Source organism: Melitaea cinxia, chromosome 11, assembly GCF_905220565.1.
Source record: "Melitaea cinxia chromosome 11, ilMelCinx1.1, whole genome shotgun sequence".
In the NCBI taxonomy this organism is placed as follows: Eukaryota; Metazoa; Arthropoda; class Insecta; order Lepidoptera; family Nymphalidae; genus Melitaea; species Melitaea cinxia.
This window is the reverse complement of record NC_059404.1, coordinates 9,157,872-9,302,050: the sequence shown is the minus strand read 5'-3', so window position 1 is coordinate 9,302,050 and position 144,179 is coordinate 9,157,872. Positions and strand designations below refer to the sequence as shown.

Here is a 144,179-nt window from a genome sequence, read left to right as displayed (position 1 = left end):
GAATGTTGAATTTACACAAACGGTAAAAATGAAAAAATTCTGAGAACGGTATCCCCACTTTTTAATGTGGGGATACCAATCTCGATTCTTCTACCTGTTTAAAGTATAGACGTATTTTCATTGGTGTTGTTTTCGAACTGCAAAAAGCTTCATCCCAGATGTTATCGTTGTTATGTTCTTATCTTATTCGCTACAAATCAAGACTCATACACTAGATTACGTGTCATAGAAATTCAAGACTTTATAGTAAATATGTTAAAATTTTATAATTGCTATTGTTTTAGTAAAGAACTTGCTACATTTTTATTATTATGTGAATTTTACACAGAAACATTAAGACAAATTAAAGCTATAATTAAATGACTACCAAATTATTACTACTTTGTCCGAGTGTTGTAAAACTAAAGCGTCAAGGCCCCGTATATAATATGACAGGTTTTATAAATAAAACGTTATCATCATCATCATCATCATCATTTCAGCCTTTCGCAGTCCACTGCTGGACATAGGTTTTGCCCATAGTCACCACGCTGGGCAGGCGGATTGTTGACCGCAGGCCGCAGGGCTGGCTTTGACGCACCGAAGACATTGTTGCCAGTCTTCGATCTGTGCATTTCAAAGCCAGCAGTTGTATGGTTATCCCGCCATCGGTCAGCTTTTTAAGTTCCAAGGTGTTAGTGGAACTGTGTTATACCTTAGTCGCCTCTTATACGACACCCACGGGAAGAGAGGGGGTGGCTATATTCTTTACTGCCGTAACCACACAGGGAACGTTATATTAACCAATAAAACTACTAACATTAGTGAAATAAATTCTTATAAATAAATAAATTGGCTATTGTGTATTTTAACGTAATGTACAATTGTATGTTTATAAATTATTATCTATATATCTATATATATTAATTATGCAAACTGTCAAATCAAGGGTCAGATTATTTGGATTGATCTTCAAAGCATGCTCTTATGCGAGCCTCGTCCTCATACGCCATTACGAATAAAGGGAAGTACTTGACGAAACTTGGAGTTCCTTTTGAAAGTTGAACCGCAGATTAAAGTTTCCTCATGAGACATGAAACTTGACTTGAGTGTTGAGATTAAAATATTACATTGGCTAAAGAAACTCTATTCGTTATTCGACTGGCTTGGTTTTATCATAGTTATATAAGAAAGACTGTTTAAGTTTGTTATTTCACACCACACTCAATATATTTTTAGTTTATTTGGTTGTTTTTCGTATGTCATTTGACTTACATTTGTAATTTGTGTAATAAGCAGTCTGTGGACTTTGTTTATAAATCGAAGTTGCCATAAAAATACAAAAAAAAAATAGTTATACTTACATATTTCTTTAGATAGATACTAATTTTTATTTATATAAATGCATTTTTGGCCTACTCACATGTATATAAAAAATTTAATTATATTTTTATATCAAACCTCACCTCATCCTCATCACCTCATCTCGTATTTTGATTCATGGTATTACGATTTATATTTTTCTACGTGCGTATTACCTTTTATTGTTTTATTCTAAACTAGCTATGCCCGTGACTTCGTCCGCGTGGTTAACAAAAAAATTTTTGTTCAGTTCACAGAGTTATAAAATTAATAAATTTCTAAAATAAAAGTAGCCAAGTTTCTCCTTATTACATCAGCTATCTGTCAGTGAAAGTCTTGTCAAAATCGATTTAGACGTTTCAGAGATTAGCCGGAATAAACAGACAGACATACAGACAAAAATTGTAAAAAATGTTATTTTAGTATATGTACCGTGCAATCGTCCATATGCATTTAGTTAAAAGCGGTTATCTTAATATTACAAACAGACACTCCAATTTTATTTATTTGTATAGGTTAAAAAGTTAGTGGAAATTTGAAAGGTTTCTATTACATTTCCACTACACATTAAAAAAAATGCGTTACAACAACTTTATGACATTTAATTTATAACAATTTAATTTAATTTATAATTTATAACATATCATTAACAAGAAACGAATAATGATATTCGAATTTAAACATTTAGTGAAGTGGGGGAGGTACTTACAGAATTCGGCTTTTTTATATGTGTGCTATCTCGTAACTTTAAGTGTGTGTACCGATATTTGATGTTACTTTTTTATTACAAAGCTGGTTCTTGTCATGTCCATTTGAATTTGAGCGAGGTCTGACTGAGTAGTTTTTGAGTTTTCTTATCTTTGTAATATATCTTTATTCATAAAAGCTGATTACAATACGAGTATAAATTACACTGACTCTTTCCAATAAGCTATCGGAGATATTTGTTGTGGGAATGACTCGCAAGTCTTTAACTGGCGCTAAATGGCGCGAACTCATGTGTGTCGCCCATAGTCAACATGCTGGGCAGGCGGGTTGGTGATCCTAGTGTAATTGTCGGGGTAAATTAAAGTCATTTTTTTTTATTTGAGATCAAAAACAATTATGTACATATAAGTATATAATAATATCTTTAAAAAAAAATCTTTTAAAAAAGTATACTTTAAATAAAACTATTTTCCCCTTTAATCTGTTTTTCTCAAATTTAATGCTTCAATTCATAAACCACATCTGGAATGATATTCGAATACTCGTCAGCGGTTAATTTTTAAAAAATAATAGGAAAAATAATTATTACGGACATTACGTATAATCAAGTCAATCATTCTCTAGGGTTATGAAACCAAACTTCCATACTTTAATATTAGCGCGAGCGGTTAATTTTGTTTTTTATCGCTATATATTATATATTTTGTTTTTTTTTTGTTTTTGTAAGAGAAAAATTAAACTTTAAATTTGTATATTTTTTCCAATTATTAAGTTTTTCGTCTTTTTGTACCAAAACAACTATACAATATTCACATTAGCCTTATATTGACGGTAATATGTTTAAATGCTTTTCAATATTCTCTGAATTTTATTCGTTATGAAAGTTTTTATTTAATTTGCGTTTTGTTGTAATGGTTCGAAAGCCAGGTACGCTATGCTATGCTTCAGCCTGTAATATCCCACTGCTGGGCATAGGCCTCTTTCCCCATCTAAGAGAAGGACAAGAGCTTCACCACACTGCTCCAATGCGGATTGGCGGCTATATACGATCGCTATCACGTGTACATGATAACAACAAGGACCGACGGCTCTACGTGCTCTCCGAGGCACGGTGGGGAGACCCACAAGAACAGCAGAAACACCCAGACCACGGCAAACATCTGTATGGCCAATACAAATGTTTGTTATGTGCGAGGATCGAACCAGCAACCGGCAACGTAATAGCCACAAAACAGTGCTGTGACCGTTGCGCCAACGCGTCGTCCAGTAACAACAACGCGTCGAGCCGGAAACAAATTTGGTCAATTATTTCTTCGTAAAATGCATTAGGGATTATATATATTATAAATATTCGCAACTATCAGCTGCAACTCCTTGGGTGGTGCTGGCAGTGGCACTATTTCTTCTCACTTTAAAATTTGTTGGATTAAGATTACCTGATCTTGAAGAAGAGATAAAGTCAGTTGACCATAACATTGTGAATTATACGTCAGATGACTGCTTGAATATTAAAAAAAAAATATATGGTTTCCTCTAAAATAATTCAAATAATCTCAAATAATTTCTAATTCCAGTTTTAAGCCATATCATTTAAAAGAAGGATTGTTAAAGAAATTTATATATATATAATTATCGTTTGCATAATTAAAAAAACATTTTGAAACGATATCCAAAATCCGTATGGAAAAAAAAATATATTTCGTAATAAATAAAAATAGTAAACAATAGTTTTTAATGAGATTATGTTTATTTATTAATAATAATAATAATACGCTTTATTGTACACCAAAAACAGAAATGATACATAGCAAAGAAAGAAATTTTTTTAACAATATATTATATTTTATTTATTAATATTTTTTGTTCATTTTATTACTACAGTGAAGTCGAAAGGCTTTAAGCTGAGCTACAAACTTTTTGAGTAGCACGAGCTCAGCGTTTAAGTAGCAAGGTGGGAATATTCAGGGAAAGTTATAATAAAACTAATTTGGATGACTGCTTATAAAGTCTAGTATAGAAAGGTAGGGCGGTGGCGGCCTGAGGCGTCATCTAATGAGCATCCTGGGCTCCACAATGTACCGAGATGATATTTCTCGGTGCCCCGACGACTATTATTATATTCCGCCAAGCGACCCGCCTCGGGCGCACTGTGCAAGCCTTTTTTTAAATGTGTTTTCGTATATTCGGCTGAAAGTTAACCACTGATACTGAAGGAACATTTTCAAACTATTTTAGCGTAAACACAAGTATAAATAAATACAGTTTAACAATCTTAATAACTTCTAAGAATTTTACTTGTCTTTGTATTATTAATGCTGGTAAATTATTATTTGAATATATTATATAATTTATATTGAATACTGGTAAATAAGTGTTTGATGAATATTCTAGAAAGATATAGGCATTTTAATTGTCATCTACATATATTTTATGTTAAGGTATGAACGACCTTTTCTTAAGGTCACTTTGATAAAAAAAAACATAAGCCAGTAAGCGTGACTTTTAAAGTAACATTATAAATATTAATGTTTTTCATATGTATGTTTGTATTTACCAATTTCGATTTAGTAACAACAACAGCGAATAAATACAATTGAAGTTATCAACGTAACATTTTAATAGCCGCAATTCACAGATAAATTGATATCATTGTATCCTTATAAGTTAATTGATAGTACCACATAGTGTCGTACTTATAGGTCAGGATATAGCGATATACAGTTTAAATCCAGCCTAATCTCGGCTTACGAGAGATCACGGCAATCGTTACGCCCGCCGTGATAACGTTTTCCATTTGCACGCACGCTACATACGAAAGTAATTTATATTCAAATTCAAAAAGACGATAACTCATAAAATATTATAACGTATATTTTGCAATAACACAATAATAAAGGTTAATAATCATTTTAAAAATACGAAATAAAATGTAATAAAAATGTCTTGAAAATCACAGCTAAGTTTACTTGTACGATCAAACAATACTTTTTTTACTATCTATATATTGCACAAAAGTTATTATAATAGTAACTTATTTCGCTGATGTATATTTTTATAATAATGCATTAATATACTATAAAATACACCCATTTATATAAAATATATAAAATTTTTGGGTGTACGGATGATAGCATAATAAAGCAAGAACTACTTAACGAAATGAGTTAGTTTTTTATTAGGTCAGGAAACTATTAGCTTCAAAGATTATTGAATATACCTAAGGCTGAAAAAAATTCTTCAATTTTTCAATATTTTTTTTAAATTTACTTTGATCTAATAACTCAATTGCTAACTATACGAAAACTAAGTTGTGAGTTGTATTTTTATGAGAGGTAAACTCAATGATTAGTCACTACATAATATAAAACAAAGTCGCTTTCTCTGTCCCTATATCCCTATGTATGCTTAAATCTTTAAAACTACGCAACGGATTTTGATGCGGTCTTTTTTAATAGATAGAGTGATTGAAGAGGAAGTTTTATATGTATAATAACATCAATTAACTAGTGGAGAAATATTGTTATTTTTGAGGTTTCTAATGTGATGTCGTAAATAGTTACATTTTTTCCGCTTACAATGCAAACGCAGGCTGAACCGCTGACGCGTTTATTATCGGAGCTCTCTAGCGAGGAAAATAACAATACTTAATAAAAACGTGCTTTTCAGCAAGACAGTGTATCAGTAATTATAAGTAAGTTACGATAAATAATTGTATGATAGTAGTTTTAAAATATAAATGAAAAATAAAATAAATAAGTAAAAATGTAAAAAGTAAATAAGTAAAAATGTAGTGTATGAATTTAGATATTCCAAAGATAGCAGAAAATCTTCATGGTTTAGGGAAAGAAGAATTGTTTTACTCTAAATTTAACGCGTGCGGGCCACGGGCAGTAATGAATAAATCAAAACTACTGGATCGATTTTAATCATTTTTTGAGTGAATGACATAGGCTATATATTTTATACCCGTGCGAAGCCGAAGCGCGCCGCTAGTAATCTAATAAATAGGTACAACTTGGAAGCATGCACTTTTGGATTTTCCAAGGTGTTTTAAAATATTCGCCTACGCACTAATATTTTCGTATAACAGGTATTTATTATTATTATTATTATTATTATTATTATTATATATATATATATATATATATATATATATATATATATATATATATATATATAAAATAAAAATATGTATATATGTATATTCAACCCAAAACCCTTATTGGGTTTGACTTGGCATATTTACATTCGAAGTTCTATATTTTAAAACTTACAACAAAGAAATATATTAAAATATTTGTGTGTGCTACAATCTACTCGTATAAGTCACAGTTGTTCTCAATAATTAAATAGTAAAGTTTTCCTTTACAAACAATTAAGTTTTGGTAACGCTTACGCTTTAGCCTGTAATGTTCCACTGCTGGAAATAGGCCTCTTTCCCCATGTAGGAGAAGGATCAGAGCTTATTCCACCACGCTGCTCCAATGCGGGTTGGCGGATATATTCCCTACTATGAAGAACGATCGCTATGAGGTGTACATGAGAGCAACCCGGACCAACAGCTTAACGTGGTCTCTGAGGTACGGTGGGGTGACCCACAAACACTCAGACCACGGCAAATATCTATATAATACAAAAAAATGTTTGTCATTTGCGGGGTCGAACCCGCAACCCCGGAGAAAAACCAGGGTCACAAACTGCGCCATCAGGCTAGGTTAATGAACTTGTTTCTTGTATCAACATTTATTTTTATTGATAATAAAGTAATATGATATTAAAAAGACCAAAAAAATAGCTTGGCGAGTTGAAGATATTTATGTATCAGTTCAGCCTATCGCAGTCCACTGTTGGACATAGACCTCCAAAAGTTCGCGCCAAAAACGGCGTAAACTCATGTGTTTTGCCCATAGTCACCACGCTGGGCAGGCGGGTTGGTGACGCCAAGGCTGAATTTGTCACACCGAAGACGCTGCTGCCTGTCTTCGACCTGTGCCAAGCCAGTAGTTGGATGGTTATCCCACCATCTGTCGGCATTTTAAGTTCCAAGGTGGTAGTGAAACTGTGTTATCCCTTAGTCGCCTCTTACGACACCCACGGGAAGAGAGAGGGCGGCTATATTCTTTAATGCCGTAACCACACAGCACAGATATTAAGAATTATAATATATCAATATTATCTATACCTATCTTGGCAGTATGTATGATGTATGTGCTTAAATACGCTTAGGCTCAGAAATTAATCGTCTTGTATCACCAAATAACTCAAAAATAGTTACTAAGATATTATATGATGATTAAAAGATTTGCGTAAAAAGGTAAAATTACTGAAAAGAATTTTTGGAACACAAGTAGATACGCCTCACGTTAACTTTAATGTCACGTCACCCACATTGAGTTTTGGTACCATTTAACCAGTATTTATGGTTATTGTTCGCTTCCTGTGAGTTATAACTTAATGTTTCATCTATAAACTCTTTAATATCTTTACATCTTCAATAAATAGGCATTTAACTACAAAATAATTTCTTACTACTGTGGTTAGCAAAGCTACAAAGCGTTAACTATATTATATTTATATTAATATCTGATGAAATTCTGATGATATTAAAATTCTTAGTTATGGGCATACCTCGATATGCGAGTGTAGTTATTTTCTTAAAAAGTGCTTTCAAAATTAAAATAAAAAATACTATATCATAAGCAATTGTAAAACAGCTGCTACTAAGACTACTGCGGGTAGTGGAATGTAATTTACCACTTATTCAATATTTTTTGTTGTTAACTTAAACACGCATATAATGAACAGCACAGCTGTCTCATCGGAGGCTGGCAGGCCCTTGATTGTATTGTCGAGTGCCACCGGATCGCCGGCAGCTTTCACGCTGAAAGGCTAAGCGCAACCATTTCACGAACTAATCCGCTACCCGAGAGGCATTAGCGATCCCACGCCGATGCATTGTCATGCTCTTATTCTGACGCTCGCAGCCATGGAATAGCTTAAGAGAAATCCTCTCTGGTTATTTATCTGACTTCAAATGAAGACAAATAGTCATTAGTAATTGAATAAGGAATTTTTTAAATTAGAGATAGGAATTTTTATACCAAATTTATTTAAGTATAATCGAAATGGCCATATTCTAGTCTTGTTATTAGAGACCATTCTACTTTTTTTTACCAGTGCTTTATATATAAATATGATCAAAGTGAATACTCTGAATTTAAAGTTAAATTACACTTGAGATATAGATGACTACTAATTAGTAATAGAAAAGAAATGTGGCAACTAACAACAATTTCTTCGACTTTAAAATTTTTGTGAAGTCATTCCTGTAATCTACAACAAACAACACAGCAAGGTGAACGATAAGCCAAATCGTTTTACGAAATAATCCTTCTGAAGAGGTATTATCTTACTGAGAAGTCCGCGAGGAGGAGGCGACGACAGAGTTGTAAGCACCTGTAAGTGCCCCGTGATACTAAGCAAAAGTACTGCGGTATTTACTTCAGAATTTGCAAGAATTAAACCTTTAGATTTTATTTTTGGAACGAAGTTCCTTACGGCAGGCTTGACATTTGGCTGGGCGACCGAACTAAGAAAAATGTGAGACTAAAACCGTAAGAAAAATATATAACAGCAGTGACGTAATATCAGTCACACAACTGTATAATATGACGTATGTGAAACCGAACTCATTTAACATTAACGCTATAAATGTTTGGCGCTTTTTAGTAAAATAATGAATTGAAATAGCTATCGTTGAGGTGTAGTGTCTATTTGTATGTTCCTTTTTTTTTAGAAGTCTCCCAAATGGTAAACAAATATGGTGTAAGTACGGAAAGTCGACCACAGAAAATTAGATAGTGTAATAGTAAAGTGACAGAAAGAGCAAATGAATGAACAATACTAATAAGCCATAGATGAAGGTAAAATTCAATTTATATTCAAATATTGTTGAAATTATTTCAAAACATTATAATATATTGAATATTTTTGTTAATAATTGAGCAGAGGTACAGAATTATGAAAAAAAAATTAAATAATCGAGCATCTTTATAAAAGGCAAAGTTATTTTATATTAAATGGGATAGTGCTAAAAGTGTTCAGGGTGAAATTGATATTCAGAAATATTCATAATATAAAAAAAAATTTTTTTTCATTAACTACAATGGCTTCGCGCAGCCGCCATGTTTGATTTTTTTTAATGTCACCTATCTAAGAACACTTGGGCAGCTAAGACGAACCTAACGATACCTCAATTATGTAAATCCGTTCAGTGGTTCTGGAAATATGAGGTAGTAAAGAATATTACATACATACATACATACATACAAGATACGCGCGAAAAACATAACCCTTCCTTGGCAGTCGGGTAATAAAACCTTTACAAAAAACACTATTATTAAAGACCAAACAACAAAATTAAAAAAAAAATCAAGAACTAGAAAATATATATAAAATAAAACATTTTTTTTTTTCAAATTGTTTAGCTTCTATACTATCCGAAGGAACTTCGTTCATACCTGGTGTCCCATGACACCACATAACTTTTGCTTCATTATATTTATTTGCAGCATCTAGTTGTAACTTGTTATAATGATTGTATATTACTATGTACATTCGTTTGTATCTATTTATGAATTACAATAACAGAAAATTATGAAGATCAATTTTTAATTATATAGATTTTAGCGTCCACCGCGTGGATTACAATTACCGCTCTGGTATAGTGGTGCTAGTAGTTGAGGGTTCGATTCCCGCTCGGGATTGATTTTTGATTTGTACAAATATATCTTTCCAGTTTGGATGTCTATACCTGTGGGTCTTCACACCGAGCCTCGGAGAGCACATTAAGCCATCGGTCTCGGTTGTTATCATGTACACCTGATAGCGATCGTTACTAATAGTAAGGAACATATCCGCCAACCCACAGTGGAGCAGCGTAGTGGATTAAGCTCCAATCTTTTTCATGCATGGAAAGAGGCCTATGCCTAGCAGTGGCTTGTTACAGGCTGAATGTGTATGTGTATGCATGCGTGGACTACACGATTTTGGGTGCTTCTTTTATTCTTGTTTAAATATAGGCTGTATTATATATAACATACCTAGTATGCTCCTGATGAAGAATTATTAAAATCGGTCGACATTCAAAACTGAAAAAATAAAATATCATATTTATAATATTAGTATGGATGAGTAGTTATAGTTGCAAACTAACTTTACTCGCTACGTCATGCGCGATTTCCTTTAGTTAGCCTGTTATAATGTAAAGTAAGTACATACAAAGTTTAAGATGAGCCTACGTTTTAAGGTTTCTGAATGTTCGAGGTTCGTAGTTAATTGGATCTAATACGGAGCATTATAAAGGCCTTGATCTCACAACTATTAAACCAAACACCTTGTAATATTAATAAGAAATAATGAAATCTGAATATGCTTTAGTGAAATAAAACTACACTCTACAACCAAACCTAAATATAACCTAACCAAATACCAAAGCCTAAAAAACCAGTGAAACACACTTTTGTGTGAAGATTTTTGAATAAATGAAAGCCCCATAGCAGTTAATGGTTCTTTTTCACCATTTCACCAAAAAAGCATACGTAAATATTACGCTTTATAAAAATAAAATAGGTGCATATTAACAATGAAACCCGACCAGCGTGAATAGAAATATTTTTCCTTCATTTGTTTGAAAGCATAGTATTGTCAGTCATCTTTTACAAATATTGCCATCATACGTGAGGAATAAAACCGTACCATGACGATGGTGAAACGTCCGGCTTGAAAATCCTACATAAATAGTCCATTCTCAACGCTATGCTAATAGTATGGCCATAAACATTATATTGTATATAAACATAACTGAAAAAAATCTACATTACCTAGTGAATACTGGTTAACCTGTGCTTTCATTTTTTTTTTTTCTTTTATTTGTGTTCATAAAAATATTTCGCAGAATACTTTTTTTAGGTTATACGGATAGGTGAGACAGATAATTTTTCCAAACTGACTTCTACAAACCATTCGGGCTATTATGGTAATATGGATGTTATCTCTTAAATTTAACAAAATATCGACAAACATTATTTTCGCCTTGTAAACATTTAATTCTGCCCATATCTTTAATTGATTAACTTTATCTCAACAACAATAACATGAAACCGACTTGAAGTTTTTGTTAAAAATTTAACATTCACAATATGGAACGCTGGCAAAAATTTAATCTCAATTCTAGTGGTTTTAATTTTCGTGTTCTTTCTGAAAAAGTTTAATCCAAGACGGATTTATTCATAAAGGTCAGCCTTTAAATTGAACCCATTCAATACAGCTATTCGATTAATTAAAAGAAAAGATCATATCTTCTTAACTTAAAAATGATGACGCTTTCTTTCATTTCTTCGTGCAGTCAAATTATTTATTGGCCTAAATAAAATTATTTTGATCTTACTCCTTTGTATTTCAATTGTAAATATGTACACTATTAAATATGTAAAACATTACACGTTTAGAACAAATTCTTATGAATTTAAACTTTTGCCAATAAATATATTAATTGCATATTTTCATACGATATTCGTGATAAAAGCGTAAAAGTGAACACCCAATAAGCTGAACCGCTTCAGTTAGAAATCCCGGGGTGGACTATTGAGAGTTCACAATGGAGCCAATCACGCTCTAACTTTCAAGACCTTTGGAAGCACGTCTCACACTTCCGAGTTGGGAGTCGGATTTAGTCGCGACCCGTGAAATTTGGTATTACTTACACGTAATTAAAGACTTATTGTGGTTAATATTTAATAAGGTTACAACATAATTTTTAACTTTTTGATGCCTTTTTCACAGATACCTTCGTTAAAATATGTGGTTTGTTTTAAATTTCTACACTCTTTTTTTTGAACAACATAAACAGTTACTAATTTATTAACTATTTAGATATATATATATATATATATATATATATATATATATATCATTGCATATTATAAAATAAAGTCGCTTCCCGCTGAAAGAAAGGTTTATATGTATAATACATACTTAATATAGTAGAAGAACACTGATACTTTTTTTAACCGTGCGAAGCCGGTACGGGTCGCAAGTATATAGGTAAAAATTTATTATATTAATATATTATAAATTATTAATTAATATATTTTTACGTTTACATGTACTTATAAAAATATTTTTTGTCTGTCTTTTTATCTAAACTCGGCCAATTAAGAAAATAGAAAAAAAAAAAGTTTAAACCTAATATTTTAAGAAAGATCTTCTGCACAAAAAAAAAATATTTTTACACGAAATGATAGTAACTGCGAAGTATTTATTGGCTGATTTTATCATAACTAACAGTAACTTTTTCGAAAACACAACAAAAACGTTGTTTTTTTTTACTATGTAACTTGGTCGGCAAACAAACTTGCGGCTGATCTAATGGTAAGCGGTTATCGTAGCTTAATAAAGGCTGCAACACCAGAAGCATCGCAAGCGCGTTGCCGACCCTATCCCTAATTCCCCCAGAAGCTCCGGTCGCCTTACTCACCAACAGGAAGACAACACTGCTTGAAAACAGTATTATTAAGCTGTGATCTTCTGTAAGGTCGAGGTAGTACTCCAACCGGGCTGTTGTGTGTGCTGCGGCCGGTGTCCTAACTCAGTTATATATTAAATTCTTTTCTCTATGCAAATATTATCAAATTCAACGCGAGCAAAGCCGCGGGCAACTGCTAGTATAGAATATACGCATACAAAATTATATGTAAATAACATCAAAAATTTTAATTTAATTGAGATCTGACAAGTACTTTTCGAGTTATGTCTAATAATGCGTATTTACTCGACTATAGTTTTTCGCCGACCAACGTTGTATTGTACCTCGTAACTTTTTACTGGGTGTACCGATTTTGATAATGAAATGATGCCTCGACAAATGCATGCTTTGTCGTCGCATTTAAATTTTATTGAGATATGATATCCGCTTTTTGTGTAATCTTTTATAACTCATATTTACTTGACTATTTTTCCGTCTACCTACGTTGTATTACTTGTCGATAAAATTGAAGTCGGTTATTTTTGTTTGCGAGCAAACACAATTATTACAAATCAATAATACGATTGAGCTAACCGGAGAGTTACTATACTCTAATAGTTTCAAAACCGACACTGGTTTCATAAAAATAAACCATTGGTTGCTACAATTTTCTGTATCAATGTAGACGATATTGCATTAGATATATATATATATACTCATATGATAGAAGATACTCATATGATTTGACAGTAAGAGAGTCGATGCGCCTCTGGTTACACACAGATACCACACCAGAGGTAAACCAATAAAAATAAAAATAAAGTTGATTTATAATTGCAATAGTTTCTATCACATATTGGCTTAGCGGGTAGTGAGAAGGCAGACACGACTGCTAATAAAAGTAATTTCAGAAGAAAAACTATGTGATGTTAAGGGTAATTTTTAAAAGTTTTTACCAACTTATAAATTGAATTGCCAATTGGAATTGGAATTGCTAATTGAAAAATGGTGATATAGCTGATTTAGCCCTAATTTTACATGTATCATAGGCAAAATACTGGAGACTTGCAAAAAAAATAAAGCAGAAAAATTAAGAAATATCGCTTGAAGCTTGCTTGTCTCATTTTGAAAAACACTGCTTTAAGATCCGAAAATAGCTAAACCCTCGTTTAATATACGTTATAACGACAGAACCATTCGATTGTATATACTTATATACACTAAAAATACATATAGAAAGATAAAATAATAGTAAGGTTTATTTATGCCAAAGGTGGACTTATCTCTGAATGAGATTTCTTCCAGTCAACCCGTGGTCATGAGTAAGTGTTTCATATAGCGAGGCAAACAGTGCAAGAAGTATTTATTAAGAATAAAAATAAAAATCACCAAAAAAAATAATAAATAAAAGATAATAAAATGTATATTTAAAAATGTACATACTAAAAATTACATATAAAGATACATACCGAAATACAAATTTGATTTTTTGATTGTAGCTAGAAATAAAAAATAAAACAAATACAAGAAAATGAAATAAATAAATGTAGGGGGATAATCGAAATACAAATGCTTGAAATATGATGTTTTTCTTCATTCTAAATGTTTTATGAATTACCATGTACTAATTCATTCGTGATAGTATTCGCACCAGATTAGGTTGTTTACTTTCCTAGAAATAATGAAGAATATTGAGGTTTAAATTGTTTAAGTCTAAATTAAACCCGAGTAGTCTAAAGTTCCGTAATGCATAGCGTTCGATACATCGGACGGGCTAGAAAATTGTAACTACATATAATATATATTCTTTATTGCACTTTAAAAAAAAAATCATAATTACAAGTTTACAAAAAATGTTGGCAAGGGCGAACTTATCTCTGTAAGAGATCTCTACCAGTCTACCCATGGTGGTGAGAGAAAATGTTATCGCGGGACTCATAAGCGCATTTGTGATATAAAATACATATATACTTAAATACTTACACAGTTACATGCACATATGCATGCGTACATACATATCTACACATATACATACATAAATACATACATACACACATACATACATACACATATACATACATAAATACATACACATATACATACATACACATATACATACATACACATACATACATACATACATATATTGAGAGTACAACAATTATGAGAGATTCATAGCTTCGGAGAGAAGATGTATGTATATATATAGAGGATAGGTATAGTAGTAACAAAAACTCCACTCAGATATTGGCAAATCCTTCAGGGAGCCAAAGAAAAAGAAGAAAAAGAAGTATTTATACGTGATAAATACTTTTTTTAACCGACTTCCAAAAAAGGAGGAGGTTCTCAATTCGACTGTATTTTTTTTTTATGTATGTTACATCAGAACTTTTGACCGGGTAGACCGATTTCGACAAGTTTTGTTTTAATCGAAAGGTGGTGTGTGCCAATTAGTCCCATTTAAATTTATTTGAGATCTAACAACTACTTTTCGAGTTATATCTAATAATGCGTTTTTACTTGACGCTTTTTTCGTCGACCTACGTTGTATTATACCGCATAACTTTCTACTGGATGTACCGATTTTGATAATTCTTTTTTTGTTGGAAAGGGGATATCCCTAGTTTGGTACCGTGATAAGGAAACCAGGATTTGATGATGAGATCCTAGAGAAATCGAGGGAAACTCTCGAAAATCCGCAATAACTTTCTACTTTATGTACCGATTTTGATAATTCTTTTTTTTTGTTGGAAAGGCGATATCCATAGTTTGATATCATGATAAAGAAACTGGGCACTGATGATGGGATCCCAGAGAAATCGAGGGAAACTCTCGAAAATCCGCAATAACTTTTTACGGGGTGTACCGATTTTGATAATTTTTAATTTAATCTATAGCTGGTGTTTATCGTGTGGTCACATATAAATTTTATCGAGATCTGATAAATAATTTTTGAGTAATCTTTGATAACGCGTAGTTACTTGACCATTTTTTCGTCGATCTACGTTGTATTACTCGTCGATGTAATTGAAGTCGGTTTTTTTTTCGTTTGCAAGCAAACACAATTATTTAAAATCAGATAATAATTACCTAAATTATTACAAATTAAATTGATAGTCATAGTGTCGTCTCATCTAACTCGGCGTGTGTTTAGAAGCAAGTTTCTCCTCAATAGTCTCAAGATTGTCATACTATCGACTAAATCTATCAGATGGAATGCGAAGTTCCAGGTACATAATGTATCGTAAATAGGTCGACTGGAACTTCTGTACAGAACAAGAACGTTAAATGCAATAGATATCTCAATGCTGTTATAATTATTCAACTTAATGATAAAGACCAGTTACGTGTAATGTGCAGTATTCTGGCAAGTTTTGGAACATATTAGTCTGTTATATGATGAAACCGTAACTACAAAACTATTCACTGAATATGAGAGCGGCTATAACGAAACTAGCAGCTACACACTGCATTCCCTCCATGTTACAATTTTATTCAAAGCTTCTATTACAAACGAATGCTATTAAATTTCAATCATATTTTTTTATATTTCTTATAAATATATATCATACTCTCTTTATTGTTAATATTTTAAATGTAATTTTATTTTCCGATTATTTAAAAAACTTTCATTTCATTCCAATGCATATTTTCAACATCTTTTTACAATTTTGGGCATTAATTGACTTACATTTTCAAATATAAAAAGTCCTTTACTTTTTCCATTATATTTTTAAAAATGTTCTGGAAGTTTTTTTTGTCATCTAAGTCATACATACCTATACCACAAATTTATACTGATATCAGTTTTAATTTTTAGACGACCTTGGAATCTGTTTCAGACATTTGCAACATCATATTATATATTTTAAAAGCAGTTCATGCCTTAACTGAAAACGTACAGTTAATGCTCGAGTTAACTACATTATCGATTATATCGAGCAGATACACTTGTCGAAAACTGTACCGATAGCCAAATAAACTAGCAAACCACATCGATTACCTGTCACTGGCAGCCTCCCCAATGACCGCGGCGGACCCGTCGAAATCGCCCCAATACCACCCCCAGAACATATAATATTCGATACACCAAAAACTTTAATATATACTTTATATCTACTTTACATCTTATTATATTTAACGAAGAAGGTTCCTCAGAATAGGCTTCTTAATAAAGTGACGTCAGCAATATGACATCACTATCTTCAATATAATCATGTTCGTGATATACGTCGTGATAATTCGTTTCATAATAAAACTATTTTCGATACAAAACAATAACTTTAATTTTGCAACACTTTTATAATATATATACAATATGTACGATTTTATTTTTGTGTTAGCCACACATTAGGAATTCTAAACATTTTGAATATCATATCAAAAATTGACCGCTCCAGCGGGGTTCCAACCCGCGTCTCCGACTGACCATGTCGGCGCTCTAGCCAATTAAGCTATGGAACGATGTACCCGCTACAGCGAAATTTTTGATATGATGATTTTTTTCCATAGCTTAATTATTCAAAAATGTTTATATACAATATGTCAATGAATACAAATTCTAACATTAATACTCAAACAATAATAATGTGAATAGTCTGACGACTCGAATAAGAATGGATGTAGTGCGACCGTCTTTTAAACACCGCACCAAACATGGTAGCATAGTTCCTTTTTCGTAAAATCGAACGATATAATGAACATTTCGTCTCATGTTTCACGTTTCGTGATGCACGAAAATAGGTGTTATATGGTGTGTAACAAACAGGCTTAAACATGAATTATACAATGTGATATCGCGTGATACAATTTATGAAATAAAGTACAAGAAACTTGTAGAAACGCGTTTTTGACATCGAAAAGTGTCTCACGCCGACATATTATATCCAACATATAGAAAAGTCATAAAATGAATTCTCATTAGAAAGCGTACGCTACGCGCGCGCTTCATCCTGTAATATTCCACTGCTGGATATAGGCCTCTTTCCCCATATAGGAGAAGGATCAGAACTTAATCCAACACGCTGCTCATTGAGCCAATGTAATAAGCAACAATTGTAGGTTTTTGGAAATTCCTAGATACCTTATAAGTATTTTCTTAGACAAAATATATACGTACAACTTAACAGCTTCCATCATTCATAACGGTATTAACAATACAATGAGAAACTTTATCCTGATGATGAAAGTTTTCTACACTTTTAATAAGAAGCCATTCATTGCATACTTTCGTCAGGGGTGAAAAGGGGAACGGCCTTATCGCTATAACTCGTGACACCAGAAAATTAAAAGTGCGCTGTCATGGTTGGGCTATCTTAGAAAATAGGGTGACTGTGCTCTTACAAAGCTTAATTAATTGGTACTCTTACTGGGACGGACAGTTCTTAAAGTATACGCATTAAAAATAAAAAATCTGCACTTAATATGTCACTGATTTGATTTAAAAAAAAATTGTTTTTTTTCTTTTAATGTTAGGGCCTACAACTTTTATAAATCTCCTCCGACTTTCCAATTACTCAATTTCCGATGCTGTGTATGACACACATCGGAAAATAACCTCTAATGTTCTTCATACGCGACGACGCGTTGGCGCAACGGTCATAGCACTGGCTGTTGCGCTAGCGGTCGCGGGTTCGATCCCCGCTCACGACAAACATTTATATCGGCCATATAGATGTTTGTCGTGGTCTGGGCGTTGTGTTTGTATATTGTGTGCGTTTCCGGAACCCCGACACAGGAGAAAATCCTACAGGGGGCCGTTGAGTGTGAAACATTTATTTATTTATATTTATTTTATTTATAATTTAAATTTACCGTAATTGTATTTTACAGATAAAAAAAACACAAACTCAATGGTTTTCGGGTTGTGGAGAGGAATTTATAAATTAGAAAAAGAACATCGTGTAGGATAATAATTCAAAACCCTTTTAAGCGACTTAACTCGTAAAAATGTACAAATAACTCATTATTTCTTCACAGAAAAAAAAATGTTTAGTTTGTTTTCGTTTTTTTGCAGGATTTTTTTTCTGTGACATTTAGAAAAATACGGACGGAACCGAGAATTAACTAAGCAATAATTTTAATTAAATTAAAAACTTTCAAATTGATATGATTAATTTTACCGCATGATAGAATATCTCATTTTGACTTTAGTAATGCATAATTGTGTTTGATCGCAAATGAAAAAAAACCGACTTCAATTACATCGACAAGTAATACAACGCGAGTAGACAAAAAAAATTAACAAACGCACTAGTCGTCACTACGATTTTCGATGGTTTCCCTCGATTTCTTTGGGATTCCATCATCAGATCCTGGTTTCCTTATCATTGTACCATACTTGGGATATCTCCTTTCCAACAAAAAAAAATAATTATCAAAAACGATTCATAAACGACGAAGTCATCCACGGACATACATAAATATATATATATATATATATATATATATATACGGTCGAATCGAGTAACCTCCTCCTTTTTTGAGTCGGTTAAAAAACAGTGAGAAAGTGAGTGGTATAATAAACACTAATAACACCTACTCGAATCTGTGTTTTTAGTAGCTTTAAAAATTGAATGTTTACAATAGTCTTATTATTTACTTGACACAATAAGTCTTACGTAACAATATACGTAACAATAATCATATTAATGAGCACATAAGATGAGCAATATTACCAATTTATGTGTCGGTAATTACAATAGTTCGTCAATTGAACTAATTCGGTTTATTCATTTGATTGTTTTACTTTATAAGCTGTTGATTGATCATTACGATGTAAAATTATTACTTTTATTTAAAACATTAAATTATAATACAAGTTTCATTTATTGAAATACTCCGCATTTCATAAAATACTCCTCGCATAGCTATTATTTTTATTGAATAATTGTATTTGCACGCAAACAAAAAAAAACCGACTTCAATTACATCGATAAGTAATACAACTTCGACGAAAACATAGTCAAGTAAACACGTGTTATCAAAGATTACTCAAAAACTTGTTATCAGATCTCAATGAAATTTATATGTGACCACATGATGAACATTAGGTTTCGATTAAATTAAAAATCATCAAAATCGGTACACCCAATAAAAAGTTATGCGGTACAAAGGTACGTAAGTCGACGAAAAAAAAGTCAGGTAAAAACGCATTACTAGATATAATTCAAAGAGTAGTTGTTAGATCTCAAATAAATGTAAATGGGACCAAATGACACACACTACCTTTCAAAAAATAGTCAAGCAACTACGCGTTATCAAAGATTACTCGAAAATTAGTTATCAGATCTCCATAAAAATTTTATGTGACCACATGATAAATATCAGCTTTCGATTAAATTAAAAATTATCAAAATCGGTACACCCAGTAAAAAGTTATTATGTTCGGATTTTCGAGAATTTCCCTCGATTTCTCTGAGATCCCATCATCAGATCCTGGTTTCCTTATCACGGTACCAAACTAGGGATATCCCCTTTCCAACAAAAAAAGAATTATCAAAATCGGTACATCCAGTAGAAAGTTATGCGGTATAATACAACGTAGGTCGACGAAAAAAGCGTCAAGTAAAAACGCATTATTAGATATAACTCGAAAAGTAGTTGTTAGGTCTCAAATAAATTTAAACGGGACCAATTGGCACACACCACCATTCGATTAAAACAAAATTTGTCGAAATCGGTCTACCCGGTCAAAAGTTCTGATGTAACATACATTTAAAAAAAACACTCGAATTGAGAACCTCCTCCTTTTTTGGAAGTTGGTTAAAAAAATCGCAGTCCACTGCTGGACATAGGCTTCTCCAAGCTTACGCACACATATAAAAATATATACACACACACATAAATATATACATATATGTACACATAAAGACACTACAAATCGCGACAGTTATGACTTAATGAGCGACATATAATGCTTTTTAAATCGTTGCTTGAAGCAAGCTTGTGTTGGAGCTTGTTTTATTAAAAGCGGAAGAGAGTTCCACAGACGGACAGCATTAACAGTAAATGAATTGGAGTAAGAGGTAGAATGGGGAGGAATTTTCAGAAGCAAATTAGATTCAGATCTAAGGGAGTGTTCATGGGAATTACAAAGAAACGTAAACCGTTCTTTAAATGTTAAAGTAAGCTAGGTGATCGTTATAATGAGGACGATTTCCAGCCATGTTGCAACTAGACAAGACAAGGACAATTACCATAAAAATAATGCGACGGCGATGATCAAGAAATTGTTGTGGCTGGCGTCTTTAAACTAAGATTGTTTTTTTTGCGTCGGATGGCCGGGAAACTGTCGACCGATGCGTGCGCAAACATACTACAGGTACTACAGTACCGACACAGCCCTAACAATACCCTGAAGGCGTTGTTGTATTTAACACGCAACTCCTTATACGACCTACGTTTTAGCTTTAATTTTCATAAAAGTCTCGTGAAGTCCCTTGAAAATTCGTCCACGCAGTTTAACCTTCGTCCGTCTCTGCTCTAAGTTGTGTATTTATGGTGAAATGTATTTTTATTAATGTCAATATGAAAACGTCATTTGTAAAAATTTTATTTTTATAACTTATTCATGTAATATATAGCCAATAGTTAGAATTAAGCATTAAGCTTATTTCCGTAATAGTTAATATAGTAAATAATAATTTTAAAAAAAAAACAACGTATTTCACGCCAATATAGCTGTTGTAAAATTGAACCATTACTTAAAAGCGCGAAGCTCGAAATATGAAGTTCATAATTAAATAGGATACAAATTGCTACACATAAATTTGACTGATTTTTCATCAGAAGTTAGTTGAATATACCACACTAATGGTTACACTAGTTTCCGGCTTGGGTGCCTCTGGCGCTGACAGTAAAATTGCACAAATTGCTTGAGTTGCACGACTTACAAATACCTACATTTCTAACTGAGTTTCTAGTGATTTTGTTCGTTTTCCATTAGTATAGAGCTTGCTAAAACTTTTCAACAGTGACCGCAAACCAGTCTAGCTAAATTAAGTTTCAACACAACTTTGTAGAGTTGTATGTACTCACAATAAGATTGTACATTGATCGAATATGTGTCATCTTATCATCTTGTAAGAACCGTCGAGAAACACATGACAGTTAAATGGAACCCAACAAAATAATAACTAGCTATACCCGTGCGAATAATTCACACTAAATAAGTATAATAATTGTCACTTTACAAAATTATAAAAAAGTATTTATCACGTATAAATACTTCTTTTTCTTCTTTTTCTTTGGCTCCCTGAAGGATTTGCCAATACCTGAGTGGAGCTTAGCTTGTGTTATGAGAATCGTTAAGTTAGGGCAGAAAACTTTGCTTTGTGTAAGGCTTTGTGGGAGTGCAAGTCGTAAGAGCAAAAATAAAGACTAAAAAGTGAATCAGAAAAAAGTTTTTCACAATTTTAAGTGCCGAGTTAGTATCTGAAACAAAAGACAAACAAACATATATAAACGTTGGTAATTGGGGTAATCAAGACAAACAGTGCTACAATCTAATGTTATTTTGATTAATATATGTAGGTACATAAAATGTCAATAAACTGAGAGTGAACTAATGATAAAAGAGACCTCAGGTTAGTTGGGCGAGGTATCTGAGGGGGAAGAACATCATAGAGGAGAAACTTGAGTTTTGGACAGTTAAAAATTATGTGATCAAGAGTGCCTTCCTCAAGACCACATTCGCAAAGTGAAGAGTCCTTAACTCTAATTTTGTGAAGAAAGACAGGGGAGCAAGAATGACCTAACCTTTTGTGGCAGACAGTTGAGGCTACTCACTTACTAGCCTTTCTATACTTGAAAAACTAAGGTTTGTCAAGAATGGATCCCTGTATACTAGCATAAAACTTTCCTTTAGTTATACTTGAGTGAGACCAGACTTGCAACCAATCACGCGTCATTCGTGTCTTTGCTAGTGAGATCAAGTCATGGCTATAGACTTTGTAGTGGCTGAGGCCACCTGATGTTGTCGCTTTTTTTGCGAAAAAATCTGCTTTCTCATTCCCTATAATGCCACTGTGAGCCGGAATCCAAGCTATCTCGACACGGATGTTTTGTGCCAGACACTTAAGGAGGAGATGTCTAATTTTGAGGATAAAAGGAAACTTCAATTTAGACTTAAATGAATTATGTAAAATACTCTGCAGGCAGCTTCTGGAGTCCGAGAATATAACGGAGTTGTTTAATTGATGTGACTCAATAAACGAAAGAGCCTCCAAGATAGCCACAGCTTCCCCAGTAAAAACTGGGGAGGCAAGGGGGCATTTTGCAGTTCAAAACTACATTAACTCTCGGAATCCAAACAGCTGATCCTATACATCCATGTTCAGAAAGTTTGGAAGAGTCTGTGAATAAATGATACCAATCTTTGTAATGCATGTTTATGCATGTAGTAGCCTCATTGAATTACTATTACTAGTTAAGTAATAATAGTTCGATGTGGTAGGTAGCCACAGATCCATAAAAATTCCTTTGCCACCAAGTCAGATAGCACAAGCAGTGGCATTAGTCGAACAAGGGATGATCAATAGTGAAGTAGCTACTATCCTTAGCGTACTGTTAGGATGCCGAACCTGTTTGTCTTTTTAAAAAAAACTACTCTACACCGCTAACTGCTTTATTTAGAAAGATTGGACACAATATTGGATAATTGACTTCCGAACTTTAATTGATGTCCGATCTACTCGGGGTTCTGAGTCTAACTAACTGTTTTAAAATAAAAATAATATTAACGAAGAAAAGGAACAATACAATTGCTGAGTAATGATAAAACTAAAGGAAAAATACTGTGTATAATATAAATGCTTATGAAGCTTTTACTACGTTATAAAATGGGATATAACAGTACCGCGTTTTTCAGAGACTGGACTCGCAGACTAGGTAGCGGCGGTGTACGTTACACGTCAGCTTGTGACGACCGCTTTATCGTGTTAGAGATTTTAAGAAATCGCTTCCTTACTGCTGTCGAGGTCCAGCAGCGGCTTCAAATATCCAAGAATGTCAATGTTACTGAGCGTACGGTGAGAAGACGTATGGAGGAAGTTGATTTAAGAGCAAGAAGACTAGCCCGTGGCCCACAGCTTCTCCCACAGCATAGAGCAGCTCGACTTCATGTTACCCGCGAACATGCTAACTAGTCTCATGAACAATGAGCAAGGGTTTTGTTTACGGACGAGTGCAGGGTCGCTTTAAATGCACCGATGGTCGACAACGTGTGTGTAGAAGGAAAGATAAACGATATCTGGTGACTACTACCACTCCCACAGTGAGTTTTGGTGGAGAGTATAATGGTATGGGGTGGCGTTAATTCTCGATTCATGTACAGAATTGGTCATCGTCAATAACGCTCTAACTGCAACACGATACGTCGAGGATATCCTTCACGAACATGTTGCACCCTTTGGAGGGTTTATTGAATATGACCAATTCATTTTAATGCATGATAATGCACGTCCACACGTCGCTCATATCGTAAATAAGTACCTTCAAGAGGTTGGTATTCAAAAATTGCAGTGGCCAGCTCGCAGCCCCGACTTAAACTCAATAGAGCATATTTTGGATAAGCTAAAAAGGACAATTAAAACAACATCGATCCCACCACAAACTCTTAGCCAGCTTCGAGATGCTGCACTGACTTTATTTAATACTACTTTTTATACTACTTTTTTATACTACTTTTATTTATAATTTATCCGTGGTGTAATTAATCTGTGGTTTTCATTTTGAACTTTTGTTTTAAATTTACGAAACATAAAGTTTACAGAAAAAATATTAAGATTAATTAGTCCTTAATGTTAAGCTTATCGCTACCTAGACATCACCCTGGTGGTGCGTGTGCCGTATGGGCACCTAAACACCGGTTACAGGTTCGAAATATTTCTTTTCGGAGTCTGTTCTTGTGTATCTTCCCACTGTGCCTCGGAGAACGCGTTAAACTGTCGGTCTCAGTTATTATCATACACCTGTTAGCAATTGTTCTCGCATTAGAGCAAGCTATCTATATAAATGAAATGAATTGTTAGGCGCATAACTCTAGAACGGCTCGACCAATTCCGCTATTTTTTTTTTTGTATGTTTCTTAAGGCCACGGAAGGTCGCGCGTGAGCGGCGCTCCAGATTAAGCTAATTTCTCATACGAAGTATTTTGTTTCACTCGCCAGCCCGTATAGATGTTTCACATTAGCGCTCATTGAATACAGTGCTAGAAATCGTACTAAACTTCGTTTCATAGGACCACAATTGCTGGCGCTCCAATCGTTACTTGTTAGCTTGACGCCAAATGTACGCGTAGATATAGATAATGTTGTTACATTACTATTGTATAGGTATAGTAGAATACAAAGAATGTGATTTAAGGACAGTATGTATTTTAAAGAAATATAGATTTAAGATTACCTATGTAATATTCGTGGCAGTGCACTGCACCAGCGTTCTTTAGGATGAGCCACCTCTAGTCGGAGCTTAATCCACCACGCTACTTCACTTTGGCGGAGCTCTAATGCGAGAACGATTGCTAACAGGTGTATGATAATAACTGAGACCGACAGTTTAACGCGTTCTCCGAGGCACAGTGGGAAGATACACAAAAACAGACTCCGAAAAGAAATATTTCGAACCTGTAACCGTGTTTAGGTGCCCATACGGCACACGCACCACCAGGGTGATGTCTAGGTAGCGATAAGCTTAACATTAAGGACTAATTAATCTTAATATTTTTTCTGTAAACTTTATGTTTCGTAAATTTAAAACAAAAGTTCAAAATGAAAACCACAGATTAATTACACCACGGATAAATTATAAATAAAAGTAGATTAAAAGAATCGTGTTGTGAAAGTATCGATTCTACATAACTGGTTTTCGCCTCTGTACCTATTAATGAATGCTTTTACTAATTTTTTATCCTAATCTCACACGACATGCGCCAGCTATAATAATTGTTCTTTTTTTTAAACTATTTTATATAATTTGGATTACGCTTATTGGATTTGTCAGTCGAGTCCTAGAGTTGTATGTATAAATTAATCGATATACTAAAATGTTTGTAATACCTATTATGTACTTCAAAATAATTACGAAGGTTCTCTAAATTCTTTCTCCTGATGAATCTACTGAAAAATTTCGAAAATTTGTAGAGCAGCAGTTACGCTGACCACTATAGTGTTTATTTCTAATTATGTATTTCTGTTTTAATTTGTTTAAAACCACATTAAATTAATAATTATACCCATTAAAAACTTTGTAAAAAAACGTACCTAAAAGTGTCAAAATAAAGGAGAAAAATCTATGCCTTGGTTTTAACCTGATATCCGGCTTAAAATCGTTTGAAATCTAATAAAATCGGTAATATATTTCACCGGTATTTAGATATACAACGCTATGCGACGCGCCGCTTACTAATGTCAAATTCTGCTTTCATCTTAAAATTGGTGAAAACATTGCTGGTTATTGTTGTTTCTATAATTACAGTGTGTATTAGTAATATTCTCATTTTGACAGCCTAGTTAGAAGAAAACTCTTATTTAAAAAAGATTTTTTTTCCCAGATGCGTCTATTAAGTGACTAAAATGGACCAACAATTTTCATTGTCTTGGAACAACTTCCACGGAAATTTAAGTAAAGGTTTTGCTGGCTTACTAGGAAATGGTGAATTTGTGGATGTGACTATCGCAGTTGAAGGTCATTTACTACAAGCGCATAAAGTTATATTATCGATATGTTCGCCTTATTTCAAAAAAATGTTTCAATTAAATCCGTGTCAGCACCCAATTGGTATGTTACTCAATAATTGTACACTCAAATAAGAGATTTAAATTTATAGTCATTAAAATTTTTTGATGTTATTTTATATTGTAAATATTTACAGTTGTGTTGCGGGATGTCACTCACAAGGCAATGAGAGATTTATTGCAGTTCATGTACCATGGAGAAGTAAGCGTCAAAAGGGAAGATCTGACCAGCTTTATAGGTACAGCTGAAGTGTTGCAAATCAAGGGTTTAACAAATAAAGAGGTGAGGGGATTGACCACTATCATATATGATATATTTGTGTACTGAAGTAAATAAAGCTCTGCTTTGAAATAAATGAAAAAGAAAAAGTTTTTTGTCTAGTAAGACATGCAGTTATCCTGACTTTAATAAGGCAGGACATAGGAAGAAGTATCTTGCTAAAATTTGGATCAGCGTAACTATGTTACGTTATCATGTTACATTATAGGACTTTTACTTTATACATAGTCAGACATAGACATAGTCAATAAAATCCTAATATATTGTTACTTTTGAGATAATCATGTGTTATGTATATTATATCATTTAACCTAAATATTCACATGCAAGAGCACCTAAATATTATTTATTTCATTTATTATTGATTAAATTTATACTTCTTTTTGTGACTGTTGGCTTTCCTAATAAAATAACATAAAGAACTTAAGTCAGTCTTCCAACATTGTTGTAGAGCACTAAACTGGTTTTAAAAAAATATTAAAGTTTTAAATTATGTATTGTTCTGTTGTATTACTGTCAATAATTGGTAGTGGCTAAGATTAACATTGTAATATTTTTCTAATTAACTTACTACTATATTTTTTTTTTAATAATTAGTTAAAATTTCTAATCTTGTAATAGATTTATTTTGTAACTTACAGACTGAAGAGGATGTATTTGAGGCAGATAAAGAATTAACAAAACAAAATGTAACAAGTCAAAATGATAGTCGTGATGCAGAATCTTGTACATCCGATATGTTTGACTCCACTGCTAATGAAATATCTGATAACAACGACATAGATTTAGTTAAACAAAGACAATTTATTGAAAAACTGCAAAGGCTGAGTAGCTTAAAAAGAAAATCAGAAGAATTCCTACAGAAAAATTATTACTCTGATATACTCAATTCAGAGAAGAGACCTAAGATATGTGAGAAAGTAACTAATAAAATGGATAATAATTTAATGCAAAGAAACAGTTTTGATAATGTCAAAAGTATTTATGAAGAAACTCCTGTAGAAATTACAACATCTTTAAATCCAAATGTTGAAAAACCAGTGGATAAAGAATCTTCAGATGGCAAAAATCCATTAGTAATAGAACATGTAACAGATTTAAAAACAGAATGTGATGATAGCGATATTATTGTATCGGATCCAGCGGTTTGCACTACTCCTAAAAGTTACGAAAGCTCGAGGGATTTGAAAAAAAGCTTGATAGTACCACTGGAGTACCAATCTCCTCAAGAAAGTAAGTACTTAGGTTGTTATTATACAAGCATGTCCTTTTTTATAGTTAAGAAAAATTTTATTAACATTATTTAACCATTACAAAAACTGACAACTTTAAACTTACATTATGAAGTATCTTCAGTTATTAGACAAAAAATTTAGTGTAATGTATATAATTTGTTAACTTGTTATTCTGTATATAAAGACAGCTAATACTGATCAAGCAAAGACCTATTGCAATTAACTTTTTTTTTAATTAGAAGTGTTGTGCGTCCTAGTGCTTCTTCTTTTTAATTTCAAAGGAATAAAGATTGTGCTGAAAATGCAATCATTTATTAATTTTTCTAGCATTTGTTGTTTTCTGTTGCAAACCCTTCATGCTATGAAAACACGATGGCATTTTCAACATTATCATGTTTCTTGATTGCTTAGTATAAATTTGTTTTGAAAATGCCCATCGTGCTTTCAGATTGTACCGGGTTGAGCTCGTTATTTATGGATCTAAAAAATTTAGTTAACGGTAAAGTAACTAATGCATTGAAGACTGGAGAGATTCCAAGATATGTTATGGAACATCGTCTTGTTACCATTCCACAAAAGGAAGATGGGAAAAAAAAATATCCTCAAAGATCCTGTAGACTTTGTTGGAGAATTGGCAAACGACGTGACACTCGCTTTATGTGTAGTGCTTGTGAACTGCCTTTTTGTAAATCACCATGTTTTGAAATACATTTTAATGACATGTTTAAAGTGTCACAATTGCAGGGAGATTATTTTGCACCTTAGTCCTTAAGATTCATACTCGCTTTTATACCTCTCAAGAGAATTAGTCTTAAGTATAATATATTATTAAAATCACAAGTGATACTGCGAAATATTTAAAATCAATGAATCATAGATTCAATAGATTTTGGGGACCAAATTAAAAAAATATGGAAGTATTTATTCTAAAACTTAAAGTTACTATAAAGTTAAAACAGAAATTTATATATTTGCATTTTAAAGATTTATAAGCACAATAATAAAATTGTCAGTAATGCCTGTGATAATTGTAATTTTCCCTAGAGTGCCAACACTGTACTGCTTTTTATTCCTTTTGTATAAAATGATTCGTGCCATCAATCCTCTGCCATATTTTCAAGACTTTATTGCTCATATTCTAGTCTATTTATTATATTAAGTAATGTTTAACATAAGAAATTTGAAATTTTTACACATGTGATGGTAGAACTTACTTCTTCCCAGTGATTAAAACGTAATCTTGTAAAACAGTGATCTCTGTATTGGTAGAGCTATTTTTTTGTCTTTTAAGAAGTAATTCACATTCCTAAATGTGATAGCCATATTTTAATAAAAAGGAAATGGCTGAGATCTTTAGTATATAAGAATAATATTATATTTTTGTAATACTTGCGTGATGTTTGAGAAAGTACACTGAGTGTTTTTAAAGATAATAAATCATGTGTACAGAATTTGTTATTTTTTTTTTTTCTTACATCCATATGTAATTTGTAACTGGTATTTGAAAGTAATTCTGTGTTTGTTTAAAGATGTATAGAAATGGGAGTTTTAGTTAATGGCAAATATTAATAGTTTACAGTCATAATTTTCTCTATCTCTATTTTATTTTGTCATGTCTAAAATTCTTTCCTGCGTGTCTTAAGATTGACACAAGGCTATATAGTTTTAAATCTTCTTTTTGCTCAATGTATTTTATATGGTTGTGCTATAAAATAAAAATAATTAATTAATTTTCTATTTTTCTGTTTCAGATGCTCTCTCACTTGTTATGAATGGAACGTGTGACAATCAGCTTCCAATACGTTATAAATATATATACAGTAGAAAAGGTCATAAACAACTAGTGCATATGAATTTTGTTTATACAAAACATTCAACAACACACGGTAAAACTTCATGGAGATGTGTCCAATATTTCTCACTGAACAGATGTCCAGCTACAGTGGAAACTATAGACTCTATGATATATGCAGTAAATCATCAGCACAATCATGAAGACTGCTATGAAAAATTAGCAAGAAATAACATTTATGAAATGAATAATTCTCCTAAATAGATATAGTTTAGTCTCTTAATCGAAAAAAGGGGTCAACCTCAGAGGGAAATTAAATCAGAAGCTGAAAATTAAGTCTAAGATATCTAAGATATTTAAGATAAAATGTCTGAATAAACAAATGTTTTTTTTATCATAATTTTTTGCCTAATGAGGCTTGAGACAACATTTCTAGTAACAAAATAAAGGTAAATACAAGTTTTCAGAATATGCCTTTTCAACAGAGGCGAGACCCCTATCTCGACTGGACTAATAAGAAATAGTGACACGTTTTAAAAGTATGAAATGTACTATAAAATAGATATAAATATTAAAATAGGTGTTACCATTCTAAAATGCCTTCCCAGATAAACTAGATTACGAAATCGACATTCTACACTCATTTAAAGAAATAATTAATTGTAATTGGACTATTATTTACATCAAAAACGTCACAAAATTTAAAAAAAAGGAAGCAACAACGGTTAAACATAGAAGGTAAAAGGTAAACTACAATAATATTTATATTAAGGTTCAACCAATGTACGTAATTGTGCCAAAAGATCAGATCAGCTTTCAATGAGCCAAAACAAAATGTAAAAGTATTTAAGGTATGAAATTTCATTAGAATATAGAAAGTGTAAAGTTCCTATATTTTCATTAAGTACCTAATACATTGCTTAGTAATATTTTAATTATATAATAAACACATTTAACTTTGAGAAAATCACTTGTACATACTTATTTAAACTGTGTATAGCATCACATGATAATTATATTGCAATAATTTATTTTTTCATCTAGTCATACAGAATCATATTAACATGTAGAAAATAATTGTTTATAAAAAAAAAAACGTGTATATAAAAAATATTTAATTTGTAATTATAGTACATCTATTTACAAATAACGGAAATAAATTAAGTTTTTAACAATTTCGTCGGCGGTGCTGAAATTTTATTCGCAAGCAATGCGGCTACCCTCTTCCTCTGTCTATGCTTCTTACTAAATCCAACACCTGAAATTAAATTATTGTCAGTTCGTTTCAGCCTATAATATCCCACTACTGGGCATAGGCCACTTTCCCCATGTAGGAGAAGAATCAGAGCTTAATCCACCACGTTGCTCCAATGCGGGTTGGCAGATATATATCCCTACTATGAGTAACGATCGCTATCAGGTGTACATGATAAGAAACGGGACCGACGGCTTAACGTGCTCTCCTAGGCACGGTGGGGAGACCCACAAGGACTGCACAAACACCCAGACCACGGCAAAAACCTGTATGGCCAAGACAAATGTTTGTCATGTGCGGGGATCGAACCCGCAACCGCCAGCGCAACAGGTACAATCCTTGGCTGTGACCGTTGCGCCAACGCGGCGTCTGTCTTCTGTCAGTTATCTATATAATTAATACGTGAAGCAAAAAACGTTATACACCTTTTTACGAAAATTGCGCGGACGAACGAGTGATGGAATTTCATGCACTTATAATTTATGTAAAACAGGAGTGCAGAATGGTAATATTTATTAAAATTATGCATAAAAATATATTGAATCAATAAAAAAAACATTACACACAATACCATGTATTTGACACACACGCACGCGCATATTGGTTACTCAATTCGACCGTATACATATATTTTTTTATATATGTATGTTGGGGGAAAACTTCGTCGTTTATGAACCGATTTTTATAATTATTTTGTTGTTGGAAAGGAGATATCCCAAGTATAGTATAATGATAAGGAAACCAGGATCTGATGATAGAATCCCAGAGAAATCGAAGGAAACCTTTGAAAATCGTAGTGACGACTAGTGCGTTTGTTAATTTTTTCGTCTACTTACGTTATATTACTTGCCGATGTAATTGAAGTCGGTTTTTTTCGTTTGCGAGCAAACACAATTATTTTGATTGTCAGTCTATATTCAAATTAAAAACTTTTAAAAAAGGTAAAGGATTTTTTGGTTTTCTTTAATTTAAATTTTTAACTATGGCCGAATTTCAACCTCTGGGCGACCACTAGTATTAATTAATCCTGCTGTGGCAGAGTTTACCAGATTGGTTAACGTTAATCCAATTATTTTTTCAAATTAAATATATAGTTTTTTAGCAGTAAAGAACCTTGTATTTGTAATACATACGGTAAACGTTACGTGTATAGTAAGACCCTATGGAAAAAATCTCATAAAACATGGACAAATGCAGACCAAATTCAGGGTTATGAGAGTCTATGAGATCTGATAGATTCTTATAAATCGGTATGAGAATTTGGTCTGCATTTGTCCATGGTTTTTGAGATTTTTTCCATATAAATGTGCAATGGTCGGGTAATGTCAAACGCATCATGCGCGTCATATTGAGAGGGACAGAGAGAGAGAGAGAGAGAAGATGAGGAATTGTCGAGTAAATTACAAAGGTACATTATACCGTATGCGTCATGATAAGAGAGAGATTACTAATTGTGAAGTAATTATATCCAAAATGTCTCAGATGTTTTAAATCATCCTGGTGTCAAGAGATACAGTCAAACGCATTCAATAATCCCGTAATACCATGAATATTCTAATTTATTATCTTTCAAAAACTTTATAAAAAACTAAAACACTATTTTTATTGACTGTACTGCTTGCTTGTATTGTTAGAACTACTACTATTGCAACACGGATCAAATCAAACTCCGTACTGACAAAATATACCCACACCAAGATAATTTAAACAATCTTCACTATTTTGTTCCTCTTTCCCATAAAATTATACAAATAGAAACTTACGAATATCAATATCTGGTTTCTCTTTCAAACCAAACGATCTAGCAACAGCTTCTAAATCCATACTTATTAAATTAAAAACATGTTTTAATTTTTTAACTTCAAAAGCTCTGATATAACCCTCGAATGCATCAACCGCCATATTATAAAATTGAGGATCTGCCATTGCAATCTCCATCTATATAAAATAAAGCATTGATTAAATAAGAAAATATTAAATTTACACTTTGGTGATTTTTTATAAGTACATATATATATATATTATATATTTCACCTTGGGAGCCAAATCACTGTATTTATTCCATAATTCATATTTGTCAAGATATATTTTAGCTTCTTGCAAATAACTAATGAACTCTTTTTCCTCTGGTCGTAACAATAATACCGCCCGTCCTTCAGCGCCTAAACCTCTTGCTGTTCTGCCGACTCTGTGAATGTATTCCTGAGAAATATTATGCATTTTAAAAATCGCTAGTGGACATTTGTTAAATTTTACTAACATCAGAATTAGTGGTCATCCATTAATCACATGATATTTTTAGTACATTTTTAACCCCCTACCCTCTTTATGATATAAATGTAATAATATCTCCTTCCCCATATCCAAAAATCACGTGTATTTTTTTGTGCAAATGCCAAACTATTAACATTTTCCAAATATTATCTTTAAATATTGGTATAACTTTAAAGTGATTAAAATTTTAGAAAATTTGGCATCGTGATACTAATTTCCAGAGATACATCATGGTTGCAGGGTATTTTTGGTTTAGAAACCGCTCGTTCAACGAAACATAAATATAGGTGATATCATATTATAGCTCTCCCGCCCCGTTATGTTATTTCATAAATTTTTCCCGTACACCACCCCCCCTTTCGAGCTTCACGAGATTAATGGACGACTCCTTCTTCCAATATGCTACGTTTTAAAATAATACTTACATTGGTGTCCGATGGTGGATCAAACTGAACAATCCAATCTACTGCTGGTATATCCAAACCTCTTGCAGCTAAATCAGTACAAAATAGAGCCATTGCTTCAGTGTTATAGAAACTATTTATTGTCGCTGTCCTGTCTGCTTGATTCATTTTACCCTTAAATGGAAAAAGATGTATTTATGCACAAAGACAGACACAAAAATACTATTTTCATTCTTTGTATTGGTAATTAAAAATATCAGACTTACTAAAAACATAATTAATATTCAACTCAAATTTTTTCATACAATATTTAGATAATGTAATTAATTTAAAAAACTTACATGAATACATAGAACACCCATGTTACAATGTTTCTTAAAAAATTCATAATGAAAAACTACAGACTTGCAACTTGAAAAGAAAATCATGATTTTGTAATTCTGTGTCTTTTTCAATAATTTATGTAACCAATGAAGGCGGTATTCTGTCTCACATATAACATATCTACAAAAAATTAAATAATTAAAATCACAATGTTATTGTAAGAATTAAATAAGAAATAATTGTGTTTGCTCGCAAACGAAAAAAAAAAACCGACTTCAATTACATCGACGAGTAATACAACGTGGATCGACGAAAAAATAGTCAAGTAACTACGCGATATCAAACATTACTCAAAAAGTAGTTATCAGATCTCGATAAAATTTATATGTGACCACATGATAAACATCAGCTTTCGATTAAATTAAAACTTATCAAAATCGGTACACCCAGTAAAAATTTATTGCGGATTTTCGATAGTTTCCCTCGATTTCTCTCGGATCCCATCGTCAAATCCTGGTACCAAACTAGGGATATCCCCTTTCCAACAAAAAAAGAATTATCAAAATCGGTATATCCAGTAGAAAGTTATGCGGTATAATATAACGTAGGTCGACGAAAAAAGCGTCAAGTAAAAACGCATTATTAGATATAACTCGAAAAGTAGTTGTTAAATCTCAAATAAATTTAAATGGGACCAAATGACATACACCACCTATCGATCAAAAGAAAATTTGTCGAAATCGCTGCACCCAGTCAAAAGTTCTGAAGTAACATACATTAAAAAAAATACAGTCGAATTGAGAACCTCCTCCTTTTTTGGAAGTCGGTTAAAAAGATATCTTAATCTTATTTAAGAAATATATAACAATAGAGGTTGTTAACAAAGCACCTTAGATAGCTTGTGTGAGTTGCAAAACATATTTTAATCATTAACTTTTAAATAATTGTATACTAACTGGTGCTCCAAGAGTTAATTTCAGTAAAATAAATATAATTGTGTTTGCTCGCAAACGAAAAAAAAACCGACTTCAATTACATCGACGAGTAATACAACGTAGATCGACGAAAAAATAGTCAAGCAACTACGCGTTATCAAAGATTACTCAAAAAGTAGTTATCAGATCTTAATAAAATTTAAATGTGACCACATGACAAACATCAGCTTTCGATTAAATTAAAAATTATTAAAATCGGTACACCCAGTAAAAAGTTATTGCGGATTTTCAAGAGTTTCCCTCGATTTCTCTGGGATCCCATCATCAGATCCTGGTTTCCTTATCATGGTACTAAACTAGGGATATCTTCTTTCCAACAATAATTGTGTTTGCTCGCAAACGAAAAAAAAAAACCGACTTCAATTACATCGACAAGTAATACAACGTAGATCGACAAAAAAATAGTCAAGCAACTACGCGTTATCAAAGATTACTCAAAAAGCAGTTATCAGATCTCGATAAAATTTATATGTGACCACAGGATAAACATCAGCTTTCGATTAAATTAAAAATTATCAAAATCGGTACACCCAGTAAAAAGTTATTACGGATTTTCCAGAGTTTTCCTCGATTTCTCTGGGATCCCATCATCGGATCCTGGTTTCCTTATCACGGTACCAAACTAGGGATATCCCCTTTCCAACAAAAAAAGAATTATCAAAATCGGTACATACAGTAGAAAGTTATACGGTATAATACAACGTAGGTCGACGAAAAAAGCGTCAAGTAAAAACGCATTATTAGATATAGCTCGAAAAGTAGTTGTTAGATCTCAAATAAATTTAAATGGGACCAATTGGCACACACCACCTTTCGATTAAAACAAAATTTGTCGAAATCGGTCTACCCGGTCAAAAGTTCTGATGTAACATACATAAAAAAAAAAAAAATACAGTCGAATTGAGAACCTCCTCCTTTTTTTGGAAGTCGGTTAAAAATAGCCTATAACCTTTCTCCGGGCAATGGTCTATAAAACGCAAAAATAATTTATCAATTCGAACCAGTAGTTCCTGAAATTAGTGTATTTAAACATACACACAAACGTTTTAGCTTTTTATTATTAACATAGATTATTTAGCCGTGTGGAGTAGAATAGCAGCACCCCCTTTCTTCCCGTCGTAAAAGGCGACCGAGGGATAAATCTGGCTCAAAATCATCAGAGGCCTGGAGAAGGAAAACTTCATTTGAAACCCGGAATAGGGTATCCGTCAAGCATTCGTGGCATAGCTCTAAAATGCGAAAGACTTGCAGCCGAACTGGCTCCACACGTATCGATTCGTCGTTCCTGTGGGCCTAGCCAGTGAGGTCGAGAGTCTTCCTGAAGAGTGTCTTAGGCGACACAGTGTCTGTCTGACACTGTCTAAATCGTCTGCAATAGACAGACTAAGTCCAATGATGACAGATTATTACAATTTGTTTGATTAAAATTAAAATTCAGAACCGCCTACATTAGCTAAATCGAGGCAACCAATAAAACGAAGATGTGTGCAATTTGTAAGAAACGAAGAAACCTCCGCCTTTTGCTTAGAAATTTCCAAAGTTATGAAAAAGCACAATAAAGATATAGTAAAAAATAGACATAGACATGCGTTGGCGCAACGGTTACAGCCATGGATTGTACCTGTTGCGCTGGCGGTTGCGGGCTCGATCCCCGCACATGACAAACATTTGTATTGGCCATACAGGTGTTTGCCGTGGTACACCCATTTATGACTACCATATGAATATCATCAATTAATGCCTTTTTTTTCACAATAAACAATTTTTTTTAGATTTATTACAAAGAGAAATCTTAGAGTTTAGGTAAATCTGGTGGTAATAAGCTTGACGCACTCAAGATGAATAATATCTACATCATTACCTACTGAGGTACTAGCCTTATATAGAGGATAATCGAGGTGAGGGTGATCGGGGGTACCGTACGGTATTGTGGGCTGCAACTACTGCTCTAGCCGGCGACCCCCCATGGGAGCTCGTGGCGTAGGTCCTTGCCGAGACATACTCATAAGTCTCGGGTAGAAGGGCTCTCGGTGAGAACCCCACGTTGGACGGGGTCCTACGGGTGCGCCGGATGGGGCAAGAAGCATTAATGCGAAGGTGGGGGAGGACCTGACGGAACAGCCGTATGGCACTTGCACTGACGCAAGTTCTCACCGGGCACGGCTGCTTTGGTGAATACTTGTGTCGGACGGCCCAAAGGGAGCCGACGACTGGATGTCACGATTGTGGCGCGGCGGTGGACTCTGCCCAGCACACCCTCGAGGTGTGCCCGGGATGGGCGGCGCTGCGTCGCAATCTGACGACAGTCCTCGGAGGGGACTTGTCACTGCCGAGCGTCATCACCGCGATACTCGGCGACGACGACTCCTGAAAGACTATGGTCCCCTTCTGCGAGACAGTAATGTCCCAGAAGGAGAATTACAAGCGGATGAGAGAGGAGGAAGGTGCTGAAGCCGACATACGGTCTAGAAATGCCTACCTGGGCATCCTGGATATCACCCGTAAATGGGTTCCCCTGCGATACAAAAAAAAGAAAAGAAAAGGTACTAGCCTTATACTTCTTACCCTTGTTTTAATCCTTCAACTGTTGCTCGATCATTATCTTCATTAGTATTTATTGACTGTACATCATCTTTCATAGCAGATTTTATTAGAGCATCTGTTGTTTCTGATTGTGTAGCACTAAATAACATTGTTTGCCTATTTTCTGAAAATAAAATATTAATTTTACTGCAAACCTTTAATTTCCTTTAATTTGTCAACAGTCCCATCCATAGGAACAAAACATTAATTTTTAACATTTTTTTTTAATATCATATCAAAAATCAACCGTTCCAGCAGGGAGCTAGAGCACCAATAAGGTCAGTTGGAGATGCAGGTTTGATCCCTGCTGGAACGGTCGATTTATGATATGATATTGAAATATGTTTAGAATTCCCTAATGTGTGGGGTGGGTAACACAAAAATAAAAATAAAATTGTACATTTTTTTTTACTTTTCTAATGAATAAGAATAATGTGTTGTGCTCAGTTGTGTATGCAACATTAATTGAATAATTATAATAAAATATGGATATTTAAATAGTACTGGTACTGTGTGGCTACGGTACTAAAGAATATAGCCACCCCATCTCTTCCCGTGGGTGTCTTAAGAGGCGACTAAGGGATAACACATTTCCGCTACCACCTTGGAACTTAAAAAGCCGACCGGTGGCTGGATAACCTTCCAACTGCTGGCTTTGAAATACACAGGCCGAAGACAGGCAGCAGCGTCTTCGCTGCGATAAAGCCAGCCCTGCGGTCACCAACCTGCCTGCCCAGCGTGGTGACTATGGGCAAAACACATGAGTTCACATTATTTTTGCCATAAACTTGTGGAGGCCTATGTCCAGCAGCGGACTGTATAGGCTGTAATGATTTAATTAGTATAATAAATTATGTATATTTCTTACTTGGAAGACGGTTAACAATTTGCTTTATATCCTCTTCAAAACCATACTGGAATATTTTATCAGCTTCATCTAACACTAAACATTTAACATGTCTGTAATCAAACTCCTTTGTTCTCATATGGTCAAACAATCTGCCAGGTGTGGCAACGATTATATGTGCTCCTGAAATACATTGACATTAACAAATAGAATCTTATTTTATTGTGTACATTTGTTTTTAAAATACCATTACAGCTTCCTATAACCCTTTTGTATGTATTCCTTCATTTAAATCTAATTTTGCTAATATATCAATAATTAGTGCAATGGCTACAGTCCTTAGCTGTGGCATTAATTTATTCTTAAAACAAAACTTTGTACATGCCAGACCTTTGTTGTGATATGGGAATTAATAGTTCTGTTGCTATTACTTTCCAAACACCTACAATAAGGTTTCGCCCTACCAAAAACTATTTTTCTGTAATCAATTTGTGTACAAAAACCAGAAATAAAAGTAAATAAATAAATAAAAAGTTATTTATTTATTTATATATTTAATCGCTTACCATTAAGTGAGCTATACATTTTTTTACAAATGTAGTTGCATATTAAAAAAAATTACAACACATACCTTTAGCAAGTGCTAAACTTTGCAATTTTCTGTTCTCTCCGCCTATTATTAATGCCGATGAAATAAATTCAAAATATGATGTTATGTCTTGTAACACTGAAAAAGTTTGCGTAGCTAACTCCCTTGTTGGAGATACTATGATACAAAATGCACCTGAAACATACACAATATGCATATATTCCTTATTTAAATCTACAATTATAAATACCCTATAAAGGCAATGTTTGCAGTAGACACTGTGAGTTACTGCACCATGGATTTTATTTTAACAACCCTTTATTTATAGGTACTTATATTGTTTATAACTAATTTAAAAAAAGTATCCTTTAAAAGTTCTAAGTATTGAAAACAAAACATATTTACCTTGTGAAGATTCATTTACTAATTTTGCTACTAGTTCTACAACCGGTATTAAGAACGCTAATGTTTTTCCAGAGCCAGTTTTGGCAGTAGCAACTACATCTGCTCCATCTAAAGCTTTAGGTATTACTGCAGCTTGGATATCGGTCATTAACTTAAAACCCATATTTTTAATAGCTTCATATGTCTGTTTCGAGATTTTGTTTTTAAAATCTTCAAACTTTAGATTTTTTGAGCGTTCCTCCATTAAAAATTATTTAAATTACTAAAGCACAATTTTTTTACTTTATAGTTAAATTAACAATTACAATATTATAATTATTTTGCGTAGAACGACTATCAAACACTAATAAACAAAATAATCACAACCCACAGGTGATTATATGGCGATGACTGTTGTTGTTGTTTTAAAATTTATCCCCAATAGGGAAAGGCAAAGGACTATAATCCATACAGCCTAGTCTGAATTTGTAAGTTTCGTTCTGATATATCAAAAGGCCGGAGCCAAGTCTGAAGTAACTTTATTGTTCTTCTGATTCGATGACTGGTAGAGTAAGGCCGAAACCAAGTCTGAAATTTCATATTTTCGTCTACTCTTCTTTGTCTATAAGTGATAGGCGAGGTCGAAACCAAGTCTGTAATAGGCCGAAGCCTGAAATATCAAAATAAAATTTCACATCCGATGAATGAAGGTCCTGATCCTGTTTCAAATATCATTGATAGTATTGCAAATAAATTCAAATATACTAGTATAGTTATCCAAATTAGTCAATAAATCTTGTGTATTGCGCGGGACATTTTTTGGTCCAGAAGTTGATAACAAGTTGGCTATAAATAAGAGGCGTTCCAGATTAAAAGCGGAGCATTCAAAAAATATGTGATCTAAAGACTGTGTAGAGTTGTTGGTGCAATGTGGGCAAACGGGCGATGAGATGATACGCATACGATTCAAATGTGCATTAAATCTGCAATGTCCAAATCTCAAGCGGCATAGTATTGTATAATATTTTCTGCTTCTATGTTGATGCGATTTAGTAAACCAAGGACTTTTTCCAATATCTTGATTTATCTGAGCATACCAAGATCCTTTTCTTAACAAGGTTTGTCGCCAAAGATCACGCCAATCAGATAGGATTTTTGATTTAATAGCAACTAATAGATCAGTGTATGGTACGGCAACATTCTCATCAACAGGGCTGCCGCTGTCACTGTCAACAATTGAACGTGCCAGAAAGTCCACATGTTCATTTCCCCTTACTCCTATATGTGAAGGTGTCCACAATAATTTGATGTTGTAGTTTCTTCTGGATAGTTGATAAAGGAGATGTCTTATTTCTAAAATGATGAAGTTTGTATTAGCACTGAATTGATAATTATCTAAAGCCTTTAGAACGCTCATACTGTCAGTAATGATCAGCCAATATTGATTAGTTTGTTTTTTAATGAATTCTAGGGCAGCAGTAATTGCTAGAGCTTCAGCTGTAAATATTGATATCTCCTTTTTCAATCTGACGCCTTGGCCAAACTTCAGATGAGGTACATAATAGGCCATGGAAACATTTATATCATTTTTTGATCCATCTGTGTAAACTTGTTTGAACTTATCAGAGTATTGTGCTATGAGGTTGTAAACTTCCTGGCGCTCTTTTAGCTTATGGTCAATAATAATATCGATTTGATTAATAAGACAGTCAAACTCCCTTTCGTAACACATCCAATTGCTAGAACTGTGTATTTTGTGTTGGTTATTTAGATTTAACATGAATGAATATTCGAAGAGAATAAATGGGTTATTAGAAGTTAATGGAGCATTTACAGGATATTTACTATGTAAGTAATTAAGCTTTTTAATTAGAGGATGATTACTAATGGAAAACAGTTTTAGCAAAAAACAGTATTTCAAATATTTAAATCTAAGGTGTAAAGGGGAAATGTTGCACTCGACCTGTAACGAATTAATTGGGGTTGTTTTCATGGCGCCAGTGATAAGTCTCAGGCTGTGATTTTGAATAATATTTAATTTGTTAACCAACTTGTCATTAGCAGAAAAACATAGAAATCCATATTCAAAATGACTGCGTACAAGAGATTTATATAGGGTAAGAAGGATTTTTGGATCAGAACCCCAATATGTTTTTGCAAGAGACTTTAAAATATTAAGAGCCTTAAGAGCTCTATCAACTATGTGGTCTACATATTTGTTCCATGATAAGTTATTCATGAATATAACACCTAAAAATTTAACTTCATTTGTGATAAGAAGAGATATATTATTATAGTTTATTTTAATTCTTTCAGACCCTACTTTATTAAAAACTATGACTTTAGACTTTTCAAAGCTAATGTCCAATGCAAGATAATTAAAATAAGAATTTAATTTAACTAAAGCTTCGTTTAACTTAAGATTTAGGGTAGTTATATTATTACTAGAACAATAGACTACCAAATCATCAGCAAACTGTAAATTGTATATATGAGAGCCTAGAATTAAGTTTAATCTATGTATATAAAGTGTGAAAATCAATGGACTCAAAATGCTACCTTGACATGTACCTTTATGAGAAAGCCTTGGACCAATAAGTCTATTATTATACTTAACAAATACCTTCCTACTGTGCAAAAAATTAAAAATCCATTGTATAACTTTTACAGGTAAACCAATCGCAGCTAATTCCGTGGATAGAATATGATGGTTAACATTATTAAAGGCTCCAACTACATCGAAGAAAACTCCAGCGAGAGCTTGCTTTGATTGTATAGCATTATAAATATCAAGATGTAAGTGAGCAATGCTCTCCCTTGAAGACCTGCCTCTTCTAAAACCAAACTGATTAGAAGGTAAAATATGATTAGACTCTATGAAATGTTCCAATCTTTGTTTTAAAAGTTGTTCAAATATTTTTCCCATGCAAGAAGTCAATGCTATAGGTCTATATGAATCAAAGTTAAACTTGTCCTTGTTGGGTTTTAAGATAGGTACTAAACAATCAACCTTCCAATCCATAGGAATAAGATTATGCTCCCAAAGAAGATTCAGGATATTTAATAAAATTAGTTTAGATTGAGAAGACAGGTGTTTAAGCATTTTATATGAAATGTAGTCAAGGCCAGGTGTAGAGTCTTTTCTGGATGAAATAGCAGAATTTAATTCGACAATGGTAAAAGATTTTATAATAAAATTTTGATTAGGAAGAATATGGCAGAAAGAATTAAGATTAAAGGCTGGCTCTACAGTATCTGGAGTATATTTTTTGAGAAAATCAAAGATCCAAGAATAGTCAGAGTTGTTATGGGAAGGTGGAGAATAGCTTTTGTTAAATTTTCGCATATACGTCCAAATGACTGATATAGGAGTCGATCTGTTAAATTGTTCACAAAGTTTTATCCAACTGTTTCTTCTCTCATTTCTGATAATATATTTTTTGGTGGCTTGTAGTCTTTTAAAATTAATGTAATTAGCCTCAGTGGGATCAGATTTAAAAGTCAAATAAGCGTTTTTGCTATTTAATACGGCTTTGGTGCAATTGAAATTCCACCAAGGAAGAAGTTTTTTTTTTTTATTTAAGTTAGAAGGAGAGCATGAAGATAAAGCTGTATTAACCAAAGAGTGCTTAGAAATAGAAGATGATTTCCACAGTGCTGAGTGTAAAATATCTGTAAATTTTGTGTAGTTATGAAGGGGGTCTTGTGTATCAAGAGAAAATTCAGTGAGCAATAGTTGGACATTTAAATTATAAATGTTCCAATCAACGTTGTTCAGGTTAGGGAAGCAGGGTAGTGAGCTACTATTGGGAATAGGAGTGGCATTGTAATGATTGTTATTAAGTAAAATTTTTGTGATTACAGGAAAGTGGTAGCTGCCTAAGGGATCGTCATGTACTGACCAGTCACACTCTAGAGCCAATGAAGGTGATACTATGGTTAAGTCAAGAGCATTCTGTCTCCATATGTGCGAACCAACAGTGGTCATACTTCCGTCATTAAGTATAACCAAATTATTGTTATTGATAGACTCTAAAATGTCTTTGCCTCGACAATTAGAAGTAGAACAGCCCCAGGCTGAGTTTAGGCCATTAAAATCTCCTGCTAGGAAGATTGGTTCTGGTAAACTTTTAATTAACCTGTCTAGTTTAGATTTAGAAAAAGCAGGATTGCAATTAGTTGGACTGTAAAAGCTTATGATAGTAAGTTCTTTGTTGCTAGAGTATTTTATACGAACAACAACATTTTGAATGGAGTCATCATAAAAAGTATCAATTTTAGAATAAGAAATAGAGCTATGTATTAATATGGCTACGCCATTGTGGGTGTTTCCTGAATCAAGACGAATTACATTGTAATGACGTATCTTAAATTTTTGACAAGGCTTTAACCAAGTCTCACAAATTAACGCAATGTGAATATTTTTGTCCAAAAGGAAATAATTAAAAATATGTTGGTTGTGTAGAATACTCTGAGCATTCCATTGCACAATATTTAAAGTATCCATAAAGTACAAATTATTTATTAGTAACCTTTTTTAATGTATCTTGCAGGACATTTTTAATATTTTGGGAAGAGATAGGTATTTCATTATTTTTGTTTAGTGTTATAAGTTTTACTAAAGCTTCTGTAATAGATTTGAGTATTATTTCGGAATTTAAAAGAGATAAGAACTGATCAGTTTTGTTTAATGATGGAAAGTGAGAGCTGTTTAAAACATCAACAAAGCTTTTTTTCTGAAATTTATCTCTGTTAAGCTGGATTTTTTCTTTTTTAACAGGGCATGCAGGGGATATGGCAATGTGATTGCCAGAGCAGTGACAGCAACTGGCTGCAGTATAAGGAGTCTGACAATCTTTAAAATTGTGACCTTCGCCACAAATGCTGCATCTTTGTGAATTTTTACAGAATTTTGCAATATGACCATATCTTAAACACTTTAGACACTGCTTTACTGGCGGGATGTACTGCCGTACTTCGAACCGCCAGCTGTTGAGGTCCACACTATCTGGTAAATTGGGACAGGAAAAGGTTATAGAAATTGTTTTTGTGGGGATTAATTTTATTTCTCCATTTTCTCTTACACGTCGCATAAATCTACGTATAGATATAATATTTTTCGTGCTAGTTAGAGCTGAATATATTTCTTTATTGGATAATTCTATAGGCACATGAGAAATTACCCCAGTGACCTCTGTAGCGGCAGCCGGAAGGGAAGCTTTAAGTTTGTACCCATCAAGATATTTTTTGTTGCCTAAGACCGCGTTAGCAAAAGCAGGTCTATCAAAGATAACTCCAACTTTACTTTTATTAATGCGTTTTAGTTGTTTCACGCCTTTATTATATTTTTTTATGCTATTAGCGAGTGTCATCATGTCTCTTGTTCCGATTGGCTTGTCAGCCTCTGTACTCTCCAGGAATACAATATAGTCAAAATTACCCCCGTTCTCAGGGTAGTGCCGCACGTAATCGGCTACCCGAAACGGGGCATACCTTTCGGCGTCTGTTAGCTCAACAGATTTTATGGACTCGGAGTCGGAGCTCAACGAGTCGTCCTCAGCGTTACCTTCCTCCTTCTTTTTCCTTTTCTTACTTCTCCCCATCTCTTGATTAATTTATAAGTATTTATTTATAAAAAACTCCAGTGAATGAATTATAAAATTAATAAAATATTTTTGAAAAAAAAAGACCGCCTTTTCACTTCAAAGTTCCCGCGCTTCCTCTCTGGCGATGACTATTTAAGTTGACAGATGTTGTCAAAATAAACAAAAAAAAAATAACTGGCGCATTCCACCTATAGATAGTCTATTTCACGTAAGATGGTTACGGTGACACATGTCAAATTAACTCTATAGTGAGGTGACCATGCCATAAATAATGGATGTAATTCGATTATCGAGTACAAATGCAGTTAACCTTTAATCGATTATATAAAAAAATTTTTTAACTGCTTATTAAAAATTAATCATCGCTATAGTGAATTAATAATATTTTAAGAGTGGTGTTAAACGCGAGAAATGAGTTATCGACAAACCCATTACCACAGCTCACGTGGCAAATTATTACTCGTTCGCCTTTACCCTCCGGTACTTTAGTCGAAGAATGAGCAGTGTCGTCTGTCCATACTTTGCCAACAGTATAATTGGCGTTCAACCATGTCTAGTCAAGGAATACTACGTTGTTCCAATCCGTAATGTTTTTCGCATTTTCTAAGAATGTCACAAAGTTTTCACGCACTTTTCCGTTTGTTAACTTTTTTTTTATTTTAAATAAATCCAATTTTATTTAAAAGTCGCCATAACGATGTCACATTTCCATTAAATAATTTAGCACCTTTCAAAGACATTAATTGTTGTAAAACTGTGGGCAACTCATTTCTCCGCCAATAATTATATTCAACTTCAACGACCAAACATTTATTTCCTTTGCCTCTTTTTGGGAGTTGATAACTTATTATCTTCCATATTGGTGTCACCATACTTTTCTTTACTTATTTTTGGCACTAAGCTGTGTGGCTACGGCAATAAAGAATATAGCCATCAGCATCTCTTCCCGTGGGTGTCGTAGGAGGCGACTAAGGGATAACACAGTTCCACTACCACCTCTAAACTTATAAAGCCGACCGATAGCGGGATAACCATTCAACTGCTGGCTTTGATATACACAGGCCGAAGATGGGCAACAGCGTCTTCAGTGCGACAAAGCCGGCCCTGCGGTCACCAACCCGCCCAGCATGGTGACTATAGGCAACACACATGAGTTCACGCCATTTTTTGGCACAAGCTTGTGGAGGCCTACGTCCAACAGTGGACTGCGATAGGCTGAAGTAATTTTTGACACTGTATTACGCCTAATTTCAAGTGCCTGTGCAACTCGATCCACTATGTGGTTGACAGATAATAATGGACCGCTACTTTCTCACTCCCGTTGAAAGTATTCCCGAAAGCGGACAACCGATTGACTGTTTGAAACGGTCTTCTTTGTTCTTTTCGGCATTTTAAAGAACAGAACACACACACAAAATGAATAACTAAAAAAATAATAACAGAACTTAACAACAATAAAACAGCAACAAATACAACTATAGCAACTGGCAAAACCAAAACACGGGAAGCATACAAGAGACAGAAAGTACCTACTGATTGAGATATCTCGAGGCAGTGAGATGACGCGATTCACAAGATGGCCGTTATGATTATTTATTTTAGCCGATTACTACGTGTCAATCCCTATCATTAAACGTTTCGTTTCATGCCTGTAATTTTAAGTTATCATTTTTTCTGTACCTTTTTTATTTTGTTTAAAAAGTAAAAACGCATATATAAATACAATTTCAATCTAATCAAGCATTATTATTTGCTTTGGAAACTAATTGGTGATTTTTAAAAATGTATATTTATCCGATTTGTTGAAAATAGTGAGCGTGTATTGGAACATATTAAATGTCACCGTACCCATCCTATGTGAAATAGATTATAAAGCAATGCACGATACTATCGACTACGACCAATAAAATTTCCGTTCCATTAAGGTAAAACGCCCCGGGTATTAAACTTGTAAGCGAATTTTATGAGTGGAACGCGTATTTGGGCGCTATCGGGTGTCAGCTATGTGCTCGCACTGTGGTAGCATGGTGAAAACATGCAGCTGTGATGAATATTTGGCATGGATTGAAGTAAAACTTAATTCAACTTGGATTTCCGGGAATTTGTCGTTGCGTTTTAACAATTCGAATTAGAGATAACATTCATAATTGGACACATCTATGAAGTCGAGCGATCGCTTGCGACTGTGGCGACATCTATCTCGCTACATACGACTTAGAACTGACGTACGACCTACATCGCGATATTAAAGTTATCCGAGCGATTCAAAATATTATATATAAGAACCCGACAACAGCCATCAGGTAGTAAGTAATACCTAGTAGTAGTAGCCTACCAGAAACACCAACCGTCTGGTCAGTGGATCTTCCCTTTGTGATGGTGGATAAAGATGAACTTTACACCGTGTTCCCCTCGCACCCCCGAACGACGATCACTGGTCTTAGGTGGAACGATAGTAGTCGCTTAGTGAAACACAGCCAACGAGACATTATGCCAAAAATAATTCACAATTATTTTTTATTTTACGGATGCCCATTTTTATATTACGAAAATTTTGTAAGTATAATATTTACTTACATCACATATACATCTAATAATATAATTATCTCTTACAATTAATATACATTTTAATATAATTATTTAACTAATTATTATTTAAATTCGATCACTAAATTAATCAATTTTATGTATTCTAGTAATGTCAATCTAGAAATTGTTCCCATTCTTTTCCGCGCGAACCTCATCCGCCTTACCAGAAAGGATGGAGGGGTGACACCAATTGCTGTTGGATCAGCTGTTCGACGTCTGGCCTCCAAAATCGCTGTTCGACATATTTTACCAAAATTAAATTTGGAATTTGAACCCGTACAGTTAGACTTTAGTGTAAAAGGAGGCTGTAAGGCAGCCGTCCATGCCTTACGATCTTTCCTAACTTACGGCCAGCCTGACGTGTTTCTCAAAGTTGACGTCAAAAATGCTTTCAATTCGGTAAATAGGTATACCCTGCTGACAGAAATAAAACAGCATATACCGGAAATATACAATTATCTTCTTCTCAGTTACGCTGACCCATCAAAATTATTATAACGTTCTAATGAACTGTCATCGGAAGTAGGTTGTCAACAGGGTGATCCCCTTAGGCCTGCAATTTTTAGTTTGGCTATAAATCCGATAATTAAAAATTTAAATTCTAAATTCAACGTCTGGTATTTGAACGACGGAACCCTAGGAGGTGATGTGGATACTGTGTTTTTGGACCTTTTTTTAATCAAAAATAAATTTATATTATATACATGCTAGCCTTTTTTTATAAATTTTGAATTGGCTAATCGAAATTATCAATATTATAGTGTATTTGTTTTGATTCTTTTATACTTTTAAAATACCTTAAACTTTTTGTTATTTCTCTCACAATTATTTTGCTAAATGTATTATTGTTATAATTATTTGTGAAAACTTGTTTGAAAAATGTGTTAGTGGTATGTTGTGTATGAATGTACTATTGATTTTGTTTGTTCCCAATAAAAATAAAATAAAATGTAATAATTAATTAATAAACTCATAAACAGAGTAATTGGAGTTTTCATCTAAATTTAGTACCCCACATTCGCCACAGTAAGATTTCAAAAAATTATCCTTATCAATAAATTATAAATAAAGAAAAAAGTATCAAAACGTTTTATTCCAATTTCCCCAGTATTGCTAGCGTCAATTTTTTTTCCCCTTTTTGCCATCAGACTGGTAGACCTATAAAAGCTAATGTTAATGATGTTTGTAAAAAAGTAAAAATACTAATAATATTATTTTATTTGTTCAAACTATTTATATTTATTTAAAAATTAAAGAAAGTGGATCTGTTCCAAACTATACTTGAGCAATTATAAATGCAACTTGAGCAGTTTTTTAACACTTTAAGCAATTTAAAATATTTTATACATCAAAAGATATAGGAGTTTGAAATTATTGATAAATGAATATCTTTCAACGACTTTTTTGATTTTTAATTAAATAATTTAAGGTGAGCAATTTAAAAGGACAACGTAGTTGAATTAAGCTATTGAAAATCTATCGATTAGTATTTTTTTAATTACAAATATCATTATTTTGTAGGCTACGGTGGGGTAGGTAAAAATAACTTGCTCTGCTGCTGTCAATCCTGTCATACGCACATGTCTATACATCTCGTTAATGCGCGTATGAATTTACCACGCTGACAAAAAATATTAATAATATTAGTTTAAAACGTCACCTTCATACGAAATCTACTTCTTTATACAAAATGCCAACTCCGGATAAAAATTTAAAAAGAAAAATAAAGAAACGCGAAAAGAAAAAACAGAATCAAGTGTCACAAAACACAAACAACACACAAGAAAGTCGAACAGGTAACCTCAAAATCTTTTTCAGAAGTTGTTTTACAATCAGACTTTTACGTTAATTACTTCAGCCAATTGTTGCACAGAATTGTTAATACTTGTTTATTGATCTACTGCTGTTGTGTTTCTTTTTTAATTATTTTTTTTTTTTTTTAGATACTGCTGTTGAGACATCTATAACTGAAGAAACTTCTAAAAATGAATCCTTGAAAAGACCAGCTGAAGCCAGTGAGAATAATTATGTTTCCTTACCAAAAAGTAAATATAATCTTTTTATTTGTATTATATTTAAAAAAAAAGCTTTTTGAAATACAAATTACAAAAGTATCTAAACTAAAGAAAAATTTAAAGTTCTAGTTGGCTAGGCTTTAGATTAAGAACCGTCATTTTGAAGTTAGATAGGTTAGGGGTTTTTTTTTGTAAAGAATTTATGTCGATTAACAGTCTAATGTGGAAGTTAGATAGGTTAGGATTATATATTTTTACTATATAAACGGTTAAATTTTGAGCTTAGATAAGTCGACGGTTCTTAATTTAAAGCCTTACCGTTCTAGTTTTATAAAGATTAGAGTAACTTGATTTTGTTACAATTTCCATCCAAATATTGAAATAACAAATTTAAATGGCGCAGTCATTTTAGTTATATTATAATAATAAGTTTATTTAAAAATAACTGGTGTTTGATAGTGAAAAACTTTCAAAACTGAAAACTTAAGTAATTGAAATGTGTGGTATTCTTTAAATCAATTGTTAAAAATATTTGTACAGAAAAAAAGAAAAAGAAGAAGGTTAAAATAGAACTAAAAGAGGAACTAGCCACTGAAAATGGTACGAAGGAAGAGGAAAATGACACAGAGAATGATGAAAATAAGGCCAATGATGAAAGCCAATGTAAGTTTTTTTAGTATCTGTCTGCATACTATATTATTATATAGCAAAAATTGGTTATAATAAATTTATAAGTGGGGAATGTATCTACTAATACTCTAACTACTACAAGAACAATAAAATTTTAATGTATCGTTTTTTTTAGTGCCTAGTGTCAGTCTGTGTTCAGGAATTTTATCTGAACAAAAATTTTCATCATTAGAAGGCAAAGTGTGTGAACCAACACTTATGGGTATTAAAGACATGGGTTTCACAACCATGACTGAAATACAGGCTAAAGCAATACCACCTTTACTGGAAGGAAGAGATCTCGTAGGAGCAGCTAGAACAGGCTCAGGGAAGACACTCGCTTTTCTCATACCAGCTATCGAATTGATATACAAATTGAAATTCAAGCCTAGAAATGGTAAGTTAAAGTAAAATTTTAATTGAGTATATTTTATTATCTATATATTTTTACATACAATAAAATATTATCAATGTGAAGGCTGTATATTAATATATTTTAAAATCATAAAGTTTTGATTCTGCTTCAAGTTGTTGAAAAATCCAATACTTATGTTAGAAAACATGCAAAAACTAATATATTTAAAATAAGCATTGGCGTCATTGAAGATAAAATTATGCCAGTAATAAAAATTCGATCTACATGATGACACAAAGGCGAATATGAAAATTGGACACCATACTACCTGTGCTGAAAGAAAAACAGGCTTGAGTCTCCAGTCATCTGTCGAGGCACGTCTATTTTTTTGTGTCAGTACAGTTGTCAAGTATGGAAAGTCTAGAGTTATTTCATGAAAAAAGAATGGATATCTGATAAAAGTGTACAACAACTTTACATTATTTTCTCTGAAATGTTTACTCAAATCAAACATCTTTACAGGCACTGGAGTCATTATTCTTTCCCCAACTAGAGAACTGTCAATGCAAACATTCGGAGTTTTGATGGAATTGATGAAATATCATCATCACACATATGGCTTAGTTATGGGAGGTTCAAACAGAACCACTGAAGCTCAAAAGCTTTCAAAAGGTGCACAATATTTCTCTTAGTTTGGAATTTCTTTGATAATAAAACATTACTTGATGAATAACCATTAATAATTAAAGGAGTCTGAACTTATTCTCTCTATCCTTAATTTCTTTTTTTTTACAGGCATCAATATATTAGTAGCAACACCAGGGCGTCTACTAGACCATTTGCAAAACACTCCAGACTTCCTATATAAAAATTTGCAGTGTCTTATAATTGATGAGGCTGATAGATTACTAGAAATTGGTTTTGAAGAAGAAGTAAAACAAATTATTAGATTGCTACCGAGTAAGTAAATTTTCTACCTCTAAAATATGTTAAGAGTATACTTTATATATTACAAGGGCATATCTTACATCAGTGGTAATACTATCATTTGTTAAACAAGCCAAAATACAAATGTAATGTAGAAAGATTCAAAACATAAGTTTTGTTTGATTTTCTTTTTTTTTAGAACACCGACAGACCATGCTTTTTAGTGCTACACAGACTAAAAAGACCGAACAATTGACGGCTTTGGCAATAAAACACGAGCCTGTGTATGTGGGGGTTGATGACCACAGAGAACAAGCTACCGTGGACTCTTTAGAACAAGGGTGAGATTATAGAAATCATAGTATTATTATATATACCAATATTAATAGAATAAAACTTAAAACTTTTTTGTTTGACATAAGTCCATGATTTTAATTACCTTATTATGTGTTTCAGATATATTGTCTGTCCCTCCGAAAAACGAATGATGGTTCTATTCACATTCCTTAAAAAGAATAGAAAAAAGAAGGTTATGGTGTTTTTGTCAACATGTATGTCTGTGAAGTATCACCATGAACTGTTCAACTACATTGATCTGCCTGTCATGTCTATACATGTAAGTTACCTGTTTCAAACTTAGACCTACCTTTATATGTATTTCAATTTCAAGACAAGAATAAAAAACTGGTTGCTACAATGTAAATTGTAGAAGAGCATGTGTTGTCAGTAGTAAAACAAATGAATGTTTTGTTTTTTTTTTTGGAATTCTAACTCACTAAAGATATAATATATAGCTTATAAATTCAAAGAGTAACTTTGTTCACAAAGGAGTTATAAAGTCGTACTAATATTTGCAAGACTATAATATTCAAACATTATTTCAGGGTAAACAACAGCAATCAAAACGAACTACAACTTTCTTCCAATTCTGTAATGCAGAGAGTGGTATCCTACTTTGCACAGACGTAGCCGCAAGAGGTTTAGATATCCCAGCAGTGGATTGGATTATACAGTACGATCCACCTGACGATCCAAAGGTAAATAAAAAAATTGTTTGTCATAAAATCTCAAAATCTAGCTACTTAGGCGTAGGTCGACGAAAAAACAGTCAAGTAAAAACGCATTATTAGATATAACTCGAAAAGTAGTTGTTAGATCTCAAATAAATTCAAGTGGGACCAAATGACACACACCACCTTTCGAGTAAAATTTTTTTGTCGAAATCGGTCCACCCAGTCAAAAGTTCTAAGTAACATACATAAAAAAAATACAGTTGAATTGAGAACCTCCTCCTTTTTTGGATGTCAGTTAAAAAAAACAGCCAAAATTTGTTGGTCTACTTTCATCCAAAACTATGCAACTCACATTCACACACAGATTTTCTGGGGCATAATAAAATGCTATTTTATTCATATCATAAATATTACATTCATTCGTAAACTAATAAAACTAAATCAATTTAAAAAAAATTGTTTCCTAAAAATGATTTTTTTTTTATTTTAAATTTATTGACTGTTGTTATATAACATACTTGAAATTTTTAACAAATTAATTATGTAAAAAACATTTTATACCATAGTTATTAATTTTTATTATACATTAGAAAATGATCAAGATGGTCTTTTGGTTGTCACACTATACTTACTAGCACAAAGATCGCGCGGCTCGTACGACTCGCGCGATGCGACCAAATTTACCTAAACTTGCAGAGCGTAAAATTGTGAAATGGCTCTTAAGAATAAGAAATTAAGCCTGTCATAAAATATCTGTCTCTAGTGGTCTTAATTTTATGTCATTTGAAATTTATTATAAAAATAAAACCGTTTAATAACTTATACTTGAGAATTTTCATTTTGAATTGAATTTCTTCCAATGTCTATTTCATTTTTCAAAACAAAATACTTTTCATAATCACATAAAAATACAGATCAAACTAGTTGTCTCTTTTTTTGTATAAATTCGACAAAAGCACAGCTGTAACACCATAGTTTCAATGTGATTTATGTTATATATTATATTTTTCAGGAATATATTCATAGAGTAGGTAGAACTGCGAGAGGTCTGGGAACTAGTGGTCACGCTCTGCTGTTCTTGCGACCTGAAGAGTTGGGCTTTCTTAGGTACTTAAAACAGTCTAAGGTCACATTAAATGAATTTGAGTTCTCTTGGAACAAAGTTGCTGATATTCAGTTACAGGTTTGTAAATTTAATCTTTTACATTGTTTTATTTCTCGACTTACATTTATTACTACTTTATCACTGTTAAGCCTTTAATCTAACGAAATAAAATGGTAGTTTTATAAACAAATTTTCTAGACAGACTTTATAATCTAAAAATATAAGTGAATATTTAAGTGGTATTTCATACATAATCATGTTTCTCAAATTTATCTTATTTTCAGTTGGAAAAATTGATTTCCAAAAACTATTTCTTAAATCAATCGGCTAAAGAAGCATTCAAAAGTTACCTGCGGGCTTACGATTCTCATCACCTAAAAACTATTTTTGATATTGACACTATAGACTTAGCAAAAGTTGCTAAATCATTCGGCTTCACTGTACCACCAGCTGTTGAATTAAAGGTTACTTCTAAAGGTCCCACGCAGAAAAGGAAAGGAGGAGGCGGATTTGGATATTTCAAAACATTAAACAAACCAAATCATAAGAAAGCAGAGAAAACTAAAATTTATAGACAAAAAGGAAACAATAAAAAATCAATAAGCTAAATATTGCATACATTTAAAAATGTGTTTATTTAGGTTATATATATGTTAGTTCTATTCAGATATATAATATGATAAAATTAGGCAATAAAATTTTATGTGATTTATTAATATTTTTGAGGGTTATCATATTATGCATCTGATTATATAATAACTCAATACCTATTTATGTAGGTACTAATGTGTTGAATTTTTTAAAATAAAACAATTATGATTTATACTTCAGTTTATTATTTGTACTATTAGATTATTTGAAGATCTCTTTTTAACCTCTACTAATGGGGAAAGTCTGGTTATTATTTTATGTTTAGTTAGCTGTTTTGCTAAGATATTCTACTTAAAAATAATCTAAAGACTCAATTTTAACTGAATTTTTTTTTGATTTTCATGGAGTCATATTAGACTTATAGATTTTCTTTTTTATCGTATATTTGTAGGAATGCTTAATAATAAGTTTTTATGCATTACTGTTTTTTATACGCTAAAGTTACATATAATGTATATTAGTAGCGAAATAGTCTAGATCCTAACCTAGGTATACTATATATATACATATATAATATGGTTTTGTTCTTAAAATTTATTTTGATATTAGCTTACCTGTGGTTAGGTATTTATTTTAATTATATGCTTATTTTTTATAACTATTGCTGTGTGACTACGGCACTATAGAATTTAGCCACCGTAGGTGTCGTAAGAGGCGACTAAGGGATAGCAAAGTTCCAAAACCACCACGGAACTAGCGAAACCGACCGATGGCGGGATAGCCATCCTATAGCTGGCTTTTTAAATACACAGACCGAGGACGGGCAGCAGCGTCTTCGGTGCAACAAAGTCAGCCCTGCGGTCACCAATCCACCTGCCCAGCGTGGTGATTATGGGCAAAAACCCCCATGAGTTCACGCCTAAAGTTTCGGCCCTTAGTACCCGGCTACGGCAACGGCCGCGGTAACGGTGGGGTAGAGGGTTCTAAAAATCACCGGGGTATGGGAGGATGCCATATAAAAACTATACCTGGCTACGTATAATGGACGCACGCTACGGTTGGACCATCACCTTACCGAACTTGAGGTAGAACTTCTTCACATCAAGTGGAGCATACTTGGGTTGTCTGATGTCCGATGAGAGGGTGAGGACACGATGATCCCGGACTCCAGGCACTTGTTCTACTTCCGTGAAGGTGATGGTGGGCTTTCCCAAAGTGGCGTCGGTTTTATGGTTCACAAGAATCTCACTAGCAACGTTGTAGAAGTCAGCAGTGTGTCGATCCGGGTAGCGTAAGGTACGCTACCCGGATCGACACTTACTTAAACTCACTGACAGGTACTCCCTGAGCCATACATGGCACTATTTCGACCTTCTACAGCGTTGTTATGGGAGACTTCAACGCTAAAGTGGGAGTACAAGACCGCGACGGATCAAGCATCGGACCACACGGATTGGGGTACAGGAATCACAGGGGGCAGATGCTTGTCAACTTTCTCGAATCGGAGAGGCTCTTCTTGATGAACTCATTTTTTGAGAAAAAGCCCCAAAGGAGGTGAACGTGTCAAAGCCCCGATACTGTGACGAGGAACGAGGTAGATTTCATCATAGCGGATAAAAGGCATATATTCAGAGATGTCTCAGTGGTTAACAGATTTAACACCGGCTAGTACGGGGCACTCTGAATATATGCCTCCGAAAAGAGGGGGAGCGCTTGATGAAATCTACTCTCCGACCTACGCTGCCCCAAATACTATGTGGCTCCGAGCATTCCAATTGGAACTCCAAAACCGATTTGATTCGCTGGAAACTACTGGCGACGTGGACGAGATAACCGACAACGTGGTGATGACGGCGTGTACACTGGGTCGCAGGCACTTTCCACCTACAAAGTCAACGAAGCAGACCAAACTTTTTCCGCAGAGGCAGAGGCGCGAGTTGCCGGCTGCTTCGCCAGAACAGAGGGCTCTTTCCAAGAGGATACGGAAACTTGTTCGCTGAGACCTCCGCTGCTCAAATATGAGAGAGATTGCTACTCTGATTGAGCAGAATAGGGGGTCCAAAGTTTTCCAAAGACCATTGGGGAGAAGCCTTCTGCGAAGCTCAAAACAGCGGATGGCAGAACCGTCTGCTTTCGCCCTCAGATCCGAGAAGAGGTCGAGAATTTTTATGGACAGCTGTACTCGTCGAGCGCACGCAAGCCTGCGACTTGGGACACCGAAGATCCACGGGCACCATTGTTGCGCCATTATTCGGAGAGTATTCCGGACTTCGAAGAGGGCGAGATTAGTGCAGCGCTCGGGCAGCTCGTACCAATATTTTCCAGCTTTCTTGTGTTTTAGGTATCTGAAACACAAAAATACTTATAATAATTATATACTTATAGTTATTTATTATATATATAAAGTTTGATAAACAAATTTGACCGTGTACAGGTACAAGACCATGGGCAAACACAATATTGGCCGGGTTCAACTAAACGTCCGCAACGCCCATGGTGCCCATATTCTTGTTCCACCTAAGGCCCGTGGTCGTTGCGAGCGATCGCTCGACATCATAGATGACGTTCACTATTCGCGACCACATTGCTTACAAAATATAGGTGGGTCAAAGTTGGCTTTCATCAAAATGTGGCGGGAATTTTAAAAAAACAACTGACAATTTCAAATTGTGAATTTTATCTTTCATGACTCATTAAGTTCCGCAAAAACGCAACAGTAAATTCTTGGGAATCCATGTTGAATTAAGTTTTACTCCAACCCATGCGAAATATTCACTCACAACCCTCACAGCTGCATGTTTTCACCATGCCGCCATATTGCGAGCACAGCTGATGCCTGAAACTTGACAGCGCCCAAGTATGCGTTTCACTTATAAAGTTCTCCCACAACGCCCGCAGCGTATTTTACGTTAGTGGACTGGAAGGGCAATTTCAGCGGTTTCGGTCGATGGCGTTGTGGGCCTTAGGTGGAACGCGCCCATCGAAATGGTAACATGGTAACACCTTTCATGAAACGTCACATACATGTGCTCTGTTTGTGGTTGTCTGCTGTCTATTTATTTATATATAATGTTTTTTCTTTGCTTCAGAAGTGTTCCTTTGCTTTAAAAGTGTATAACTTATGTGCAAAGAGTATATAAAAGTACTCACATCTTAAATGTTGGTATGTTTGGGTTATGGTTGTCCGGTGTTGTTGTTTATAACTTTAATCCTTTGTTGTAATTTGTACAATTAACAATACGAAATTCATTACATTGTCTTAGATATATCGTTTTGGAAGTTGGATTTCACTATAAAGTACATATATAGTACATAGTGTCGGTAGATCTTTAATTGAAGTGGTTTTTTTTTAATAAATAGAGAGATTCAAAGGGAAGTTTATATGTATGATACAAGCATAATATGTAAAAGAAACACTGATAATTTTAGAGATTTTCAACGTATCATTTTTTGTAGGTAATATTTAGTTCAGCATTGCACCCGTGCGAAGCCGGAGTGGGTCGCTAGCCTATATAAATATAAATGAATGTTGCTAAGCGCATAACTCGAGAATGGCTCGACCGATTCGGCTAATTTAATTTTTACATGTTCCTTAAGGCTCATGGAAGGTTTTAATGCAAAAAAAGAAATTAAAAATAAATTAAAAAACATATACTTTTACTATTAACTTTTGACAGAATGAAGTCTGGGCAGCTAGTTATATATAAATATTTGACAAATCTTTTTAGATTGTAAATAACAGTGTAATTTATTTAGTTATAATAAATAAAATTAAAGATGGATTTCAATATAATATTGTGTTTGTTGTTTTAGATTATTATATCCTTTAACACGGCTATTTTAGTAGCTTAAAACAAAACTGCAAAAATGCAAGCCTCAGACAAATCTGTAAAAAAAATTGATAAAGTACGCAAGAAAAAATTAAAAATACATAAAGAATATGGCTCTCAAGAAAATCAAATAGGTAACTACCAAATTTGTTTTATTTTGTTTAGCATAAACCATTTATATTTTATTGCTTTGTTTTATTTATTTTATAAAATTCCATTTTAGATTTGAAACATTCTATTGAAACTTCTGCAATTGAAGATGTTCCTAAAATTTTATCTTTGAAAAGACCAATTGAAGCCACTGAAAGTAATTCTGTTCCGTTAAAAAAAAGTAAGTATTCAAATTTATTATAAGGCACAGTAGAAAAATTTCCTGGTCAAAATATGGAGCAGCTAGACTTGGGTAGTACCTCGACCTTAGATAAGATCACACATGCTGTGTGGCTACGGCATTAAAGAATATAGCTACCCCCTCTCTTCCTGTGGTTGTCGTAAGAGGCGACTAAGGGATATCACAGTTCCACTACCACCTTGGAACTGAAAAAGCGACCGATGGCGGGATGACCATCCAACTGCTGGTTTTGAAATACACAGGCCAAAGACAGGCACCAACGTCTTTGGTACAACAAAACCAGCCCTGCGTGGTGACTATGGGCAACACATATAAGTTCACGCCATTTTTGGCGTGAACTTGTGGAGGCCTAGGTCCAGCAGTGGACTGCAATAGGCTGTAGTGATGATGATGATTACTATGAGGATGATGAGGAGATAAGATTACAGCGTCCGGAGGTAATTAGGGATAGGATCGGCAATGCGCTTGCAATGCTTCTGGTGTTACAAGTGTCTATAAGCTACGGTAAACACTTACCATCAGGCAGTGTTGGGCAAATTTTAATTGCAACAACAATTAAACATTAACAATTGATTAATTGGTAAATGTAACCACAACAATTAACAATTGATCAATTGTAATTGTGGAAAATTACAATTAACAATTATTTAATTGTTAACTGTAGTAGTAACCATTAACAATTAATTAATTATTAATTGTGCTTTACTACAATTAACAATTAATTAATTTTCAATTGTTTTGTGAATTTTAATTAAAACTAACAATTAAAAAATACTGCTGTATGCTGCTGTGGCTCCGGGTATTAATATATATATATATATGTACTGTGTGGCTACGGTACTAAAGAATATAGCCACCCCCTCTCTTCCCGTGGGTGTCGTAAAAGGCGACTAAGAGATAACACAGTTCCACTACCACCTTGGAACTTAAAAAGCCGACCGGTGGCGGGATAACCATCCAACTGCTGGCTTTGAAATACACAGGCCGAAGACGGGCAGCAGCGTCTTAGGTGCGACAAAGCCAGCCCTGCGGTCACCAACCCGCCTGCCCAGCGTGGTGACTATGGGCAAGACACATGAGTTCACGTTGTTTTTGGCATGAACTTGTGGAGGCCTATGTCCAGCAGTGGGTTGTATAGGCTGTAATGTAATATATATATATATATATATATATATATATATATAATATATAATATATAATATATATATTATATATATATATATACATTATATATATATATATATATATATATAATAGTGTATAGTATATGTATAGTATCGCGACTTACCGCTTAATTTTCCTAAATCTTTTACTAATTTAGTTTTGATACATAAAGTTAATTGTTAGTTTAAATTGTTTCATAAAACAACTAAAAAAGTTAATTGCAATTATTTTAATTGTGAGTTACAATTGACATACGTTAATCAAATTAATTTAATTGCAAGGTGCAATTAAAAGTTTAATTGCAATTAATTTAATTGTAATTAATTTAATTGCAATTACTTTTTTAGTTAATTAACAAGATAATTGACAATTTAATTGATTAATGCCCAACACTGCCATCAGGTGAGCCGTACACTTGTTTGGCGACCTAATTGTATAAAAAATTAAATTGCCTCAATTTAATTATCCTCAAAATTTAATTGAGGTAATTTAAAGAATTAATTTTAAATCTCATTACTTTCAAAATAGAAATCAGGTCCCATTTTTACCGACTTCAAAAAAGAAGGAGGTTGCTCAATTCGACCGTGTATATATATATATATATATATATATATATATATTTTATTTATTTATATTTATATCACTAGTTCGGCAAACAAGCATACGGCTACCGCAAGGAAGGAAACGCATGTTACTCCAATATATAAAAAAGGTGATAAATTCCTTGCATCTAACTACCGGCCAATTAGCCTTACAAGTATTGTTTGCAAAACAATGGAAAAAATAATAGCAGCAGAATTAAGAAAGTTTATTACAATTGAAAATATAATCATTGATGAACAACATGGGTTTGTTCCTGGGCGATCAGTTGTCACCAACTGGAACAAACACCATCCAACAGATACCATATACTTAGACTATGAGAAAGCTTTTGATCGGGTTCCTATTAAAATGTTGATAGCAAAACTGGAGCACTTTGGAACCCGAGGACAACTTCTTCAGTGGATAGATAGAGACTTCTTGACAGATAGAAAATTCAGGGTTAGAGTTGGAGATACTCTGTCAGAAACTCATAATGTTCACAGTGGCGTACCACAGGGATCTGTGCTTGGACCAATCCTATTTGGAATTTTTATTACTGACCTAAAAAGTGTTGTCAAATCATATCTGTCCATTTTTTCTGATGATACTAAAATACTGGGAAACCCTCTCATCAGTCACATTGTTACAGCAAGACCTAGATTGCATTGTACAATGGACACAAGACTGGCTTACGTCATTAAATGCAGCAAAGTGTACAGTTTTACACATAGGTAGCAACAACTCTAAAATGTCTTACAAAATAGGACATGTACACCAAAAACCCGTGAACTACCAAAAAGATCTTGGAGTGAACATTACACATAAACTAAAGTGGGACGTTCACATCATAAGTATAACAAAAAGGACTAATTCCATGCTATGTATAATAAGAAAAGTTTTTAACATTATTACAAAAGACTTGTTTATCAATATTTATAAAACTTACATCCGTCCACTACTAGAATACGCTTTCCAAATCCATACTTTAAGAAAGAATAGAAATGCTGGAAAAAGTACAACATAGAGCTACAAAAATGGTGACCTCACTAAGACATAAGACATATGAAGAACGACTTTCTGAACTTTAAGTACATTGGAACAACGTAGACAGAGGGGAGATTTCATTGAAACATACAAAACGACATTATAATGTCAAGAATTTTGAAGACATGTATATTATGAATCCGAATGCAAAATTGAGAGGACATTCTCAAAAACTTACAAGATCTCCTTGCCATAGCAACCCCAGATGTCACTTTTTGCCAAATCAAGTAGTTACCCAATGGAACAAGCTGCCAGAATCAGTGATTGGTGCACCATCAGTAAACACTTTTAAAAACAGACTGGATGAACATTTAAAAACTAAAGTAGAGAGATCATAAGTGCAGTGATATGCACGCATCAGCTCCAAGAGCTGCTAGTGCATTATAAAATAATATATATATATGTTCGGGGATAACTTCGTTGTTTATGAACCGATCTTGATAATTCTTTTTTTTTGTTAAAAAAGAGATATCCTAAGTGTGGTATCATGATAAGGAAACCAGGATCTGATGATGGAATCCCAGAGAAACTGAGGAAAACCCTTGAAAATCCGCATAACTTTTCACTGGGTGTATCGATTTTGATGATTTTTAATTTAATCGAAAGCTGATGTTTATCATGTGGTCACATTAAAATTTCACCGAGATCTGATTACAACATTTGGAGTAATCTTTGATAATGCGTATTTACTTGACTATTTTTTCGTCTACCTACGTTATTTTACTTGTCGATGTAATTAAAGTCGGTTTGTTTCGTTTGCCAGCAAACACAATTATTTACTATTACAACCTGTCATCAGTGGCGTAGTGTGGTTTTATGCTAAACACTGAAAATTGGCTACCCCTACTAATTAATTAGTTTTTCACTACCCAACTTCAATATAGGAGGAGGTTTTCAATTCTACTGTATTTTGTACGTGTGTTACATTGCAGATGCAATTTTGATTATTTTTTGCAGTGCCATGGCCCCTCTGGCACCCCCCACGCTACGCCACTGCCAATTATTGTTTTTTATTTCTTCAGAAAAGAAAAAAAAGAAAAAGATTCAAACAGAACAAAAAGTGCAACTAGTCACTGAAAATAATATCCAGGAAAAGGAAAATAACACAGAGAGTGACAAAGTTAAACCCAAAGAAGGAAGCAAATGTAAGCTTTATTATTAATATATAAGGTGTTCAACTCTACTGATTTCTGTCAAATGGGGGGCTCTGTAGGTGTCTCTGATCACGATTTGCGTGAATAAAATTTTTTTAGCCCATTTTTAAATTTGACTTTGTTTTCTTTTTGTGCGGCAGTTAATATTAACATTTCATTTCATAGATGTTTTTAGGGCTAAGAAAATACTATTGGATGATTATGTAGAAGTAGTTTACTAAAGTAGCTCGTAAATTACGACAAAGTAAAATTTAAACGAGGGCTAGGTTTTTTTTCATGTGGAACGTGATTTATAAGTTATAACAGCTAGAAAACCTCCCATTTGAAGAAAAACAGGAGTTGAAAATCTTAGGTAAATATATTATTTAAAATTTAAACCAGTTAAAACTAAAAACAGTAAAAAAAACTACAAATAACAATAAATGTAGCAATAATGTAGCAAGCCATTCTCGAAGTTGTTTGGTACTCTTCTCGAAGTTGTTCAGGATTATATTTACCTAGGCCATACTATCCAACTAGGCCGCAACAACTTCAAGCAGCAGTCTGATAGAAGGATTCGGTTGTGCTGGGCGGCGTTTGGCAGGCTTCGTCGAGTCTTCACTTCGAAGATTCCGCAATGCTTGAAGACAAAAAGTCTTCGAGCAATGCGTCCTGCCTGTGTTAACATACGCAGCCGAGACGTGGACGCTGACGAAGGGACTGGTCCACAAGTTTAAAGTCGCTCAACGTGCAATGGAACGGGCTATGCTTGGAGTTTCTCTCAAAGATAGGATTAGAAATGAGACTATTCGCGAGAGAACGAAAGTAACCGCCATAGCCCACAGAATTAGCAAGTTGAAGTGGCAGTGGGCTGGTCATCTGTGTCGCAGGACCAATGGCCCGTTGGAGCAGACGGGTCCTAGAGTGGAGACCGCGTCTTGGCAAACGCAGTGTGGGACGTCCTCCGGCCCGTTGGACCGACGATCTGCGTAAGATTGCCGGTGTAGGTTGGATGTGGATTGCGGGAAACCGGGATGTCTGGCGCGAACTTGGCGAGGCCTATGTCCAGCAGTGCACTGTAATAGGCTGAGCTGAATATAGCAAGTTTTTGTTTATAACACTGTTTGTTATATGTTTACAATTAAACTGAATTTTATCATAAAGCAAAGATTTTCTAGTTTGCATAAAATTGCTTAGTAAACATATCTTACGAAATATAGTTTTTTTTGTAATATGCTCAAAATGAAATATAGAGCTTTTTACTAATTACGTGAACAGTAAAATTTTATTAAATTGCTTCATTTCAGTGACTACTAATCTATATCTAAGTATTTTATCCGATCAAAAGTTTACATCATTAGAAGGAGCAGTATGTGAAGCAACTCTTAAGGCTATTAAAGATATGGGTTTTACAACTATGACTGAAATCCAGGCTAAAGCTATACCACCTCTAATGGAAGGCAAAGATCTTGTAGGAGCGGCTAGAACAGGTTCGGGAAAGACTCTCGCTTTTCTAATACCAGCTGTTGAATTGATGTACAAATTGAAGTTTAAACCGGGAAATGGTAAGCACTAATGGACTAAAACTCCTTTCTAGTATTATAACAGACTAGGCTGAAAATATGCTCTGCATTAATTAACACATTTTGCTATAATATATTAAACGTGTTCGACTGCTAACTGCAGTCCTGCAAATGGTGGGCTCTGTAGGTGTTAGATTGTATTACACGTGAAAAAGAAATCCTAAACATTTGTTTTACTTTGTCGTAATATAGATAGATAGATAGATAGATAGATACTCTTTATTGTACACAACAACGATCAACACAATAACATATTACAAATAAATAAAAAAAAAACAGTGTACAAAGGCGGTCTTATCACTAGAGTAGCGATCTCTTCCAGACAAATTTTGGGTATATAGGACACAGCGTAGTGAAAAAGCGGTAGGGAAGTGTACACAGAGAAGTGACAATTTGTGTCACCTAGAACAATATCAACTATCGGGTACAAATACACATACATATACAGCACAATACATAGCTACTCTGGCAAGTTATTTCTGCATACATCGTCCTTCCATTGTTAATTATAGAAAAGCTTACGCGCTCGGTGGACCGTAGTAGTAGAATACCTTTTTTATCAGTCATACAAACGACACTAACTAATCAAGTAAAGTAAAGTAGATCCAAATGATGACACAAAGGCGAATATGAAAATTGGACACCATACTACCTGTGTTGAAACAAAAAGAGGCTTGAGTCTCCAGGTATCTGTCGAGGCACGTCTGTTTTTGTTTCAATACAGTTGTCAAGTATGGAAAGTCTAGAGTTATTTCATGAAAAAAGAATGGATATCTGATAAAAGTGTACAACAACTTTACATTATTTTCTCTGAAATGTTTACTCAAATCAAACATTAATATCTTTTACAGGCACTGGAGTCATTATTATTTCCCCGACTAGAGAATTAGCAATGCAAACATTTAGAGTTTTGGTTGAATTAATGAAATACCATCATCATACTTATGGTTTAATTATGGGTGGAACAAATAGAACCGCTGAAGCACAAAAGCTTTCAATAGGTTTGTAATATTGACCTTAGTCACGAGTTCTTTTTCAGTACAAGATAAAAAAAATGTATTTTTTTTTTTACAGGCATAAACATATTAGTTGCAACACCTGGACGCCTACTAGATCATTTACAAAATACCCCAAATTTCGTATTCAAAAATTTACAATGTCTTGTAATTGATGAAACTGATAGAATACTTGAGATCGGTTTTGAAGAAGAAGTGAAACAAATTGTTAGATTACTACCTAGTAAGTAAACTTCTTATACTAATATATAAGGCATTATATATATTTATAATTATCATCACCAAGCATGTTGACGATAAAAATCATTGTCATTTCTTTAATAAGTTAATTAAAATTGAGAATTAAACACACCATTAATAGCATAAACAAGAATAAATGATATAACAATAAATACTTGCATTTATAACTTATAACCAAATGAAGAATGTAAATTTAAAATATTTTTAAAATCAATTATATTGATGATATACTATCTTTAAATTAAATGAGTGAAAGTGGCGATTTTTGTGATATAAACGTGTAAACATTTTTGTTCCATGTTAATTTTTTAAATATTTACATAATACAAATATTCAATAGTATTTTTTTTTTGTTTTAGAACGCCGACAGACCATGCTTTTTAGTGCCACACAAACTAAAAAAATAGAAGCATTGACTGCTTTAGCATTAAAAAATGAGCCTGTGTATGTTGGTGTTGATGACCATAGAGAACAAGCTACTGTGGACTCTTTACAACAAGGGTGAGTTAATAGAGATTATAGTTTTATCATTATACTGAACATAAATATTAATATAAATCTAAAAAATTTGGGCTTGGCTAGAGTTATTTTTTTAGTAACGAAATTATGTTGATAAATGGTCTAATTTGGAAGTTAGATAATTCGACGGTTCTTAATCTAAAGCCTTACCAAAAATTGTGTTACGTCCCATTTATACTCATTCCCATCATATCCATTTATAGAAAAGTTATACATTCATACTGAAATTCATAGCGGCTTAGCAGTATATGCATAATATAAAATGTTTTTTTATTTTATTTTACCGAAGTAAATGTATTTATATTTTTATTGATTGTTTCAGATATATTGTTTGTCCATCTGAAATGCGAATAATGGCTCTTTACACGTTTCTTAAGAAGAATATGGAAAAGAAGATAATGGTGTTTTTATCAACATGTATGTCTGTGAAGTATCACCATGAACTGTTCAACTACATAGACCTTCCTGTCATGTCCATCCATGTAAGTTACTTATATCATAGCCTTAGCAGAAAAACTTTATTAAAGTAGCTACCTATGTTTACCTATTTTTATACATATATAATATATTTAAAGTGAAAACAACTTTATGCCTTTTAATGGGTGAATTTTTTTTTAAAGACATTTTATATCAACCTTGGCTTAAAAAATTACAATGGAACGTGCTTTCTGTAGGTACCATACAGTTACAGTTATGACACTAAGTTTTTATATCGGAGATTTCAGACAAATATCACAATTCAATAACATTGTCTATGAAAGCATAAAGTAGGTGTACATTTGATCTTGGAAGTTTACTTGTTTAAATTGCTCTTTTATAAAGTGGGCTGAAGGGATAAATGCACGTGCTGCTTCGCGGAAGAGTTGCGAACTAAAATTATCTCTAATACAAGCGCTTTACAAAAACGCAATTCTTACAATACTATTATATTTAAATATTATTTCAGGGTAGACAACAACAAACAAAGCGAACTACAACATTCTACGAATTCTGTAATGCAAAGAGCGGTATACTTCTTTGCACAGACGTAGCCGCAAGAGGTTTGGATATTCCAGCTGTGGACTGGATTATACAGTATGATCCACCTGATGATCCTAAGGTAATAGTTTCAGTCATATTTAAAAGATTAGATTTTTATTAAACATATCTATAATTAATATAATTTATTTATATATTATATAAAAGACTAGCCCGTTGGCGCAGCTTGTAGTGGCCTTGTTTTCTGTTCCACGGGTTGCGGGTTCGATTTCCGCCTGAGTCGGTGTAATATTTGTATTTATATATGTATTATTTCTATGTGTATTTATTAAAAAAAATATAGTTATAAAAGGCGGCTGTTACCTGTAACACAAGCATTAAGTTGCTTACAATAGAAACACAGGACCGTGTGTGTACATATGTTATAAGATATTTATTTATTATTTATTTATTATTTATTTATTATTTATTTATTATTTATTTATTATTTATTTATTATTTATTTATTATAAACTAGCTGTGCCTGCGACTTCGTGTTTAAGGTATTTACATGCTCAACGTAATTTTTAAATTGGCAAAACTTTTTTATTTATGAACCGATTGATATGAGACAAACACTAAATGTTAAGTGAAACTTACCACAATATGTATATTAGTGAAAATCACATCGAAATCGGATAAGCCGTTTTTGAGATTAGCGTGCACAAGCGCACAGACAAATAGAAAAAATTCTAACAATTATTTTTTTGGGTGCTATTTGCGCTGATAAAGTTCCCAATAATACTTTTCTCATATATCTTCCATGTACAGACAGCGATCCATTACATTTTATTATATGTATTGATATCGATTAGTTATATTTAATTGGTACAACAATATTTGATAACAGAATAAATAAACTAAACTTCTTATATCTTATATCGTTTTATTTTTTTTTTTAAATTTCTCAAATTTCTAACTTGTATAATTTTTACAGTTACAAATTTTCTGGGATCGATTAATACATTTTTTTAGATTACGACGATAAAATATAGGTTGTACTCGTAGTATGTATTTTTAACATCATAGTTTAAATATGATTAATGATATACATATTATATTTTTCAGGAATATATTCATAGAGTAGGTAGAACTGCGAGAGGTCTGGGAACTAGTGGTCACGCTCTGTTGTTCTTGCGACCTGAAGAGTTGGGCTTTCTTAGGTACTTAAAACAGTCTAAGGTCACATTAAATGAATTTGAGTTCTCTTGGAAAAAAGTGTCTAATATTCAATTGCAGGTTTGTATATCTGACTCATCTATTGGTGTATTTCTCGACTACAATACTCCTAAAAACCAATTAACTTTCAAATTCATTATTTTTTCGTAAAAAGTATTTTCTAATCAGCCTCTTCTTATCTCCTACTAGAAGGTTAAAAATATACAGATAGTTAAAGTCTGTAGCATTATTATCTTTGTGAATTATATTTATATAACTTATAATAAACTTTTTCAGTTGGAAAAATTGATTTCACGACACCAATTACTGAATCAATCAGCTAAAGATGCATTCAAGAGTTACCTACGGGCTTATGATGCTCATCACTTGAAAGTTATATTTGATATTGAAACCCTAGACTTAGCAAAAGCTGCTAAATCATTTGGATTCGCCACACCACCAGCTGTCGAACTGAAGATCACTAAAGGTTTCAAGCAGAAAAAGAAAAGAGGGGAGAAAAATAACATTTATAAGCAAAAAGGAAACCATAAAAACTCATTGAGCTGAATATTTTTGTACAATTCAATTATCCAAATAAACTGCATAGATAAAAACTTGTGAAAGTGATATGTGTATTATATGTATGTGTATGTGTGTAGTGATACGTGTACAATATATCTGTTAATATGTAATATTTACATAAGTGTCGCAATTATAGGCTTGTGATACCCATGGTGTTACAGGTGTCTAATCGCTATGGCTAACATGTTTATTGAGCAAAAATCATAAATTGTGTTTTTTTTTTTTCGTATTAATTGTTAACAAACTATATTTAAGAGGAAAGGGTACTTTTGAAAAATAGGTATTTGAATAAAATGTTTCTGTCTCACTGTACTTTTTTGGAATCCTTGTATTGAGCCCTTTAGTTGATACCAAAAACAAACAACATAATTATTTACCATAATTATCATTTTTATTTGTTAGCTAAACTCTTTGTTAGGCCAGGTTTGCACAGTGTTACAATGAAAACCGCATACGAATACTGTTTTATTGTAGTTATGAAAAGAGAGATTGTTTAATTTTGTTAATACCAATTTTAGAAAATATCGACTAAAAATTACATCACTTGTGTATCGATATAGTTATCGACTATGAGGCATCACTTCGCTGGCGTATATACGTATTGCTTTAACCCTTCTTTCCCCCAGACCTATCCCCCAAACAGCAAGAAAGGGACAACTGCAGCTCAGACCGTTTTAGGTAGATAATTTTTGACCAAAACAGTGTTTCGTAGTCGACTGTTTTCTCCTCAAAACATGGCATTTTTTAATTTTTTTTTTTTACAAAAAAAGAAGCCTTCGGCTATATCCCTATGTTCTCATTTTTTTGAAAATATGCATATATATTTTTTTTAATAAGTGTCCGAAAATGTACAAAAAATTATGCAATATTTCGAGTTTTTGAAGTCTCCTACTTCCTATGATAATAAGAATATGAAAAAAAACAAAACATAGGGGCATGGTCATGGCAGCAAAAGGTTCTGTGTCACAAAAATATTTGATCTAGTGTCATTATCCAGAAACAGAGAGAAAACAGTCCAGATCCTTTCCTCTTAATGATTTGTTAAAAGTTATCGAGATTTTTTGTGCATTGGTTACAATATCATCCCTTCATTTGCCAAAGTAATATATATATAATATGTATCTTCAGCATACATATTATTAAAATGAATTACAAAATAAATGTGTTTATCTATTTGTAAATAAAATGCCAATAATATTAAAAGTTGATTTTTACTTCTTAACTCTTTACTCCTTATTACATCAGCAATTTGCCAGTGAAAGTCCTGTCAAAAGCCCTTCGGCCCCTCAGTCTAGCCCTTTCAGAGATTAAACGGAACAAACAGGCAGACACAAAAATTATAAAAAAAAATGTCAGTATGGTATATGTATCGTATATTCCTGTGTGGCTGCAGCAATCTAGAATTTAGCCTTCCCCTCTTTTCCTGTGAGTGCCCTTATGGAAAATTTAATTTTCTTTACTAAGTATGAATAGTAATTCTGAAATTTTATTTTCTCTTAAAAACTCTGAAAGACTATTTTTAAGTCAAAGAAACGTTTTATATGATTTAATAAGTCAGAGTAAGTTGAAGATTTGGGACTCTGCCAGAAGAGTTATTTAGAACTTATTAAATTTTTTGTAAAATCGTTGTGCGGCTACGATAAGGGTTTTGAAGAGTTTTTCTGAGTTATTAAAACTTTGCCTGAGAAATTTATGCGGCTGTTAAATATTAGGTATTATAAGATTTTTGTTGTTGAGTGACATATGAATGTCTCATCCACGGAAACTTTTGGCACGTGGCGAAAGTTTTATGCGTTTGGAAGGGAATATCTAGTGTAAAGGCAATAAGCAAATAACTGTGTTTGCTTGCAAATGAAAAAAAACCGACTTCAATCATCACATCGACAAGTAATACAACGTAACTAGACGAAATAAATTAACAAGTGCAATCACAGTTGTCACTACGATTTTCAGAGGTTTCCCTCGATTTCTCTGGGATTCCATCATCAGATGCTGGTTTCCTTATCATGGTACCACACTGGGGATATCTCCTTTCCAACAAAAAAGAAATTATCAAAATCGGTTCATAAACGACAAAGTTATCACCAAACATACATAAATATATTTAAACGGTCGAATTGAGTAGCCTCCTCCTTTTTTGAGGTCGGTTAATAAAAACCGTAGATAAAACATGAAGAATAAAACACGTGGTAGTGACATTAAAATTGACAGACGTTATCAAAAGTAACCAAAGACAATTAACTAATTCGCCAACCAGCCAATCACAATATCGCAAATCCTATATAATAAGGTAACACCAAGAACTTATGTCATTTTATCAATCAAAGCAATAAGCGTGATCAAAGCATGTTGTTGTAGTTTTTCGTTTTGGTTTGGTTCATTCATCATTGGTTGTAGTCTACTGTCGTTTTATTTACCATGCTGATACGGTTAAGCTCTTTCATTTTAATTATTTCGCTTGCGGTAGTCGTGACTGCTGAGTCGTGTTGAACCCGAGTGTTAAAAACATTTGTCTGTGTAGCTTTTGCCTATTACATTTTCTGTATGTTATTTGTCAGTGCCTTAGTGTATTGGTTTATATAATTAGAGCCGGTTTTGGTAAGTTATCAGTTTCTTTATTTATTTTTTCCTAACAAACTCCAGTAATCCACACTAATAATCTAAGTTTACCTTCGTTCTCTCACAGATAGTCTTATTTCTCATTCTCTTATCTTTGAGAGAAAAAAGCATGCTGTAAAATGTTCCACTGTAAAATACCACGCTGTACTGTAAAGTACCATGCTCCAAAATTTCAGTAATATAAAAAGTTTTATATTTATAAGGAATAGGATGTCATATATCTTTCTTTGTTTTTTTAGATTAAGGTCGGAATCAACTGTGCTTCTCTGGCATAACTGAAAGCCATTAAACCAATCAATCAATTAGATTAAGGTCTAAATGAAAAACAATGTGTTTGTGACTGCAATTTTATTAATAATAATAAGTCTGATAAAATAAGGCACAACTGTAAGCCTTCAAACAAGATTATAAAATTGAAAAAAAGTGAAAAGTGTGTTATAAACTCGAATGTGCATGTTTTAAAGTACAAAATGCCGACTCAGGAAAAAATTTTACTAAGAAAACTCAAGAGACTTCAGAAGAAAAAATTGAAAGTAATCACTGACAAAGCTAATGCGGTACAGGAGAACCAAACAAGTACCTTATTGCTTAAAGAAAGTAATAATATTTTAATTAATAATTGTTTGATATATTTTGTTAAAAAAAAAAACCTTAATTCAACTAATTAAATAAGGAATACTTATGTATTGTTTGAACTTTGTTTTTTACATTATCTTTTTAATTTCTACATAATATATATTTTTTTAGAACAATCTGTGGAAGCATCTTCAACTGAAGAAGCCCTTAAAAATGAATCTTTAAAAACACTAGTTCATGACATTGAAAATGATTCTGTTTCATTAGAAAAAAGTAAGTCACACTTCAGCCAGTAATATCTCTAGGCATAGACCTCTTTCCCCTTGTAAAAGAAGAATCGGAAGAGTCTCTTCTGTGGGTTGGTGGATATATTCCCTACTATGAGTAACAATCGCTATCAGGTATACATGATAACAACTGGGACCAATATCTTAACATGCTCTCCGAGGCGCGGTGGGGTGACCCATAAGGACTGCACAAACACCCAGACCACGCAAAACATCTGTATGGCCAATACAATAAAAATATTTTTTGCAGAAAAGAAAAAGAAAAAGAAGGTTAAAACAGAACCTAATGAGGCATCAGTCCCTGAAAGTGGTATTGAAGAAGAGGAAAACAACAAAGAGAATGTTGAAATTAAACAGAAAAAAGAAAATCAATGTAAGTTTTTTTTTTTAACTCAGCTAAATAAATAACTACTATATAATTGATATATAATACTATAAAATTTGATAAGCTGCTGCTGCCTGAATATTTTATCAATATTTATATGCTTAGCCTAAATATAGTGCTTTATCCATCTTAAACAACATTATTATTTTATTTTAATTCAACAATGTTTTATTTCAGTGCAAGGTTCTAATTTATATCAAAGTATTCCATCACTCCCAGAGTTTTCATCATTAGAAGGAAAACTATGTGAGCCAACACTTAAGGCCCTTAAAGACATGGGTTTCACAAGAATGACTGAAATACAGGCAAAAGCAATACCGCCACTACTGGAAGGAACGAGTGTAGTAGGGATAGCTAAAACAGGCTCAGGGAAGACCCTTGCATTTCTCATACCACTTATTCAATTTGTATACAATATTAAGTTCAAACCTAGAAATGGTAAGCTATCACAGAGTAAAACTTCTTTGTAGTATAATTAAATGTTTTGTTGTATTTATACATATATAATTATTACATACACATATTGGTATAGCTGTTCAATGTGGAAATTTAAAAACTCAGTACCTTTTTGAATAGTATTGAAATTTTAATGAAGGTAAATTCTATCATATTGAAACAAATACAAATTAGATCAATCAGTCATTTTTTGAAACATATCTGTATTTATTTTATAGTTATCATGTAGGGAAAGTGTAAAAAATATATGAGATAAAACTGTAATATTTTTCTTTGCAATATTAAGTAAAATGAAATAAATATTAAAAATGTTTCTAGGCACTGGAGCTATTATTCTTTGCCCAACGAGAGAACTGGCAATGCAAACATATGGTGTATTGATGGAATTGATGAAATACAACCATCATACTTATGGCTTAGTTATGGGTGGGGCAAATAAAAACAATGAAGAACGAAAACTTGGAAATGGTTTGTAATACTTGATTAATATGTTTTACTTTTATCTTTAATTTATGCTTTGTTGCATGCAGTTACAGTTGTATAGTAGTAAAATATTGTTACACTTAGACATGACATGTGTTATCTATAATTTATTTTATACTAGCGACCCGCCCCGGCTTCGCACGGGTGCAATGCTGATACTAAATATACTACAGAATGTTTTTATTTATAGTATGAAGCTGGCTTATAGCATGATTATTAACATAATAACAACATTCAAATATGCGTCGTTAGATTACACGTTGTTACAGAATGCGTTGAAGAAATAAAGGTTCTCTGCTCGTTCCCTGTAGGTGATAGCGTGATAATTTGTAGCCTATATCTTTGATCCGACTTCTTAATAATATTCGTGCCAAATTTGAAGTAAATCCATGCAGTACTTTTTGAGTTTATCCCGGACATACATACAGACAAACAGACAAAAATTCTAAAAACTATATTTTTTGCTTCGGTATCGATTGTAGATCACACCCTAAGTATTCTTTTAAAAAAATATTCAATGTACAGTTTTGACTTTCCTACCATTTTATTATATGTATAGATGTTCACTTCTTAAAAGTTAATGTTTACTGAAATCGAATACAGTTATAATTATTTTATGTAGTCATATATAACATATAGTAATAACATTCTCTTTTAAAAAAAGAAATGACTAGCAGTTTAAGATGAAACTGTACTTTACATACTCTAACTTTTTTTAACAGGAACCACAATAGTAGTGGCTACTCCAGGGCGTCTTCTAGACCATATGAAGAACACAGATGATTTCATATATAAAAATGTATTTTGTCTAGCAATTGATGAAGTAGATAGAATGCTTGAAATGGGTTTTGAAGAGGAAGTTAAATATATTGCTAAATCAATTCGCTGTAAGTTTTTTTTTTTTTCATATCACTCAGAATTTTAGATAGTGGACACATAATGGTCCATGGTATAAATCGAATTTTTTTTTAGAAAATTATACACACAAAATTTTTCTCTTCCAGCATACAGACTTAACATGTTCTTTAGTGTGACAAAAACAAAAAGAGTTGAGGAATTTATAGCGAGTATGTTAAATTTTATTCCTTTGTATGTGGATGTTGACAACCATAGTGAACGAGCTACTGTGGATACTTTGGAACAAGGGTGAGTTAATAGAGACCATCATATAATGTTTTATATAATATGGAGCAAGAAAAGTTACTTTGTTCGAATGCAAAAGATTTTAACGGCTATCCCTTATATATACACTTCTGATCTCCGACCTATTTTACATAAGATTATCTATTTATTTAAGTGGTATGTATATTGTATGCTGTGTGGTTACGGCATCAAAGAATGTAGCCACCTCCTCTCTTCCCGTGGATGTCGTAAGAGGAGACAAAGGGATAACACAGTTCCACTACTACCTTGGAACTTAAAAAGCCGATCGATGGCGGGATAATCATCCAACTGCTGGCTTTGAAATACACAGGCCGAAGACGGGCAGCAGCGTCTTCGGTGCGACAAAGCCAGCCCTGCGGTCACCAACCCGCCTGCCCCGCGGGGTGACTATGGGCAAAATACAGTAGTTCACGCCATTTTTTGCGTAAACTTGTGGAGGCCTATGTCCAGTAGTGGACTGCTAAAGGGTGCTGTGATGATGATGATGGTGATGTATATTGAGAAGTTATATTCTTAAAAATAAATTTATTCATGTAATTTATGAAGATTTTTTGAAAGATTATAATTTTAGATTGATAATATTTCGACGCCCCCGTGCAATAAGTCAGTAATGTGCTATTAAGGACTTTTTGCTGTTATGTTAAAATCGTAATCTATGGGTCGGAATACACATTGTGAATTTTTTTTATAATTTTCCTACTTACATTTTTGGAGATATTTGGAATAGTCACTTTGTTGTAGGGAAATTGTAAATACATTTATGACGAGAAAAACATCATTACACATTAATACATAAGTGTTTTTCTTTTCGGTATTCGGTAAGTTGCTATTACTGGATTATTGTAGTGAATAATTTGCAGTAATTTCCTTTAAACGCATATGCCATATTTATTTCGTATTTAATTTGTAAAATATTAATCAGTAATAGCAAATAACAAAGTTTTTAGAAAGGAAAATGTTTTGTAACATTAACATACCTACTATTCGTTTCAAATTCGACCATGTCTATATATATCTGTATTCAACATTATTATGTTTACTTCATCATCAGATAATTTGTAATATACAATTGTCTCTTTCTTTTTATGGTATTCTGATTATTATAAGTGTATTTATGTGTAAGTGTGAATGAGGATTGTATAGGATACTGTTGTTTACCACTTGAATTAGTATTTTATGATGGAATTGAGAAAACCTAGAGAATTAAAAAATTCTCGTGTAAGTATACTGTTCTTGGTGAACAAATTAGATGACTTTGAGAGTAAGTACTTCATTCTACCTATTAAAACTATTTTGTTGTTTTATGTTGTAATAATTTCATTTCTGTGATAATGTTTAAATAAGATAATGTTTAAATAAGGAAGACGTTTAAATTCCTACTTCTTATATTTCAATTTATAATTTTAGGTGAAGATGTAGAAATCAAATAAATATTTGATGACTTCAAAAACAAAAAAAAAAGGATTTATGCGATCAAATGATGTAACATTTGTAGACAGTAATATAGCATCAATACATACTTCATGTTAAAAATCTACTATAGATCAAGATGAAACATTAAAACCAGACCAAAACATAGAAACCGAAAGCTGCAACAAAACTGATGTGACACTAACAGGAAACATACCAAGGAATTGTATTGAGGGTGATGACAAGATTGAAATGGAACATAATTTTTCTGAGGCAAGATGCACAGATGATGAAGAAAGGGTTACAAGTAACCAGGATAAACCAGCTAAATCAAACAAAGAAAAAAAAACTAACTAGGAAACGCAAACTGGATAAAAATAAGTGGCGTTGTAAGAAAAATAAAAACTGAACAACAGCGGCGAGGCCTACGAAAGATGTAACTAAAAAAAGGTATCCTAAAAAATCTTTAGATCTCTCGTGCGCATGTAAAAAGGGTTGTGGTGAAAAAATTATTTCGTCTGAGAGGCAACGCATATTCGATAACTTTTATAGTCTCGTTGATCGGGAACTTCAGTGGTTGTATTTAAGTAAACATCTAAAGACTGATACCATCAAACGTATGTCATTAGAACGCAAAAACAATCGCTTTCAAACATTAAAATATCATTTTTCCTTAAATAACGAGGACGTATTAGTTTGTAAAAAAAATTCTTAATACATTACAAATTGGGGAACAAATGGTGTATACAGCATTAAAGAAGGTAAAATCAGATGAGGGCTTTAAAGATAACAGGGGAGTTCACAATAACAGACTTCGGAAAATGAGTACTGCTACAGAGTTAAGTATTAAAACGCATATTGAACTGTTTCCAAAAGTAGATTTGCATTACACTCGGAAAACATCTGAGCGGGAATATCTTTCAGAAAATTTAAATATTTCAAAAATGTATCGCTTTTACACTGAGTGGTTTGCAAATTAAAATTACAATGTTGTAACAATGGCTACAAAATGCCAATATGAAACTGTGTATAATACAAATTACAACTACTCATTTTTAAAACCAAAAAAGGATCAATGCACTTCGTGTTCTTATTTGATCAAGCTGATCCTTTGGTTAAAGCGTCTCTAGAGGAAAAACATAGATACCATTTAGAAAGAAAAGATATTATTAGAAAGGCAAAATAGATACTGCTGATAAAAATAGTTCTATGAGAGCAATTTTTGATTCACAATAAGTTTTAAGTATACCAAAATCTGAAGTGAGTATATTTCACTACAAGCGTAAATATACTGTATAATTTTGTAGTTTTTGACGCTCTTAGAAAAAGAGGCTACTGTTATGTATGGCACTTCCAAATAGCAAAAAGAGGTAGTACGGAAATAGGTAGCGCTTTGCTAATTTTTTTTTAAAACTAACCACGAAGATGGCATTACCACATTTCACTTTATTCTGATAGATGTTATGGGCAAAATAAAAATAGATATATTTTTACTCTATATCTTTATGCTGCCAAATTACTAGGCATTTCTATTACCCACAGGTTTTTCGAAACGGGACACAGCCAGAATGAGAGAGATTTCATGTATGCACACATTGAAAGAAACTTAAGACTGTATCGAGCAAAAATGGCTCGAAAGGCTGTCCTGGTTAAGTAGATAGCAAGTAAAATATTCTTATAATAGGCATCAAATATACCTTGTTGGCATGAAAATGAAAGCACCTTTACAATTACACCGAACCCAATTTTTAAAATAATGTGTAGGTAATAGTGATATACACATCTAAAGTAAGACAAAAATCGAAAAAAGCATGTCCGCGTTTAGTTAATATTCAACATCTAACAGTCAAAAAAATATTTTAAGTTCGATTGAATCAATTTAGCAAAGTTTACACTACAGTTTGACCGCATTACATTTTGGATGTTTTCTTACATTTATTTATTGCGATTTTTTTAAAAAGTGGCTGTTTTTTCCCATACATTATTACTATGGGCGCGCGCATTCGCAACTAATTCACGACGCGCGCTCCTAAAAATTCAGTCGCCCAGCAGAGCTCAAGGAGTGGTCACGTCAGTTTGTCGAGCGACGCTTCCTAAATATTCATCGCGATCTAGCGTGTGCGTATACAGCGGCACAAAGCCAAAAGGTATGTATGTATACTTTTTAAAATTTTGATTTACTAGATCATTTTTATTGATGTTCGAAAGAATTTAATATTACATAGTTTTTTTTTTTGTTTTAGTGAAAATGGGGAAGCGAAAAGACAAATATTTTACGAAAAAGTGTAAAACTCGATTTAAGAAAATAAGAATTTCACCTAAAAAGTAAGTACTAACTTAGTAAATTTAGAATTGCGTTTCATCATCATCATCATCATAATTAGCCTTCCGTCACAATTTTTTATAACTTTTAATTATTTTTAAATTGCGTTTAATCTATACTTTGAATAGGCTCCGAAACTATCGGACCGATTTGAAAAATTCTTTTACCATTAGAAGCTGGCATTATGCATAATGCACATAAGCTGCTTTTTACCTTACCGCGGGAAAATGCTTCATTCCTATAGGAAAACGGGTAATAGGGCAACGGGTAGTAAGAATTATCCTTTTTACATAACTTCTAAACAGCAGAACCGATTGGGTTGAAATTTTATACGGGTATTTAGATGGTTTCCTGGATAATTTAAAAATATAGTTGGACCCGGTAGGTGGCGCTGCTATCGGTATGTCAACTACTAAACGGCTTGACCGTTAGAGTTGAAATTTTGCATGTGTATTTCTATGGTTTCACAGACACAAATGTATTCTGCCTATATGATAATCATCATCAATTCGTATATGGCTGTAAATCTAAGTTCACGCGTTCGAAGCTGTGGGCAACAGCTAGTATTATAATATATAGCTTTGCCATCTTTACTTTTAGATAGGTACTATTTCTTCTCTATTATACCTACTTATCCTTTATTTCTTTACAGTGTCACTGAAAACAACCTGCAGTCGATTAGTGAAACTGCAAAAGACGATGTAAGTTTATAGTTACGATATAAGTTCGTCCATGGTATTATATTAAATTATTGTTCTGGTTACCTATACAGTATACACTCTTCATGTGAGATGTAAAAGAAAATAACATTATGTTTTTATTTGCAGGTGGTATTGAAGAATACAGAATGCGATCACGAGTCTGTAATTGGTGATAAAGAATTTGCGATCGATGGAAATAGGATCGTGGATTTTGGTTATCTTTTTACTCAACTTCTTGATATTTCAAATCACAACTCTGCCTTTGGCTGTAACTTGAGCTGTTTGAAAATGACAAAAGAAATAAAGAAAGGTTTTCTTTCGAAATTTTGTTTTAGTTGCCAAATGTGTAACAAAAAATTTGAACTGAACAACTGTAAAGATCCAGATAGCTCCTCAGAATTAAATATTAATGATTTTGCGGTGAGTGCTTTTATCTCCATAGGCGCAGGATATTCAGGCTTAGAACAAGTATCAGCTTCTCTTAATATACCATGCATGTCCGATAAATTGTACGCAAAGTGCCATAAAAAAGTTTGCGATCTTTGGGAACTAGCCAAAGAAAAAAGCATGGAAGAAGCGGCTAAAGAAGAATACCGACTAGCTGTACTGAATAATGAAGTGGACGCAAAAGGAGTTCCTATGATAACGGTGGTCGCCGATGCATGCTGGTCTAAGAGGTCTTATAGAAAGAATTATAATGCATTATCAGGAGCAGCAGTAATAATAGGGTACAGGACAAAAAAAGTACTGTACATGGCAGTTAAAAATAAGTACTGCATGGTTTGTGCTAGAGCTGAAAATAAAAAAAAACCGATTCCTGAACACATTTGCTTCAAAAATTACACAGGATCTTCTAGTGGCATGGAGTCAACAGCTCTCGTTGAAGGTTTTAAGACTTCAGTAGAAACTCATGGTCTTATATATTCGAAATTTATAGCTGACGGAGATGCTAGTACATATAGTAAAATAGAGAAGGCCAAGCCTTACGGAAACTTATTAGTTGAAAAAATAGAATGTACAAATCATTTACTACGGAATTACTGCACAAAATTGGATGATCTCACCAGAAATACCAGATATCCACTCAAGTATCGAAAAGCGGTTGAAAATAATATATTGCGATTTAGGCGTTCCGTCACGGGTGCTATAAAACATATCAGTAGTCAAGAAAACAAAAGCTTTCAGCAAAAAGTTGTAGAACTGAAGGAAGATTTGCTAAATGCGCCACACCACGTTTTTGGTAATCACATCTCATGCAAGTCATATTATTGTAAAAAACTGTCATCGAACGATTCATCAACTGAAGATAATTTAGTTCCAGCGATGAAAAGTACTGAAGGAGGCCATATTTTCATTGATATAATGAAATTCACATGCAGGCTAGTGAATAATGCAACAAGTCTCATGCATAACGTGAATAGCAATATTGCTGAAATTTTCAACAGCGTTATAGCCAAGTTTATCGGCGGTAAAAGAATTAATTACTCTACAAGACAATCATACGGAGGGAGATGCGCAGCATCTGTAGTGTCTTTTAATTCCGGTAAACCACAGACGTTTTTGAGCAAAAAAATTTTACTGCGAAGTCCAAACAAATTAGTACGAAGACTGGAAAATAGACGAAACATAAAAAGATTAGCTTCGGTGAAACGTAGACTAAATAAAGCTTTTACAGTCAAGCCACGGTGTTCTAAAACTGATAAAAATTATGGTGAGTCTTGCGAAAAACCTGACTTGAGTGAAGCTGATTATGATTTTGCGAAAAATGAACATTTGAAAAACATTACTTTATCAGCTGAAGACCGCAACTTATTAGAACGAAGAACGATTCTACAAGGAGAATCTATTGAGTGGCGCCAAGAACGTAAATTGCGACTCACGGCTTCTACCTTTGGAAGAGTATGTAAACGAGGGCTCATTAAATGCGGGCCTTTAGTCAAAGATTTAGTGACCGGAAAAGATTTGGATCACGTCAAATCTATTCAATATGGTAAAACATGTGAACATCTCGCTCGTAATCAGTTGGAGAATATTTTACAAAAACCCATCACAAGATGTGGTTTATTTATAGATCCAGAGTTACCATTTTTAGGTGCAAGTCCAGATGGTCTCTTAGGGGAAGAAATAGTTGAAATAAAATGTCCTTATTCAGCCAAAGGAATGAGTGTTGACGATGGTATAAAGATGAAAAAAATTAATTTCTGGAAAGTAGAAAAAAACGGTATTGTAAAATTAGACAAGAAACATAACTGGTACTACCAGGCTCAAGGGCAAATACATGTCACACGTCGAAAAACTTGTATATTTGCTGTTTGGACGGACATTGATATGAAAATTGAAATAATTCAGGAAGATAAAGCGTTTTGGAATGAAATGGAAAAAAAATTAACAAGGTTTTATTTTGATTGTTTGCTTCCAGAAATCATTGACTCTAGGTTAGATAGACAAATGGAAATTAAAGAACCAGACTATATTCTTAATGCAATAAAGGAAAGGGAAATAATAAAAAAACGAAAAGCAACTAAAGAACAAGAACAAATAACTAAAAGAAATAAGAAGTAAAGAATCACAAATAACATATCTAAAAATATAATATATAAAAATGATATTGATAGTAAATAAATACTTGATTTTAAATCTTGTTTCATTATTTAATATTTCTACATATATAACCTTCGTTTGATAATTTCATCAAGTACTAATTTCTGTTTTAATAACAAAAAAATATTTATTATTAAACTGATTAAAAGTTATTTTATTTTAATCTCTATAAATAATATTATTCACTATTGTATAAAGAATTTTAAAAAACAGAAAAATTTATGTTTATTTATTTTTTAAATATATTTTTCATGGATCAAAAATTTGAGACCCAAATTTGAGATTTTTCGAACATTTAAAAATCCATATCTTTAAAAATATGAACTTTATCGTAAATAGTCAGGACCATTTTTATTTGTATTTTAATAAAGAATATTTAAAAAATCAAAAATCCGATTGAATCCGTTCAGTAGTTTTGTCGTGATTGAGTAACTAACATCCAAACCACTCCAAACACAATTCCACATTTATAATATTAGTAAGATAAGATTTTTTATTTAAACATATTATAGGCTGTACAAGATTGTGACAATATTTAATACACACAGTTTTCACTTCAAAAATAAACTATAATTGTGTACCTATACCTACTTACAGGAAAGCAAAATTTACTTTTAGTTTTCGTATGAAAGAGGTCCTAACAAACATCTATCATTACAACATTTACGTTTTGTAATACACATACAAGCAAAATACTAAAATTCTAAATTTACTAATAAATTTGATTGCGAAAGTTAAAAACATGAGTTACTTCGTTTTACCGCGCTACCGACTGATGGCCGGCTAAAAGGCATGGCTGTGTGAGTGCGTTACGCACACAAGCTGTAAAATACCTAATTTGCACCAGCGTCTTGCGCTCGACGCCCTCTTAAAGAATAAAGTGGTATTCCCTCCCGACCATAACTTTATTTTGAACTCTAAAGTAACTCGCGAAAAGAATTGTGTTGAAGAACTTGAACAATCCGATATCTATGATATTAAACAACTTATAGAACCTAATAATTGGCGGCGAGATAAAGATGGAGAGATAATCCACTGGGCGGACGTAATGGAGGCTAAAGCGACACATTTGCGGGAAAATAAACTGTTTTAGATACAATTTTAAAGACGTATATTTCGAACTTGATACTAATCTACAATCTACTTTAAATATTAGACGGCGAGGACGTAAACGAACACAAGTTACACCTATAGTTCCAGGTATCATTGAGTTGCAGCGAGTATACCACCAGCCCATTCCATTCACCAAAGCTTTACACACAGATCTAATGAGTTTATGTAAAAATGGCACTATCTCGTGATTTTTTCATTCCTTTTATAAGTCGTTATCATTTACTAAAAATGAGGACGCACAGACAGAAATGAAGAGGATAGTTGTTGATTTTTTAAATTTATGTTTGTATTGCTTTTTATTTAGAATTTCACAATGATTTTGTTAATCGTCTTATTCAATGTGTGTTTCTTATATTCCATTTATATCGTTGATTCTGGCTATAATTTATGTAAATTGTATTTAAATATAATAAAAATGATTAAATTCATAATTATAAATTTATTTCAAATAAAAACCTTGGTTTAATATTCTTCAAAGGTTTTTTTGTTATGAACGGTAATATGAAAAAATTGTTGTTAAATTTTCTATTTAGTACTGTATTTTATTTATACGGTATTTCTTGCATATAGAAAATTACTAGAATAACTTGGTTAAGATATATTACGTTCACTAGCTATAATAATAATAAACGTTATAAAAGTCGATAGTATGCTGTTACAAATCAACACTCTTCATAAATTTTCCACAATAATCCCGTTAGTTACTATTGCAGAACAATGAAACTTTTCTCGATACTGTAAAAATTTATTTTTCATATTGCAGCCGACAGGATGCATTTAATTTAAATCAGGTGATAAAATAGCATTTCATAAAAAATTAGCTTTCATTTGATGTATCAATGACCGTAATACTCCCAGAGATTAGAAAGTTATTCAAGAAAAACAGTAAATTATTTTTCCTGTAAAATTTGCTTTTTTCGATTACCGACTTATTGCACGGGGGCGTCGATTTCTTTATTTGTTAATTTTAATATAATTTTTCTAAACAATTTTTGGACAGTATCTATCTAACTTTATTTGGTTTGTTTTTAACATTTTTTAAAATAACAATAGTGTATAATAAAGTGATGTACGTAAAAATAAGCATTTATAAAATAGATATGACAATTTTATATCGATTGTTTCAGATTTTTCTATTGTCCCCCTGACAAGCGAATGATGGTTCTTTACACATTTCTTAAAAAGTGTTTCAAAAGGAAGGTGATGGTATTTTTTTCGACATGTAATTCTGTACAGTTTCACCATGATCTGTTCAACTACATTGATTTACCTGTCATGGCCATCCATGTAAGTTTGCTAAGTTGTAATTCTTTTTTTATTTCTATATTTGTATGGATGCTTATATTTGTATATAAGAGATATTTACGAATAACTAAACGTATTGTGACTCTAAATGAGAACAACTTTTTTTTTTAATTTCATAACATGTACGTAAGATATGTACTATAGATGGACTATTGATGATGATTACGATTAACGCGCCATTTTTCGCAACTCGACGTCTCCGTGCGCCTATTTTGCGTGTAGATGGACTGTTTAAGTTATACATATTATGTACCGTCGGCCAAGAAAGTGGTGTACTACCCTAAGGTTGAATGCCGCTTGCAGATTCATAGGTGATAAAGATCAGTTTCGCTTGCAGATCGATCTGACAACTTCTATTGCTGTCTTTATCTGATTATTAATAACGATATTATTTATACCTAATAGAGTTTAAAATGTCATGTATAATAATGACGTGTGAATACTTATCAATTAGGTTTACGTCATTATTATGTCTTTTTCAGTAATATCGAACCTTGTTGTAATTTTCGATGACCAGGAAACTAAATCAAAACTGGTACACCACTTGGCCGACCGTACACTACTTTGATATAAATAAATTAATAAATAAATATTTACACAATACACACACGGTCGTCTGTTCCTAAAGTAAGCAACTTAATACTTATAGGTAACAGCCGACTGGTATATAGCTACATTTTTTTTTTTTTCGATAAACATACTTATAAATAATACATATATAAATAAATATTTATATTACACCCAGACTCGCGGTGGGAATCGAACCCACAACCCTCGGAGCAGAAAGCAGGGTCACTACAAACTGCGCCAACGGGCTAGTCAAATATACATGTATCACTGTTAAATATTAAATTTCATTCATGTATCCATCCATACTATTTGTGTTGTCATGTAAAGCCACACCTGGAGCTGCGAACTTAAATGATCGCTCCGAATTATAAACTGCTTTGTGCAAAATTATATTATATTTAAACATTATTTCAGGGTAAACAAGAACAAGCAAAGCGAACTACAACTTTCTTCCAGTTCTGTAATGCAGAGAGAGCTATTTTGCTTTGCACAGACATAGCCGCGAGAGGTTTAGATATCCCAGCAGTGGATTGGATCGTACAATACGATCCGCCTGATGAACCTAGGGTAAGATTTACAAAATCATACTTAAGATAAAAACGTTACTTTTTTTAATACAAGATCAATGATTTGAGACATTTAGTTTAACAGTAGTGGGGGTACGTCGGCTTAATGGTTTACGGCCGCCTGAGGCATAACGATAGATCGGTGTGATGTGCAACAAAGACAGAATAGCATTCTGATCAGATATAATCTTCTATATATATAAAAATGAATGTATGTCTGTATGTCTTTTATAGAATCGTAAACTATGCATTTGATCATGTCATGATCTTCAGCAGTGTTGTGCATGAGCCACAAAGGTTTCTGAGTTGGTACGAGCCAAAAATAAATAAATAAAAAGCGTAGCAACGCGCGCAGGGTACAGCTAGTAATATATATAAATTATGCGTCACGTTGATTGTCCGCGATGGACTCCTAAACTACTTAACCGATTTTAATCAAATTTGCACACCGTGTGCAGTTTGATCCAACTTGAAAGATAAGCTATATTTTATTTTGATACTAGCGACCAGCCCCGCCTTCGTACGGGTGTAATGCTGATACTAAATATAAAACAAAATAAATATAATATTTACGCAAAAACTGTGTTTATTTACATCACATTAGAAACCTCTAAAACTATCACTGTTCCTCTACTATATTATGCATTTATTATACATATAAACCTTCATCTGGAATCACCCTATTTACTAAAGAAAAACCGTATCAAAATCCGTTGCGTAATTTTCAAGATCTAAGCATACAGACGGTGGGAAGCGACTTTATTTTATACTATGTAATGATATGTAATTATTATATTTAAGAAAAAAATAAGGCCGTACGAAGTACGTCAGGTCAGCTAGTATACATATACATATATAATAAGCACAACACAAGTTGTTTTATTGTGGAAACTTATGATTTGCCTTCAATGCGCACAGCACCCATCGATAGCAGTGACGTAAAGCGGCGTTGATGCGAAAGAAAAGTTTGCACACTATCGTACTAATCTCTCACCATTGAAATTGGGCACCATTGAAATTGAGTTGGCGTTGTACCTGTACATTTTGGATTTCATTAAAAAAAAAAGTTAGCCATCGCTCTTTATAATTATGAGCACAACAAACTTGTCTTGCTTTTGTATGATCATTAAACTATGGCGATCGATTTTTTTTAATTATTAAAAGAATATAAAATAGGTTGGTGTACGATTTTTAGTTTAAATTAGAGCAGCAGTTATGAGATATTTTAGACAGTTTTTATTGTATGCCGCGGCAACCTCCATTGAAATAAATAATCAATACTGTGTAATTATTTTAGGAATACATTAACAGAGTTGGTAGAACTGCAAGAGGCCTCGGCACAAGTGGTCAGGCTTTATTATTCTTACGACGTGAAGAAAATACATTTCTCGCATATTTGCAACGGGCTAAGATCAGATTAAATGAATTAGAATTCTCTTGGGACAAGGGTTTTGAAATTCAAGCATCGGTTTGTTAACATTTTTTTTTTCACATTTGATCTATTTCTTGACTAACGCTGCGTTGCACGAAAAGAAAAGATTTTGAAAAGAATTTCATACAATTCTTGCGATTAAATTAGTTTAATCACTACTTAAATTTTAATTTTGTTTCGTGCAACTCAGTGTAAAAATTTTTAATTCCTACTATAACAATTTTACATTAATTTATGTTCAAAATGTAATAGTTTTAACGGTATTTAAATTAAAACTAAGTATTGATATTTAATTAAGCAACATAGACAAAGCTGAAAGATTCAGAATAGAATATTTATAAAAATTTTGTATATTTTTTTCAGTTGGAAAAATTGATTGCGCGAAACTATTCTCTTAACCAATTGGCTAAAGACGCATACACAAGCTACCTAAGGTCTTATGACTCCCACCGGTTGAAAAACGTATATGATATTAATACCTTAGACTTGGCGTTGGTTGCTAAATCATTTGGTTTTGCACGACCACCACCCGTTAATCTGAAGATCACTACAAAAGGTTTCAAGCAAAAAAAGAGAGCAAGAGAAAACTAACATCTAGCCAAAATTAAGCAAAGAAAAATGCCATAAGCTGTATATTATATTTGAAAATGATTGTAATTTGGGTTATTGTTGTCAGTTATAAGAGAAAAACTTGTTTGTGGAAGTTATATGAGAATGAATGGATATGTATGATTCATACAATAACTTCAGAGCTAATTATAAATATTTTACAATAAAACAATTATTGTTTTTATAAATATAGTTTTATTATGTTTATCACAAAATATAATGTTACTCTGACGATCATGTGTTTTTTTCATCAAATCCTTTTCCTAGCTTTTACTGTAAGGTTATAGTTAAAGAAATTACATTTTATACTTGTCTTTAAAATAAATCTTAAATATAATTAACATAGTATTTTATAAATTTATCAATATATTAAAAAGGATACAGAAATCAACATGTGGTTGCTCAATAAAGCCAAAAGCTTTAGCTGCTGCTTTTAAGTCCAGTTTTTTAATATTGAACACTTTGTTAAGTGGATGTTTATTATAACATCTCAAAAATGAAAGATACGCTTTCCGTGCTAAAACTTTCATAGTTCCATCTTTTTTTATGAGATCTTCAAGCTAAAAATTAAAATTTTTATTTTTATTAATTAATTCAAAAAGTGATTACTTTTAACCTTTTTACCAACACTGCCACCATTTTTCTATAAAATACATTTTATAAAAAGAGAACTGTCGCGTCGTTTCATTAAGTTGAACGTAATCAAATTTATTAAAATTCAGGCTCTCAGGAACCATGGTCAATTGAAATAATATTTTTTTTGTTTGAAAAAAAAAATTTATGAAACGAAATTATAACTTAATTTATACATTAGTCTTAAAAATAAACACTTGTCGTGTATGAAATATATATATTTTTTCCAATTAATTATTGAACAAGATAATAAGCGTGCATAAAATACGTGAGATGTTTAAGGGGAGGGGGTCGAGTCAAATCTCATCTAATCTTACGTTGGAGAGGGGGGGCAAATATCACGCAATTTTTTTGATTGAAACAAAAAAAAATACTTTTTTTGGTCTATTTAATCCAGATTGTATATGCTTAAGATTTAATCTTAAGCGTAATCGTAATACGATTAAGATCGTTCACTAATTCGTTCGAAAGAAAATAGTTTCATTCATACTTCGACGTTATACATCTACTGACTGTCTGATTTGTTTATTGTGTCTGATTACTAGTCTTTAGTAAACTAATTGAAGTAATTTTTTTTTCTTTTTACAATAACAATCCAACGCGTTTACGTAAGAAACCCACATTTTGAAAAATCTCACGTGAGATTAGGGGTTTGGGGGAGGCGGTTGAATAAAATCTCACGACATCTCACCAGGGGGGAGGGAGGGGCAGAAAATTTAAAAAAAACACCTCAAGTAATTTATGGACGCCCCCATATGTCTCATACCATTTTTTGCACTTCTACGGGTGGATCTCCAAAATTATATTTATCTAAATAAACTTTTTCCCTCTTCAAGTATTCAATAAAGTCTTCTTCTTCAGGTCTTAATAATATGACTGCATTGCCACTGCTATTCAACCCTCTTGCTGTACGTCCAACTCTGTGTATGTACTCCTATAAAATGTAAGATTTAACTTAATCATTGCTAACAAACAAAAAATATAATCGATTTGAGAACCTACTTTTTTTTAGATGTACTACAGCAGGCTATACTTAACAAAAGTTGCTGGTGTATCTGCCTGTTCGTTTTGGTTAATTTATAACATGGGAGTGGTAGTTAGGTGATAGAAGTGCAACGGCTTCAAAAGTATTTTTGGAACACTTTTCCTTCAATCCCTTCCCTTTCCCTTAAATTTAGTAACTACCTAGTTCATAAAAGTCAGAACTCAGCTGGAAAAAGAAATAGGGATAGTGCTGGATGGATGTCGATGAGGAGAAAAACAAAGTGTAGGACCAAAGGTGCACAGGACTGTGGTGTCAAACAAGTTGCTACCTAACCATGCTGCCATTTCTTCAAGCCACTAAATGTAGGAAAAATATGAAATTTATACTACAGCACATATACATTTTGATATGAATATGCTTCAATTTTGATTACTGTACATATGTAACAATATTCTGCGATTATTTAGATTTTTAATTAGACCAAGAGGAAATACTCAGAGGATTACTAACAAGTAATCCTATGAGTATTATTTTATATTTTTAATTCTTACTTTCATGTCTGTAGGTGGATCATATTGAACAATCCAATCAACAGATGGAATATCCAAGCCCCTTGCAGCTACATCAGTACAAAATAGAGTCCCCTTGTCAGCATTAACAAATGTGTTATAGCAATTTTTCCTTCTTGGTTGACTTTGCTTACCCTTAAATAAAAAAAAAACTGCTTGAATTTGAAAAAGTAATTAATATAAAATAAAACTAAAAATTAAACACATTTGTAAAGTACACAAAATAAATAAACTTTAATTAAAAGAAAGAAGGAATAAATAAACAATAATCATCGGAAAGTCAGAGATTTTTTTAAAGAGCTTACTTAACATTCTTATACAATAATATATAAAATATAACTTACATGTATACTTAGTACTGATGCTTTACAATGTGTTTTGAAGAATTCATAATGAAAATCAACAGATTTACAAGAAGAAAAAAACACCATTACTTTTTTCTTTTTACTCTTTTTGAGCATTTTATATAACCAACATATTCTATTTTCGACTGGACAAATGCAATACCTTGAAAAGAAATGTAATCAAATTAAAACACATTTTATCATAATTCAGAAAAAAAAAATTAAGGCATGTTCTAAAATTATTTGAAATAGCATGAGATTTGATGAATACATGCATATTATGTTTATAACAACATGTAAAACAATTTTAATTTTTAGTGTATGTATGCACATAACTTCCGAATGACAAATTAAATATTTTTTTGTGTTTGTTGATGTCAGAAAGAGTTGGTTTAAAATAGTAAAAAAAAAATGATACACCAAAAATAAATAATATGATGGTATAGTCTGCATTTCTTATAATATAAAAATAAACTAAAAATAATATTTATTCATACCCTTGCTGCAGACCTGTTACAGTTGACTGTTTATAATCTTTTACAGCTATTACTTTTGGATTATTCTTTAATGCTAGCTTTGCTAAGCTTTCTATTTTATCATCAATTGTCGCACTAAACAAGACAGTTTGTCTATTACCTAAAAAAATAATAATTTTATAACATGAAATCAAGCTTTTAAGAAAAAGTTAAAGAAATTGATATATTTTTTAAAAATTATATTGTTTAATTTGTTTTCTACTTACTTGGAAGTTTTTTAATAATTCCAACTATATGCTTCTCAAAACCAGCTTCGAGTAATTTGTCAGCTTCGTCTAAGACGAGGCACTTTAGATTTTTATAGCTAAAGTTCCTTGTATTTTCTAAATGATCTAAGATACGACCCGGTGTCCCAACTATTATATTAACACCTAAAAATTTTGAAATCGTTTTAGAGTTATTCATATTACTTACCTTAATAATTGTAAGTAATTTTAGAAAAATAAAATAACCTTTTTGCAATAGTACTACTTCTTTCAACTTCTTCTCACCACCAATGATTAAGCTATGAGTTAATGGAATATTTACTAGAAGTTTCTTTAAAACCTCATTGGTTTGAAGTGCCAATTCTCTTGTAGGTGAAATAATCAAACAACCAACACCTGAAATTATTCAATAATTTAGTCTTTTAATATTAAATATATTTCTAAAATACCTTTAAATTACTAATGCTCATGCTTAAAGATTGTAAGCATAATCTTACACTAACCTTTATTTTTAGAAAATCCTAAATTAATTAATTTGTCTACAACTGGTACTAAAAATGCTAATGTTTTACCACTACCAGTCTTTGCAGCTCCTATTATATCTTCGCCGATCAGTATATGAGGCAAGGTTTTAGCCTGGATGGGTGTTGGTTTTTCTATACCCATTGTTGATAAGCTTTTTAATAAGCGACTGTCTATTTTACCTTCCAACATGTTGAAGTTATAATGATTTATCTCTTCATCATTCATTTTGAATTCAAATATTAATATTATTTACTGATAAAACATGAAAATTCAATACGTAGCACTACACCGTCATAATAATTTAATTTGAATTTAATTCAAAGATTTAGTTTATTATTAGGCCCGACTTGACATTTGTCATCGCGATGTAAACATATATTATATTGATATTACATTACGGTCCTGAAAGCCATTAAACCAATCAATCAATTACATTACGGTACTTGCTCTATGGATGTAAACACTAAACTTCAGTTACTGAACTAACTGAAGTAGCGGTGGGCGTTATTTAACGTAATCGGTTTCCGTAACTAGTTACGAAGCGAATAACCACGTACGTTTCGCCGATACGAATGTAACGATTATTTTACGTACGCAGTTTTATCAAAAACTTGACACAACGACCGGCGCATAAACGTTTTGCCAAATAACGTAACACAATACGCAGATACGCTTACTTTTTTTTTTTTTTTTTTTGGGATTTTATGACCTGGTATCTACAACCTTTAGGTCATAGATACGCTTACGCGTAGGATAAAAAGAGATGGCTATAAGTACTATAGGTGTATCTTTGTTGTCGAATATGCTCATGCGATTTTGAACTTAATGACTGTGAACTTAAGTTTATTTTAATACGTACAGTTTTTTAAAGAAATTTTAATTTCGGTCGTGTTTCTTTTTAAATATTTTCGAATTTACTATTTAGTATTAAAATTAATGTTATTATCATGATACCAATATCGGTTTCACCCGTATTTAAACTTAATTATAATAGTTAGTCCACCATATCGGATTTAGACTGACGTCACTTTATTCGAATTACTGTTAGCGAGCCCTTTCATTTGATATCCATATTGTAGAAGTGCATTAAAAATAACTAGTCCACCATCTTACATATGCGGCCATATTAGATTTAGAATGACGTCACCAAGTTAACCATGCATTGTCGTCTAAATCGAACTTGTATACAAAATTTCAGCTCAATTGGTTAAAGATATCTGCTTCAAAATTGAGTTGCAAGATTTCACCCGAACAAACTTACATACATATATACATATACATACATTGCAAGTTAAATAAAAGTTTGTAAAAAATAACGTTATCTTTCTGTGGTTAAATCCAATATTTTATAGAGTAGAGGTGGCCTAAAAAAACCAAAAAAATATTGGAGTGTCTTCTGTGTAAATAAGAAGCGTTAGTAGATTTTAATTTAATAAACAAATGATTTTTACTGAATTTTTTATTTTATTTTTGTCGTATACCGATATTAGGTTTAGGTTTTAGGGGGCCGTTCTACTGATTTTGCATTATGACCACAGATTAGTTTAGATACTACGTATATTATGACGTTCGAGACCACTGCGTAAGAACTATGAATGTCATTTGATTATCGTCAGCGATCGGCTGTCAATTTCCTACACGTTCTATTTATCAAGTTGTATTTCATAATTTGCGATAACTAGTGTAAGAGAAGGTGCTCTATTTAATCATGATATATTCTGCGTGGCGTAGGCAGTTGCAGTCTTTTGTATTAGTTATTCTAACATGTGTAATATCAGCTCAAACTGATGTTCCGAGACCTCGCGGCGTTTCCTTATCCAAAGCATCTCTATATTCGCCGACTAAAGATTTTACCTGTTTCGATGGATCCAGTACTATACCATTTACTTACGTGAATGATGATTATTGCGATTGTTTCGATGGCAGTGATGAACCGGGTACATCGGCATGTTTAAACGGTATTTTCCATTGTACAAATGCAGGGCATCGACCGCAAAACATCCCAAGTTCACAGGTAAATGACGGAGTATGTGATTGCTGCGATGGCACTGATGAGTATGCTAATCCTGAAGCGTGTTCTAACACTTGTGAACAGTTAGGTAGGGAAGCTAGAGCGAAGGCTCAACATTTAGCTGACCTACATAAAGCAGGTAACTCTATAAGACTAGAGCTTATTGAAAAGGGCAACAAAAAACGTCAAGAAATGGCTGAACAACTGTCTCAGTTGGAGAAAGATAAAGCTGATGCTCAAAAAATAAAAGAAGAAAAAGAAGCACTGAAAAATAATTTGGAAGCTAAGGAGAATGAAGCTCTTCAAGTGTATAGAGATGCTGAAGAAAAAGAGAGGTTAAAAAAAGAAGAAGAGGATCGTCAGCAATTAGAAAAAGAAGTTAGTGAACAATTTACAAGATTTGATTCTAATAACGATGGATTGTTAACAGTGGATGAAATAAAAGTTGCAAATGTATTTGATAAAAATAAAGATGGACAAGTTGATGAAGAAGAGCTGAAATATTTTATGGGGGATAAAGAACATTTAAATATGGAAGAGTTTAAATCAGACACTTGGCCATCGCTGAAGCAGTTGTTGATGATGGAGCAAGGAATGTTTAAGCCAGCAGAAGCTGAAGAAGTAACAGAAGAGCATGAAGCAGATGAGGAAGAGGCAGAAGAGCCGAGTATTGCAGACATCGATAGCACCGGTACTGAAGATGATCATATTGATGGTGACTTATCACAAGATGATGAGGAAGATCATGATATACATAGTGAAACTCCAAAAGGATATGATGATGAAACACAAAAGTTAATTGATGAAGCGTCGGAGGCACGTCGTCAAGTTGTAGATGCAGAACGTACTGTGAGAGAAATAGAATCAAGTATTAGAAACATTCAACAAAACTTAGAAAAAGATTATGGTTTAAATCAAGAATACGCAACACTCGATGGGCAATGTCTAGAATATGAGGATAAAGAATATGTCTACAAACTTTGTTTGTTCCAGAAAGTTACACAAAAATCCAAGAATGGTGGTATGGAAATTGGTCTTGGCGATTGGGGAGAATGGGCTGGAGAAGAAGGAAACAAATATTCAGTAATGAAGTATACAAACGGAGTTGCCTGTTGGAACGGGCCAAATAGAATGACTCTGGTTAATATTAACTGTGGCTTGGAATCAAAATTGATGTCAGTCACAGAACCATATCGTTGTGAATATAAAATAGAGTTTGTTACACCTGCGGCATGTGATGATTCTAATTTTATACAACAACAGACATCCCATGATGAGCTGTAATAGTTTTAATATATTTTCACTCTACATGAGATGTGTTGAAAAATTAGGGTAGTTATTCATTACTGTCACCTTTTGTCACAATAAGTTAAAAAGAAATTAAGTCTGGTCAGCTTTCATTTGTTTATAAAATCTAGTTATCATTTACACTAGATTACAAATGTAAGACATGCTCACTTCTTAATCATGTTACTTATATTTTTAAAAAGAATTTATATTATTTAAATGAACACTGATAGCATAGCTGCATTTAATATTATTTCATTTTTTAGTAATAATTTTGTAATATAACACGTTTGTTATATGATTAAAACTACATTTCTGATCTAAGACTGACCTGGCTAACAAATATTTATTTCTATTACATTCCTCAAATGTAAGGCTGTCCTAGCAGTGGTGAAAATGTAGAAAAATATAAAATCATGATGTGAACAAAACATTGTAAGTGATTAATAAAATATTGTTATGATTAAAGTTTTGATAATTATTTATTAAATTGTTTTACATTAACACCTTTGTTATTTCAAAAAAAAAAGTATATATATCGCTGTCCCCGGGCAATAAAGCGGTAATATCAAAAATCAAATTTTACAGGAGAAATAAAAGAAGCTAATTTGTTTATAGTGCAGTGTACAGTGATCCAAAACAGACGTTCAATATGTCAAATGAAAGCTATTTTTTTTACCAATTTAAGCTTTTAAAAATAATTTTTTAAAAACAAATCGTATATTTTTTTAATGAAATAATTTAAAAAAATGTATAATACAATTCATAGATGATACTATTTTAATTGCAAGATCATTAACAATTACTGTAAAGATGTTCACCGGTTTTTTGTGTTATTTTTCTTAGAGTAATGCAATAATACATAGCTTAGTCGTAAGAGAATTATCCATGCAATAAAACGGTTATTGTCATTTATTCTAACGAAATATTAATAAAAAAAAGTGAAAAAAAATAAGAGTGATAGATTGATACTCAGAGAAGCCAAAAATTAAATAACATTAAAAAGGGTGTAACCGGCGTATACCGCTTTATTGCCCGGGGCCAGCGATATACACACAACGTGTAATCTTACGACGCATATTTGAATGTTGTTGTTATTATGTTAATAACCATGCTATGTAAGCTAGCTTCACACTATAAAAATAACGCAATATAAGTAACTAAGCCGATAAACATAATTAAATGAATATAAGTAGACAAGAAAATTTTAAAGCAGCGCCATCTATGAGATTTTTCTATATATATGAAATGTAAAGAAGAAACGGGTAAATGAATGTTATTTTAAAAGGTATAATCGTAGGTATTTTTGGTGCTGTATAGCGTTCACGCAGACGACGTCGCGGGCAGCAGCTAGTCCCTAATAAATGCGTATTTAATTGAATATTTATTCGACTAACTACGTTGTATTACTTATCAATAAAATCAGATCAAAAAGTCAGTTTATTTTGCGTTTGCGATCAAACACAATTAGAAAAACTAAAATACGCAAACGACTTTTGTAGCTGCGCTAACTAGCTATTTCCCGCGGCTTTGCTAGCGTACAAATTGATTATATTTACAAAGAGGCTCTTTAATGTAATACCTAACTCGTTTTTAGTAATTTTTATTAATAGACTTAAAACAAAGTTTTGCTTAAAATTTTTAATCTCTATTTCTTCCCATTAGAAGGTGAATTTCGAAAAATCTTTCCTCAAATAACGCTTACACTATTAAATCAATATCCTCCCAAAATTTCAAATTGAAATCGAATGTGACTTAGGGTTGGCGTAGATATGTCAGTCTAGAATCTAGAACGAATACAAATGTACGACTTCATTATTTCTATATCTTTCTAATTTTTGTATTTATCCTCCAATTTAAATAAAACAATCACTAAGGACGCTTCCTACCTAAGGCCCACAACGCCATCGATCTCGATCGCTGAAATTGCCATTCCGCTAACGTAAAAAATGCCGCGGGCGTTGTGGGCGAATTTTATAAGTAGAATGCATATTTGAGCGCTGTCAAGTGTTAGATGTCAGCTGTGTGCTCGTGTGCAATATGACGGTATGGTGAAAACATACATACAGCTGTGAGGGTTCTGAGTGAATATTTCGCATGGAATGGAGTAAAACTTAATTTAACATCGATTCCCGAGAATTTATCGTTGCGTTTTTGAAGAACTTAATGAGTCATGAGAGATAAAATTCACAATTTGAAATTGTCAGTTGGTTTTTTTAAAATTCCCGCCACGTTTTGATGAAAGCCAACTTTGACCCACCTATATTTTCGTCACTTGACGTCACCTATGACGTCAAACGATCGCTCGCGAAGACCATGGACCTTAGGTTAGGCGTTGCGAATGCTTAATGGAACGCGGCCTAAATGTTTAATGAGTTGTCGAAAACCATCAGTGATCAGTGAAAACCGCAAACTAACTGGTTAAAGCTGTTTCTGAGCTTAGCTTGGAAATACACACAAACGCATAGATAGATATACAGATTCTAAAAATCATTGTTTTGTATTATATTGCGTTAACAGTTTCCAAAAAAAAAAATACTCATATGTCTTCAATGTACAGATTGTCAGTTACTTTTTTATTACATTTTAGTTAGTTACAAATAGTTCTTTCCTTAATGGCTTTTAGTCGTGTCAGTTTGACACATATCATTACCCCAATGTCACGTGGGATATTATATGTCATATACCTATTTCTTTTTTTAAAAACAGATTAAGTATCATTCAACTACCCTTACTTATATACCTCTTTGACCCTAACTAAGAGGGTAAAGTTACACAATTTCATTTGATAGTTTATTTGCGTTAAGAAAATAATAACATATCAGTGCAGTTGGCAGATAAAAGTGGACTCACGCTTGTGAATAAATATAATATTCTTTTTTGTTGGAAAGGAGATATCCCTAGTTTGGTACCATGATAAGGAAACCAGGATCTGATGATGGGATCCCAGAGGAAACGAGGGAAACTCTCGAAAACCCGCATAACTTTTTACTAGGTGTACTGATTTTAATTATTTTTAATTTAATCGAAAGCCGATGTTTATCTTGTGGTCTCATTTAAATTTTATCGAGATCTGACAACTTTTGGAGTAATCTTTGATAATGCGTATTTACTTGATTATTTTTTCATCTACCTACGTTGTATTACTTGTCGATATAATTGAAGTCGGTTTTTCTTCGTTTGCCTGCAAACACAATTATAGTACACACTATTTTAGATTTTTTTTTTTAAGTGACTATTTATTTAACAAAAATAACAAAATTACAAAAGAGTAACGATACAACGCTATTAGCTATCTGTACAGATATGCTTTTTGTTTTATCTGACACTACCAAATTTTTGGCCACCACTACCAAATTTTTGGCCACCACGAGGCAGGGCTGCCAGATGTACGATTTTAATCGTACTATCGTTAGTACGTATATCGCTAGACCAAGATCGAACACAAAATGTACGATTTTTATATTCCTATTACCTGGAAGCATTTCATAATTAAAAAAACTTCATCCACCGGCCAGCATGAATTTAGGAGAACTACCCCAACTACCTAACGCATGTCTAGATCTTTTACTTGAATGAAGTCTCTTTGAATAATCATATAAGAGCTATATTTGTTTGCTTTCTAACAAAACTAATATTTATACTATAGATATTTTCTCTTTCGGTAATAATTACGACAATTATTATTTAATCAAAACAAAACTTAGAAACAGTTTATCCAATGATACACGTAAGGTCAAATTATTAGCTAAGCAATTAATTAAGAAGAAACGAAAATTTTACGAAATTTACCCCAACAAATTCTTTTATTAAAAAATATGACCACAAAAAATTTTGTATGCGTGTAACAAATAGTTTTATTACATTTATTTTCTAAAACTAAACGAATTTTGATAATTTATAATAAAAAAATTGTACTTAGTCTTAAAGGGCTGAACGATCTTTTTATTTCAAAATTTCCTTGGCATACGATTTTTTTTGTAGTTGGCGTAGGATCACACTTTTTGTGCACTTGGCAGCCCTGGTTCGAAGCCACCACCAGTTGCCAAATTGATGCAAATTGTCAAACTTGTGTTTGTTAGTGCTTCTTGTATTTATAAATTTGAATTGGATTTTTGTCATCCATATAAAATTAAGTAACTAAGTAAACATTAGCTTATGAAAAAATACTAAACGTTTTCTCATCAACCCCTCGAGTGACATCGAAATATGGAAACGATATTGGAACAGCAACGAAGTTACCATGAAGAAAGAGAACGTACCATGGATGCAATGGTCAAAGAGATTTTGCAAAAAAAGACGGGAGTACGTATTCCATTTATTTTGTAACAAAATTTTATTAGTTCGACCTTAGTAAAATTTTATTCCATAAGGTCTTTCGTATTTATCTATAACGAAATATAACCTTAAATATTTTCCAGCATCGCGAAACAATTAACGCTGATCACCGTTTGAAAAATCTACATGATGTAAGTATTTAATTTTTCTTCTCTGTATTTTAGATAGAGATACAGCTAATGTTAATTATCATATTATAACAAAAATTTAAAGTTGTTCACAAGCCTAATAAGTTTTCACTACTAGTTTTTACAATGTGTGTTCATTTAATAATATTTATACAAATCACTAAAAAAAGTAACAAAAAAGACTTCAAATGAAAAAAAAAATTATAATTAAAGTTCTAGGTTTCCAATTAGGTATGTAACTTTACAAGTTAGTACAAATTCAATTCAACTCTTACTTATTCTTTACTGAAATTTAGGTAATATTAAAACATATTAATATATCCATTTTACTGCACCAGTGAAGCAGTATATAACTACTATAAAAATTTATTACAGAGATACATAGAATCTTCTATAAGGCTTAAGGAGCTATATGAAGACAAAGATGGTTTGCGAAAAGAAGAAATTGCCGCCCTATCAGGTCCTAATGAGTTTCAAGAGTTTTACGCTAGACTCAAACAAATTAAAGAGTTTCACAGGAAGCATCCTAATGAAGTAAGTATTTTTGTTCATGTTTCCAACAGATGTACTTACATGATCTATTGAAGGTTTCTTTACTTAAAAAACTATTTGTTATGCTCACAAAGTGATCGATGTTGTGAGGTGATATGCGACCTCCGCGCCATGTATACGATCTCCGTAGTGTTGTTAAAACCAAACATGTCAACTGTCATACTTTGTTATTTATTATTATTAATTTAGTCATTATATTTGTCTAGTAGAATTCTTTCAGTTAAATAAAACCAATATTCCTCTTGGTTTCTCATATATTATGCCACACAAGCGTTCCTCTAACTTTCGAAATTCTTCTTCTAACCTCAAAACTTTAACCATGGATATCTCCATAACCATGGGGTTCCGAGGTGTGACAGTGGTACCAGGGGTAGCGTTTCCCCCCCCCCCCCCCCCCCATCCCCCCACGGTCCCGAAATTCGGTTTTACCTAATCTAGATCTTAGCCACATGTTGTACACAGTATGTTTGTAATTGAACAGTTTGTAAACAAAACTAATCAAGTTTAATGTAGGAATGGGTCCTAAATGAATTGCTTGAAACAGTAATATTTTGTTGATTACTTTTATGATTAAAAATGTGACCTTAATGTGTTTTAGATCTGTGTTCCAATGTCTGTTGAGTTTGAAGAATTGGCTAAAATAAGAGAAAATCCCGCTGAAGATTATACAAGTAAGTATTTACTTAATGTTTCGAAATATGATCGAATGATTTTTTTAAATAAACCTTTAAGCAAAGCTATGAAAATTCGTTTAGTTGGTGATTATTGTTAAAATTTGGCAGTACATAGTGTTTTTCTGAGTTAAAATTGTATTTAATTTCTTTGGTTTGTTGTTGGATTTATGTTGCATTATTCAAATTTATTTCAGCGCCTGTTGAATTCACAGACGAAGAAGGCTATGGAAAATATTTAGATCTACATGAATGTTATGAGAAATATATTAATTTAAAGGGTATAGAGGTAATTGGCTATTAACAATTATAATATTGTTATAGATATTTTCTAAATTATTTATTTAGTAATGTAATATTTATTTAATATTTCAGAAAGTAGACTACATAACATATTTGAGTATATTTGATCACCTTTTTGATATACCAAGGGAACGCAAGAACAGTGAATATAGAAACTATATAAGAGCACTTCTTACATACCTTAAAGATTTTGTTAGTAGAGTAAAACCATTATTAGATCAAGCTCAAGAGATGGCCATTGCTCATCAAGAATTTATCAAGCAATGGGAAGCTGGCACTTTTCCTGGATGGCCTGTAAGTATGAAATCAGTAGTTACAAACATCCTTTTAAGTAATTTTGTTGCTTATAACATTTAAAATTATTTATAAGTACAGTTAAGTTCAAGTAAGTATTATTTATATGTTTGTGATCGCCTAAATACCGGCTGTATTCATTTCCCTTTGGGGCACATTTTTGTGTATGTTTTTATGTATAGTGGATAAACCTCGGATCCTACACCTAGATGAAGAAAGTGTCTTTGCCCTGAGACAGAATTTTTTAGTTTTGATGCACGGAATGGTGCACAAAAATCTTTGATAACTGTTGCCAATACTTAGGGGTGTTTGTTTAATTTCATGAAATGGTATGGTATGGTATGGTAAGCACGGGCTGGTTTCCGCAACTCGACGATATTGCGCCTATTTTGCGCGTGTGGGAATAAAGTCTGTTCAACGAGAAGAGATACCAAATGTAAACAAAGCCCATCATTTTTTCGTAGCGACGGCGGAACAAACAAAATGTAGTCTATCTCTTTCTATCTTGTTTATTTGCTATCTGCTGCACGTCTCTCTGCAAGGTCGAACGATATTTTAACTGGCCTTGAAAACAATTGGACCGCGTACAGCCCTTTAAATTTGTATTATTTATCTTTATTTCATTTCGTATCCTGAAGCGCTCGGGTGATTTTTATATTTCAATAATTATTATTTAAGAAGTATCAAATCTTAAATACATAATTATATTTAATTAATTATATTTAATTCAGTAATTACAAAATATAAATATATTTTACATTAAAAAATTTTGTGTAAGTAAAAAAAAAGGTTACAAAACCCTGCATAGTTGAATGACCTCGCATTTGGTTTGTTTACATTTGGTATCTCGACTCGTTGAACGCACTATAATCTATTCACTCCTGGCACCCAACTCCTCCAGAAACTTCAGAAGTCTTTTTAGCTTCTTGAAGATCTCCGGAAGTGTCTTCAGGGTGCCAAGATGTTGTGCCCGGTAAGCCGCTACACCTGGACAGTAGAGAAGTACATGCGTAGCCGTTTCTTCTGTTCCCATGCAATCTCTGCACAGGGGACTGTCTGTAATGCCTATATTAAATAGATGTTTGTTATATGGACTGTGTCCAGTCAGTGCCGCAGTTATTTATTGCTAATTTGGCATCAATTACTGGCAGCGCCAACTTGGCTTGCCTACAGTCCTCAAGTTTGGACCATAGAGTGATGTGTTTGCGTTTCACACGTTGTCGAATTTGGCCTTTGAGCCAGCAAGAAGGTAACGATATAATCGGTTCGGCTCCTATGGCCGTCATACTTGACCCCCTTCTTGCTAGCTCATCAGCCCCATCGTTACCGCGTGTGTTGTTGTGACCTTTGATCCACTGCAGTGTGATGTCGTTATTTTCACCTACCTGCATCAGGGTGTTATAGCATTCATAGATTATACCTGAAGCGGTTGAGTTACTATCTAGTGCCTGTAATACTGACATCATCATCATCATCATTACAGCCTATACAGTCCACTGCTGGACATAGGCCTCCACAAGTTTACGCCAAAAATAACGTGAACTCATATGTTTTGCCCATAGTCACCACGCTGGGCAGGCGGGTTGGTGACCGCAGTACAGGCTTTGTCGCACCGAAGACGCTGCTGCCCGTCTTCGGCCTGTGTATTTCAAAGCCAGCAGTTAGATGGTTATCCCGCCATCGGTCGGCTTCTTAAGTTCCAAGATGGTTGTGGAACCTTGTTATCCCTTAGTCGCCTCTTACGACACCCACGGGAAGAGAAGGGGTGGCTAAATTCTTTAGTGCCGTAGCCACACAGCACTGACAACACACACAATACTAACATGCTGTCTGATAATATACGGATGTGGGAATCCTTTATGTTCCTTTTCCCGATTGTTCTGGCTGCCTCAAGTATAGTGATATATTAATATGTAGTTCTTTGGAGAAGATGCAGCTTCCTGACCCTGTTTTCGTTTTAGAGCCATCCGTAAAGATACTCAGGTCTCGCCCATTTGAGACTACACGTAAGCCCTCTTCCAGCTGTATTTTGTATTTTTTGTCAAAAATATATTTGATCTGTATTCCGTCATTGGGTGCTTCAATGAATGGAATGTCTTTGGCTATGTCTTCCAGAATTTTTATATGTGGTGTGCCTGTTGAACACAATAGTTTGTGGATCTTTAATTTTACTGCAGTAATTGCAGCTTCTTGTTGAATAAATAGGTGAAGTGGCAGAATATTTAGCATGGCCTCCATTGCTTCTGTCGGTGTGGTGCTCATGCAGCCCGTGATTGCCATGCACACCAATCTTTGCCATCTTTGTAGCTTGGATTGCGCTGTGGTGAGAAGTGTTCTGCACCACCATACCACAGCTCCATATCTGATCATGAGTCTACTGACCTCAATGTAGAGCCATAGGGTCAGTTTGGGTTTAAGGCCCCAACTCTTTCCAATCATCCTACGGCATTGCCAGAAGATGATGCTGGCTTTGTTTAATTTATTTTCTATGTGTTTGGACCAGCTTAGCTTATTATCTAGTATTACACCCAGATATTTTACCTCTGTGGTTAAATTCAGGGTTAAGTTAAAGAGGTAGAGTGTAATTACCCAAGTCTCGTTTGTTAGTGAACATCACTAATTCTGTTTTGTTCAGATTTATGGACAGGTTATGCTCCTCGCACCATTGTTCTTCTAATAGCAGGGCTGTCTAAGTTTAGTAGAATTTCCTGACATAGCCAGTCTAATTCTTGCTCATATTATTCATAACATTCTTAGCATCAACAGTCATAGTATGTACAAAAATTATTAAACCAAACCAGTTTTTTTTTTGATATTTTAAAACAAAGTTGGATTTTTTATAACATTAGATAAGTTTATTTTAGTTTTGTTGCAATATGAATGCACTATCACCTGCGCAACAATGTATAATCACTTGACACTAAAATATAAATAAAACATTTTTACTAAATGATAAATAGGTAATAAATTTTCATAGACTAAAAATCATGTACCACATTAAACATAGCTCAAATTAACGTATCATCTAAAATGTTATAGTAATTAGATAGTTGCAGATTTACCAACAAAGTTTATAAGTGGTTGAAGTAGAATAAAAACTTACATTTACTGTAATGTACTAATCTAATGCTATAAAAAAAATTATACATACTTTTGAAGATGTTTACTTGTTAACACTGACAAGTTGTCATACCTAAGGTGTATAAAATATGTGAATTCAAATAAATATTTTCAACCAAATGCATTTGAAAATTCATGATCTCTTGCTTACTGATTCATCAGTAACATAAGTAAACATTCTGAGCAAACCTCTGTCACAAGATTAACTCTAATGTATATTTGTTGCTCTTTATGTAAATATTAAGCTGTTATTTTCCTTGATAGGAGAAAAGGCCGTATACATATATAAATATTCCTTATTTCACTATAAACATGCTTTTTTTATTTACATATTTTACTCAGAAATAGTGATAGTAAATGAATTTTCAAAGTTTATTATTGAAAAACATACATTTTTGTTCATATCTATATCATCACTCAAAAATCAAATTTCTAGAAAGAAACTGGTGGTGCTCTAACAAATACAGGGGCACATTTGGACTTGTCAGCCTTTTTCTCCTGGGAAGAATTAGCGTCACTTGGTTTGGACAGATTGAAGTCTGCCCTTATGGCTCTTGGATTGAAGTGTGGAGGAACTTTGGAGGAAAGAGCTCAAAGGTAATCAAAAATTTGTTATTTTTCAAACATGGTATCATATAATTAAATATATTTACGATTTTATTGCATAAATTACCATAGAGAAAAGTATCATTACATTTTTTGTAATTTGATAATTATATTTACTGGTTGCTGTTTTATTTAAAACTATTTTTATGTAAACTTTAGTTAACTGGATGTACTTATAAAAATTTGAGATAAACGTAGTCTAGTATTTTACATACATTTCATCATTAATTGTCTGTCTTATAATTAGTTTAATTTATAATAAATTGTTTTGTTAAAGCTAATTTATCATTTATAGATTATTCAGTACAAAAGGTCAAACGGCTTTAGATAAATCTCTCGTGGCAAAGAAAGGGGCTAACAAGGCCAAGGCTACAACTCAACAACGCCACAAGGATATCGCTGCTATAGAGGCACAAGTTTATAGGTAATTGCCATTATAATTGTTTTATGGCATATACTTTGTTCTTGCATTTTGTTAACCCCTTATTTCTTTTTATTGCTAACTAATTTTCTCGGCTTTTCAAAGGAGAGCGTAAGATGTCGGTTAAGCAAAAATGTTAGGTATTTTGTGTGTCAGTCATTTGGATGTTTGTAAAGCTTAACATGCGACTGCAGAGCTGTCAAAGTTTTACAATCGTATGTTGAATTTGACACTTTCATATTTAAATTTTTTTTGAGTATACAAAAAAGTTTACGTTATTGTGACTAATCCAAACAAAAACATGTATTAAATAGTTTTGCCGTCCTCAAGTTGTTTTGATTTAATGGCATACTCAAAAAATTTGAATTATTGAGTTACCATAACTTAGCTTATGTGGTAAATTTCATCGGCATTGAATTTATGAACTGTAAAATCATGTGACGAAAGCAATTCAAACAAACTGTTCTGTCTTTAGTTTTCTTATAATAAATAAATAGTAGGCCCCCAGTAGGATTTTCTCCTGAGTTGGGGGTCTGGAAACACACACAATACATAAGCACAAACACCCAGACCACGACAAACATCTATATGACCAATACAAATATCTGACGTGAGCAGGGATCGAACCCGCAACCGCCAACGCAACAGTAAGCACTGTTACCGCTGCGCCAACGCGTCGTCTATTCGTATATTTTCGTATATCCTGGTAAATTTTGCCTTCTGATTAATACTTGTGAGTTGACCTACTTTATTAACCCCTCATTGTTATTTCATTTTTACTGCTAATGAGTTAGAATAATTGCTAGTTTGCAATAATTAAAATTTTAATTAGTTATGCTATAATGAATGTTCGATAAGTCATTTTTTCTGTGTTGTGTCCATATTCCATAGTTAAATAGGAATAATTTTTATTTATCTAAAATAAATAAATACCTAAATTTCACTTATGTAATATTTTTCCACTGCACTTTAGAGTGCACTTACTATTATCTCTTTAAGGTGCACTTGCCTTATTGCATGCAAATGCATTATTGGTATCAATAAAAAAAAAAGATTATTTAAAATGTATATGGTAAAGAGATGATAAAATATGCAGTAATTCCCATTTATAATAATTTATCGTAACTCAGTATGGTCTGAAGATAGACGACAATTTAGAGGTTAATGGTTATACAATATGGTATTTCAAAAATAATTGTAATTACGTTTAGAATAAAATAACAAAAAATATTATTATTTTTTACAAGAAATATGTAAAAAAAAAAAAAAATTGTCAGGGGTTGCCTGTAAGAGATTACTAATTGTAATAAGACCGCTTTTGCAGTATGTTAGGTTTGTTATTTTTATTTTCTTCAATATTATTTTAATGATACAGTATACATTTAATAAATAAAAACATTTATGCCGCCTGGATTTACGAATTTTGATTGTTAGGTCGACGATGATAAAAATGTAGATAATGCAATTTCGTAAGCTTAAGGTGTTTTTAAATATGTATTTTTGTTTTTATTCAGTCATAATAAATATTGAACTTGTTAGTTTAATTACTGACTGAATAAAAACAAACTTTTGTGATAATATCTTATCACAGTATATTCTTTAAACGACTGTAGTAAAAAACTTACGAAACGTAACTCTCTTTCTACCTTCACTAACTTACACTTCCCTCTCAACTTCCGTCCGTCTCGTCCGATTACACTTTTCGTAACGCTCTCGTCAGACATTCATCAGCTTACTCTGCATGGCAAGCGTGCGTAAAGAAATTGAACTTCAATAAAATAGATATGCACGTATGTAACAGATTCGCGAACATAGTGAGCAGTACCCGCGCGTCGACGATAGAGAACGTGACGCGGCGCGCGGCGCGCGCGGCGGGCGAGCGGCGCGACGAGAGCGACGAGGAGAGCGACGCGTCCGCCGCCGCCGACCTCGACTCCGACGACGACGACGTGCCCTACAACCCCAAGAACCTGCCGCTCGGCTGGGACGGGAAGGTAACACTATATATTTATTTATTTATTTATTTATTCTTAATGTACACCGAAATACAGACACATATAAAGAAAGATACAATAAAAGATCTTATCGCTAAATAGCAATTTCTTCCAGATAACCTTTGGGTACTGGACATGATAGCAGATGTAGATGATGATAAGATGTAGATGTAGCAGCGGTTAAGGTGTGCACAAATTAAGGAGTAAAAATCAATTATATATTAATATATTATATATCAATATGTATATTAATATATTATATATTAATATGTATATTAATATATTATATATTAATATATATAATATTATTAATATGTGAGGCAAAAACTTTATATCCCTTTTTAGGAAAGTATGCAGATTATAGTCAATGTTTCTTTATGACGTTATCACGTAAAAACGACATAAACCGACTTTACAGACAACCAATTTTTTTTTTTAAATAAATAAAATGTATGTTACTCTAATGGATGCGGGTTCGATCACTGCAAATCAATTTGTAGGGCCAAGCTTGTATGATGAATGATATTAATGATCAATCATTACGCCGTTATTTTAAAGTATATTTATCAGACATACAATCGGTGTATTGATGAGGCTCACACAACCGAGAAGTGCAAGAATGGTAGAGAGCGCTGTGCCAGCAGCTATACGCATATCCACCCTTAAAGATGGCGTTAGAAAATCAATAATTATATTCTTTTTTTTTTTACTGAATGGAGACATTTAAGGACAATACATATAAGGAGCAATACTTACTATAACTATTCCAGTTTGTATTGGTATAGAGCCACCATACAGTATCCACTCTGCAGATTATTTTAAAGGTAGTCTGAATTTTATAATTATTTTTTTTCAGCCTATTCCATACTGGCTGTACAAATTACATGGTTTGAACATCAGCTACTCATGTGAGATCTGCGGCAATTACACATACAAGGGACCCAAAGCATTTCAACGTCACTTTGCTGAATGGCGTCACGCTCATGGCATGCGCTGCCTCGGTATACCGAACACTGCGCATTTTGCTAATGTCACGCAGATTGAAGATGCTCTAGCATGTAAGTAGTTTTCATTTTAAACTACTGTAACTATCCATATCATGGATAAAAATGTTATCAATAATTATGTCCCATATAATCAAATGGATAATAAATGCCAAATTTTTATTTACAAATATAATACCTAGTTACGATATAAAATTATATTTCAGTGTGGGAGAAAATCAAGAACCAGAAGGAGAACGAAAGATTTGTCGCAGAAAATGATGAAGAATTTGAAGATTCCCAAGGAAATGTTGTTAATAGAAAAACATTTGAAGATTTAAAACGTCAAGGACTGCTGTAAAACTTAGTTTAATATTAATATAAATGTTCTACATAACTAATATTGTGTAATTAAGCATAAGAGGACAAATAAAATATACTTTAGTAATAATAAAATAGAGTTTCTTTGAACTTAATAGAGAAATGTAACAAAAAATATTTATAATATGTTTATCATATGATGAAATATATAGTTATGTTCTATTGTTATACACATTGAAGTGTTTTAAAAACTAAAATCACAAGTTCTACTACTTACTAACTGCTATACTTGATACTACTTACAATTTAAGCTTAACAATAATTTGTACTATGACTAATTTGGTCGGTCAGTTGGACTCACGTAGCGTAAAGATGTTATGTCGCCGATGTTGATGCTTCTCCGTGGAGTACCAAGTTCGATGTAGGGGTGACTGGTGGTGGTGTGATAACAGTTAGTGTCCGCTCCCGAGGTTGTCAATACGGGATTTTTGTTGGAGCCAAGTTATCTCCGACTTTACCCACGAGCTGGTCCGCAGATGGCGGGGCTGAATCCTCGACAGGTTGTCGTCGGTGGAGCACCGGGTACGTCAGACGCGTATCTGTCTGGCGTACGTGATGCACGTGACGTACGTGCCTTCGTCTCTAAGTGATGTTGTTTCTAGGTCTTGGCGGCGCCGTCTGGCGGGCACGTGGATCTTATTCCTCTATAGCAGTGTTTCCCAAAGTGGGCGATAACGCCCCCTTGTGGCGCTGCAGTACTAAAGGGGGCGGTAAGAGACCTAGAAAAAAAAATGGTGCTGTCGTGTAGAGGCTTGGGGGGCGATTTGTCATTTAAAGTATAAGGACTCTCGACTACAACTTGTGAACATCAACTAATATTCATTAAAAGATTGCTCAAAGGGGGCACTATATAATAATTTATTCTCTTAGTGGGCAGTAGACAAAATAAGTTTGGGAACCCCTGCTCTATAGAGAGATTATATGTGCCCACTTTGGATGCTTATATCTCTGAATCCAAGACCTGTATAGAGGCAGTCAAGGGTCAAACGGCAGGTTTCTTTGGCGGCTCCAAATTGACAATTCAAACACTGTACCTACAGTTCTTCTGCTTTCAAAGCTCTGAAGTTCTGACGTCAATAATTCGGGAATCAGGGACTCCACAGGTTTGCGAACACTTTACTGGTATATTACACCTTTACTATTACGGTCACCACATTTTTTACACGCGCCAGACTTAGAATCTTCTTAGTCCGAGGGTTTATCAAACTCAAAATACTAGATTGTAAAGCATGAATTGATGGACCGATAATTGTCAACGTCACTGTCTTATTCACATGCGTCGCGACGTGCAGTAACTCAGTAAGCTGTCATCAGCATGCAAACATAACAAAGATTTATGTATTTTAAAATTCATATATATTTTGTTATTCTATATAGTGGTTAATTGATTTTATAACGGTGAATTTAAATATAAACTGTTTTTCGAAATGGCTGAGGGTAAAAGGAGCAGTCAAATATTTACCGGTGCTCGAGTTCTAGGTTATGTGAGCACACATGTGCCCTTTGTAGCTCGTTTTATTAAAAGACGAGGTGAAACACTTGTATGTACGAGCGTAGGGAAGTGGTTTCACACATATGGATGTGACAAATTTCGACTTTTAAGTGTAAGTGGCGAGCATCCAGGACCTATATCATGTATGTGTGGTGATAGTTTCCATGTATACACAGCAAGTGGAAACAACATTTACGCCTGGAGACGAGGCTGTGAACTAAAGCATGTATATAAAGGACATCAAGCACCTGTTCACAAGCTCTTACCTTTTGGTATACATATTATATCTATTGATGAAGATAATGTTTTGAAAATTTTTGACATTAAAGAAGAAACCGAGTTTCTGGATCTACGTTTTGATGAGGAGAATTTTAAGGTAACAACGATATGTCATCCTCCCACTTACCTTAATAAAATATTACTCGGTAGTGAACAAGGTCAACTTCAATTATGGAATATTCGTACGGCCAAGTTAGTTTTTACATTTAAAGGGTGGAATTCAGCTGTTACTGTAACAGAACCAGCTCCCGCAATCGACGTTGTAGCTATTGCTCTTCGAAATGGGAAAATAATTCTTCACAATCTTCGCTATGACCAGGTGGTTACAGAGTTTATTCATGACTGGGGTATGGTTAGTTGTTTGTCTTTTAGAATGGACGGAGTACCCATGATGGTAACGGGAAGTACACAAGGACATTTAGTCATGTGGGATTTAGAAGAAAAGAGAGTCAAAACTCAGATTCAGTCTGCACACTTTTCAAAAGTAGCTGGATTGCAATGCTTAACTTCAGAACCAATTATGATAACAAATTCTCAAGACAATTCCTTGAAAATGTGGATATTTGATATGCCTGATGGAGGTGCAAGGCTCTTAAAGATAAGGTATACTCTTAAACATTATTTTTACTTCACTGTTTTAATTTTAAATCTGTTTCACAATACTTTTATTGATAAAATAAACAGTGGCTTTTTTAAACTCACACATGTGGTTTTCAAGTATACATACATACTGCAGTATTTATTTTGTGAATGGAAAAAGAATAATTTGGAGCAGTAGTGAAATGTGGTCTTTTCAGTTTTCGCAGCTCAATCTTGTTGTCAGTGCAAAAAGTATATTATAGTATGCACTTTTGTTATCATTTTCCAAAAAACCCGAGTTCCAAAAATTAAAAAAATACATACCATATTTTGATTCATAAAACACACTGTTACAATTTATAATGACTCTTTTCTTCTGAATACTTATTTACTTATTTTTAATTGTACTAATAATCAAATTTTTTTAGGGAGGGTCATGCACTACCACCAAACTTAGTGAGGTATTGTGAACCAAATGGTGAAAACATATTAGCTGCCGGAAGAGACAGCAGTTTACATATTATGAATACAATAACAGAAACTTTTAACAAGAGTATGGGTAAAGCATCATACAACCGAAAGGCATCCAAAAAGAAAAGTTAGTGTACTATGGTATTTGTAAATAATATTAGTTTACTCCAAAAGAAATTGTATAAAGCCCATGGTATAAAATGAATGTTGGGAGTGAAATTGTGTGGAGAAACTAACGTTTAAAAATGTCACTGAGAGTGACGTTTTACAGTGCTTTTAGCTGTTTACGTAAGATATAGGTATAATTGTATATCAGCATTTACTGTACCGATACAAATAGCGAATGTCAATTTATCATTTGATTTTAGAGTCTTATTATTTTAATTTATTATTATAATACAATGTATTTTATAAGGAGTAAACTCCAGTTACGTGTTGAAGCTACCACGCATACTTTTTACTAAAAACATTTTGGAATTATTAATATAAATATTTTTGTTTTAGAAAGAACACAATACGATCATCAGATTCTTCCTGCTATAACAAAGTTGAGTTCGTGTATGTTAAGGGATAAACAATGGGACAGTATTGCTTCCCTGCATGAGGGAATGTACCTGGCTACAACTTGGTCATACAATAAAATATGTATGGGAAAACATAAGCTGAAACCTCCAGAAATGGAGAAGCGTGTTCTAGCAACTTGTTTGATTGTAACACATTGTGGAAATTTTGTCATTGTTGGTAAGGAAATATTATTATTTCAATAAAATTAATTGTGTTTGTTGATCACAAACAAATAAAAACTTACTTCAATTAACATCAACAATTAACACAACGTAGGGAAACAAAAAAATAAATAAATAGACAAGCAAATACGCATTATTGCTAACGTCAAAAAGTAGGTAGGTAGTCATCAGATTTCAATCAAATTTAAATAGAACTACATGACAAGCACCACCTTTCGATTAAAAAAAGAAGTATCGAAATTGGTTTACTCAGATAAAAAAGTTATGAGGAAGAAAATCCACGTAAAAAAAATCAGTTGAATTAAAAACCTCCTTTTTTAAAATCTTTTTTAAAAACATTTTTGAATATCATATCAAAAATTGACCGCTCCAGCGGGATTCGAACCCGCGTCTCCGACTGACCGTGTCGGATGATATTCAAAAATGTTTAGAATTCCTAATGTGTGGGTAACACAAAAATAAAATCGTACATCTTTTTTAAAATTCATAATGCAAATCTTTTAACAAAATTTGCGTTATGAATTTTATATATTCCCTTCACTCGCACTCAGCCTGTAATATTCTACTGGAATAGGCCTCCTTCTCCATGCAGGAGAAGGATTGGAGCTTATTCCACCATGCTACTCCACTGCTGGTTGGCAGATTCCCTTCATTCAAATAGCCTAATTATTATTAAAGTTTATCAGCTCACCATAAAATGCATGCCTGGTACTTATCTATAATATAAAAATGAGTCGCTGAATGTGTTGCTAAGCACAAAACTCGAGAACGGTTGGACCGATTTCGCTAATTCTTTTTTTAAAATATTCCTTGAAGTACGAGGATGGTTCTTACGGAGAGAAAAATTCTAAAAAAAAAAAATTTAAATTTCCTGAAAAAGTCTAAAAACAACACTTTTCTATACTCCCATACAAAAGATTTGTGATAATACTTAAAAGTCAATTTGAACTTTAATACCATACGATAAAGTTTGTGTTAGGCGATACGAAGTTCGCCGGGTCAGCTAGTTTGTTAAAGAATTAAATTGTTTAAAAAGCCTTGATTTCAATATAACAACAAGGCCATTGATTATTATATAATAAAGGAAAGGTTAGTCCTCTTTATTGAGGGATAGGTAATAAATGTGGCTGTTGAAATGTGAGAATAAAAATGGATCCATGATAACCATCAAAATTTAATTTATATTTATTATATATATTATAATATATATAATAAATATATATATAAATTAATTTATATTGAAAAAGGTGTATATGATTTTATTTTTTATTTTTAGGTTACAGTAATGGCCAAGTACATAAATTCAATATGCAGTCAGGTTTATATAGAGGTCACTATGGCAATGAGAAAAGGGTCGCTCACAAAGGAGCGATAAGGGGAGTAGAAACAGATCTATGCAATCAAAGAGTTATAACTGTTGGTGCTGATGACCGGTTGAAGTTTTGGCATTTTAAAGCAGGTAAAATAATATATATCTTTAATATAAAAATGTTTGCTTTTTATGCCTTTGTTCTTGTTGTACAAAATGTATAAAAAATAGGCTTACAATATTTTAGAATGACGCTGCTGATTTTTTTGCATTAATTTTTCATCTAATGCACTAATAAATTACTCTTACAGTTTGCCATGAATATATGCATTTTTCTAAGCTTCTTTATTAGAGTTGAATAAAATTTATACTTATTTTGATTTTGTTTTGTTTTAGCAACAACTCCATATCACGTTTTGAAATTAGAGGAATCTGTTAATATGACAAAATGTCAAAGGGAAAGTGGTTTATTGGCATTAGCTAATGAAGACTTCTCTATAACACTTATAGATATTGACACAATGAGAGTCATAAGAAAATTTGAAGGACACATTGGAAAAATTAATGATATCGATTTTGATTGTCAGAGCCGGTAAGGAATAGGAATATAAAGAAAAATAAATGTACATTTTAAGTTCGTATTTAAATTATTTTTATATTTTTAGGTGGCTGGTTACAACGTCAATGGACTGCACTATATGTACGTGGGATATACCGAGTGCTCAGCTTGTTGATATTTTTTGTGTAAGTGTCAAAATGAGCATTAATATGACAGAGCATTTGCCAGTTGTGGGTGGCAGTTTGCGGTTTCGATCACCGCACATGACAAGTGTTAGTGGCCTGTTTCATCGGTTGTGGATAACGCTATTTGATGGATGACGGGTATCCAGCAGATATGTTTTTTAATACATTATTCTTTTTTATCATCAAATTTCACGAAAATTTATGAGATATTTTTATTAGTAAATATCGAGGAGAAATAGGACCTAATGGTCCATTCTTCCTCCTGCTGTTGTTTTATTAGTATTAGTTGTATTAAAGTCAATTCGTAACTTATTTGCAAGATAAACTTTATCCACATGTTTTTCGTGGTCTGGGCGTTTGTATTTCGGACCCGACTCCCAAAGTACTTACAGCCTCAAGGCTTTTCATTATTGAGTGACAAAGGTTATCATTATTGTGGTTTACGTATTATTTGTTTTTTGCATACTTTGGAGGTATTATGCAGGTTACTTGAAATTTTTGCTTGTTTTCGAATTATGGTCACAAGTATTAGTTAATTTATATCAGTTATAAAATGAAACTTAAGAAAAACAAATTGTAACTACTGTCTTAAATGATTATTCTACAACGAAATGTGCGCGGTTTGATTTGAACGTAATAATTAAACTTATTGAAAGAACAATAACGTTGACTATATAATTTGACGAATGTAAATAATAAATATCTTATATTCGAAAACAAATTTATTAAAACGTTATAATACGTTCATGGTGTCGAATCTATAATATCATTATATATTATCACAATATCTTCTTATCAATATTTCCTCAATCATTCTCAGATCTTTTTGTATTTTGGTAGCGTATGGAAGATAATATCGGAACTAAGTTTTAAATATTTGTTATATTTATGCCTATTTATACTATAAATTGTTAATGTTTTTTAGGTGGAACAACCATGCACTTCTCTCAGTATGTCACCGACAGGTGATTTTTTGGCTACTACACACGTTGGAGAATTAGGCGTCTTTCTATGGGCGAACAGACACTTGTATGATAAAATATTCCTCAAACCAATTGACAGAAACGCCGTTACTATTCCTCAGCTTAGTAAGTTAATGATTTTTTAAATGTTTTTTTAACTTTTTTAACTCTTTTTTGTACAACATTGAAAGAAACGACAAAAAAAAAAAAAAACATAAAATGAAAGATGTACAAAAGCGGTCTTATCGCTGAAAGAGCGATCTCTTCCAGACAACCTTTAAAACCTGTAATTTTTATTATTTTTTTTGTTATTTGTAATCTAAATGTTTGTCATTGAAAAAAATATTTTTAATAAAATAATTGTGTTTGCTCGCAAACGAAAAAAAACCGACTTCAATTACATCGACCAGTATATACAACGTAGATTGACAAAAATAGTCAAGTAAATACGCATTATTATAAATAACTCAAAAAGTATCCACATGATAAGCCACACCTTGCGATTAATGAAGTCATCGAAATCGGTCGACGCAGTAAAAGGTTCTGAAGTAACACAATTTATAAAAACAGTTAAAAAACATAGTTATACGGTCAAATAGAATGATAACCTACCCCATATTTAGAATTCTGTTAAAAAAAGTCTAGAAATATTATAATATTATATGAGTTACGATTAAAATTTGTTTTCTTACAGAGCTACCTACGTCCACTGCGGAAAAACCTGACATTGACGACATAGGAATGATTGACTTGGGCGAAGAACCCGAATATAAATCTCCTGAACAAATTAGTGAAGAACTTCTTACTTTGTCTGGTCAACCAACGTCGAGGTGGCTGAACTTGCTTAATCTGGACATTGTAAAAAGACGCAATAAGCCGAAAACTCCTCTCACTGTACCTAAATCAGCGCCTTTCTTTTTACCGACCATACCTAGCCTTGAACTTGAATTTGATTTGGAAAAAGAAAAACAGAGAGATTCGAATAAGCTATTAATTCCTGACTCATTGTCAACGTTAACACCATTCGCTAAGAAATTAAATGCTTGTGAAAAAGTAGAGGATTATTATGAATGTTTGGCAAAACTAAAATCATTATCACCTTCCTCTATTGAAGCCGAAGTAACAAGCATGGCGCCTGATGCCGGAGGGAGTCTCGAAGTTATGAAACAGTTTCTTAAAATGTTAGATATTTTGCTTCGATCTAATAAAGATTTTGAATTGGCTCAGTCGTATTTAAGTTTGTTTTTGAAAACTCATACAAAGACGATATCACAGGAAGAAGAAATACGCAAATCGTTAGAATCTGTCGAAGAATCTGCAACAGAATCTTGGTCAAGATTACAGAATTATTTATTGTACAATATATGCGTGGTGAAATCATTAAAAGATATGTAAAATAAAAACTATTGTTTGTTTTTTACTCTGATCGAGATCTGACAAGTACTTTTAGACTTATCACTAATAATGCGTATTTACCTAAATATTTTTTTGTCGACCTACGTTGTATTATACTTCATAACTTTTTATTGGGTATACTGGTTTTGATGATTCTTTTTTAATTCGATAGCTGATGCTTGTCGTTTGGCCCTTCTTAAATTTGATCGAGATCTGATGAGTACTTTTCGAGTCATATAAGTTTTATTACTGGTCCATGTAATTGTAGTCAGTTTTCCTCGTTTGCAAGCAAACACAATTATTTATTCCGACCCTTTCATATTCAAAATAAAAATAAATTCGTGCAACTAAATATACCGACGACCGCTATCGTGTAATTATGCCGTGTAGATGCATAAATACCGGCGGACGCAGGTTCGTTTCTCGCTTGGAGTGGATATTTGTTTATACAAATATTTATTCCAGTCTGGTTATCTGTCCTTGTGGGTCTTTCCACTGTGCCTCGGAGAGCACGTGAAGCGATCAGTCCCGGTTGTTATTATAAGCATATGATAGCGATCGTTACACATAGTTTAACCATCTCATCTCTATCTCATAGTTTTAACTGAGGTAGGAGACAGCAGGAAATATCCTGTTCAAAATTTGCAGGAGCACGACTGGGGATGTACCTCGACCTTACAGAAGATCACAGCCAAAAAATATTGCTTTCAAACAGTGTTGTGTTCTGGTGGTGAGTAAGGTGACCAGAGCTCCTGGGGTAATAGGGGTAATAAGGGGTTGGTCGAGTCGACAACGCGCTTGCGATGCTTCTAGTGTTGCAGACGTTTATAAGTGACGGTAATCGATTGCATAAGGGGAGGACGTACATTTGTTTGCCGACCTTAGTTGTGTAAGAAAATGAAGGGAACATATCCGCAATCCGTAGCGGAGCAGCGTGTTGGATAAGTCGTGGAGAAAAAGACAGTGCCTAGTAGTTGTATGTTACAGGCTGACGAACTAAAGATAATTATTTGTGAAAAATGATTTGTATATTATTAGATCGTTTTTAGTGTCTAAAAAAGTGGTTTGCGTAAATAATTTCATTTCCTGTACAATAAACGAATGAATATTATTTAATTTTATGATTGATTCAACAATTTAATTGAACCCAGTCCAAATAAATTTTAAATTATAGCACATCCAATATGCCTCTGTTTGGCGCAAATCAGCTACTGCTTTGAGGCGCTTATTGAATATTTTTCGAAGGGAATTAAACCGCGACCCAGCGCTCGAAAGCCGTCTCTCATTAATGTCCGCCTCATTTTAGCAATAAGTATTCATTTCTACGACGACGAAGGGGAGACGTTTGCGATGAAAATCTGATTGTGCTTCCTTTGCAAATTCTTTCTTAGTTTCCCTCATAAAAGAAAATTGAAGTTGTGATTAAATTTATATTTCATTTTTATTACTCAGTGATTTGTATTTCATTTTTGTGTGTTCCTTTTCAAATAAATAATTTAGTAATGATTTTAAATGTCCTATTTAGGTACAATGAAAACAATTTCGAAGTTATCTTTAAATTAATGTACCTTGCTAAAAACAGTTTTAAATATTAATAGGCCATTTGAATTGAATGTAAATTTGATCGTACTCGTATATAAACATTTATCAGTGTATATTAAAGCGAAGAAGGAAATGAATACTGCGGTTCCATTTTCTATTACTGATCTTTCATTCCGAACCATTTAACTTTTTCCTTTAAAAGTAGACTTCATAATGTGGGGCGCTGAGAGCCGCTTGGCCATTTTGCGGTTGGTTATGTCCACTGGGATTAACGCCAGATATTAAGCGAACGATAATAATCGTCAATACTGAATGAAACGGATTAAAGCTTATAAATTCACATATACGTAAATATAACGTTGTAGGTATTTTTAATTTGATTTGATGCAGCCTTTAGCACATCACTGTTGGGCATATACCTCTTTTTCCATGTAGGAGAAGGGTTGGAGCTTAACCCCATCCACTGCTCTACGGGTTGGTATATATATATATTTCCTACTATGAGTAACGATTGCTATTAGGTGTCTATGATAACAAAAGGGACCAACAGCTTAATGAGCTTTTCAAGGCACCTTGTTGGGAACCACAAGGACAGATAGTCAGACCGGCAATAAATATTTGCGCAAACAGAAATATCTATTCCGAACGGGAATCGAACTCGCACCTACAGCTGTTTTATGTCCTTATACGCATCTCTACACCAGAGCGGTCGTCGTTGTAGGTATTACGGATTTGTAATAAGTAGTAGAGAAAAAATTAAGTACAGTTAAGAATAATAATAATTAATCGTAGGTCTTAGTGTAGTACAAAACGTTTTAAATTTTTAATTAAAATTATAATATGTCTAAACGAGTATTAAATCGATATATTATATAATAACATTGCTTACAATGGGTACCTAAAGATATTAATAGGCATTTATTGCACACAAATAGTATTCTCTAGTTTTTATTATAAAATAATTTATTTTTAATTTCTGATCAATGTCGTTACGTTTATATAGAATAATTTGGCAGATTGTAGACTGTAACCAAACAAGAAACTATATTAAGTGCAATAGAATTGCTTCATGAAAAATATATGGGGTAAACGTGGTTGTTGGCAATTGGTTAATTGAAAGTAAACATTTACAGTTTACATTGTCCATCGCCGCTGTCCAGAGCGCTTTACTTATATCTGCTGGGCAGAAACCGAAACACGGTTTTTGTACCAGCCTATAATAACAATTGTTAATTAGAACGGATCCATTGTTTATATATCTTATATATCTTCTTCTATCTTTATTCTTTTATTAATACGCGAAGCAAAAGCAGTGTACCCCTTTTTACGAGAATGGCGCGGACGGAGAAGTATGAAATTTCGCACACTTATAAGTGTATATAGAGAAAAAATGCAGAATGTTGATCTGTTTTTTTTTTTTTTTAATTATGCATTATTTGACACACACTAACACGCATATATACTCTTTTGTTTATTATTATTGAATTATAGTCTTTGACCAAAGAACCTTAATAATGTTCAAACTTATAATTTAAATTAACTATGGTCGAATTTCGACCATAGGGCGACCACTAGACTACTTAACATGTCTCGCGGTTTTATTTGTATTGATTTTTGATTTAAATATCTATATTAAATTGGTTGATATTTATGATTGTTGTGTAATATGCGTATGATTTGTAGTAACGTTTTAGCGCAGCGGTCACAGCACTGGTTTGTGGTTGTTGCGGGTTCGATTCCCGCAGATGACAAATATTTGTATTGGCCATGCAGATGTTTGCCGTGGTCTGGGTGTTTGTGCAGTCCTTGTGGGTCTCCCCACCGGGCCTCGTAGAGCACGTTAAGCCGTCGGTCCCGGTTGTTATCATGTACACCTGATAGCGATCGTTACTCATAGTAGGGAATATATCCGCAAACCCGCATTGGAGCAGAGAAGGTGGATTAAGCTCTGATCCTCCTCCTACACAGGGAAAGAAGCCTATGCCCAGCAGTGGGATATTACAGACAGAAGCGTTATAGTGACTATATGCAGCTTATGTCACTTCTGGATAAAGTAAGATTATTATAGATTATTATTATTATAAAGTAAGAAATATTTGAATTTTTATTTTAAAATCTTTTTCAAGGCGGCGTTCTACCAAATAGGAAAAGAAATACTACAGATAATTTTGTGAATTATAAATTTGTATAACTTAGTATAAATTTTTATTAAATACTCTACGTTGACGAATTAAAAAAAAATTAAATTAGTTTGTGGAATTATTGTGTGGAAATTCAAAATCTAATAATCTAAGCTTGCCTGCTGACATTTGTTTGTTGAAGAAAATTAGCCTAGAGCTAGGAATGGTCATTGATGTGCCTACTACGTAACGCTTCTACGTATCACCCTACAAATGTAATAGGATGGAGTTTCCTCGTTTGATGTGGTTTTTGAGAGATTAAAAGTTAGGTAATCCAGTAAAGGAATTACAACCATCACTTTTCACTCTGATCATAATCTACTTTACTTGGTGTAGTGATAGTATGTAAGGTTTCAATAAAATATGCTCATGTGATTGAAAAAAATATAAAATATATAATAATTGTAACGTATTCATTTCAATACATACATAGGTTAGGTACCAATTATAATATAAGTATTTTATGATTTTCATTACCTTTAGTATTTATGAAATTTAAGGTTATATGTTAATGTTAAATTATATTGTTTTTCCTCTATTTTCGAAACATTTGGAATTGGAATATGGAATCTTTGTTCGAAACTGATTGTTACAGGTGGTATTTTTTTGCCTAGATGATGAATTTCCTGTTAAAATTATTTTAAAATCTATTTTTTTAAATTTATAATCTATTTTTAAATCTTATTATTTGAAAACTAAATATTTACAGATAGCTACGGTATAAATCATGTTCTCATGGAATGGTGCCAAGAATGCTAGCAGCATTTCCCCTGTTGAATCGCTATGCCGATTCTCTATATCTCTATGGCAAAAAACGAACGCAACAACAAACGCAAAAACGAAATTAAAAACGTATTTTTTTAATTTTATGATTTTGATTTGACTCCGAGTACTTGTTCTACTTCCGTGAAGGAGATGAGCTTTCCCATTGTGATGTCGGTTTTCGGCTCTACAAGACTCTCACTAGCAATGTTGTGGAAATCACCAGTCTGTCGACAATCGACAATCTCTATTGCGTACACTGAGTCTGAGATTATCAAATTTTACATAATAATTGTGTTTGCTAGCAAACGAAAAAAACCGACTTCAATTACAGCGACGAGTAATATAACCTAAGTAGTTGTAATAAATTAACAAACGCAATAGTCGCCACTACGATTTTCGAAGGTTCCACTCGATTTCTCTGGAATGCCATCATCAGATGCTGGTTTATTTATCGTCTTACCACCCTTTGGATATCTCTTTTCCAACAAAAAAAGAATTAGCAAAATCGGTTCATAAACGACGAAGTTTTTTGCGAACACATAAAAAATTATACGCGATCGAATTGAGAAACCTCCTCCTTTTTTAAAGTCGGTTAAAAAAGATACAGTCGATTTGATTTCATCGAATTGAACATCATTCTTTTTTGAAGTCGGTTGAAACAGAAATTGTATCGTCATTCCGTATTCTGGCAGTGTGTATTAGAAACAAGGAAGCTAGTCTTTGTTGAATATCAGCTACTCCAAATATGGCTTATCAAAGGCGTTATACATGACGGGTCTTATTTGTGAGAAACATTTATAATCATTAAGCTCTTTCTAACACCCACCTTTCTCATACTCTTTGTTTCATATAATATTATAATATAAAATTAATACATATTTAATTGGTGAAACCCCGAATGTCAGTTTACATGAATCGTAATCGGCGAGGGCAGGCGCGCTACGGAACGAAGTGGATTTACGAGCGACAGTGCTTCCGAATTACACATGATACGGGGTAAATGTTCATATATAGGAAATGATTTAGTTTTAATTACAAGCAGGCAATAATTATTCCAGTTGAAATGTGATAAGATTTTCTGGGCTAATGTTAAACACCGAAAGAGTTGAAAGTTTAGTTTGTTTCAATCACAAGCTGCCAGAGATACGCGTACAGCTCCAATTAAAAAAAAATATAGAAGAACCTCTTTGCTGGGGAAGAGTAAGTAAGTAGTAAAGTATAAACTTTAAAACATTAAGGTAATGCATAGAAATAAAAGTATAAACACAGATGCGCTCGCAGACTATTCATATGTTTATAAACAAGTAGAAGTATACTATTGTTGTTTATGTACATCATTATGACACTACTGATGTCGCGAGAAATGATATATAACTTTTATGACTTAAGTTTAACATTAAGTGTTACGATAATAGTAATTATCGTGGGTTAGTGATAACAACTGCGACCGACAGCTTTACGTGCTGTCAAATGAATCGCTACGCTAAAATGAGTATTAGTTTCGGATTATTTAAAATACTTATATTTTTGACTAAAAGGCAATTGAAGATAATTGTGTTTGCTCGCAAACGAAAAAAAACCGACTTCAATTACATCGACGAGTAATACAATGTAGATCGACGAAAAAATAGTCAAGTAAGTACGCGTTATCAAAGCATACTCAAAAAGTAGTATTTATAAAATCTCAATAAAATTTATATGTACATGACAAACATTAGCTTTCGATTAAATTAAAAATTATTAAAATCGGTACAACCAGTAAAAAGTTATTGCGGATTTTCAAGAAGTTACCTCGATTTCTCTGGGATCCGATCATCAGATCCTGGTTTCCTTATCATGGTACTAAATTAGGGATATCTCCTTTCCAACAAAAAAAGAATTATCAAAATCGGTACATCCAGTAGAAAGTTATGCGGTATAATACAATGTAGGTCGACGAAAAAAGCGTCAAGTAAAAACGCATTATTAGATATAACTCGAAAAGTAGTTGTTAGATCTCAAATAAATTTAAATGAGACCAATTGACACAGACCACCTTTCGATTTAAAAAAAAAATTGTCGAAATCGGTCCACACAGTCAAAAGTTCTGATGTACCTCAGATTTTGATGCTGAATTACTCCAAGCGGATTTGAATAGCTTGATTTTATGGTGTCGTGATAACGGGATGGTTTTGAACATTGATAAATGTCGCGTTATAAGATATTCTAGGAAAAAAACATCAATCTCGAGAACGTATTTTATTGGTAGTAGTGCACTGTCGGAAGTCTCTTACATACGTGATCTAGGAGTTACACTTGATAGTAAACTCCGTTTCAATATTCATGTTGATAACATTGTCAGCAGTAGTTTTAAGGCATTTGGTTTCCTCTTGCGTAATTGTAAGCAATTCAGGGATTCTCACACTAAAATAATTATTTATTCGGCCTTGGTGCGAAGTATTTTGGAATACTGCAGCGTTGTTTGGAATCCCCACTTTAATGTTTATTCGCAGAGAATAGAAAGAATCCAAAAAAGATTTATTTGGCACCTCTCGTACGAAAATGGGGTACTTAAAGATCTTAGACATTATGAGGATAAGCTTGAGTACTTTCAACTCCAGTCACTTTCGGGTCGGAGACGACTTCTCGATCTTACATTCTTGCACAAATTAATGAATGGCGCCATTGACTGTCCCAACTTACTAGCTCAATTAAATATTCGTGCCCAAACTAGAACTATAAGACCGTCAGCTTTTACACCTTTCGTGGAAAAACGTACACGCTCACGTCAGGGCCGATATTCTCCGATTAATAGGTTAATGTTGAGTTACAACTCCGTTTATAAATCAATTCAGCGGAATGGTTTTCGTGCATCAACTCTTAATGATCAACAAAAAAACACAAAAGCGGATATCGATATTTTTTCAGACAATCTTTTTAAATTTAAGTACAATTTGTTAAATTTTTATAATTTTAATGATTCTTGATTATGATGTTTGTATTGTGGTTCCTTTATGCTATATGATTAAGTATGATGATGATTTTTATTGTTATTATCTATTATGTGAGTGAATGAATGTTGATTTAATTAATAGTAATATTGTGATTAATAATTAATGTCCTTGGAATTCCTTATAAATTTTTCAATATTTTGTGATAAATTTTAATTTTAAATTTAATTGTTTTATATTTTTTATGATTTTTATAGTCGATTTTTTTTTCTGTGATTGAATTTAATATGAATTTGTTACATATAACTTTATTTGTATATTGTGCGTCTGTTTTCTTTTTGCGAATTGTGTGTAACACCTATAATTAAGGCAACACTTATACTTAATATTGTAAAAAATTATTCTTTTTTGTTCTTGTTAGTGTATGTCTTGTTGGTGTTAATGTTAAATAAATAAATAAATAAATAAATAAATGTATCATACATAAAAAAAAATACAGTCAAGTGAGAACCTCCTCCTGTTTTGGAAGTCGGTTAAAAAGAAAATAATTAATCGTACATAACAGCTTTATTAATATAAACTCCTATTTATTTTATACTCACAAACAAAATTAAGAATTTATTTTAAAGCTTTTTATTTTTCTCCATTGTGCTGCATCTCAATAAAAATATTATCAATTGAGACTAGTCTCAGTATAGTATAGTATTGTCTGACTGGTTTGCATATGTGTTTATGTTCGAGTCAGGATTTGAAAACTTTTACATTTGAATGAAATCACACTGCACATTGGAGTTTAGTATAATTCATGACGCCGCGTTGGCGCAACGGTTGCGCTGGCGGTTGCGGGTTCGATCCCCGCACACGAAAAACGTTTGTATTGGCCATATAGGTGTTTGCCGTCCCACCCCACCCACCACGTTGCCGTTGCCGACCACGTTAACTCGTCGATCCCGGTTGTTATCATGTGCCATTGATAGCGATCGTTACTTATAGTAGGGAATATATCTGCCAACCCGCATTGGAGCAGCATAAAAGCTCCTCTCAGCTTTGCATAAAATATACCAATTTTTTTATAAACGCTGTCTTTAGTTTGGGTAAAAAAAATGTACAAACCATGTTTACAGATCTATTTATTAGTAATGAAAAATGGAAAGGAGGCTAGTTTAGTAACTTAATTGCAGTAAAATTCGTTTCAGTACAGTTTAATTTTATGGCTTTGCTAACAAAATATTTATAAAAATTGAAGGTGATTTCGCGTGATTGGTTTGTAAAGATCACACTCTTTTTGTCTACATGAAAAGCTCGTCTATTAAAACAAAGCAAAAATTAAAAATGGTCTAGGATTTTTTTTTCAAGTGGGCCATGAACACACAATTAGAAACCCCCATTTAAAGGAACGCAGTAAGGAGTCGAACACCTATATATACGAGTATTTTGAACTAGACGCGGCTGCGCTACATCGCAAAACTTCACATAGGTAGTGTGCGCCAGAGACAACGGTCTACGAAGCTAAAATTAGCCTATTTGTCATTTTCCAAAGTCGGGCACTATACCTAATTGTAATATTTACTTATTGGAATTATTTGGAATTATTATATTGGAACTTGATGACCATTCTGGTGTTTTGTAATTCAATTCCATTGACGTCAAAGTTCTCGAATTTAATTCAGACGGGTTAAGTTTTATGCACTTTGTATATATGTTTTTTTAGAATAGTTTCGCCTTTTCCTTTGAAATTTAACTCTCAAAACTTCTGCCCAGACTTCGTATATTTTAATTATTTCACGACTAAATCTATTTACATTTGTAACTCTAAACAGTTGTTGCAAAGGGGTGCGAGAAGCTTCAATTACACAAATGATCATGAATATAGTAATGCAAATATTTGTTTTTGGTCAGCGTGCTTACCTTTACCCACTGCCACCAGTGTCTCGGAATATATCTATGTCTTTGAATATCTATGTCTTTGTACCACCGGTTCCAATTATTGTCTTAAACATCTAGTAACGATTGCTACTCCTTGTAAAAAAAAAAGACGAAGTAGAGCAGCATTGCGGGCGATGGTGTAGAGGGACATTTAGAAACTGTTTCAGTATTACTTCTCTGAAAATATTTAAAAATTGAAAATTTTAATTTTTTTTTAAATTATATTTGTGACTACAGTGTAAATTATTTATAACAGAATTGTGTTAAACTAATTTAATACCCGAAATAAGTGAAAGTCATTTAAATAACTGTTGCAAATATACCTTATACCTTAAAAGGAGGAGGTTACTCAATTCGACCGTATATATTATGTATGTTCGGGGATAACCCCGTCGTTTATGAAACGATTTTGATAATTCTTTTTTTTTGTAAAGAAGATATCCCTAGTTTGGATCCCAGAGAAATAGAGGGAAACTTTCGAAAATCCGCACTTTTTACTGGGTGAACCAATTTTAGTGATTTTCAATTTAATCGAAAGTTTCTGTTTATCATGTGGTCAAATTTAAATTTCATCGAGATCTGATTACAACTTTTGGAGTAATCTTTGATAATGCTTATTTACTTGACTATTTTTTCGTCTACCTATTTTGTTTACTTATCGATATAATTGAAGTCGGTTTTTCTTCGTTTGCCTGCAAACACAATTATTTTTCTTAAAGAATTTCGTAGAACTGTCAACAAATAAATAGGGTTTTTAAGGACATCGTTTTGTATGTCTGTAGTCATTTCCCTTTAATTAAGTAACTGTTGTTAACTTTTGTAATAAAAGGCGTTTTAATTAAAAATATAAATTTTAATTAAGATTTATAAATTTTTGTTCATTTATACCATTCTACAGGTAAACAAAAGGCTTCAAATGTGATCATTACTGTGTTGTAACGTAAATAATTTAATTTAAATATTGAGATCTATAATTGGGTAGTATTAATGTCTTTTGAAAGCAGCTAAATGGTGCTGAATACAGATAGCTTGAGATCTCGGTCAGGACTCAGGACGTAAGTAAGATATTGAGTTTAGCGAATTGCATTTATGTTCCCTAGAGAAATACATTTATGGAAGAACTTCCAACATTGCCTAGAAGTAGTCTAGCTAATATTATACTTTTGAAGAAATTTAGCGTAAATTAAAATTAGTTATTCCATTATTATTGTAGAATAGATAGAGAGTATCTAATTAAGGTTTAACTTATTCCTTTTTAGAATAAAATTACTAAAGTCTGAAGTTGCATAATTTGCGTTTCGTCCGTTGAAATCAGCGGACGGATCACTTTAAACAAGTATGTATATGAAAATTTTCATTATGGATATTTTCTTAGATATAATACCACAGGGATTTTTTGGAATGATAAAAAATAGCTCAACGTAAAGTATTAGTTAAATATTTAACTTAAAAACCAATAACGGCTTGATTCATCGGTTGCTGATAAGTTATCTGAGGTATCATAGTATCCAAGATATAAAAGTTTGTGCCAAATTTTTCTTTTTAACATGTAATAAAATATTATAAAAGTTGCAGTTCACTGGTTCCTGGTAGATAACCTATATGTGAGAAAAACTTAAATCACAAGCTGGTTAAACAGGCCCAAGAATGATTAGTTTTAATCCAGGTTATAATGCGGTAACCTATAAAAATTATTATTTTTCATTAAAGAACTGTTTGTTGATCGTGTGATCGTTGCGATCCATTATTTGATGTTGCCAAGCCTAATTGTAGTTAACAAATTATAGTCAAAACAATTTAGAAGCAAGGCTTTACTTTAAGTAAAAAATGTTATACAATTTGGGCATTAATTAGTACTATTTTTTGTACAAGACAGAACTCCCGAAAAAAAAAAACTAAAGTTGTTTGTGGTTGTAATCTATATTCTCATTTTAGTTATTCAAATTTAAAAGGAATCTCCATTTTTTTTAAAACCGTTTTAAATGTTGAATGAAAATTATATACAAAAGTTGTTGGTATAAATATCAAAAACCCAACATGTGCTTCATGAATTTAAATTAGTCGCCATTTTTTAAATTGTTTGATATGCATTTTTTCTAGATAATACACTCAATCAAGACTTGTGAATGGACGTGTGTTTTAATGCTTTCAAAGGTTACAGCACAAATTATGTACAAGAGAATTTTTGCTTTTGATGTGGCTTTTGAGAGATTAAAAATGCTTTTTCTATGTTCTTTTCTCTTGCACCTACGTAATGTAGTATAGTCTCGTTACAGCCACCCCTTGGTTTAGCATCCATTTTGATGATTAACTGCATTTATGAAAGAATTTTTTTTCTTCATTAGGGGGGGTTATGTTGTGTAATTAAATGGGAAGAACATTTTAATTACATAGGTATGAATCCAAAGTACTTTTTGGATTCATATATACTTAAAATGGTACGTACTCGTAAAATGTGTATAATATGGAGTAGATTTATGTTGCTAATATCTACTATATGTTTTGTAACCCTCTTTGCCCCTTACCACGTTATGTCACGCTTTCACCAACAAATATTACGCCACAATATCGTACACACATTTACATGCGTACGCGGTGTGGTGCGGTGTGGAACGGTACGGTGTGGTGAGGTGCGGTGCGGTGCGGTGCGGAGCTGTGCGGTTCGGTGCGGTGCGGTGCGGTCGTAGTCGTAGTCGTAGCCGTAGCCGTAGCCGTAGCCGTAGCCGTAGCCGTCGTCGTCGTCGTCGTCATCGTCGTAGTCGTAGTCGTAGTTGTATTCGTAGTCGTAGTCGTAGTCGTAGTCATAGTTGTAGTTTTGGGTAAATATTTTACTATAAATTCTAAGATTTAACGACACTAGTCGCTCAGAGGTCGAAATTCGACCATTATTAAAAATTTAATTAAAGAAAACCAAAAATAATAAAAATAAAAAACCTTTTTTAAAACTAAAGCAGTGTGTTGTCAAATAGTCAATACAATCAAAAAAGGTGAGATTTTCGGTCGACGATGGGGACATAAGTGATTTTTTTTCTTATAATTGGCCTAACATAACTAAACTTGCTCCTGAATAATCATTGCCAATTTTAATTGCTAAATACTTTGGCATCTGTTGAATACTGTGTCTGCACTGTATAGAAGGAAAAAGATGATGCGTCAACAATGATCTTGTTAGATTAATGACATGTCTTTTTTTTAAATCTCATATTTCAGTAATAGAGACGGTAAGTGTTAATTATCTACGAACGGTAAGTGTTAAAACCTCACCATCACTAAGAAGCTAAAAAACTTGTAATAAACTACCCTTTTTTATTTGTAAAGTGAATGTGCCGAGTAGTTGAAATAGCCTAGACTAATATAGTTGTATACAACTGTTATAGTTAGTAGATGTCGTCAAATTATCCTCAGTGAATCTGAATCGTTACTACGGTTTTTTAAAATGGTACTCATGTAGTCCGAGTTTCTCTGAGTATGTTCGAATTCATATCCTACTCACTATCACGGATCAGGCATTTTAATTATCAACAATAACCTAAATTATTCCATATCATTTGTTTACTTAATTGTTCATAATAACTGTGCAGCATAAGTAGATTAGTCAGATAATAAAATTGTATGTGAAAATTCCTGCCAATCAGTGCATTTATCATGTGATTATTTTTAAAGCGCTTTTTCGCTGCGTAATAACCTAAAAGGATTTTATATGGAATACTTATGAAAGCTTTGAGTGACATTAAACAGTCATTCGATTCCCTTGTGTTTGTATCAGTTCACTGGTAAATAATATCCAGAACGTTCATAAACACAGGTTCTAAGTTTATTTCGTTTTTTATGACTTTCCTACTCCATAGAAATATTTTATAACTATAACATGTATACTTATTAAAAAACATGTCCCAATTCATTGACTGAATTTTTGTTAGACTGTTTGACCGCCTGACTAACTGATTCTTCATCGTCGAGTATAATCCATTGAAGTTTGATATATGAATTTAAATAAATACTGTCACTTTATTAAGTAGATATCCACTAGGTAGGATTTAAAAAAAAATACCTCTAAGGAGGGTAAATACGAATTAACAGTTTGTCTAGAAGTCCGTTATTTTTGATCTTAGAGACTTTGACAAACTTTTCATCTCAAAAATGTATCTGGACATTTTTTGACACTCTGTCTTTTGTTTTTGAATGAAAGTTCATCATTTTTGTAATTATAAATATCAATATTTATTCTTAAGTCAAGTTAGGTATTGATTAAATAAGTAACTTAATTTAATATGGAGAGTTCAAGCTATTATTATACACGGTAAAATTTTGATCTTGTTTCCTTGAAAGAAGTTTAGATGTGAATAAACAAATAAATAATAATTAATAAATAATTTGTTACAATAAAAATAATGTTTGTTACTTGTATAACAAAAGTTGAGCTTGTTTTAATGAGCAAGGTAGTTATTTCAGTAAACCTTTATATTCACGGAGTTATTAACAAGAATAACCTGGACCGTTTTGTGGAAATAATTAAAACAGCCTCATTGAAATTTTCAAAGAATCTTTTAAACAAAGAAAATTGAAAAGATGTATGGATGTTAGAATTTTTTAATTAATATCTAACTAATTTTATTCTTGACTTTTACTGTCCACATTACGTTGTTCGCTTTGAATATCTTTTTACTAACGTTAAGTTTCTGTTTTATTTATTCAAAACAGTTATAAACGATAATAATGTACAGGTAAGCTGAAATAACAATTCAGCGTAATGTAGTAACCAGACGCTTGGCATCGAGCATTCTGAGAGTAGTGTCAAACGGCAGTTAAACGTAGCGATTATTATAAATGGTAATTCAAACTGAACCCATTCTACACAGATTGGAGCTATATTTTTGTTATGTAAACTTATACATAATCTATAGTAATATTATAAAGCTGAAGAGTTTGTTTGTTTGTTTAAACTCGCTAATTTTAGGAACTGCTGTCTGGTTCAAATTGAAAAGTTCTTCTTGTGTTGAATACTCCATTTAGCGAGGAAGACCACGCTACAACAAATAAGACTAAGCATTCATTAAGCATAAGAATGTTAAAAATGTTACGAAAATAGTTAAAGTTGCCCAAAAGTAGTGTGTGATGGAATTGATCGCCATTAAAAATTGTAATATTTCTGTTAATATTTAGTTCTAAGTTGTGCATTGTAAATATGGATATCGCCATTAGTACACTTTAACTTCCAGTTTTCTATAGCATCTGTAATTTAGACTGAATTTGATTTTAAGATGTCACAACAGAGCCTTAATACTATGCACAGAAGCAAGAAAAGTAGGAAAAGCGACATTAGAAATTTTTCTCACGCCGATGATTGACTCATTATTATTATTGACCACATTGACATGGTCTTATGATCATACAATGACATTAGAATGGTGACGTGCTGTCGAAGTAAATACTGTTATAGGTATGAGCTCGACTATATGAAATTGTTGATGAACGCAAAATTTAAAAACAGCCAAACTCTTACTTAACTGTAGAATTTGAACTGTTAGTTTTATAAATTATAATTATGTAGGGCGAAACTGAGAGTAATGACCATTTATTCAGTGACTTAAATTTGACGTATAAATTACTAGACAAATTATAACTATTTTAAGAGGTGGGAAGAACCTTATAAGAATTTTTTCGTTAAATCGTATTCCTACAAAATTAAAATATTATAGTAGTAAATTTTAACCCTCATCTACAATAGTGCAGGTACATAGTTTTTGTATGTAGTATATTTAATTAGATATAGTGTAACACGAAAATATAATGTTCCATCATTATTAACTCTTATTTTAAGTCATATTTGTTTTAGACCTCGATTTGTTATGAGAACAATACAATGTTAGGGACATTTATTGTCGCTTAGAACAGTAAAGATGGCAATGATCCAAAGTCATTCAATCTATAGTCCGTAATTCTACCGGTTATTGTAATTGGTTTTAATTGCCGTAGTATGTACGATTGAGGTGTGCAAGAAGACGTAGCTTAAAATGGAAGTATGCCCAATAAACCTGCTAATATAAATTAGTTACTAAAACTCTTGTTAAGTGTGTAAATGTGTAGAATTTCTTACGTATATACATTTAAACAAATATTTGTGGGTGAGTTGAAGCTAGAGCTATTTTTTTTAACTTTTCTTTATGTTGTAGAATGCTCAACAAACCGTCTATAAGTATTACTTATTATTAGTGGTATTATTTTTTCTATTCAAGTATAAAATTTGACTCTTTAATTTGTAAAAAATAGAATTATGTGTATTTTGTTCTACTTTAATAATATTTGTTACCTTTATTTTAAGAGCAACAATGACACAAACCTTTAAGAGCCCCTTTTATTAAAAGACTGCTTTAAATTATATACATCCCTTTTAAATCGGAAGGAAAAGGGTAGTCCAGGTATGTGAATTATAAAATCTACGTATGATATATCCTACTAACCTTTTAAACCATTTTTATTCCAGCCGGTGATATCGTTGGATGCCGCGTTGGCGTAACGGTCACAACACTGATTTGTGGCTGTTGCGCTAGCGGTTACGGGTTCGATCTCCGCACATAACAAACATTTGTATTACAGATGTTTACCGTGGTCTGGTTGTTTGTGCAGTCCTTGTGGGTCTCTCCACCGTGCCTCGGAGAGCACGTTAAGCTGTCGGTCCAGGTTATTATCATGTACACCTGATAGCGATCGTTACTCATAGTAGGGAATTATAAGCCAACTCGCATTGAAGCAGCGTGGTGGGTTAAGCTCTGATCCTTCTCCTACATGGGGAAAGAGGCCTATGCCCAGCAGTGGGATATTACAGACTGAAGCGTATTGAAAACTATCGTTACGGTTAAAATATCTTTGTTCTAATATTACCTATTGTTACTGATAGCTTAACTCAAAAGTTGGCAAACTAAGTATATAAATTCCCAGAAATTCAACAATGGCAATGGTGCGCCATTTTATTATGTGATTCCACAATTTGTTACATGAAAACACAGGTTTATTTGTTAAAATACCCCATTTTTATTATAAAATAAAGTAATATTAAAAAACTTGAGATGAAAATGTATCACTTCAATTATGTCAGGAATATGAAATCTAATCAAAATTATAAACATTGACGCACTAGCGGTCCCGTGAAGTTTTTCGAGATGTTGCAAAAACTTACGTAATCGTGAACGTTAACGTTAAGAATAGGCGTTATTTAAAAAAAAAGTTAGGGCTTCATTTTAATATTAAAATGTTTGGTGCCGTAGTATTATTAAGTATTAGTATTGTAAACTTGATTTTTTGGTATCTTAAAAGGTACCTGAGAAAATAAATTGGTTGCCTGTAAAGTCGGTATACGGGCGAAAGTTTTACGTGACAACGACTTTGAGTGGTAAAATAATTTTAATGTGAATATTCATTCGTATAGTAGGAAGAAGGATGAAATAATAGTAACAATTTAAAACATTTATTTATACAAAGAATTATATTTAAAACATTAATTTATACAAAGAATCTCGCACTGAATTTCATTCACTTTTTATGTCTGTCTCTCTCGCTCTTAGGCGGGCTAACCATGCCCGCGTGCCTCTCACTCGCTCTCATTGTGAGCGCATAACGTGAGCGGAGCGTAACGCAGTTTCTTGAAGTGTCACCCGGCAAACCAATTTATAAGACGTTGTCACGTCAAAAGTTTTTATTGCTATCACTAACATCTAAAAATAATCATAGTGTACAAATAATTAATTCTATAATTTTAATTTAACCTCAGGAAGGTCGAAAGTAAGATGAAATCCGGTTCGTGAAAAATCAGTCAAAAAGGTTGTACTTTATCGACGTGAAAATAAAACAGCCAGGGCACAGTGTTTTTAAAATCCATTATCGCGTAAATCCCTTTGAATCACTTCCCGAGGCCTCGTTCACACGAGGTAAAACAAGTACACAGTACAAAGTACAACGGTTAATGTGGCTCCGATTCATGAATATTTCATTTTAAATCCTTTTAAATTAAAATGGTTAATATAGACATGGAAAGTTAAAAACATTTATTAGAATTAATCCCTATAATTGTTACCGTATTTTATATAAAAAAATTATAGTTAACCATTTGATATTATTTGTCAAAACACTTAATTAAATAAGTATAAAAATATATTTTAAATTATTATTAGTATATATAATAATTATGTATTATAATTATTATAACTACTTTTCGCACACTATTCTTTGAATTGACTGCTTAATCGATTTTAAGTTTATTATGCAAAGTTGGTAATGATTGTTATTTTGTAAAAAGGTCATGTTTCTGGAGGGATAAACAGTGTTATTAAATTTTGATATGCCATTAAGAAATACTTACGATTAGGGATGTCCTGCTACTATATCAAAATATCGATACAGCAATATACTATATATTCACACATTTATACATATACCTGTTAAAATATCGTATCGAGGTATCGCAGAAAACTTGGCAGTATTTTGTTTATAATTAAATTTATGTGGATTTCATTACTTAACTGCACGGACCACACAATACATTAGTAATACTTGACGTTGTTATTGTAATGTTTTTAATGGAACTTTTTTAACCGACTACCAAAAAGGAGGAGGTTCTCAATTCCATTGTATTTTATTTTGTTTTATTTATGTTATCTCAGAACTTTTGACTTCGAGGACCAATTTTGATGATTTTTATTTTAATTGAAAGGCGGTGTATGTCATGTAGCCTCCTTTAAATTTATTCTATCTAACAACTAGTTTTTGAGTTATATGTAATAATGCGTATTTACTTGATTATTTTTACGTCGACTTGCGTTGTATTATACCGCATAACTTTTTACCGCATAACTTTAATCACAAGCTGATGCTTGTAATGTAGTTTATTTTAAATTTGATCGATATTTGACAAGTACTTTTTAAGTTATATCTAATAATGCGTATTTATTTGAATGTTTTATCGTCATCTAAGTTGTATTATACCTTATAACTTTTTACCGGGCGTACCGATTTTGATGTTTGTTATATAAATCTAAAGCTAATAATTATCAAATGGTCCTATTTAAATATGATCGAGATATAATCATTACTTTTTGAGTAATCTTTGATGACGCCTATTTATATGACGGTGGGGGGACGTGCCAGTGGTCATGTTCAATACTTTTAACGACGCTATCATTGATCAATTTAATTAGTACTTTTTGAGTGATCTTTGATGACGCGTATTTATGAGACGTTGCATACTTTTTCGTAACGCCATCTATCAAATATCTAGTAAAACTACTTTAGTGAATATCGATCAAATAATGTTACATGGCTACATCTACTATAACGTAGTGAGCAATAATATCTACTAGAGTAGCAGTTTATTATTTATAAATAATTTCGATGATTCTTGTTTTAATCGGAAACTGATGCTTATCTTGTGGTCTCATTTGAATTTGATCGAGATCCGATGACTACTTATTGAGTAATCTTTGATAATATGTATTTTCTTGACTATTATTTCATCTATCTACGTCGTGTTACTTGTCGATGAAGTTGAAATCGGTTTTTTTTCGTTTGCGAGCAAACACAAATCTTTTAGTTAATTATTGCACCTGTATGGAGTTATTTTATTAAACCGGATATCGATGAAAAGAGTAACGATAGAAAGTTAAGTATTAAGCTATATTTAAGTTTTTTTTTATTAGAAAGTTATATTATATGAATTTACCTCAGAAATAAAAAAATAGAAAATAAATGTTTGTTCGCAAACAAAAAAATAAAATAACGACCTCTTGTTACGTCTTATTTTTGGTAATTAAAATTCAATTTCCTTACTCATTTTTTTAACCTAATATCCGTCTAAATTATCAATAAGCAAAGCGTAAAGAGAGTAGACTAAAAAGATACATTTTATCTTTATCACTTCGGAATGATAAAGATATCGTATGTATATATTAGCGATCGAAAAGAATTATATCGTGTGTCGATACAAATTACCTTTTGGACATCTCTACTTACGCTGCATATGGTGCTCATTTACTACTGTTAATTATATTTTATTAGCCATACTACGCTTATGCGAGATAATATTAGCGGATCTCTCGTAACCGTAATTATTGTTTTGTTAACAAGCCCCTCAACTTGTAAGCTCAACGAATTTATAACAGTAAATAACTTATCGAATTTCCTTCGTTACTGTATTTACTTGTCTAACTTGTCTCTGTTATGATTAATAAAATAACAAATAATGAATAATATTTTTAGTTGCTCATAAAATGAAGATACAAATTATGAGTAAGATACAACTTAAATAAATACAGCTGATAAATTGAATCAAGGTAAAGTAGGCGCGTAATTTGAATAAGACATGCAGCAGAAGTAATGGCAACAGTATTGCGGAAACGGAAAAACGAAACGCGCCACTATTTACGAGCGCCATTTCCGCCTACTGGCGTTATTAACACACTATGCAAAAAGTCTTTGCTTGTATGCACTGATGTCGTAATGACAGATAACTGTAATAAAAATATAGTTAATATGTATATAACCACAATAATTCTGTTTTTACGTACCTGACAAATTATTTTTTTCTAAAAATAATAATAATAAAAAGTGATTAAATGCCGTTGAATCTTAAAATCCGCCCGTCAGTTCAGCTTATTGCAGTCTACTGCTGAGCACAGGCCTCATCAAGTTCACGCCAGACATCCCGATTTTCTGCAATCCCCATCAAGCCTATACTGTCAATATTACGTAGATTGTCAGTTCAGCGGAGGATGTACCACAATACGTTTTCACTCCAGGATACGTCTGTTCCAAAGGCCATCGATCCTGCGACACAGGTGACCAGCCTACTACCACTTCAAGTTGCTAATTCTGTGGACTGTGTCAGTTACTTTCATTCTCTCACGGATAGTCTTATTTCTAATCCTATCTTTGAGAGAAACTCCAAGCATAGCAGAAATGAATGATACTAGTCGCGCTCGTCAAAACATTACTGAAATCACTGAAAATCAGTGTTGATTTGTGTCTTTATGAAAGTCAAATCCAAGCTGAGTGATATACCTTTTTGGGGCACAGCACTTAGCTTTAGGCGGTATTATTTGGTTATACAATTATTTTCACATTTCTTGTTTATACGTCTTGTTTATTCGTTTTTTTTGGAAATTTTTAGATTTACATTTTTTTGCATTTTTTTTTGATGATATTGATATTTTTTGTAGTTTATATTACTGTTCTTGTAATATTTTTCTATATGTACCTACTTACTTATTAGTTATTATTATTTCTATTTTACTGTATTTTTTTCTGTAAAACTGTCTGCGATTTGTGTGATGTCCTGAATAAACGTATTTCTTTCTTTCTTTCATAGCCCGTGGTCCGTTATATTTCACGCAGAGCAACTTTTAACTTGTGAACCAGTCCCTTTGTCAGTATCTACGAAAAGTTTTGTCTTCAAGGGTGTTGGTCGTGATAAAAGACCACTCATGTTCTGTTGATCAATTCTAGCCGATTATTTACAATTTCTTGCTTAAGTCTCATCGGCCGTTGACAGTAGAAATCGAATCGATGTTTTTGCCCGGTGGTAAAAGCTCATAATGAATGATGCCCTTCTAATTCCACCATACACTCAACATTATCTTAATATTGCGTGTCCACCCGAGTTTCACGATAGTCTGTGCAGCTTGACCGACCTTTGAATACGATCTCTTTCGTACATTCTTATCGTAGATGATCCACTTTTCGTCACCAGTGGGCAATCTCTTCAAAAATGGTTAGATATCATTATGTCTTAAGAGAGAATCGCAAATGAGTATACGGTCCTTTACATTTCTTTCAGCGAGTTCATGTGGCACCCATATGGCTCGATATATATCGAGCTTTTTGTAGAGCCAGCCTTTTTTTAATGGGTCGAAGCTGTTTTATGGTCAATTTTCATATCTTTAGCTATATCTTTATTAGTTTGCTAGAGTGAAATGCATCTTTGACATCAAAATGTCATGACTGAAAACATTTAAACCTATTTTGTGGTACTCTTTACATACTACATTGCGCTAGGTCCATAAATGTCTAAATTTTTTTTTGCGGCTTGACACCCATTTTTCCTTTATTTTGAAGTAAAACTAAAATTTACTGAATTTCTTCGTTGGATTCACCCATTTCGGAAGACACAAAAATAAATAAAATTGGGGGGCAAATGTATTCTACTTTTTAATTTCATTTTAAAAATGTCACCTTTTAAAACTTATGTAAACTTACGTAAAAATTAAATGAAAAATATGAGATGAATTTTGCATACAAACGTATTCAGGGTATTTTAAACTAAATATTCATTTCTGTAAAATTCACGATGAAAATGAAAATCTAAATGTTAGTAAACTAATATTAAAGGTTACAAGATTACCATATTATGCTATTTTGACTTAAAACAAGCTATTAACAACATAGTAATTTGCTTTTGACCTCGCAATCCTCCGTTGAATTTCTATTCCCTGTTAGCAAAATAGCTTATGTCGTTCGGTAAAACGCCTTGTAACAATAATTAACTAGTCACAAGATAAATGCATGCAATCACGAACCTCGTCGCTCCACTTCGTGTGTTTTATTACAAATTACTCATGAGCTATATTTATATTTATAAATATTTCATATAAAAAATCTGTATCATTTATTCAGACCTTAGATAAATGGTAGTAGATAAATGGTAGCAACGGTATTAAACCGAACTTACTAGCTATTTCGAAATATATCACCATCGATATCGTTAAAGCAAAAAAAAAAAAAAAAAAAAATTTAGGAGAACATTATAAAAAATATATTCATTTTATAGTATTGAATATAAATACAGTACTAAAATAATTATATTACGAAAAGGACAATTAACATAAGTAATACTTTACCATACAGTTGTTATTAATTTAAATATAATGTCTGTAACATAAAGAGAAGACAACGTTTTGTATCATTACACGTAAAGAAGTATGTATACATTAATGGCAAAATAGGGTTTCAAATTGCCATAATAATAGTGTCAACATAAATGTCAATCGTTGAACTTTATACGGTATACAAATAAGACAGTTCTCGTTGAACCATGTCACTATAAATCAATGGTGTCATTGTTATAGAATAGAAATCATTAAGTATAAACATTGGTTAAATTTTTTATTGTACATATTTCTTGTTATAATGTTTTTTCTTATATTAACTCTCTTGAAAGTCTCTTTAGCTTATATTTATTACAAACTTTTGTCACCTACGCATAAAATTTGGAAATAGTTGTATAAATAACAACGTAAACAACTTAACAAACATGAATTTATGTTCGACCTACATATAAAAGAAAAAAAAAATTTGATCCTGTCACTATTTTATACTCTGATTTGATTCTGATTAGTTCTTAAGTTGTGAATTGTAAATATGTATAATTTTTAATAAACTGTTGTTATACTCTGATTTGTTGTATATAGACATTCGTTTTACATCATGTGAGTCATTAATTATAGATTCACAGGTATGTAGTAAATGTTGGATTTATAATTAGTTATTTTTAACTGAGTGAGAGAGATTCGACGACCGTCTGTATGTATTTCTTATTTTTTATTCTTACTTTCGCAATAAAGACTAATTACACATGAAATTTAAACTATTATAAAGTACTCGTGATAAAAATATACATACGACTATATCTATCGATACAAATAAATAAAATTTAAGTGTCTGTTTGTAATAGTAAAATAATCGCTTTTACTACATGCATATGGATGTATACACAGTACATATGCCAAAATAATATTTTTTTACCAATTTTGTCTGTCTGTCTGTTTGTTCCGGCTGAAATGGCTAGAGCAATTTTGATGGGACTTTCTCTGGTAGACATTTGATGTATTAAGGAGTAACTTAAGCTACTTTTATATTTGAAATTTATTTATTTTATAACCTTGCGAACTGAACAATAACTTTTGTGTTAAATTTCACGCGTATGAAGCCACGAGTATAGCTATAGAAATAAATAAACACCCTAAAGCCGGGCAAATCACAATTTATTTCGAAAGACATGTGACACAAAGTTTTACTAAAATAAAAATAAAAATTAAGAAAAACTTTTACAACCTAATCAGATAGCTTTCTATAGATTTCTCAAATAGGTTTCCACTATTTTGAGGTTAATGTAGATCTGGAATCTGGATCTTATCTTAATAGGTTCTGTATATAGTAATGGAGGTACTCTTGGAATAATTGGCGCCCAGTGTGGTCTGGCAAGCCAACGAGCTGTAGATCTGTATTGTAAGCAGGTGCCTTGTATGCAATTATCATAAAGCTAACTGACGTTTCAGAGATATCTTATCATAATTATTACATTTTTTTTTCGAATAGTAAAAATCTTTATTACAATTCCTTGATACTGACATCACACCAAAATAAAATTTTATTTTTATTTTATTTTATAATATGATAAATGTGGGATAATATCTGGAGTATGTCTTTGCAAGGAAAAAAAGGAATTATAAAAAACTTCATTAAATTTATGAAGATATCGAAGGATTTATATCATACAGATAACTTAAAATTCTTTTTGTCGTCGATAAAATACTGATCGAATTTAAAATTAAATAAGTAAACGGTTCACACTCAACGGCCCCCAATAGGATTTTCTCCTGTGTAATACAAGCACAAACGCCCAGTTTACAAGTACGAAATATCCATATGGCCAATAAAAATGTTTGTATAAGCGCTACAACTAGAATTCTATTAAACTTCCTTAACAAGCTCATAATTTTCCGAAGAGTTCCTTTCTAAACAATGTGTTCATACTAATCGATCACATGCTACTAGAAATAAATTAAAATACTAACCTAGGTTATTATTTATTAGAAAATCGTGTAACAAAGTTAAATAGTCGTGTAACAAACGTAACTTATTAGACAATCTATTTAAAATCCAAGTATTTAAAAATAACAGGTACAGAAAATTAATTAAAAACATTATAAAATATTTGAATAAAAATACCTTGGAAACGTTATTTTACTACACAAGTTCTTTATGATTTTACTGCTGTACAAGTTAGCTATTGTAAATAATCGCTTGAATGTATAAAACGTTACAATTGTCTTGTACAAGCTCTGTATGGCTCATAAAATATAATCAAGCTGGAGATGTAAAACTTAGTAATTCTACATTAAACCATATTTTCTGTTTCTACTTAGGTATTAAATGTATTGTACAGTTTATCATAATGTTCAAATTCATTGTAAAAAAGAATTTTTCAGATATTATGTTATTAGTATCCACTTATATGTGAGTAGTAAATAGAATGTACATATACTTAGCTTTTCAACTTTTGAGTAAGGCTATCAGTAACAATAGGTAATTTTAAAACAAAGATATTAGGTCTTTACCTATGCAATTGCCGCTTCGTCGTACTGGCTATTTCAAATCTAAAAAAAGAAATCGCTAATTTCGAATTTTAAATTATTTTTATTTTAAAAATATAGAATTCTTTTTTTATAATTAGTCATTTGTTTAATGGTTAGCGTTCTGTTTACATCGCATTTATACGTTTTTCGTCATCATGGAAATGCTAAAAATTCGAGTGATTAGTGGAGTGTGAGTTCAATGTGTGCATTTTGTGGCGACTAAGAAACGACATAAGGTCTGGCGCTGACTCTCTAAAGCTTTTACAACGCTTTGAGCTATTTATCTAAGACACAGGTACAATAGTGCATCAACATTTACTGTGCTGTTACTGTGCCTAGATTTTACTCATACTATGGAAAGAGAACACATATAAATATAAAAATATGATTTGCTGCCTGGACATATTTCGTTCTGTCAAAAGTTAATAGTAATTTTTTTTGTATTAAAACATTCCGTGGGACTTAAGGAACACACAAAAAAATAAATCAGCCGAATTGGTCGAGCCATTCTCGAGTTATGCGCTTAGTAACATTCATTTTTATTCATATATAGATAATTTGCTTAAGATATCGTCTAATTGGGTATGATCCTTTTTACGTTATATTTATGATAACCAAGTTCTTTTAGAGCGTCAGTGACCATAATTTCAATTGATTATAAAGAAATGGCATAAGATTAACTACTACCTTATCTACAAGCCTTAATGTATGAATACGCTTCAGCCTGTAATATCCCACTGCTGGGCTTTCCCTATGTAAAAGAAGAATCGGAGCTTAATCTACTATGCTGCTCCAATGCGATTGTATGGATATTGACTTTATATTTTAATTTCTGTTTACAAGAAGTCTTATTTACAAGAATTATTGTATACAAAAAATTATTTAAAATAATGAGAACCCGACCTCATTTCTATTAACAATCTATAAGAGTTTTTGACAGAAGCAGCTCTTCTCCATATTTATATGAGTATATATTTAAATATTTAGTACGTAGTACATATAAAAAAAAACGGCCAAGTGCGAGTCGGACTCGTGCACCAAGGGTTACCAAAAAATAATTAAAAATATTTATATTATATGATGTAACAAAAAATTTATGCTTTTAGCAATTTTTCCTTTATCTGTGCTATAAGACATTGCTTCGTACCAAATTTCAAGATTCTGAGTTCACGGGAAGTACACTGTTTGTGTCTGAAGGCTTTGCTTCCCTTGCGAGTGTCGAAAATTTGCAGCATAAACGGCTGTATCTTTTGATTGCGTTGGCTTAGAAGTTTTAATTTTTTCACAACTCTAAAGGACAGTAGACCTGATTTGATATGAGTTTCAGATTGATACCTCCACGCGTTCTTGAGAAAAAGGGTCTTTACAGACGGACGGACAACAAAGTGATCCTATAAAGCAGTGATTCCCAAAGTGGTCTATATCGACCCCCCAAGGGTCCATGATAACCTGCAAGGGGTCATCGTCAGCGAAAAAAAATTTAGGGGCCATGAAATGAAAATGGGGTTCCACGATAGTAGATCTCAACGTACATTGATAGTATCTATTTACTTACATTATATTACCAATACATATAATAAAAATGTGACTGATAGCTGTCTGTATATTTAAGATATATGAGAAAAACGTTATTGGGACCTTTATCAACGCAAATAATACCCAAAACAATGATTGTCAGATTTTTTGTCTGTTTTTCGGTTTGTCTGTGTGTTTGTGCACGCTTACCTCAGAAACGGCTAATCCGGTTTAGATATGGTTTTTATTAATATATTGTTGCAAGCTTAGCTTGAAATTTAGTGTTAGTTTTATGTCAATCGGTTCAAAAATAAAAAAGTTATGGTAATTTAAAGAATCACGTTGAACATATAAAGTCACTATTCCACACGGACGAAGTCGCGAGCACAGCTAGTCTTATAAATACATATATAATTATACATTATTTTTAAAAGTACCTATGAAGGAAAAAAGATAATATATATGTTTATAAAACTGTGTAAATTGTAGGATGTAGGCATTCGCTTTGTGGTCGCTATACATTTTGAACTTGTAAAAACCTGAACATAATGATATGTTACCAGTATCATCTTGTTACAAGCATACGCGCAGTTTCAGAGCTCTCAGAGCAAATTATTTATTTGGAGTAGTTTTAATTTCAATTTAATTAATAAATGTATAAAACTTAACATATGTTTTTACTTTAAGTTTTTAGGCCATACAGGTGTTTGGCATGGTCTGGGTGTTTGTGCAGTCCTTGTGGGTCTCCCCACCGTGCCTCGGAGAGCATGTTAAGCCGTCGGTCCCGGTTGTTATCATGTGCACCTGATAGCGATCGTTGCTCATAGTAGGGAATATATCCGCCAACCCGCATTGGAGCAGCGTGGTGGATTAAGCTCTGATCCTTCTCCTACATGGGGAAAGAGGCCTATGCCCAGTCGTGGGATATTACAGGCTGAAGCGATTACTTTAAGTTTTTAACACTAAACTTCACTACAGTCAGAAATTTACAAAAAATCAATATCAGGGAAGTAGTAATATACACTAGGCTAGATAGAGCGAGAGACATACAATGTATTAGTGTATTACCCGAATAAATTTGTAAACCCGTTATTTTTTTGTCTATTTTAAAAATAGACATAATGATAATATACTATTTGCAGAAATTGAGATTACGTAATTCGTGTATACAATCTAAACAATTTTCGATTTTGTAAGCAGAAGTCGGGTAAACAGACAGTTTTCAATTGATAAAATTAATTCGAAGAAGTGAGGTATTGATGAAAACTTCTAATATGTATGGGTTTTCATTAACATTTTACAGCTACAAATATATTATTATTGATCGGTAAAAGTAAAAATTACTGCAAAAAATATGTAATTTTTATTTTCCTTTATAAAAACAAAAACGATCAATCAATTAAACTGGCAAACAAGAACCTGTCAATTATGTTTCCGACGATCTCCTTTTAATTTTTTTAAGTGTGATTTTAAAAATTCAAAGGCAGAGTCAGACTTATTTATTGTTACTGTTATTATAATCATGGTGGTGATATGTAAAAGATTCATACTTTCAACGATTGAGTTATTGTAACAATTTATTCGTTAATTTTCGTTTGAAATAAGAGGTCTTTGAATTTTACGTGCATCAAGTTTTACCGCGAGCGGAAAAGAGGGTGAGCAGGAGAAGTGTAGACTGAGAATTCACTTTCGGATTTATATTATTAGTCTAAAATATGATTAAATTGATTGATTGCTTAACATTTTTTTCACGGCGAATAACAACTTTATTTTCAATGATTTTATTCAAAAATTAAAGAAAAAAGTTTTTATCAAACGAGAAACGTCTTGAATCAGTATAAAACTTCAGTAAATATTTATGGTATCATAATTTAAAAATGAATATATGAATTATAATATGAGTATAGTTATAAACGAGAATGAGTTAAAAAACCTTTAATCGATCAAGTATAATAGAATAGAACAATATTCGTAGTAGTCTTATTTTAAAATTATAGGAGCAAGCAGGCAGACTATTATGACATCATCTGAATTTATAACTTTACTAATAGTCTACTTTCTTGGTTTTTTTTGCAAGGTAAATAAATTATCTTA

The 144,179-nt window shown here is 32.7% G+C and overlaps 9 protein-coding genes and 1 long non-coding RNA gene across 11 annotated transcripts; 8 read left to right on the top strand and 2 right to left on the bottom strand.

Annotated features, from left to right (window-relative positions):
• The first annotated feature begins 25,979 nt into the window (after positions 1–25,979).
• Positions 25,980–29,276, top strand: LOC123657856 (protein abrupt-like). Of its 2 annotated transcripts, XM_045593355.1 has the most exons (5): positions 25,980–26,049; positions 26,127–26,353; positions 26,448–26,593; positions 27,232–27,823; positions 28,274–29,276. In XM_045593355.1, exons 2-5 carry the CDS (start codon positions 26,149–26,151, stop codon positions 28,588–28,590), a joined length of 1,260 nt encoding a protein of 419 aa, XP_045449311.1. In that variant the 5' UTR covers positions 25,980–26,049; positions 26,127–26,148; the 3' UTR covers positions 28,591–29,276. The 2 variants fall into 2 exon arrangements, with proteins under 2 accessions (XP_045449311.1, XP_045449313.1); XM_045593357.1 differs by lacking the exon at positions 25,980–26,049 and having other exon boundaries at positions 26,060–26,353.
• A 1,215-nt stretch (positions 29,277–30,491) lies between these two features.
• On the bottom strand, positions 30,492–39,471 carry LOC123657855 (probable ATP-dependent RNA helicase pitchoune). Its single transcript, XM_045593354.1, has 9 exons — positions 39,294–39,471; positions 38,931–39,083; positions 38,321–38,482; positions 37,435–37,576; positions 33,892–34,054; positions 33,572–33,724; positions 32,907–33,074; positions 32,636–32,810; positions 30,492–30,875 (listed from the first exon to the last, which is right to left on the bottom strand). Exons 1-9 carry the CDS (start codon positions 39,454–39,456, stop codon positions 30,778–30,780), a joined length of 1,377 nt encoding a protein of 458 aa, XP_045449310.1. The 5' UTR covers positions 39,457–39,471; the 3' UTR covers positions 30,492–30,777.
• A 9,383-nt stretch (positions 39,472–48,854) lies between these two features.
• Positions 48,855–49,512, top strand: LOC123657937. The gene is made up of 2 exons (XR_006743805.1): positions 48,855–48,896; positions 48,989–49,512. It is a non-coding gene; the product is annotated as an uncharacterized LOC123657937 (long non-coding RNA).
• An 870-nt stretch (positions 49,513–50,382) lies between these two features.
• LOC123657936 (probable ATP-dependent RNA helicase pitchoune) lies at positions 50,383–54,188 on the top strand. The gene is given in 8 exon segments (XM_045593421.1): positions 50,383–50,548; positions 51,029–51,178; positions 51,302–51,474; positions 51,638–51,774; positions 51,890–52,049; positions 52,318–52,470; positions 53,459–53,629; positions 53,836–54,188. Coding segments are annotated over 8 exon segments (1,431 nt in total). The 5' UTR covers positions 50,383–50,385; the 3' UTR covers positions 54,160–54,188.
• Positions 54,189–64,694: 10,506 nt separating this feature from the next.
• On the top strand, positions 64,695–68,570 carry LOC123657935 (probable ATP-dependent RNA helicase pitchoune). The gene is made up of 7 exons (XM_045593419.1): positions 64,695–64,831; positions 64,905–65,069; positions 65,446–65,587; positions 65,928–66,087; positions 66,552–66,704; positions 67,691–67,861; positions 68,078–68,570. Exons 1-7 carry the CDS (start codon positions 64,723–64,725, stop codon positions 68,345–68,347), a joined length of 1,170 nt encoding a protein of 389 aa, XP_045449375.1. The 5' UTR covers positions 64,695–64,722; the 3' UTR covers positions 68,348–68,570.
• Positions 68,571–70,674: 2,104 nt separating this feature from the next.
• On the top strand, positions 70,675–87,146 carry LOC123658057 (ATP-dependent RNA helicase HAS1-like). Its single transcript, XM_045593540.1, has 12 exons — positions 70,675–70,960; positions 71,221–71,578; positions 71,729–71,830; positions 72,095–72,214; positions 72,407–72,667; positions 73,004–73,153; positions 73,891–74,055; positions 74,173–74,314; positions 83,608–83,767; positions 84,770–84,922; positions 86,219–86,389; positions 86,717–87,146. The coding sequence occupies exons 2-12, from the start codon at positions 71,452–71,454 to the stop codon at positions 86,942–86,944; spliced, it is 1,779 nt and encodes a 592-aa protein (XP_045449496.1). The 5' UTR covers positions 70,675–70,960; positions 71,221–71,451; the 3' UTR covers positions 86,945–87,146.
• Positions 87,138–91,000, bottom strand: LOC123657934 (ATP-dependent RNA helicase DDX18-like). Its single transcript, XM_045593418.1, has 9 exons — positions 90,739–91,000; positions 90,482–90,631; positions 90,236–90,400; positions 89,991–90,129; positions 89,494–89,656; positions 89,132–89,284; positions 88,362–88,529; positions 87,345–87,522; positions 87,138–87,235 (listed from the first exon to the last, which is right to left on the bottom strand). The coding sequence occupies exons 1-9, from the start codon at positions 90,983–90,985 to the stop codon at positions 87,213–87,215; spliced, it is 1,386 nt and encodes a 461-aa protein (XP_045449374.1). The 5' UTR covers positions 90,986–91,000; the 3' UTR covers positions 87,138–87,212.
• Positions 91,001–92,357: 1,357 nt separating this feature from the next.
• On the top strand, positions 92,358–94,526 carry LOC123658110 (glucosidase 2 subunit beta). Its single transcript, XM_045593577.1, has one exon. The coding sequence runs from the start codon at positions 92,469–92,471 to the stop codon at positions 94,053–94,055; it is 1,587 nt and encodes a 528-aa protein (XP_045449533.1). The 5' UTR covers positions 92,358–92,468; the 3' UTR covers positions 94,056–94,526.
• A 3,548-nt stretch (positions 94,527–98,074) lies between these two features.
• LOC123657676 (splicing factor 3A subunit 3) lies at positions 98,075–107,924 on the top strand. Its single transcript, XM_045593200.1, has 11 exons — positions 98,075–98,363; positions 98,480–98,527; positions 98,900–99,058; positions 99,675–99,747; positions 99,945–100,036; positions 100,123–100,362; positions 103,901–104,061; positions 104,366–104,494; positions 106,293–106,485; positions 107,342–107,543; positions 107,696–107,924. The coding sequence occupies exons 1-11, from the start codon at positions 98,268–98,270 to the stop codon at positions 107,827–107,829; spliced, it is 1,527 nt and encodes a 508-aa protein (XP_045449156.1). The 5' UTR covers positions 98,075–98,267; the 3' UTR covers positions 107,830–107,924.
• Positions 107,925–109,276: 1,352 nt separating this feature from the next.
• On the top strand, positions 109,277–115,834 carry LOC123657708 (WD repeat-containing protein 36). Its single transcript, XM_045593226.1, has 8 exons — positions 109,277–110,223; positions 110,628–110,797; positions 111,175–111,411; positions 112,693–112,875; positions 113,122–113,317; positions 113,391–113,469; positions 114,395–114,557; positions 115,126–115,834. The coding sequence occupies exons 1-8, from the start codon at positions 109,277–109,279 to the stop codon at positions 115,824–115,826; spliced, it is 2,676 nt and encodes an 891-aa protein (XP_045449182.1). The 3' UTR covers positions 115,827–115,834.
• Positions 115,835–144,179: the final 28,345 nt, after the last annotated feature.

Coding starts and splice junctions, on each gene's coding strand:
- LOC123657856 (XM_045593355.1), top strand. CDS start 26,149: ATGGACCAACAATTTTCATTGTCTTGGAACAACTTCCACGGAAATTTA. Junction 26,354..26,447: donor TCCGTGTCAGCACCCAATTG/GTATGTTACTCA, acceptor AAATATTTACAG/TTGTGTTGCGGGATGTCACT. Junction 27,824..28,273: donor GTACCAATCTCCTCAAGAAA/GTAAGTACTTAG, acceptor TCGTGCTTTCAG/ATTGTACCGGGTTGAGCTCG.
- LOC123657855 (XM_045593354.1), bottom strand. CDS start 39,456: ATGGGTTTTAAGTTAATGACCGATATCCAAGCTGCAGTAATACCTAAA. Junction 38,483..38,930: donor AAGTTTAGCACTTGCTAAAG/GTATGTGTTGTA, acceptor AATGTATTTCAG/GAGCACATATAATCGTTGCC. Junction 34,055..37,434: donor GTTGAAGGATTAAAACAAGG/GTAAGAAGTATA, acceptor AATTTTTTGTAG/ATATGTTATATGTGAGACAG.
- LOC123657935 (XM_045593419.1), top strand. CDS start 64,723: ATGCAAACATTTAGAGTTTTGGTTGAATTAATGAAATACCATCATCAT. Junction 65,070..65,445: donor AATTGTTAGATTACTACCTA/GTAAGTAAACTT, acceptor TTTTTGTTTTAG/AACGCCGACAGACCATGCTT. Junction 67,862..68,077: donor TGTCTAATATTCAATTGCAG/GTTTGTATATCT, acceptor AAACTTTTTCAG/TTGGAAAAATTGATTTCACG.
- LOC123658057 (XM_045593540.1), top strand. CDS start 71,452: ATGCCGACTCAGGAAAAAATTTTACTAAGAAAACTCAAGAGACTTCAG. Junction 73,154..73,890: donor AGAACGAAAACTTGGAAATG/GTTTGTAATACT, acceptor TTTTTTTAACAG/GAACCACAATAGTAGTGGCT. Junction 74,315..83,607: donor GTGGATACTTTGGAACAAGG/GTGAGTTAATAG, acceptor CGATTGTTTCAG/ATTTTTCTATTGTCCCCCTG.
- LOC123657934 (XM_045593418.1), bottom strand. CDS start 90,985: ATGAATGATGAAGAGATAAATCATTATAACTTCAACATGTTGGAAGGT. Junction 90,401..90,481: donor AGTAGTACTATTGCAAAAAG/GTTATTTTATTT, acceptor CAAAATTTTTAG/GTGTTAATATAATAGTTGGG. Junction 88,530..89,131: donor ATCCACCTACAGACATGAAA/GTAAGAATTAAA, acceptor TACATTTTATAG/GAGTACATACACAGAGTTGG.
- LOC123658110 (XM_045593577.1), top strand. CDS start 92,469: ATGATATATTCTGCGTGGCGTAGGCAGTTGCAGTCTTTTGTATTAGTT.
- LOC123657676 (XM_045593200.1), top strand. CDS start 98,268: ATGGAAACGATATTGGAACAGCAACGAAGTTACCATGAAGAAAGAGAA. Junction 98,364..98,479: donor TTTTGCAAAAAAAGACGGGA/GTACGTATTCCA, acceptor AATATTTTCCAG/CATCGCGAAACAATTAACGC. Junction 99,059..99,674: donor ACAGGAAGCATCCTAATGAA/GTAAGTATTTTT, acceptor AATGTGTTTTAG/ATCTGTGTTCCAATGTCTGT.
- LOC123657708 (XM_045593226.1), top strand. CDS start 109,277: ATGGCTGAGGGTAAAAGGAGCAGTCAAATATTTACCGGTGCTCGAGTT. Junction 110,798..111,174: donor AAAGGCATCCAAAAAGAAAA/GTTAGTGTACTA, acceptor TTTTTGTTTTAG/AAAGAACACAATACGATCAT. Junction 114,558..115,125: donor CGTTACTATTCCTCAGCTTA/GTAAGTTAATGA, acceptor GTTTTCTTACAG/AGCTACCTACGTCCACTGCG.